This window comes from Amblyomma americanum, chromosome 9 (genome assembly GCF_052857255.1).
Source record: "Amblyomma americanum isolate KBUSLIRL-KWMA chromosome 9, ASM5285725v1, whole genome shotgun sequence".
Lineage (NCBI taxonomy): Eukaryota > Metazoa > Arthropoda > Arachnida > Ixodida > Ixodidae > Amblyomma > Amblyomma americanum.
The window spans coordinates 135,144,764-135,273,355 of NC_135505.1; the positions used below are offsets into that span (position 1 = coordinate 135,144,764).

The 128,592-nt window shown below is 45.7% G+C and overlaps 4 protein-coding genes and 3 non-coding genes across 7 annotated transcripts; 1 reads left to right on the top strand and 6 right to left on the bottom strand.

Annotated features, from left to right (window-relative positions):
* Positions 1-2,168: 2,168 nt before the first annotated feature.
* Positions 2,169-2,261, bottom strand: TRNAI-UAU (transfer RNA isoleucine (anticodon UAU)). Its single transcript is given in 2 exon segments — positions 2,169-2,204; positions 2,224-2,261. It is a non-coding gene; the product is annotated as a tRNA-Ile (tRNA).
* Positions 2,262-5,260: 2,999 nt separating this feature from the next.
* On the bottom strand, positions 5,261-5,353 carry TRNAI-UAU (transfer RNA isoleucine (anticodon UAU)). Its single transcript is given in 2 exon segments — positions 5,261-5,296; positions 5,316-5,353. It is a non-coding gene; the product is annotated as a tRNA-Ile (tRNA).
* Positions 5,354-8,084: 2,731 nt separating this feature from the next.
* Positions 8,085-8,177, bottom strand: TRNAI-UAU (transfer RNA isoleucine (anticodon UAU)). The gene is given in 2 exon segments: positions 8,085-8,120; positions 8,140-8,177. It is a non-coding gene; the product is annotated as a tRNA-Ile (tRNA).
* A 53,695-nt stretch (positions 8,178-61,872) lies between these two features.
* LOC144103705 (uncharacterized) lies at positions 61,873-80,856 on the bottom strand. Its single transcript, XM_077636362.1, has 9 exons — positions 80,806-80,856; positions 77,632-78,492; positions 73,257-73,346; positions 72,470-72,521; positions 67,140-67,383; positions 65,242-66,085; positions 64,184-64,252; positions 63,620-63,709; positions 61,873-61,989 (listed from the first exon to the last, which is right to left on the bottom strand). Exons 1-9 carry the CDS (start codon positions 80,854-80,856, stop codon positions 61,873-61,875), a joined length of 2,418 nt encoding a protein of 805 aa, XP_077492488.1.
* A 1,031-nt stretch (positions 80,857-81,887) lies between these two features.
* LOC144105567 (uncharacterized) lies at positions 81,888-98,228 on the bottom strand. The gene is made up of 5 exons (XM_077638689.1): positions 98,131-98,228; positions 87,020-87,098; positions 86,112-86,182; positions 83,184-83,273; positions 81,888-82,269 (listed from the first exon to the last, which is right to left on the bottom strand). The coding sequence occupies exons 1-5, from the start codon at positions 98,179-98,181 to the stop codon at positions 82,150-82,152; spliced, it is 411 nt and encodes a 136-aa protein (XP_077494815.1). The 5' UTR covers positions 98,182-98,228; the 3' UTR covers positions 81,888-82,149.
* Positions 98,229-101,058: 2,830 nt separating this feature from the next.
* On the bottom strand, positions 101,059-121,001 carry Setd3 (SET domain containing 3). Its single transcript, XM_077637509.1, has 15 exons — positions 120,907-121,001; positions 120,472-120,586; positions 120,263-120,358; positions 119,576-119,721; positions 118,237-118,423; positions 117,867-117,947; positions 117,525-117,589; positions 117,011-117,069; positions 108,780-108,930; positions 106,801-106,875; positions 105,891-105,990; positions 104,980-105,046; positions 102,625-102,710; positions 102,368-102,495; positions 101,059-101,415 (listed from the first exon to the last, which is right to left on the bottom strand). The coding sequence occupies exons 2-15, from the start codon at positions 120,557-120,559 to the stop codon at positions 101,269-101,271; spliced, it is 1,476 nt and encodes a 491-aa protein (XP_077493635.1). The 5' UTR covers positions 120,560-120,586; positions 120,907-121,001; the 3' UTR covers positions 101,059-101,268.
* On the top strand, positions 113,242-116,462 carry LOC144104470 (uncharacterized). Its single transcript, XM_077637510.1, has 2 exons — positions 113,242-113,523; positions 114,657-116,462. The coding sequence occupies exons 1-2, from the start codon at positions 113,313-113,315 to the stop codon at positions 115,262-115,264; spliced, it is 819 nt and encodes a 272-aa protein (XP_077493636.1). The 5' UTR covers positions 113,242-113,312; the 3' UTR covers positions 115,265-116,462.
* Positions 121,002-128,592: the final 7,591 nt, after the last annotated feature.

Genomic DNA, 128,592 nt, shown 5'->3' on the forward strand with positions numbered 1-128,592 from the left:
GACGTACACCATGTCAAAATTTGTGGCATTCCGGCAACTGACCTGGTGTTACCGAAGCTACGTTAAAAGCAATGACCGATGACGACGCCAAAACACTGGCATATGCGCCGCGTGTCAAGTACACGAGAGGCCTAAAGCCATACAAAATTTGCATATAACGTGCACTGACATCGCACAGCACACGGGCGCCTTAGCGTCCGTGTGCTGTGCGATGTCAGTGCACGTTAAAGATCCCCAGGTGGTCGAAATTATTCCGGAGCCCTCCACTACGGCGCCCCTTTCTTCCTTTCTTCTTTCACTCCCTCCTTTATCCCTTCCCTTACGGCGCGGTTCAGGTGTCCAACGATATATATGAGACAGATACTGCGCCATTTCCTTTCCCCAAAAAGCCAATTATTATTATTATTATTATTATTATCAGCACACGAGGCGAGTCAAACGAATGCTGACACCCTTGGTTTGTTTCCCCAACTCCCCAAAAGCTTGAACACATGATGATGACGGTGGACGTGTCAGAGAAGCAACTTAATGACCAGAATGTTAAAGAGGAAAACGTGTTGCCGAACTTGAAAACAAAAGAAAGTGGTTAACACTTTATATAGAGAGGAAATTGCTAAAAGTTTGGCAAATCAGTGTGAAGAAGTGACAAACGAATTTTCAACCCAAGAAAAAACCAGTTGCCGAAATCAAAAAAAGTTTGCAGATTGCATACGGAAATGGAAACTACAGATGAAAAACTCAAGCAGACCAAAAAGCCAGGAGTGACGTGGACCTGTACACACGGCGGCTGCCACGATGGCTCAGTGGTGAAGGTGTTCGGCTGCTGACCAGAAAGACGCAGGTTCGATCTCGGCCGCGGCGGTCGCATTTTGATGGAGGCGAAATTCTAGAGGCCCGTGGTACTGTGCGATGTCTGTACATAATAAAGAATCTTAGGTGGTCGAAATTATCCGGTGCCCTCATCTACGGCCTCGCTCATAGCATGAGAAGCTGTGGGGCGTTATAACCGAAACAAAATAATGTACTCACGACGAAATAACATTAAAATGGACAGAGTTACCCACGAGAAAATGGAGATCTGATCAACACGTATAGGAGACATTGCATAGAAACATGTCCTTTCTCGCACACGCTTTCCTTTGTAGTTCTCCTCTCCTCGTTATCCGTTCCCTGTCCCTTTTATTTCCGCCGGCCGCAGCTCGGGTGCTTAAGATAGGTGGCAACTGCCACTACCGACTTTCTCTTTTTCGTCCTTTTTGTATTTTCTTGCATTAAACCATCACTCTGCTACTACTTACTAAACCAAATGCGTGAAACAAATGTGAAGAACCGGCTGGAAGTCTCCGCCTCTACGTACTCATGACGTAGACCGTCACCGTTGTGTCACGTGACTGCGCATTTACATCTTACAGAAACACTATGATCTACGTTATATGCATGATTGTCTCAATCAAACGGCCAGAAACAAAAATTCGCCTTTCTCATTCGTGAAGCCCTCGCCGTTATCCATAAGTAAGCAAACTTTCCTAAAATTTCTAGCCCACTAAAGCGCGCTGCAAGTGAATTTGTGAAGTGAATTGAAATAGCCCACCTTCTAGGATCTCACGAGTAATGAATAACAGAATCTGTCTAGTGTTCTCGAGCTTTCAATCAAAATGTGCACTTCTTATTAATTAACGTTGTTTGCGTGTCTTATTGAAGCAAGAGCTCTTCCTCGCCTTTAGTGGTTTATAGGTAACAAAAGCAGTTTTTTCATCTCCGGCACCACACATCAAGAGTTCTTGCAGTATGCCGTAATACCCCCACGCAATCTTTTTCCTGAAGAATATCCCAAGTATAGAACGAGGTCTACAATATTTATTGGAATGTTCTGTACATTATTGTGGATATTTTTGCGCGGTAAAACGGCCAGCAAGCTTTTCATCCCGATATGAAATATTGGAAATTTCATTTTAAACTAATTTCATTTTACTCGTATTCCCGCCACTCTTCGGCCATTCATAACCCGCAATCACCGGCCTTCATCAGGTTGGCGAATTTTTGGGCTGTAGGCCTAAGGCGTTATCGATGGCTTTGCACTCTGATAATCGCAGTATTGTTTCGATGCCTACTGCCATCGTCCCTGGTACAATTCCATATTATACCAATTCAAAAAGAAAAAAAACACATTCCCCAGGTGAGGCTCGAACTCACAACCCCGGCATAGCTCACGAAGCACTGTCGTATAAGTACCGTGCGCTAACCAATTGCGCCACTGGGGAACGACAGCTCAGCTGCACTCTTGTATAGAAGTCTTTTACGACCTCCGTCAACCACGACCTTTCCTACAGACAGATGTGCACTGCGCTCGGATCGACGTCACGGGTTCACTTCTTATTCAGCTTGGCGACGTGTTATATTGTTCACCGGCTGCTCGTGAATGCGGATGTCTTTTACAGACTCGCTTCAATGGCAGTGAAGCGGCCGCTGGATTCACTACAGTTTCAGAGAAAGCCATTTGTGATTCCTAAATATCACTCTGTGGTGTTCCCCTTACTATATTTTTAGACAGTCTATAGACTGTCCACAGACTTTTGTCTATAAAGTCTATGCACTGCCTATAGACAAACCCTAGAGAATAGTCTGTAGGCAGTACAAATCCTCTAGACAGTCTAAAGACAATCTGTAGGTTTACTGCCATACACTTTTATTAGACTTTTGTCTATAGACTGTCTATAGAATACGAACAGACAAAAGAAATATTAATAGGAAGGCAATAGAGTAAGTAAGAAGTCTATAGAGTGTCTATAGACCATTTTTATAATGGTCACTACATCCTTGTCTTGATCTTAATGTACAATGGTGGAACCAGTGAAACAGACGCAGGACAAGAAGAAGGAGGCACACACACACGCAAGATCTCCTTGTTCTTGTTCTGCGTCTGTTTCGATGGTTCCACCATTGCGCATTATGAAGCAACTAGCCTAGCAATTTACTCTGATGCTAATGTTCTTAGTTGTGTTTCTACGGCGCTGTGCTTTTTGTTTTTTGCTAGTTTTGTGCAACTTGAATGCAGTTTTTATCATGTCGGCACTGCGTCGCTCTGCCACCTGCAAACAGGGTGCAGGCATTTGTCAAGCCTTCTTAGGCTTTTTGTTTGACCCCCACCCCCCCCCCCCCCTCGAAACGTCACACCTGTCCAGCGGACGTTGATGCTGAAAATAAGTTTGACTTTGACTTTGGCTTTGTACCTTGGAAGCGGGTTGAATAGTTTTGTTTCTTGAAACCTGCCACAGCATAAACCGTTTATTCTGGCGGTAGATGATAAGCACGGCAAAGCCCGCTTGTCGAGCTCTCCATTTTGTTGACTGCAATGTAAAGCTCTTAGGCAATGAACATTCAAGGTAATTGTCGTGGTTCACTTGCTTTTCTTGCCGATGGTGTAGTGTCTTACTATACCTAAAATTAAAAAAAAAACTAATGGCAGGAGTTGGGCTAAGCGGGAGACGCTGGCAAGTTTAATGAAATCGTTGAAAAAAATAAACACAGAAACCTTTGTTTCTGCCACAACAGGGAAACGCATCTAGTGTGTGTGCAGATATACACAGAATTATACGGCCGCCTTTCATGTAAAAAGTTTTCGCAAAGTATTTTATTCCTTGTCATGCTGCACTTTTCGAACTTTTTTAACTAGTGGGCCGAATGTTGTTTTGCCGAAGAGGATTTTGAAACCGCACAAAGGTGGAGATCTGTGCGATGTCAGTGCACGTTAAAGATCCCCAGGTGGTCGAAATTATTCCGGAGCCCTCCACTACGGACCTATTTGTTCCTCTCTTCTTTCACTACCTCCTTTATCCCTTCCCTTACGGCGCGGTTCAGGTGTCCAACGATATATATGAGACAGATACTGCGCCATTTCCTTTCCACCAAAAACCAATTATTATTATTATTATTAAGAGGATTTTTAACTTAGGATTCAGGGCTTTGCCCCCCCCCCCCCCCTACCTCCGTTCATGATGTCAATGTTTTTGAAATAAGGCCACAAAAACGAACTTGATATTTTTAGCACTACGCGCACGAAAAAAAAATCGGAGTTATTGCAAACATCTCTCAGCATGTGACATACCCTGAACAAGGTGTTTTTGTATTCAGATAATTTTATTCCACCTGAACCCAGCGCCGTGATCATTATCCTACGTGTCTCACTCTTTTTTGCGCAGAGCTTTATCTTACATAAAGCCTGCAGCCTTGAAATGCATTACACCATCCATAGCACAGTCACAAACGGATTAAAAAAAAAAACTGACGGGCGATCATACGGTATGATGCGGCAGACGTTCGTTACTCCTAGTGGTTGTGCATTTCGCTTCTACATTGGTTGCTTTCCTCATTCGTTTTTAAATTTTATTTAGCCTCTACTTTTTCGTTCCACCGCAGCGTTGGCTTAATGTAGACACTATAGACTAACTATAGACACCAAATTTTTAGTTTTGTGTTTTCTTTCGAACGATGCGTTAGACATTGGTACACGTGGCGCACCCCGTCGTATTCGCGTATGAGCGCTAAATAATTTATAATTGAATTTTTTTCTTGGCGGTGTTTCGGTTTCATCAACCGAACGATGGATGGGACGTGTAGTTGATCTTTAGGTCCCGTGATACACACACACACACACACAAAACGGCGATATAACTGCTGTTACATCGTTTGTTGTAATTCTAGCTCTCTAACCAGGCTGGTTTAAGTGCTATAGTGCGTTAAAACTACATATCAGCGTTTACATCGCAGATTTTCCGTGCCTCACGTGACCTAAAGTTCAACTGCGCGTCACTGCTATCTTCCGGTTGATGAAACCGATACAGCATGAGAGGAGAAATTCTACTCGTATTATAAATTGTTCAGCAGGCGTAGGCGACTACCGTGCGGTGATCAATGTATGTTAAGCCTAACGCTACATTCTAAGGAAGAAAACATTCAATAAATTTCGCTGCCTATAGTTCGTTCGATGGATTAATGTTAATATATTAGTGGACTGATCCTGTGTCTTTCCTTCTGTGTCTAGTCAGTCACGCTGCAGCCTGTGAATAAAAACGAAAGGTGGCGCTTCTGGAGGGGATGGTGTGAGTGGAGGGTTCGGTGTGTGGCCCCCCAACTAGCTGGTGGGTTGGGGAGGTTGGTGGTGGGTGGTTCTTCCCGAGGGTGGAGCTCCACACGTCACCTTTTTGGGGAATGTCGCTTGGAATGCAAGCGCAATAAAAGAAAAAAAAAACATAAAAAACCATTCCCCAGGTGAGGCTCGAACTCACAACCCCGGCATAGCTCACGAAGCACTGTCGTATAAGTACCGTGCGCTAACCAATTGCGCCACTGGGGAACGACGGCCCAGCTGCCCTCTTGTATAGAAGTCTTTTACGACCTCCGTCAACCCCGACCTTTCCTACAGACAGATGTGCACTGCGCTCGGATCGACGTCACGGGTTCACTTCTTATTCAGCTTGGCGACGTGTTATATTGTTCACCGGTTGCTAGTGAATGAGGTTGCCTTTTACAGACTCACTTCAATGGATTTGAAGCGGCAGCTGGATTCACTACAGTTTCAGAGAATGCCATTTTTGCTCCTTAAATATCACTGTGTGGTGTTCCCCTTACTATATTTTTAGACAGTCTATAGACTGTCCACAGACTTTTGTCTATAAAGTACATGCACTGCCTATAGTCAAACCCTAGGAAATAGTCTGTAGGCAGTAGAAATCCTCTAGACAGTCTAAAGACAATCTGTAGGTTTACGGTCATACACTTTTATTAGACTTTTGTCTATACACTGTCTATAGAATATGAACAGACAAAAAATATAAATAGGTAGGCAATAGAGTCAATAAGAAGTCTATAGAGTGTCTATAGACCATTTTTATAATGGTCACTACATCCTTGTCTTGATCTTAATGTACAATGGTGGAACCAGTGAAACAGACGCAGGACAAGAACAAGAGGGTGTTGTGTGTGTGCATCCTTCTTCTTGTGCGTCTGTTTCGATGGTTCCACCATTGCGCATTATGAAGCAACTAGCCCAGCAATTTACTCTGATGCTAATGTCCTTAGTTGTGGTTTTATTGCCCTGTGCTTTTTTTTGCTAGTTTTGTGAAACTTGAATGCAGTTTTTATCATGTGGGCACTGCGTCGCTCTTCCACCTGCAAACAGGGTGCAGGCATTTGTCAAGCCTTCTTAGGCTTTTTGTTTGACCCCCCCCCCCCCCCCCCTCTCAACGTCACACCAGTCCAGCGGACGCTGATGCTGAAAATAAATTTGACTTTGACTTTGGCTTTGGACCTTGGAAGCGGGTTGAGTAGTTTTGTTTCTTGAAACCTGCCACAGCATAAACCGTTTATTCTGGCGGTAGATGATAAGCACGGCAAAGCCCGCTTGTCGAGCTCTCCATTTTGTTGACTGCAATGAAAAGCTCTTAGGTAATGAACATTCAAGGTAGTTGTCGTGGTTCACTTACTTTTTTTTTGCCGATGGTGTAGTGTCTTACTATACCTAAAATAAAAAAAAAACTAATGGCAGGAGTTGGGCTAAGCGGGAGACGCTGGCAAGTTTAATGAAATCGTTGAAAAAAATAAACACAGAAACCTTTGTTTCTGCCACAACAGGGAAACGCATCTAGTGTGTGTGTAACCATACACAGAATTATACGGCCGGCTTTCATGTAAAAAGTTTTCGCAAAGTATTTTATTCCTTGTCATGCTGCACTTTTCGAACTTTTTTAAGAAGTGGGCCGAATGTTGCTTTGCCAAAGAGGATTTTTAACTTAGGCTTGAGCGCGTTCGCCCCTCCTCCCCAGCCTCCGTTCATGATGTCAATGTTTATGAAATAAGGCCACAAAAACGAACTTGATATTTTTAGCACTACGCGCACGAAAAAAAAAATCAGAGCTATTGCAAACATCTTTCAGCATGTGACATACCCTGAACAAGGTGTTTTTGTATTCAAGTAATTTTATTGCACCTGAACCCAGCGCCGTGATCATTATCCTACGTGTCTGACTCTTTTTTTGCGCAGAGCTTTATATTACATAAAGCCTGCAGCCTTGAAATGCATTACACCATCCATAGCACAGTCACAAACGGATTAAAAAAAACTGACGGGCGATCATACGGTATGATGCGACAGATGTTCGTTACTCCTAGTGGTTGTGCATTTCGCTTCTACATTGGTTGCTTTCCTCATTCGTTTTTAAATTTTATTTAGCCTCTACTTTTTCGTTCCACCGCAGCGTTGGCTTAATGTAGACACTATAGACTAACTATAGACACCAAATTTTTAGTTTTGCGTTTTCTTTCGAACGATGCGTTAGACATCGGTACACGTGGCGCACCCCGTCGTATTCGCGTATGAGCGCTAAATAATTTATAATTGAATTTTTTCTTGACGGTGTTTCGGTTTCATCAACCGAACGATGGATGGGACGTGTAGTTGATCTTTAGGTCACGTAATACACACACACACAAAACGGCGATATAACTGCTGTTACATCGTTTGTTGTAATTCTAGCTCTCTAACCAGGCTGGTTTAAGTGCTATAGCGCGTTAAAACTACATACCAGCGTTTATATCGCAGATTTTCCGTGCCTCACGTGACCTTAAGTTCAACTGCGTGTCACGGCTATCTTCCGGTTGATGAAACCGAAACAGCATGAGAGAAGAAATTCTACTTGTATTATAAATTATTCAGCAGGCGTAGGCGACTACCGTGCGGTGCATGTTAAGCCTAACGCTACATTCTAAGGAAGGAAAGATGCAATAAATTTCGCTGCCTATAGTTCTTTCGATGGATTAATGTTAATATATTAGTGGACTGATCCTGTGTCTTTCCTTCTGTGTCTAGTCAGTCACGCTGCAGCCAGTGAATAAAAAAGAAAGGTGGCGCTTCTGGAGGGGATGGTGTGAGTAAAGGGTTCGGTGGGTGGCCCACCAACTAGCTGGTGGGTTCAGGAGGTTGGTGGTGGGTGGCCCTTCCTGAGGGTGGAGCTCCACACGTCACCTTTTTGGGGAATGTCGCTTGGAATGTCAGCGCAATAAAAGAAGAAAAAAACGTAAAAAAAGCATTCCCCAGGTGAGGCTCGAACTCACAACCCCGGCATAGCTCACGAAGCACTGTCGTATAAGTACCGTGCGCTAACCAATTGCGCCACTGGGGAACGACGGGCCAGGTCATGTCTCCCGCATCGGGATCTCATTTCGTCTCCATCTGTCCCTGCTTCGCTGTTCTAGTGATAATAGCCGCTCTCGTAATGTCGGGATCGTGTGCGGGTGGTCGACATGCGAGTCATTCTTGCTGCTGCTTTGCTGGTAACCTCGGCTGTCATGGCTACAGTTCAAAGACGAGTAAATCGACCGGTGCGTAGCACTGCCGCTGTTTTGCGGCCCCGCACACATGCGTGAAAAATGTGTCGTTTAAAGAATATAACTTTAGCATTTTATTCCTCAACGCTATATACAAAGCCAGAAAAGAGTACACAAATAAGTACATGAAAAAAAAGCTTATATCACTGTTGAACAATATTTCCTTCCGAAAAAGAATAGAAATGTTAAAAAGGAGATTGCTTAACTTGAATCAGTAGTCAACTAACGAAGCTTGCGAGCTTCTGCTTTAGGTCTCTTTTTTCACCTGTTTTTTTTCCTTATTATCAAATCAATTTTTTGCCCGCTTTATTGTGTTCTTTTTGTTCATTTCTCGTTCTAACCTCGTTTATTCTATAACCTTCCTAATAAAATGTCAGTTGTGAGACAGCTCTCGTTTGTGTCATCTTGCTTTTTCTATTCGTCTCTGGAAGAAGAAATTCAATAATAAATTATTTAGTGCTCGTAGGCGAATACCACGTGCTGATCCATGCATAGCAATATCTTACGCATCGCTAAAAAGTAGATATTTGCAGACAAAAGTTGGTGCCTCCACACCTTTAAGACAATGCTTGAATTTTTGATCCAGTTGCAAGCCAGATAGTAGCTCTAACATTTAGGACCCCATACGTTCAATTGGTATGAATTTAATCCTATTAAACCTATATTTCAACTCGGTCGTTATGTTTCGCAAAACATTTCTATGGACCTTTTCAACAGCAAGGCTATGAATCGGACATTGACTTCGAAATATAAATGTGAACGTAGCTAATCGAATGTGTCGGCTCGACAAGTTCTGATTGCTACACGGTATCATCATTAAGCTCGTGTGGTCATTGCAAAACCTGCGACCTGTGTGCGTATCATTAAAAACGGCATCGATTACAAGCTGTGTTGTCTGCCATGCCATAAATGATTGAAGAGTAACTTTTTTTGTCATGATACGGCCTTATGCCTATGAAATATGCAGGGACCTACTGAAACCTCGCTGAGGAGCGGAGAAGTTAAGGTCGCCACACAGTTGTTGAAGGAGACAAGTAATCTTTATGCTGAAGGGTTTATCGATTGGAGCAGTGTAGGTCGCTCTGTACTCTCCTCTAGTCCAGGGTCCCCACGGAGACAACCACCGCACAGGCTTATTTTTTATTCGAGATGTTTGCCATTAGGCAGGCTTTGTCCATAAAGTGGAGTTGTTGAATCATCTGTAACTTCTCAGGTCGAAGTACTCCCTTATAAAATGGTCTATACACTTTTTACAGACTCTATAGCCATCCTTTAGACTTTTCCTTTCTTCTATATATATAGACTAAAATCTATAAACAGCCTTAATTTACCTTTGTCTGTAGACTCAAGATCATCTATAGACATTCGGTCTACAACTGCCTTAATTTATTTTTGTCTATGGATGGTCTATAGACTGTCTATAGGCTAAAGTCTATAAAATCCTTATTTTTTCTGTTCATAGACGGTCTATACACTAAAGTCTATAACAACCTTAATTTACCTTTGTCTATAGGCTTCCTGTAGACTAAAGTCTACAACAGCCTTAATTTTTTATATTCTATAGATCATCTATAGAATAGCTATAGACTAAACTCTATAACCGTCTTAATTTGCATTCACCCATACAGACTCTATAGACTATCTATTGACTAAAGTCTATAACAGCTTTCATTTTGCCTTGTCTATAGATGGTCTATAGACTGTATATGCACCACAGTCTATAACAGCCTTAGTTTTCCTTTTTGTCTATAGATTATATATAGACTAAAGTCTATAACAGCTTAAATTTTTCGGTCCATAGGCGGTCTATGCACTAAAGTCTATAACCACCTTATAGACTCTCTACACGCTATCTATAGACTAAAGTCTATGACATGCTTAATATCATTTTGTCTATCGACAATCTATAGACTATCCATAGACTAAAGACTATGACAATCCCAATTTCTTTCTGTCTGTAGACAATCTGTACATCCGAGGGGAGTCCGAGGGGAACCCGCGGGTGACCGCAAATACAGCTAGAGCTCTCCACCACCTTCGCTGATCCAAGAATTAAAAACTATTGGGTGAGGACAATGCAACGCCTTCCTGGATATTGTGTTTAGAAGCGTTGAAAAGATCCTTTTCGTAATACGGTGACGTACTCTGTAAACATAAATAAAGAACATTTAATGCTTGAAGTAAACTGTACTACATCGAACGAACATGTCCTCCCTTAAAGGATATCGAATCTCTCGAGAAAATTCCATTCCATCTTTCGATCGTTACTGCCCACCGCACTTAACTCATAAACATTTCATAAGCTATTGCACGTCTCTTAATCTTCCTGAATATAAACGGGGAATGACCTGTGTGAAAATTCAAGGATGTGCCCAGCTCTTAGAGAGACCGTTAGAAGATTCTGAAAGAGCATGGTCCTCTGAGCGATTAGCATCCCCAACTTATATACCTTTGAAGTTTGTATTCACGTGAAAAAATTCTGCGAGGCAACAATCACAAAGGCAGTATTTTTTCATTCCTCCCCATATACATGCAGCCCATGAGACGCTGATGTCTCTCATACCACTTTTCGAAACACAAACACACACAAGCTGTGCGATGTCAGTGCACGTTAAAGATCCCCAGGTGGTCGAAATTATTCCGGAGCCCTCCACTACGGCACCTCTTCTTCCTTTCTTCTTTCACTCCCTCCTTTATCTCTTCCCTTACGGCGCTGTTCAGGTGTCCAACGATATATGAGACAGATACTGCGCCATTTCCTTTCCCCCAGAACCAATTATTATTATTATTATTATTATTATTATTATTATTATTATTATTAAACACACACAATAGAGACTTTATACTTTCCAACTTTTTATGTATTCGAAAAGTGATAATAATAATAATAATTGGTTTTGGGGGGAAAGGAAATGGCGCAGTATCTGTCTCAAATATCGTTGGACACCTGAACCGCGCCGTAAGGGAAGGGATAAAGGAGGGAGTGAAAGAAGAAAGGAAAAAAAGAGATGCCGTAGTGGAGGGCTCCGGAATAATTTCGACCACCTGGGGATCTTTAACGTGCACTGACATCGCACAGCACACGGGCGCCTTAGCGTTTTTCCTCCATAAAAACGCAGCCGCAGCGGTCGGGTTCGAACCCGGGAACTCCGGATCAGTAACCGAGCGCCCTAACCACTGAGCCACCGCGGCGGGGTCGAAAAGTGCGCCACATACTATTTGGTAGGAGACGCCGCGCTCACGGACAAAACATTAAGGTTTAAGTTTTGTTTTCTCGAAAACAATGCAGTTTTATAGCGCGAGTGGAGAATTTAAGTTTATAAATCAATTGCCCTCTGCGGTCTTGGATACAGATCAAGCTACGCACGGCAAGAGTGCGAGCGGTAAAGATACGACCGTGAAATGGGTTTCTGTTTCACGTTTTACCCATTTTACAGCGATATGGTGGGAAATCATTCGGGCTGGAAGCAACCGTGTGCGCAGATGGTTCAGTGTCGACGGCGCGTTCTCCAGTGGGTTACGTCGATTACGATTCAAGCGAAATCCAAATTATTCGTCCACTCACGGTAAGTCTACACGATTACGTTTTATTAATTTGGTCTCCTAAAGAACTCGTAAGACGACCTGTGTGTGCATTACAAATTATCTGTGCCGCTATGTTGTTCCCAGCGCGCGGAAAGGCAGTCGGTGCGAAACCCGTGAAGATAAGCCGCCCCTCGCGAGCGGTCTGCTGGCTTTTTCGTGTTGCAAGGTGGTTTGCACGGCCAGAAATATCAGTTAGCCCCTGAATGACGGCCGAAATGCAACTATGCGTTAGCGCCGGGTGCGCTCGATTTACTTGGCGCCTCGGGAAACGCACACTCGTGTCCTGAGGTGAATTACGTCTATTATTTTTTTACGGAGTGTCTAGCGTTCCGTCCAGACGGAACATTTGCTGCTGCTGCAGTTCCGTCCAGTGGTGGTGGTGGTGGTTATGTTGGGTTGGGTTGGGTTAGCTTAGGTTGGGTTGGGTTGGGTTTGGTTTGGTTGGGTTACGTTAGGTTAGGTTGGATTAGGTTAGGTTAGGTACCGTCTGGACGGAGCTCTAGCGCAAATTGGAGTTCTTGTTTGGGTTGGGTTACGTCAGGTTAGGTTGGGTTAGGTTACGTTGGGTTGGTTTGGCTTGGGCTAGGTTAGGTTGGGATGGGGTGCGTTAGGTTATCTTCCGTCTGGACGGAACTCTAGCGCAAATTGGAGTTCCGTCTGGACGGAACTCTAGCCACAGCCATTTTTTTTAATCTTTATGTTATCGCCTGTCCGGACAATGGAATGATGTTCATTGAGAGGTGTGCATTACTTGTTAGGCGTAGACGCTTGTTCGGTACGCGTCATGGACATCGACGTTTCGCCAAAGATGTTTTGTAATGCTATAGACTGGAGCACTGGACGTTTGTCAAAGTTGCAGTCAAGCGGCGCTGGAGGAAGGCTTATAGTGTGATGGTGGAATAAAATTCGTTGCCGGCTCGAATGGATAGCGTGTACAAACACTGCGAAAAACCTACGAGCTGCATCCCGTCTCCCCTGTTGCACACGCGTGGATTCGCCCATCCCTCTTATGCGAGCCGCTGGCCTGCGCTTTCGTTTTGAAAGCTGAGTAAAGGTCGCCTCGATAAGAGATGGCTTACATTTCGCTACAAGAGGATAGCTCATGAACCCTGGTCACGCATGCGCAGATTCCTTTAACATCATCTGCTCTAGAGGCTCAGTATGTGTTTCTGTTCTCAGATTGCTACATTGCGAAAGCGCCATTGTATACCTCGGTGCTTATTTGCGCAAACGAAAGCAATTCAGTTCGTGCGGTCTTATGGTTGCGCTTGTGGTTGAAGACTAATTTTTGCATTGAAATAGTTCCTACTTGGAGCTTGTTCGTTGCTTTAGTTTATATTGTCACGTAGTGGTGACTGCAGTCCGGCGAGCAGGAAAACAGTGAGCATGACTTCCGAACGAAACTCTTTATCTGGACTGAATTGCGCCCACAAAGAGCTGAATCACTCGGCGGCGGCGCAGCAACAAGCGTGCTCGGCGGTCGTCGAACAGAACAACCGCCGCTCTCGGCCATGCTCAGTTTAAAGCTGATAGCGAACTTTCGAGATAAGGCGTGCAAAGTTACCACAACATTCTGGAACAACGTAGAATCGGCTCCGCCTGGATGGGATCAACCTGAGATAAATCTGGTCGCGTCTTGCATCGCAAACAAAGCGATAAAGCGGCGTGTCGGCAGCTTTGAAGAATGAACAAATTCTACAAAGATTCGCGGCATTACTCCCCCTCTCAAAGGAGTAGCTCATAATGCAGCGAATGTCGAACAAAGTAACACGAAGATGTCAACTAGGAATCAGGGTTCCCTTTTCAGGAGGGCGCACCTTATATGCAGCTTCCTGAACGCTCCCGTTGAACCCAGAGCACGCGGTGGGGATGGGACCTACATCACATTTGGTTATATAGGATTTATAGAGTACAGCGTTTCAAAGCGGCTCATTGAAGCCACACAGCGACTTGGGATTTCAAAGATAGCTGATTGAAGAATACTGTCACGTACTAGAAGAACACGAAACGGGCTTTGGCGCGGGCAGGGGGGCTCGCGCTAGGCCCGCAGTCACTAAGTCATGCCGTCGCCATCCGCCATGTCGTCCTGTTTTCATCGGCTTGCCGTCACGTACACCCACCCTATACCATGTTACTTGGGAATGTGACAGAAATAAAGCATTCCATGGCTCAGAAAATCCGAGTGCGGAGTAGTGGGAGAGTGTGCTCTCCAGCGGCAACCCAATCCTCCAAAGAGGATTGGTCATCCATGCCCAGCGAGCGGCCAAACTCAGCGGTGCCTTGGAATAGGGGCGCCGACCTCTGCAAGACGGAGGGAGACATCTGCTTGACGATGAAGACTTCTGTCGGACCGAAAGACCTTGTCAGAGTAATAAAGTGTATCCTATCCTGTTCTAGTATGAGGTGCGGGGTAATCATCGCCATAATAGTCCTGGAGTTTGACGCCCTGCGTCGGTCGTGGTCGTCGGCCGTGTGTTCCTGTCCGCACCGCCCGACAGTGCCCTAGGTAGAGCAGAACCAACCTCGCCGTTCACCTCAGAACCGTCCTCCGTCCCGACCAGAAGATACAACAAACTGACGACGACGCCCCTATCCGACCGACGACCCCAGCGACGCGAGAATCCGCCTACACATTAGAGCACAGCACCCCTACCCATGCCGGAAGGTGCGTTCTCGGGCCTCGGTCATCTTCTCCAGCTGACCTGTGACTCGGAAGCTTCGTGGGCCCGCGCTGATTCCGATCCTTCTGTCATCCACCGTGGCGGCAAGCCCTCCACCTTTTGAAGCGAAAAGCTTCACTACGCTAGGGAAAGCAGCAGTCGCGTAGGCCGGAGAGTGACCTTGAACGACCTTAAGCCCAACCACTCTAGTCGTGTATGACCATATGTGGCACAGTTAGGGTGTCGAACCCTTGACCCCTGACTTTAACCCATGACCTTTAGTTGATCTTTGACATCAGGTGACCTTTTGGGTTGACCTTTGACCTTAATAACATCCGATGGGGGTGATGTGAAGCCACGTGATGAGATCCGATGGGGGCGTCCTAAGACCATGTGATACCACGTCATAGCCACGTGGTTGTGTGGGTATATATATATAGAACGGCTGTCTTGTGCGTGTAGCGGTGATGCCATGGACGAGCCTCAGACGGCTGGCAAGCGTGCTTGCTTTCCACTGAATTCCAGGGTTAGCCAAGTTGAGCCACTGCCAGTTTTTTTTCTGGTCAGCGATTCTTTCACGCCTATCGTCATGTCGTGTTTTACATACTCGACGCCCCTCCTAGTTGGTGAGGCGAAATTCTAGATGCCCATATACTATGCGACGTCAGTGCACGTTAAAGAACCCCAGACAGTAGAAATTTCCCGGAGCCCTTCACTACGGCGTCCCTCATAGCCTGAGTTACGTTGAACCCCCATAAACTAAACGAATGTAAATCTAGTTCGCGATCAGGACGATCGCTCGGTGGTGCCGGGTCATGTCACGGACTAGAAAAAGGCGATGCGGAGACTGGCGCGGACAGGAGCGCTCGCGCTAGACCCGCAGTCATTAAATCATGCCATCACCATCCCTAATGCCTTGTTTTCATCGGCTTGATGTCACGTAACAATATAATGAGATGCCGAATAAGCACTTCAGAGAAGAAAGATTATACTCGGAGTCAGGGTACTGAACAGCCAATAGGTGGAAAGTTAATACTGCGCGAATAGTACGAGGACAGGAGGAAAGGAAATAATAATAATAATTGGTTTTTTGGGGGGAAAGGAAATGGTGCAGTATCTGTCTCATATATCGTTGGACACCTGAAGCGCGCCGTAAGGGAAGGGATAAAGGAGGGAGGGAAAGAAGAAAGGAAGAAGAGGTGCCGTAGTGGAAGGCTCCGGAATAATTTCGACCACCTGGGGATCTTTAACGTGCACTGACATCGCACAGCACACGGGCGCCTTAGCGTTTTTTCCCCCATAAAAACGCAGCCGCCGCGGTCGGGTTCGAACCCGGGAACTCCGGATCAGTAGCCGAGCGCCCTAACCACTGAGCCACCGCGGCGGGTGGAGGAAAGGATAAGAAATCAACACCACGAACGCCCAAATGAGCCAACTAGGAAACATATTGACTAGCGCATACACAGACATGGACCAAAGTAAGAGTAAGAGAAAGGACATTCTCTCTTACTTTGGTCCCTGTCTGTGTATGCGCTAGTCAGTATGTTTCACAGCTACAACCAACTAGCCCAAATGAAAGCCTTGGCAGAACCAACTATCCCGAAAGAACGTTCTACTGAAGCCAATAGGCGCCACGGGATGAGTGGTTGCCTATCGCTACTGAATTGGTACTTCGTCATCGTTTTTATTATTTCATAATGCTTTCTGGTCTGCGCTAGCGAAAATGACACGAATTTCATGTCAGTGCACATTAAAGATCCCCAGGTGGTCGAACTTATTCCGGAGCCCTCCACTACGGCACCTCATTCTTCCTTTCTTCTTTCACTCCCTCCTTTATCCCTTCCCTTACGGAGTGGTTCAGGTGTCCAACGATATATGAGACAGATACTGCGCCATTTGCTTGCCCCAAAAACCAATTATTTTTATTATTAGTTGTGTAATAATTTCCTGCCCTTCTTTTGAGTTAACGGACTTTGTGCAGAGTTCCTAGCTAGAAAAGAGAACAGTATTTTTTTTAGCATTTTCACTTCAACAACACTTTAACTGCATTATTTTTGCAGGAGCGGTATCGACCGCAGCCACAATTTTCTAACATCAAATACAATCGACCCGATCGAATGGGTTGACTGTGTTGATTGCTTCACTCCACTAAGCATGCCCTGCGGGCGAAAACCTTGCTCCAAATGAATCCCACCAGCAATACGTTTCGCCGGAAGGTTTTGTGCATTTGGTATCATACATAATTAAGTGCCACCGACTCGCAACAGAGCTCAGGGTTGCGTGCATCAAACATGCAAAGCAACCTTCGCACATAACTGAGAACAGAACCCAGAACTCACCGCGGGAGAGAGCAATCGACACTGTGACTTCCGACGTCATTATGTTCTGTAGAAAGGGTTGCACTTATTCTGGTCGTACCCAGTGACGAAGTCGTTGATTGCCGAATCGGCAGAGGTAGGCTCACGCAATTGTATCACTTGAGGCATGTCGTATTGGCCAGTCAGCTGCTGAGACGCGTGGTGCTCTGAATTCTGCGACACTAAACGGACTGTTGAAGATAAGACCGGCTTTACAATCCGGAGCTTGCCATATTTGTGCAAATGACATCCACAAAGTATGTATGCCTGCTTGAATCTTGCATAAGTGCGGCTATGCTTTTGGCTAACTATTTCGGCTGTGATTAAGTCAGACTTTGACATCACGTGATTTGGTATTAGCGCTGCCAGAATTGTATGTGAACAAGGTGTTGGAGAAGCACCTAGGGCCCTGTAGCAGCCACTATTTTTAAGCAAGCCAACATTCCACACCTTCATCAGCGACGCAAATGTCATAACCTGAAGCAAGAATCTGCTTTCACAAAACGTTGAAATAGGTTCGCTAAATAGTCAGACTGCTTCTCGGCACATTTACTGACTTTGAACACTCGCTCAAAGGCGAAATCTACTTCAAGTTAAATGTAAGCAAATTTCACGTTGTAAGTCTCGTAAAACGGAGTTTAAAGACCTGAATTCAGTGGTCAAACTGTGGCGTTCTTCGGAGGAACCACGCGCCTCTAAAGTACGATGTTAACTGTGCAAAGTAATAAAAATATTTAAAACGTTTCCTCCATATCGCAAAGACATAAGCAAACTTGCAGTAAAGTAATGAACTGTTAAATGTTTAGGGGGGACTGTGGAAGTCATGCAGAAAGTCTAATTGATTTTGCTCATCTTCTTTCTTACAGGTAAGCGATGTAACACAAACCGTACTTAACAAGAAGCGGCCTTTTGGTAAAATAATCTGTAGCACATAAATTTGACGAGTGTAGTATGGCGTCTTTCATGGCATTCCACTTCAGGAGGTACGGCTCGATCTGCAGAGTTTCTGGCGTACTCTTTCTGCGAAATCTTCAGAGCACTAATGAAGATGATATCAGAATGACGTGGAAAACGTCGTACCTAATCTATTCCTTGGCTTGCCTCACCATGTTCTTGGTCATTGAAATCTTGTACTTTTATCAAGCGGCAGTCGACGTTTTCGCCAATATCAGAAGTTTTACCAAATCTCTTTACGTAATTCTGTTTACAGTCGTTTCTCTGAAGGTGCTTGTTAACTTATCTTCTATGGCCGTGAAATCACCGTTCCTGCTCGACTTTTTCAGATAATCGGCCAAGTACGAAAAACTAGTGAGGTTTCTGGCACCGAAACGATGCAACCAGCCAAGCACTTGTCTTGCCGTTCGATTGTTGCTGGTGATGACATTCTTGGCAAATGTATCTCTTAGTTCGTACCTCACGTTGGAATTTATCGACGCATTTCAATGCAACGCAGTCTTGAGCGGATTCATGAAGACCGTTTCCATAGCCGGCAACTGGTTGTTCTATGTGTACGAGATGCTCCATTTCGTCGTCCTGAGGCCTTGCATTGAAGTACTACGGTTATACATCAGACATCAGCACGAAGTTGTGGAGTCTGTCGTCGATGGCCGCTCAAGCACTGCTTTTGCAAAGCGGGCCAGAAAGATTGAACAAGTCAGAGTAAGCCTACGTGCAATCGCTGACCTGAAGGATAAACTTAACCACGTATGGCGGTGGTCCATAGTCGCGTGTGGTGCTACTACCCTCTTAATGCCGTGCATATGTTTCTACTCTACATTCGTGGAAGAAGAGTTCTCAACAGCGCAACACCTGATGTCAGTATTCTACACCGTCTCATCGTGCCTCCACTTTATTGACATCGCTGGTTTGAGCCAAGCAATGGTAAAGGAAGTAAGTGAAGTTTTTTTATCTTAGTTTTAAAACAATGCTGCTTGTGTAGATGAAGGAGCGCTGGGCTCGTACGAAGTAACTAAGGCAGTTAAGTTTTTCAAACTGCATTGAAGTGTGAGTTTATAGCTTTTCACTTTCAAATATGTAGTGATCGACTCATGATAGAATGCTTGTGTTCTTTCTCCATCATAGCATTTGGCTTGTGCAAACAGCAGACACGGAATGAAATGAGGGGGTATTTTCGTGAAGGCAACTTATGCAACTTGCATAATTGTGGCTTGATTCTTGATGCCAGGCATGTAGCTTAAGCAGCAAAGTGACCAAGGCGAATTGGCTTTTGCTTTAATCGCCGAGTGTGGTATTGCGGTACTTTGTGCACAACATATCTGGGAAGTTATATTGAAGAAATTGGTTTATTTATGGTCTTGAATTTATTTTCCCGGCTTTAGCCTATGAGATGCCTCGCGACTGGTAATATGTCATAGAAGTGCAACCGTACAGTTGCACCTGCGATACTCCGAGCAGCGCCCAAAAGGCTGTAATATGTGCGAATTGAACAATACATTGGTGTGTGGTGAAAATTATTACAGGGAACTCAATGCACAATGAAGCAGGAATTTAATCTTGGACAGGCTAAGCGTAATGAACGCAACATTTTAAAACCTGATTGCATTCTGCAATAACAGTGTAAAGACAAGTAGCCAGTCGGGCAACTGTTTTGACGTTTAATTCATGCAATTCGCCGGCTATGGCAGCGTTAGGATATGAGATGAAATTTTTAGCTATCATAAAACCAGTCGTACATTACTTACATAGCTTGTTTTTCTACGTAAACTGATCTCATTATTGCTTTTTTTTTCTTTTCAGCTAAAAAGATTGAGGCAGACTTTGCATAGAGCCCCTGTTTACATTGAAGACGGAGCATACTTTAACCAAGTAGGAATAGTTTTTCTTGTTGCTTTCAGATAGTAAAGGCCCAGTTATTACCAGATCATGACTCTACCTCTATGATTCACGTTTTGTAGATCAGCTACCTTCGGGATTGCCTAAAACCTAAGGAAATGGCACTGTCCGGAGCTGACTTTTTCTCACTCAATCTGCCACTGGCCGTGTCGGTAAGCAGGTTCGAAGTCTATTTCTGAGAGATGAAATTTTCAGTAGGTGTTATAGCATTAGGCTCCGCTATGCATAAAATGGATGTTCTTTCATATTCCGGAACACCGCTATTCGATGCTGCAAAGAGAGAAGTGTGTAATTATTCCTATAATTTCCAAGTGTGCAGGGGCAGTTACTGCTTCTAAGAAGGTGAGCGTGAAAGAAAATTTCTGTCATAAGAGCAAGGGACACACAACGTCAACAATAGTTTCTCTTAATTTGGCCATTCGTTAAAGACAAGCACTGAAACTTTCGCTGATTGGTTGCCTGGAGACCTGTGTTCGGAAATTTATAATGCTAGATAAAACCACAAAAAGACGACCTTATTGGCACCCTCCAACACGTGCGCGCATGAAAGAGGAAGGTGATACCACGCTTCAATCCTATTATGGAAAAGTCAATAATTTCTAGGTCAACGTGGAATTGCTTTGGGCATTACAGGCCCCGAGCGTAAATGTTATTTAAACTCAGCAATCCCCACACAGGTCACGTGTCCACCGTAGAGTGTGCCAACTCGGCAATAACAGGCGCGTGATGAAAGTGCCGCATCTTCTTGGTATATGTAAGGCGGAGGAGTCTTCGGTGCTTCGGTTATACATCGTCATTTTGCCGCCCAAAGAATCAAACGTGGCTTTAACACTGAGCTGCTCCTAACTACGTAGTAGTGTTCGATGTTCCGCCAGGCTTCGATGTTTCCCTCGCACTTGATGCTGAAGTACTCGGCGGACTGCTGGGCATCCTTACACAAATCAATTGAAATGACAATAGGCTGTGTATGAGGCTTCGTCTTTAGTGCTGTATATTGTCTGTTTATTATATTGCGACCAGTTTTCTGATGTTTAAATCACTTTTCATAACTGCAGCGCCTCACGTGTTACGTAACCACCTTCCTGGCTGATCCGGATTTTCGACTCACAACAACAGCGGACGCAGGCATGTTTACTGCAGAAGAGAACGCTTAGAATTTGTGGCTTATTAACAAAAACAGTTCAATTAATTGAACTTCCCATATACATAGCGAAACTCTGCAGTGATTGTTGGTGCTTTTTTTTTTCTTGCAAAGGGATGGCGAATGCTCCGTAAGGCGGCCAGGTCGCTAATGTTAGGAACACAGCTCGAAAACGGTGTCTTTTGGGGGAACGAAGTGCACCTCACCAGAAAATATAACGCCAAGAGACACACGCAGAGGACGCCCTACTGATCTCCTGCGTTTTGGTTACTGCATTTGGAATGCATTACGAGTTTGTTCGGAGGTTGTCTTCTATATTGGGAATTTTACCCGACCGCGGCGGCTGCGTTTTTATGTAGGAAAGACGCTAAGGCGCCCGTGTGCTGTGCGATGTCAGTGCGCGTTAAAGATCCCCAAGTGGTCGAAATTATTCCGGAGCCCTCCACTACGGCACCTTTTTCTTCCTTTCTTCTTTCACTCCCTCCTTTATCCCTTCCCTTACGGCGCGGTTCAGGTGTCCAACGATATATGAGACAGATGCTGCGCCATTTCCTTTCCCCAAAAACCAATTATTATTATTATTACTTTCATCGTCTAAATTTAATAATTGGTTTTTTGGGGGAAAGGAAATGGCGCAGTATCTGTCTCATATATCGTTGGACACCTGAACCGCGCCGTATGGGAAAGGATAAGGGAGGGAGTGAAAGAAGAAAAGAAGAAATAGGTGCCGTAGTGGAGGGCTCCGGATTAATTTCGACCACCTGGGGATCTTTAACGTGCACTGACATCGCACAGCACACGGGCGCCTTAGCGTTTTTCCTCCATAAAAACGCAGCCGCCGCGGTCGGGTTCGAACCCGGGAACTCCGGATCAGTAGTCGAGCGCCCTAACCACTGAGCCACCGCGGCGGGGTCGTCTAAATTTGCAGTATTAATTTTGCGTTGATATTTGGAAAGATCAATAAATTTTTCGTTCATCTTTAGCATGTGTGCTTCCATTTGCTCCTGCAGCATGTTACTCGTGTTGTGGTGGCGTTTACTAGGTCATATATACTCCACTTGGAGAATGTATCTAATGGAGAATAATAAGTGAAGAATGTGGCCGATCATAATAATTATGAGTGGTCATTCATCGATAATGTGACGTTCTCGCTGTCTATTCCTCCAGCTTGCAGGATCAATCATCACGTACACGGTCATCCTCGTACAAACAAGTGAAAGTGTGAAGTAGCTTCGTCCACAAGTTTGGGAAACTGCTGCTGTACGCTGCTTTTTTTGTTTTTAAAAACAAGAAGTTCAGTCCATTTGAAATCCAAGTCACTGAAATAAAGTTGCCAACTCCACATTGCTTACACTGCTTCTTAGAGATTTTTTTGCACATTATCGAAACTTTCAGAACACCACTGTATAAATCGTGCAAATTGCGACGATTACGCGATTTACAAAACAAGGAAAATGCGCAAAAAAAGAAAAAAACGGACTAGAAGAGCACGCGAAGAGCATATTGTGGCATGTGCAGTACTGAGTTCCTCCCTGACCATAACCAGAAAGGCTCTAATTATCTCCTTCTTCTTGAGTGCACTATTGAAGCCCGATTATATTTTTGCATACCAACCATATTTAGCAAAACATTAGCGAAACGCTAAGGCGGCCGTGTGCTGTGCGATGTCAGTGCACGTTGAAGATCCCGACGTGGTCGAAATTATTCCGGAGCCCTCCACTACGACACCTCTTCCTTTCTTCTTTCATTCCCTCCTTTATCCCTTCCCTTACGGTGCGGTTCAGGTGTCCAACGATATATGAGACAGATGCTGCGGCATTTCCTTTCCCCAAAAACCAATGATTAATTATTAACCATATTTACTGCTTTTTTTGAAATAAAACCCCTTTGAAAATACGCTTTATGTAGACACATTTTTTCCTAGGAGCCCAGAAGAAACGGTAAACCCGTTAGTGTGAAAATATATATAGTTTCAAAATCTTCACTTAGGGTGCTTCAATAGCACCAACAATTGCGAAATATACGTGGTTGTAATGTCGTCTGTGCAACAATATTTCGTGCAATAATCTTACACTCATCATTGTTTATGGACTGAAAAAAAACTGGTTCTACACCCGTCATCTCCCTGCAGCGGAGTTTTGACGAGCTGGAGGCAGCATTTGATCATTACCTTATCGAACGCTACAAAAAAGGCAGCGGAGGTTGTCTGACATGATTCACATAAAACATGGGAGGTTGCACAGGCATTTCGCACCAGCATAGTGCCTGTATGTCTGCGTTCCCTGAAGCATGAACGGAGGTACACTATGTTAGAAAATGTGTACCCCAAGTCCACCTCTAGAGAAAACAAATGAACATGGCGGTTTCTTTCAGTGTTGGCCGTGCAGCAGATGCCATAGCATCGCCGCGGTCTCCTCAGCTACCTGGGGCATGAGGCGACAAAAGGGGAAATCTTGAGTTCGCTCTCCCAGATTAGTGTCCGGCCTTTTTTGGTTCCGTTTTTGTTTTGCATAGTTGCTAAATCGCTCGGTGTTTTATCCTTCTTTTCTTCGACGGTATTTATTGCACGAGCAAATAAAACCGTTTTCAGTTGGTAGTGTGAGAGCTCGTGTGTTTGTCTTCCTCCTGTCGTCCATGCGTTTTTTTTGCGCTGCATATTTCCTCTTCTGGGATGAACAGGCCCAAATTACCACCCTTCAACTGTTTCTCTGAATGCGCGAGCACATTTCTTTGGAAATTATCGGGATACTGCGTCGCGAGATTCGAGGGTCAGATGCAGCCTTCCTGAAAAGAAAGGTAGGGGATGACGCTTTACTAAAAAATGCGCGAAAGTCTCAACGCCATGGTACACGCGAAAGGCACACTCACTCGTGCTCGCGGTAAGGACGTTTACCTCAGCACACCCAGTTCAGATGCCAATATAATTCGTCGAGAAATCGCTGGTTCTCAGCTCCGTTAACAATCTCGCCAGCAGACTACAACTTCTTTTTCCTAAACACTTTTTGTCATCACGTTTGTGGTGGTTCAGCAGCCTTCGCATCCATTTCTTGCAACGCTGTCACGAAATGAAGGTCGTTTGTCCCAACGTTAATGTCAACAGACTCACAGCCGATGCCTCGGCAATAAACGATCACTCACCTTTGATGCATATTAAAGAGGTAAGGAAGGTGCAGCTGTTTTCATGCGAGGGACCCGTCATACGGACCTGTAGCACGCGATAATATAGCTTGCTAATGACAAGCGGCATGCATAAGATATGGAAACTGCTGTGGGTCAAGGCCGCTGCGAACGCTGTATTATTCTAGGAAAAACACGTGTGCCATCGCAATCCATTGCTTGAAATATGGTGTGCATGACGGAAGCCAAGTAACTCAAAACAAGAGAGCATAGGGGATGTTTTTTTTTTCAGTTTGTAGCTTTTCATCAATGAGAGATTAATAAAATCGGAAGACAGAGCAAACGCATGCTGCCAGTGGGACCCGAACCCACGACCTCCGAATTTCGCTTCCGGTACTCTACCAACCGAGTTATGGCGACGGCTGTCCAATCTTCTGCTTTCGGGGGTATTTATGTGTAGTGTAACCGAAGCTTGACAGTGTTCACCAGCGCCACCCTCGTTCATAGCGGCGGACGTAGCGCGTCCTATATTACGTGGGTTCGGATCCCACCAGCGGCATGTGGTTGTTTTTAAGAGCGGTAGCCCTCATCACGTTTCTCGATTTCTTGGGGTCTGCTACCGCCTCCTTTCGGCGTGAAGTTTTCTAAGTCCGAGGTATTCAAGATGGCGGCCCCTATAGTAAATCGATATAGCAACCCAATTGTTGATTGATTATTGACGTCATCAGCATATTGAATTGGTGATTGATTGGTGACGTCACTGATATATCCAATTTGTGATTGATTGGTGACGTCACTTATAAATGCAAGATGTCGGCCAATCATTATAATTAATTGATGCGGTCATTAAATAATCCAAGATGGCGGCCGACTTAGGCCCCCACGTGACTATGACATCATAATCCAAAATGGCGGCCGAATTCGGGTGCCAATGATGACGTCCAAATCCAATGTGGCAGACAGAAGTGAAACCGCGTGATTATGACGTAATATCAATTCTTGTAAACCAATCAGCTAACGCTTGTTGCTTCAACTTCTTTCAAGCAGTGACGGCAACATTTTTTCTTCTGCTTGACTAAAAATTGACTAAAAACTACAAATAAAAAAGGGACATTCTCCATGCTTCTTGATTTCAGTGCCTATTGGCTTCATCATGTATGTCATAACGAGCACCTCTTTCTGTTCCTTAGTCTCTTGAAATATGGTAGGTATTTATTGGAGAGATCGTTAAAGCTACCCAATACATCAGTCGTTAACTTAGACTCTCAGTAGGAAAAAAAAAGATATGTGAATAAGCGCCGAGTGAACCGGTGGAAGTTATTCCCCGTTAAATTATCTGTAAAGTACTTATGATGTTCCCTTGTGTTTAGCCTCAACAGCCTGGCTCAAATCTGGCTGGCCTACTGGTATTCCCGAAAATAAATTTACACAAATGGAATTTACGAGGCCTCTGACCCGTGCCATACGCGCATGAAAAATTGTACACTTATCGTGAATAGGCAAAGCCTATTTACGTATTTCACTCCTCCCACACCTTGACGCTTAACGTTTCTTGCTCACGAGAGGTTTAAAAGGCTCCAAATTAAAAACCAGGAAGTGGTACTGTTATGCAGTGAGAAAAAAATGTTGCTATCCGATGATTTGTACAAGCTCTGCGCGCAAACGTGGTGTTTTAAATTTAGACCTAATTATGACATAACAGTCAGTCTTTTTGCACAATATTATCTGATTTTCTTCTACGTGTACATGACGCTCCTGGTGCACTTTTTCGCTGGTTTTGGTATTTATATTCGTTCACCTGCAGGCTTAGTTTTCCTTTACAATAAGTCGGCATCATTGGCCACTCGGGTTGGACAGAGGGACGCGTTCCTATCGCCCGTGTCTTTCATTTCAAATGTACCTTGGTGTTCAGGGCATGCATGCCTTTACCATTGGCATTTAGGTGTAGGACGTGATGCATAAAATAAAAAAATTCGGAGTCTGACCACTTGTGACGAAGTCGACAGAAAACTTGCACTGGATGCCACCTGTGGTTCTCTGTCCAACGTTGGTTGAAGGAAAGAAAAAAAGAAACAGGACTGCGAAGTTTACATCTTTGTTAGTAAAGGAAATTGATAGATATTTCTAACACAAGAGCTGAACATGCAGCACAATTTTCTTAATATGAACTTGTTGTTATGGAGTACTTCCTTAACAATACATAAATGACGAGGCCGTGCTTGCTGTGAATGGAATGCAGATGTCGTGCTTTTACCACGAGCCTCGACCTATGCGCGCTCTGTTCTTCAACGAGGCCTACGTCCTTCGCGATACTCCTTTGTGCTCCTACTTAATCACAACGAGCAGCTCGTTAGGAAAGAATTGAAAGGAAGCCCAGAAGTTATTTTCTACAGAAGTTACTGCATAGTCAAATGACTGCGGAGACTTCTAAGCCGGAGAAAGACGTGCTGTGAATCAGACGAGCGTTTCAGCTGAAGTCGCATAATGCAGTCGGAAGGTATACAGGCGGGACGCTTAGCAACAAATCTACCGCTTTATGTGAGTTGAATTCTTGGGGCGAGAAAGGCGGCGTTATTGTCACTAGAGTTTTCAAGTCTAAGTTTTCTCGTGACTGCAACCAACCCGAATCCCACCCTTAGCGCAAAACATTGCCAAGTCGATACTTCTTTCTGGACGACCTATAGTAGGACACCTTTCGGTTTATGAAAGTAATCGCTAAATAAGGACAAGCCTGAACGCAAAAAAAAATTACGTAGGTAAATTGAAGAAATGTAGCGGAGTTAATTTTCAGAATGTTCCTATGAAACATTCAAAGAGTCCAACAGTCAAGCTTTTGCAGTTTTTATTTCTATTTCTAGTGCATTTATTGAACGAATGCAACAGAGTGGTTTTTTGTGTGCGCAGAAAAAAGATTTAATGTGCAATCAAGTCACTATGGTTGCTTTTCGAAGTTTCCATTGGCTCTCCGTTGCCGCTCGTTTGCACAAGAATGACGGAATAGGTGATGATGGACCCGGCGAGCTGCGAAAAGATTTCAGGGAATAATTCAAAACTATTTTGTCACTCGCTATAGAAGAATGATAATCTAATATTCGTGACAAACGTTGCTCAGACTCTTATAGACTTACCGACACAAGGAGAGGTAAGTCGAGCGTGAAGAAGTTTCCACCGCCGAGCAACACTTCCTCAGGGCGGATGGAGTTGTGGAAATACGCAACCTGCGTGGGTTTGAAGTCATAGACAACAGTTAATCTAGCAGAGATGCATCGCTTAAGAAAAAAGGGAGCTTTTTTTAGCGGGTACATGAAAAGCAATTTTATAAAAAACATACGACCCTATTTTCTCCAATATTTTCTGACGACGTTTTAGAGAAACCAATAAGGCGTAAGGCGAAGTTCGCATTTGAATATACCTGACGGAGCATCTCGGGTGAGCTTTGGTGCATAGGCGTTCTCGCTAGGCTGTCCTTCAGTTCTTGCACCTAAAGGAGGAAGGAGCAGGAAACATTATTAGATTAGGCACTGGATGGCCCGTCCAGAACTGATGTTACACGTGTCATCCGCAGCGGCCTTTGATAGCCACCGCAGTTCAAGCAAGCAGTCAATCGAGGCCTTTCGCGCCAGTCAGAAGATTCTACTGCTGCATGTCACTAGTCAGCAGTGCTGTAAATTACTAACTGCTCCAAATTGTCAAAAAAACTTGGAGGGCAAATTTAAGCTCCGCCTTAAGGGCATGACGCGATAGCGTAATGGGTTAATTCTTCTATATGCAAAAGATCGTTCTCTACTTTACATTCATAGACCCCTGGCAATCCTGATACCCCTCCTGACGCAGTGTTGCAGCGGTTAAGCGATGCGCCACTGCCATGCTATGGCAGGTGCTCCAAGAGGTGGGCCTTGTGCGGTGCAGGTTGCTCTGCCCGAGCGGCCAATCATTAATAAAACTCCCACTTGCCATGGTGGGCAGTTTGCTCACTATCAGGTGGGCAGGTTGTGATGATGCAAGATCATGTGACCCAGGTGGCCCACCTGCCTCCTATAGGTCGCTCTCTGGGGACCACCTTGCAGAGCCATACCCGTGAATTTTCACTCACCACACCGACACCAACTCCGACACCGGATTTCCTGGTGAACGGAGTCTTTAACGCTATCGCGTTAGTAATTGCGGCAGAGAAGATGATGCATTTATGCTGCGCTAGCCATTGGCGCTGAACAATACTCGAGGGAGAGTTTGGTATTGCGAGCGTGGGGTTCACCAGAGCGAAGCTACGCGGAGGATATGTGGATATGAGGAAGGACTCCTGATTTCTTCGACCACCTGGAGCCCTTTCCCATGCGCTGAATTCGCTAAGAATACTGGCGTGCTTCGACTGTATTGAAAGCGGCCGTATCGGCTACGATTCGGCCCCGTGAGCTTGGGATTCGCGGCCGAACGCCAAAACCGAACGCTGAAACTGAACTGCCACGGTGCCTTTGAGGCCAGCACTCACCTCGTATGTCATGGTGTGACTCAGACGAGCCATGTCGATCAAGTCTATGGTCGAGTGGAAACAGTAGGACAGGGTCAGTAGGAGCTGGTTGGTGGGAACACCTTCCTCGAAAATGCAATAGACGGCGATGCAGCCCACTACGAGGAGCACGACCGATGTAGCCATGAGGGAGTAATGCCAGGTGGTGTTCAGCAGCCTTCGCAGCTTCCCGATAGCTCGCAGATTGAGCCTCACTCTTTGCAGTTCCGCGATACCGCCAGGATTCATCAGAGCACTGTTCGCTGCGGGGAGTATTGACTTGAGGGCGTCGTGTTGCTGGCGGACGTAGCTGACGAGTACTTCGCAGCACGGTCTCAAGACGAGGGAATGAAGCATGTCGTAGAAGAAGAAGAGGAAGGTGACACTACCCGTTGCGGTCTTGAACAACAGACCCAAGTAGTAGTTGCTCTCGGAGTCTGCCGTGCTTGTGATGAGGTGAGCGGTGGCAGCAAGGTTAGCTGAGAATGCCACTGCCATGAAGATCCTGGGATCAGAGGGTATCACGAGGGTACAACGTTAGCAAAATGGCTGTCACTGAAGCTGGCTTCTTTATTTTAGAGTGCAAAGGAAAGAGTGGTGAGCTTGACAAGCGCATAAAAAGAGGCACACCAAAACTCAACCAGCTCAGGTCAAACCATCCCGCATAACATTTTTTCTACACCAAGAGTTTTTTCCGTTGAACCTCTACTTTTGTTTTTTCAGTATTCTTTGTGTCTTCGTTTCGTCAGAAGACTCTGATGCTCTCCTACCACAAAGGGATAACAACATTAAGGTTATGGGTAATGATCGACACAGTTAGTTCACGGTCCTCATAGAGCCATGAGAATGGCGGTTGTAACTGTCGACTGATTTAAATTTAAATAAACTGTTTAGGACGAAAATTTTTTTTACCGTGGGCCGTACAGCAGCGAGCCTATTCCCAGTGAATGGCTCCTGTATGTTCTCTTGGATTTCTTGTTTTCACAACCACACCTCCAGGCGTGATCAGAATGACTTATATGTTGTTGGCACAATATGCACGTCGTAGCTATTGGTCATCTTACTAAGTAATGAACTAGCTTAACGGAGGGTTCAAACACGTGATGCAAAATGCAAGCCTACAGAGAAATAACCGAATTACACTGTTCATGTTGATTGTTTCGGACAAAGAGAACCCTTAAACAGGTGGGCCAATGAGCCTTAGTTAGGCGAACTTTAAAAGGGATACCTCAGGGAGTAAGACAGCCAGGAGCCTTAGGTAGGAAAACTTTAAAAGGGATACCTCAGCGAGTAAGACAGCCAGGATCTGTAACTGTAGCGCTGGCTCAAAAACGAGGTCCTTCTCTCGTATTCCGCAGACTTCCTGAAGAACTCCATCATTGTCCAGGTCCCGAAGATGGCGCTGAATATGTTCACTGTGACCTTTAGTGCCACGGCAGCCGGAAGGACTAAGAACAGTGACCTCGTGAAGTAGCCTGCCGAGACCGACAGTCGCAGGATCATCGTGGCGACGAGAGCGCCGTTCACGGAGGCGAAGGTGAGCAAACAAAGGAGCGAGTACAGAGTGTACCAGGACTTCCACGCCACCGCCAGGTCGTCGACGTCGGCGGCTTGCAGGTTCTTGATGAAGAACACGCCCGCTGCTCGGCAGAACCAGCCGTAAACTTTGAAGTGCTCCGCCATAGCGCTGCCCATGGCTGCCTTCGTTTGGCCCGGACGTGTCACTGGACCCTGAGATGGGAGCAGCAGCGCAAGTGTGAAGGGGATAGTTCGATGCAGGTGAAAAATGATAAGGGAGGGAGTGAAAGAGGAAAGGAAGAAAGAGGTGCCGTAGCGAAGGGCCCCGGAATAATTTCGACCCAGGTGGTCGAAATTATTCCGGAGCCCTCCACTACGGCACCTCCTCCTTCCTTTCCTCTTTCACTCCCTCCCTTATCCCTTCCCTTACGGCGCGGTTCAGGTGTCCAACGATATATGAGACAGATACTGCGTTATTTCGTTTCCCCAAAAAACCAATTACAATTATAGCCGCTTCGCACTTCTCGGCGCAAAGACGGGAACTATACCAAGGAGATTAATTGTACGGCGTATTGCCTTATTCTACTCTTGCAGACTTTTCTATTGTTTTATGTTTTATCTTGCGGTCTATGAGTTTCTTTCCAGTGAAAGAAAATAGCAAGGTAGCCTTGAGCTACGAAGTAAGGAAATGCGCGCTGCCGTGTTCTGAGTGGACACCTGAACAGCGCCATTCAGGAACGTCTGAGGGGGATGAAAGAGGGGAGCGAGAAGAAATTACACGTTCGTGCCCCGTAATCGCCCCCCCCCCCCCCCGTAAGGATAAATGAAATCACTGTAGAGAAGCAAAGCTTCGTTCATCTAAGGCAGCTCTTTCGCACATAGATGTGCTAGTATCACAGCAAGCATGAGTTCAAGCGGGGAGCCTAGCTGCAGTGGGCGCATATGTTAGTGAAATTATACGGTACATGCGCGTCCGTGCTGTGATTTGGGTTTATTTTATTGGCCCTCAGGTGGCTGAAGTTATCCCGGAGTTATTGACTGCGCCGAACCTTACCGGCCAAGCAGCGGGCCGCGCAAATAAGTCTCTTGGCTTAATAACATAGAGATAACGCCATCAAACACTGATCATTCATTTAAAGTTTATTCACGCAAACGTGCGAATAATTTCATGATAATAACTCTGTTAATGAGCTTACGTGAAGTCAGCATGTTTCAGGAATCGCATAGCCAGGGACTCACCTGATGGTTTCCGAAATCGGCCAATGGCGTAGCGTAAACACGCTGACAGCGCCACCTGCTGTCCGAAACACGAGTGCAGCTGTTTGACTTTTGGTCTGCAGTGCTGGCGGGAGACTCGTTACAGACTACGGAAGACAGCGGACGGAACGGCGGCACCTACTTATCGCCGGTCGGAATCGATGCATCAGCTGAGTAGACTCATTAGTGATCGCAAATTATTGATGCCCACCGTACTAGGACGAGAGCAGAATAAACAAGACCTAGTGCCTAGCGTGTATTACGCGTTCATTTTTTTCTTTTGTTGTTCTTGCTTTTGTACGACCATGTGTTCATAATCTCCCGCTATAATCGATGGCTGGTTAGAAACTAGCCTTGCGGTCACACATTTGTTCTGGACCGGAACGGTGACTGAGGTAGTTCTAACGGGCGAGAAAATACGGCCGTTGTGATCCATTATTTCCGTGAAAAAAGAAAAAAAAACTAGCTCTGCCCCATGTCATCTGCAGGCAGTATCTTCACCTCTAATAGACACACACACAACCACACGCGCGCACAGAATTTCCATGCTTCATTACGAAGTCGCAGACACTTAATCACCGCTTAATTTTCACGTGACATCATATTTCATCACCTCGGCCCAGCCTGGAATGGCCTTTCAGTCAAGCGTCCTCTTTGAGCCTGAGGGGAGCTGCGTATGCATTGGGGGCCACTTTTATCTGCCTGACACCTTCGGTGAAGAGAAGGAAGCGGTACACAGTCAGATCGGCGGGTAAGATTAGGAAGTGTGCAGGGACAAGGTCACCGGCCGCAAAACGTTTATAAAAGTGGTCTATAGCCCGTCTATACACTTCTCATAGACTCTATAGCCTTTCTATAAATATTTACTTTCGTCTATTGAGAGTCTATCGACAAAAGTCTAGTAAAAGTGTATGGCCATAAATCCATAGACTGTCTATAGACTATTCTCTAGGATTTGTCTGTAGTCAGTCTTTAGACTTCACAGACAAACGTCTATGGACAGTCTAAAGTAATTGTAAGGGAAAATAGGGTTAACTGGAGGTGAGTGCGAGGGGTCTTTGTCCTAACATAGACGCAACAGATGATGATGACGTCCGTCTGAAGATCTCTAATGGTTAGAGATGCACGCCGCAAGGGCGGCAACGTTTCTCACGATTTTGGTGCTTTGTGACATCTTCGAAACTACAAAGCGTGGTTCGTACGCACCAACGCTGGAGGCTGTTCGGCACTTAGCCCACACCTCAGAGTAAAAAATCACGGTTCGAACGGGCTCATGGTTTCAGCCTCCGCGATGTCTCAGTGGTTATGGTGGCGAAATTCTAGAGGCCCGTGTACTGTGCGATGTCAGTGCATGTTAAAGAACCCCAGGTGTTCGACTTCTCCGGAGCCCTTCACTACGGCGTCCTTCATAGCCTGAGCCGCTATGGGACGTTAAACCACATAAAACCAGGCTGATAGTTTCGCACCTCAACAAAGCCGCAGGCCCACAAAGAGACGTAGCGCACGACCCACGCTGTCTCATTTATTAACTTGGTTTCATTGCAGTGATTAATATGGACACAGAAAACGTAACAAAAAGGACTAGGAAACTAACCAGCAAGTATGCAGCATTTAAGAACAGAGAAAAATTGGAGAGGACACTTACGCTCCGTCTTAAGGGTATGACACGATAGCTTAGTGGGTTAATGCCCATGTATGCGAAATTGGTTTTTCTCAAATTTACATTCATAAGTCCCTGGGACTCCTCATACCACTCCTGGCGCAATGGTGCAGTGGTTAAGGGATGCGCCACCTGTGGGTGTTGTGTTACCCAAGCGGCGCTTCCCAAGAAAGCTCTCGCGATCAACCATTAATTTAGCTGCCACCTGCCAAGGTGGTTAGTTCGCCTCACAATCCGGTGGATATGTTATGATAACCCCACAAGGTCACGTGACATATGTTAGCTACCCAGGTTGCTTCTTCGAAGGTGGCTGCCGGTCTCGTATGTTTTATTTTTTTCGAAATTTTTCATCCCCAAAAGGTAATATCATAGGAGTGGACATACTTGGAACGTTGAAGAACCCCAGGTGGTCGAAATTTCCTGAGCCCTCCAATACGGCGCCCCTCATGGCCAGAGTCGCTTAGGGACGTTAAACCCCCATCCGCCGCGGTGGCTCAGTGCTTAGAGCGCTCGGCTACTGACCCGGAGTTCCCGGGTTCGAACCCGACCGCGGCGGCTGCGTTTTTATGGAGGAAAAACGCTAAGGCGCCCGTGTGCTGTGCGATGTCAGTTCACGTTAAAGAACCGTAGGTGGTCCAAATTATTCCGGAGCCCTCCACTACGGCACCACTTTCTTCTTTCACTCCCTCCTTTATCCCTTCCCTTACGGCGCGGTTCAGGTGTCCAACGATACATGAGACAGATACTGCGCCATTTCCTTTCCCGCAAAACCAATTATTATTATTATTATTATTATTATTATTATTATTATTATTATTATTATTATTATTAACGTTAAACCCCCATAAACCGTAAACCATCTTTCCCGTTCAAAAATGCTTCTGTCCAGAATTGTTGCGTACGATGTGGCCCATCTTCATCCCTACTCTTCATAATGCACATCACAGGACTACTTTTTTAAACGGTGTACTGGGGGCAAATTGAGATTGATCAGTATTTGCAGATTACCACGTTCCAACGATAAATAAAATAGAATAGAAAATATAGAATAAATGTTTATTTCCACTCTGTTACAAAGTCATAAGCCCGCCCGCTTAAGTGTTGTCGCTTGTGTGTGGGGCATGGCAGTCGGTTAAGCATGAAAACATACAATAACAACAAAAAAAGGACTTGAAAAACTTTTTTTTTACACAGCCTTGTCATTAAGGAAGTCATTATACATTACTTAAGTCACAGAGAAGTCAAACTCCATTGGCATGAGAGAAATCAATCGTTAGAAACGTCTATCCAATGCTCTATACACGCAGTCGTAAAACAATAATGTCAACCTCTAGGTTTGCTTAAAACGGAGCTTTTTAGGTCTAGAAAAGACCGGAAAATGAAATAAGTGCCGCCCCACCAGAATTTCTCGCAAGAATACTGCGACAATGCGAAGACAGACATTTCTTTTTTTTTGCGCGAATCCATTAAGTTTAGCTACAACGCAGTTCATATCCAAATGCTGATCATGGAATCCGTTAGTTTGAATTTAGCGGCGAAAAAAAAGTTTTTAATTTTCAAACCTAATTTTCGTGTTCAATGGCATTCTTTAGCGACAGATGCCCTAGCGTCACAAAAAAATCGTCAAAATTAAATTAAAAATTCTCAAAAATAAATGCGTTTTTTTATGTTGAACAAACACGAACAGTGTATGTAGAATATAATAATAATAATAATAATAATAATAATAATAATAATAATAATAATAATAATAATAATAATAATAATAATAATAATAATAATTGGTTTTTGAGGAAAGGAAAAGCCGCAGTATCTGTCTCATATATCGTTGGACACCTGAACCGCGCCGTAAGAGAAGGGATAAAGGAGGGAGTGAAAGAAGAAAGGAAGAGGTGCCGTAGTGGAGGGCTCCGGAATAATTTCGACCACCTGGGGATCTTTAACGTGCACTGACATCGCACAGCACACGGGCGCCTTAGCGTTTTTCCTCCATAAAAACGTATGTAGAAGGCGAGTGAACAGTTTTAACTCGGCGAAAAAATTGGACGGATTTGCCTTTAGTTGCCATCTCTCTAAGATGTGCTAAGTTTTAAGTGAACGTCGAAATTATTTACTGTATGCTGAAACATGCGGACCTCCGGAAAGAGAATAAATTTGGTGACGCTGCAGATTATTGACGAAAGTTATGACCAGAAAAAGACGTGGAGCCTGAATCAAGTCAGGGGTGTCGCCAGTGAAAGCCAGCACCGATGGTCTTTTATTCCAAATATTATTAACGGCCTCACACATGACCTGGCAAGAATGTAGTGAGGGGAAGATTCTAAAATTAAATACTCAGTCTACCTGCCGCGGTGGCTCAGTGGTTAGGGCGCTCGGCTACTGATCCGGAGTTCCCGGGTTCGAACCCGACCGCGGCGGCTGCGTCTTTATGGAGGGAAAACGCTAAGGCACCCGTGTGCTGCACGATGTCAGTGCACGTTAAAGATCCCCAGGTGGTCGAAATTATTCCGGAGCCCTCCACTACGGCACCTCTTTCTTCCTTTCTTCTTTCACTCCCTCCTTTATCCCTTCCCTTACGGCGCGGTTCAGGTGTCCAACGATATATGAGACAGATACTGCGCCATTTCCTTTCCCCAAAAACCAATTATTATTATTATTATTAAATACTTAGTCTATAAAAGAAAACAACATAATAAGCTTGCCCAAAGAACGTGGGTTTTGGCGTTTTCGTTTAAATCGTGAAAGGGTTCTATATCGTCTGCGATTTGTATTATGGGCTACCCAATTTGACCGCACCTTCCCTCCACAAGCTACATCTTAGGTACTGCTCCTGTGGCGCTACTACACAACCGGCTCACCACAGTTCTGCCGGAAGCTTTAAGGCCCTCTTTCGCGGATACTTCGAGAAATGATTTTAGATGCAGGAGATTCGAATCTGAGTTGAAGCACTTTAGCACTAATGCAGGCGTTCATGAAACCTTAGTGGCCACGCGATATTGCGTGACTTACAGATGGGTGCCATGAAACACAGATGAAGGCATAGAAACCGTAAACAACAGCTCGGTTATTTACCTGCTCTCGTGGGAGGAAACACAACTTTTAACGCCTTTTTATTTTTCAATTTGGAGTCGTGCGTTCCTCGCCCCGCCGCGGTGGCTCAGTGGTTAGGGCGCTCGGCTACTGATCCGGAGTTCCCGGGTTCGAACCCGACCGCAGCGGCTGCGTTTTTATGGAGGTGAAACGCTAAGGCGCCCGTGTGCTGTGCGATGTCAGTGCACGTTAAAGATCCCCAGGTGGTCGAAATTATTCCGGAGCCCACCACTCCGGGCAGCTCTTCTTCCTTTCTTCTTTCACTCCCTCCTTTATCCCTTCCCATACGGCGCGGTTCAGGTGTCCAACGATATATGAGACAGATACTGAGCCATTTACTTTCCCCAATAAAACCAATTATTATTAATTATTATTATTATTCGTGCGTTCCTCCACACAGTCAACAATAACGCGAAGCGCTGTTTGTGTTTTCGTGTTTTTAGGTGCTTGCTAGCGGAATTAGGCCTTTTTTCTTTGCACTTTGAGACGCCAGGTGTTTTCTACTGGACGACGCAAACCGTGTGCAACATTTTCTTTAATGTTTTAAGACGGTTTCCAGATGTATTAGGCGCCGTAATGTTGGAAGTTCCTCGCCGCATTTATATTCAGGGATTCTGACAATAACGGGCCTTCTCAGCCAGATGATCTCCGAAAGCACGTCTTATTACTGCAGAAGCCGGGGTGCATTGTTTTTTTTCGCAGGCAAAGGTTTGCCCCCTTTAAAATTCAATTACGCAGTCTATAGACTGTCCATAGACTTTTGTCTATAAAGTCTGCAGGCTGTCTAAATACCAATCCTGAAGAGCAGTCTATAGGCAATACAAATCCTTAAGGGCCACAGCGGTGGCCAAGTTTCTCCTGGTCTGGTGCACGGCTTATTTAGGGTGAAATGCTTGGGAAATCCTTGGGTCTTTGACCGCACCTTGAGAAGTCAAAAATACCTGGTGCCATGGCGCTCCTTGGCCCTAGATGCCCTTGCACCATGAAAATCCATAATTATCATCATAATCACAAATCCTATACACAGCCTATTGAAATCTATATATGTATTGCGGTACACTTTTAGTAGACTTTTGTCTATAGAGAGTATACAGACTGTGGATAGAAAATGAAATATCTATAGGAAGGCAACTTTTGCAAGACCACTTTTATAAGCGCCCTCATTATCAGCTTATTGCCAGGTTTTTTTATATATATAACGCGATAGCGTTCAAGGTCCCGTCACCCAGAAAATCCGGCGTGGGCGTTGCGAGCGAAAAATAGGGCGGCGTAGGGTGGCCCAGGTGGCCACCCGCCGGAGAAGCAACCTAGGTGGGTCCCCAGATCGCGAGTTAACTGACCACCGTGTTAGGTGGCTGTTAAATTAATGACTGATAGCGAGAGGTTGCTCGGGAAGAGGAACTTGGGTCGCACAAGCCCAAGGGACGCAACTCGAAAATGTCCAGTGTTTCTCTTTATTTACAAAGCAGACGTTCATTTACTTTTTTTTTTGCGTGAAAGCTCCTCAAGCTGCCTTGCGCAAGCACAATCATCTTCCAACTCGTAGTTCTATAATAAAAATGTATTTCATTATTTGAAGTCTATTAAGCTGTATTTACGGAGCTTACTAAGCGCTTAGCAAAACTTGATGAGTGAGTCAAGTCTTTGCTTGTGGGCAGGGAAAAGTTCATGCTATTTGTTCAGGCTTTGACCGGTCTGCAGGAGTATGACAGAGTAGGTAATCACAGTGGCTCCCATCTGGAAGAAAAAGAAAAACGCTGGCTTGTTGGTACCCGACTACGCCGAGAGCGTGCTTTCGTAAGCAAAGTAAAAAATGCTCGACACTTTTCTAACCCGGCTTTGAGACGGGATTCCAACCAAAGTTTCCTTATGCAGGCTAATAAGATGTAACGGTACACGCTGCATTTCTTTTTGTAGTAGTGGCTCTACCATTACAAAAATTTTTAGACAGTCTGTAGACTTTTCATAGACTTCTGTCTATAAAGTCTATAGACTTCTAACAGACAGATACTAGAGAACAGTCTACAGAAAATACAAATCCTATAGACAGACAGTCTATAGACAATCAATAGATTTATGGCCATACACTTTTAATATACTTTAGTCCATAGACAGTCTGTATACGAATACAAAGAAATAGTTATAGAAATGCAATAGAGTCTATAAGAAGTCTATAGACTGTCTATAGGCCATTTTTATAAGGGATAGGCAACACTTTCTCCTGAGTCTAGGGTGTTCACTCCAGCTGGCATCGCTGTTTCTTGCCGTCATCGCTATTAATAGTTTCTCTTGAATCGCCACTGTACGGTTTATACATGGTGTTTAAGAAAATACCACCAGTCATATAAAATAGGCTGTTTGAGTCATAATATTGCCCTATGAGCCATGGGTGTGCCATTGGTGGTGGCGCTGCTGCTGGATATCGACCTGATAGGGGCATGGAAATTATGTAAGAAAAACGAGCCAAAAAGTGAACCACAGTTGAAGAAACGCACAAAACTACGGCTGAACTTTCTTTACTGAAGACTATATCTTTCTCGGAAGGCTAACAAAACATGCGCAGCACATGCAACGTAAGTCGCCGGACAAATATTAAGGCTCTATCACCGGTGATCTAAAAAACCAAATTCTTTTTCGAGCAATCGTCATTTCTTGTCATTTCTTTCCAGAAACATGCTAAAGCTGTCACACGACTGAGCACACATTCGTTGTGCCAAATGCATTTTGTGCCTAAATGAAGTCCGGTCCCTTAACTCAGAAGAAATGTTTTATAAAAACATTTCATTCTAACGGCTCTGTGATGGACGCTGTCGAAGGTTAATGGCATCTTCGCCGGATGATGTCATCTTCGAAAACTGTTTTTTTTTTCTAAAACAGGCAGCGAGAATTAGATCCAGTCGACTGTTTGAATTATGGACCAGTTCAGACAGGGAGAGGACGCTGTCAGGACTCTCCTGTGTGGGGCCTTGCGTTGCAGTTAAACCAGGGGTTAGGGTCATCTCCAGGTTGTTAGTTGTCTGTTATCGCAGGGGGTTGGGAAAGGCTACGCAGCCATCACAACTATTCTTTCGTTTTGGGGGAACGGAGAAAAGGGTGATCATTGGAGCCCATAACTATTCACCTTCACAAAATTTTCTAGGCATTCTATAGACTTTCCATAGACTTATGTATATAGACAGTATATAGGCTGTCCGTAGACTTGTGTCAATAAAGTCTATAGGCTGTCCATGGAGCAATTCTAGAGAACACACTATACGCAATACAAATGCTATAGAGTGTCTATAGACAATCTAGAGTTATGGCCATACAGGTTTAGTACACGTCTATAGATAGCCTATAGACTATGAATAGACAAAAAGTAATATCAATAAGATGCATTAGAGTCTATAAGAAGTCTATATGCTGTCATAAACCATTTTTATAAGCGCATAGTTCCTTATTGCAGTTCACTGTGAGCAATTATTTCTACCCTTGCATTGCAGGCGGTACCTAGTAGTCAAGGTGGGGCACAGAATTGATAATATGTTTGGTTTAGATGCATTATAAATCAGTTATGTCACATTCAGATATTTTAATTACTTCAAAAGAGCTCATAAACTTCGTCATGCTCCTGCTCACGTAATTGGTAGTTTTTCGGGGTAACAAATTTTCTAATATTCCAAATTCAATTTCTAACAATTTGGAATAAACGCAACGTCGATGACCTCCCTGGCAAGAATGTTTGAAGAACTGCTCGACGAGCCCAAGGCACCTTGTGAAATAATGTCAGAGTGAAAGAAAAGAACAAAAATGTTAACAAACGGTCGTTACAGGTGGACGGTTAAGCATGCGAATATAGATATTTCTTACCGAAATAAAGCGTGGACATGTTGAGTTGAAAAAAGTTTGCGCCTTTTAAGCCCATGTCGTCCGAGTCGATGCAGTCGAGAAGGTACATAATCTGTGAAGAGTTCTAGGAAGGTTACCTCAAGGCATGCTTGCTAACCATCTCGACTGAATTCAATACACGACTCTTTAACGCATTTCTTACATTTACATGAGCGTATTACAATAAGAACACAACACGTAGATTTCTATAAATGCATTTTAGGGCAATATTTTTTGACTATATGTCCCATTTATGCTCGCCGCGGTGGCTCAGTGGTTAAGGCGCTCGTCTACTGATCCGGAGTACCCGGGTTCGAACCCGACCGCGGCGGCTGCGTTTTTATGGAGGTGAAACAACAGAACGCGACCGTGTGCTGTACGATGCCAGTGCACGTCAATGATCCCCAGGTGGTCGCAATTATTCCGGAGCCCTCCACTACGGCACCTCTTCCTTTCTTCTCTCAGTCCCTCCTTTATCCTTTCCCTTACGGCGCGGTTCGGGTGTCTACCGAGGTGTGCGATACAGTTACTGCGTCATTTCCTTTCTTAAGAACCGTTTCATTTTTTTCCCATTTATACCTGCCGCCAATGACTCCAGGGATAATAGCTCATAATCATATATGACCATTCTTTTTTGGAAGAAAAGTTTTTACGACTTTTAGTAGCTGGCTACGTTAGGAGAGGCAGCCTGTTGCTGCATTTTCGGAAGGAAAACAAACATGAGTAGGATTCGGAAAAAAGAATGGTTGAAAATGCGGCCCCAAATTCTGAAATATTCAAGAACTTGCCAAGGCAGTGAATCTGCAATTAAGCGCACCCGCCGCGGTGGCTCAGTGGTTAGAGCGCTCGACTACTGATCCGGAGTTCCCGGGTTCGAACCCGACCGCGGCGGCTGCGTTTTTATGGAGGAAAAACGCTGAGGCGCCCGTGTGCTGTGCGATGTCAGTGCACGTTAAAGATCCCCAGGTGGTCGAAATTATTCCGGAGCCCTCCACTACGGCACCTCTCTCTTCCTTTCGTCTTTCACTCCCTCCCTTATCCCTTCCCTTACGGCGCGGTTCAGGTGTCCAACGATATATGAGACAGATACTGCGCCATTTCCTTTCCCCAAAAAACCAATTATTATTATTATTAATTAAGCGCCGTTAACTGAAAACGCGAGAATAAAGCAGGGCTCATAGCTGCCTGCCTTGAGTGTGGAAAAAACCCACGAATGAAGCGCGTCCGAAAATCCTCCGCAATGCGCCAAATTTTGTAATGAATTTACTTGAAGGTTTGGGGCGGGGGGGGGGGGGGGGGAAGTGAGTACACGAACTAGTGATTGATTAGATGTGCTCATTGCGTTAAATGGACATTGTGTTGGAACAGAAGTTTGCTAGTATAGATACTTATATTAACTTATACCTATACTTATATAACTTATACTTATATATAGATACTTATAGTGTAAAGGCTTATATTAACAAAGTAGCTCGCTTCACAAAAAAGCGCATTTTTTGAAGGATGCAAAAGACAAAAATAAAAATATAAGTATCGCCGCGAGGGGCTGCTTTTACAAGTAGGCTGTGTAGACATCAAGTGCTTTTTTTTTTTTCAAGTATCTCTGAGGCTACGGCGCTCTTCCATTCACCGTGAAGCGGTTATCACAGCGCTATTTTCGTCGTTGACATCCCAAATTTTTGTTCAATTGGCAGTAAAGAAAAAATTCCACATTTAAACTCAATTTTATTTAACTTTTAAAGATGCGTTACAGGCCCCAAGATACCATTTGGTAATGGGCACACAGAACAGCGTAAATACAGGAGAAACGAATGGCAAAATACAATGCGAAATGCGAGGCGACATCGTGCCAGAATAAATGCGCTTTCGAAAAGCATGCAGGCAAAGCAACCCTCCCAGTGCACGTATCTTGTCGAAATAGCCAGATTTTGTCGAGCCACAGCACCTAGGGTGATCGTGTTTCGGGAATTCTAAAAATTGATATGGCTATTACTAACGAGGGAGTATGCTTGGGCGTGTTAGCTCTGTAGTTACCACGCTATGCTCTCTCTGTGTTATTAACGGCCGGCTACTAATCTCCAATTGAAATCAGGTGCTTATAGATTAATAGTTAAAAAGTGAACTTTTAGAATTTAGTAATCACTTTTCTAGTTATCGTGATTCGGCTGTTTCTAGACGTCCGCCAATACTGGTATTACTATCCCTCAATAAAGTTCTCTTTACCTCAAAAGCCCTATTTTTAAAAATTAGTGATCAGCTTCTCTGTCACACCTGATATTCTTAGAAGGTGAATTGTGTCTCGTTGTCTTCAGCGGGTTTTTACATGCCCAACAATTCTGGACAAGTGAATGTTTGAACAGGAAACCGTCTATGAACGCAATTTTTTTATATATGTAATTTAAGATTTCACTTTAACAACCAACGCATTCGCAGATCACCCGACGGCAGTCTTGTATCTTTTACTGTTAACGTTTTTGCCATCGCCAAAAGCGTTCCCCGTTGGTTTTCTATGGCAGTCTTAACTGTTCGATGTGATCAATGGAAGCATTTTAAAGAGAAAAATTTCCATCACAGTGTCTTAAAACTTTTCAATTTTCAAAATTTTTGTCCAGAGACGTTGAACATGAGCATCACCAAGATATTAGTTCATTACTTGACCGCGGCATTTATTTGATTCTAAACATCCAATCTTATCATTCTAAGCCTCGTTTCGTGCACCACAGAAAAATTGCCCCCCCCCCCCCCTCCCCACTGATTTCTAATCAGCCCCCCTCTGCATAAGGTGATTGTATTGCACCAAGGTATTCTCCCAGTCCTATTCACTCGCCTCCAGTCTCTGACTGTAACCTCTGATAATGTAACACGCGACCGGTTTTCCCTCGTGGACATATGCAGTTATCTGTCCACTAGGATGTTAATTGCCTTGCCATATCAACCATGTCAGTGCTTTCTTATCATTAAAGCAACAACAACAACAACAATAACCCGAGGCTAAAAACAAGTCTGGAGCTTAGAGAGTTTCTCTATCATTTTCCTTTTAACGGCTTCGTTCTTTGCGCTCAGTTTTATTTAGAATGTTAGGCATTGGCGCCCATATTTCGGTGCATTGAATAACATACATAGGCTGTTACCAATGCGGTAATACTTACTTGGCAATCGTGTAATGGGTTTCCGGTACTATGAAGTCTCTTGCAGACATCCCCCACTTCTTTCGTCTGCAAATAATACAAGTACAGACTTTGATTTCAGGGTATAAAGAAATACATGAATGAGCAACAAAAGAAAGCTATCCATTGGTAGCTTGAGCGGCCCGCTAACCCAATAAAGGTGGCAGCAGAAAAATAATAGAGGCAGTAATATATAGTGTAGCATCTAAAAAAACTTAAGAAATCGCAAATCTTAATATAGCAGGTTTTTCAGGGAAGCCTGCCACTAATTTTAAAAAAATTGGATTTTTGAAGTACCGGTATGGCTTGGGAGACATTGTAATGTCAGTGTTGACAGACACCGAGAAAAAAGGTAGTCGCTTTAGCTAATAAGCTGGCTAACAAAATTCAGATAGTTAACTTTCTAACTATGGGAGTTCGCGCCTGGATGTAATTAGAGCTTTGTAACATGCGGTTAACAATAGCCATATCAGTGCTTAGAAATTCAAGAACGCGATTCCTGACGGTGCTGTGGTTCAACAAACTTAGGTCATTTCTGGCGCCTTTCGAAAATCCCGCGGTGAGCGCTGAGCCAGCTCACCGACGTCCATCAAATGACGTCACTCCGTGCCGCAGTTTCCGCATGATCACTGCCACGTTCGAATTGCGGCGTTCACCGCTGCTTTTTGATCTTGGTCACGAGGGACCTGCGGCTATAATAGTATTTTTTTACCTTCTTTTAATTCGCAGTTCTCGCACACGCATTTCCTCACTGATGTCGTCAAGCCTCGCGAAAGGCCTCAGGTTCTCTCAGGTCGGCCTATTCTAATTGCCGAGAGATTCATCTTTCCGGCTTCACAATGAAACATGCTTATCTCTCAGTTATTAAAAAAATTGGGCAGCGGGAACGCGATAATAGAGCTGAACAAAAAGGTAAGAATTCTCATTACAGGTCTGAATACTTTGTGCATTACATGACGGAAGCCAACAGTCAGCGAAACCATGTCATAACGAGACACTCTTTTCCCTTCCCTTACCTACTTAGCGCATTGACATATAGAGAGAATCTCCTTTCCTTCCTACACCCTTTGGCACAGTGTCACAGAAAGTTGTCCGCGAGTATAGTGATACCAAGAGTCTTTTCTTCATCTCGGAATTCGAAGACAAGTGCTTCCATCGGAACATTGGCAACCGACGTGATGGTTACTTCACAGTCTTGTTCACTTTCTGCTGTCGAGAATTTCAAGTCCTCTGCCCTGCCTCGACCATTGCAGTTGAGTAGTGCTATACATCTAGTACCTATCATGAGAATTCTCGATATTTCGTGCGGTTTTCTTTATTAATTTATCAAATTTACAGTGGCGCCTCTGGGAAAGTTTAAATCTTTTATAGCCTTATTTTATCCCACTCTAGGCACACCGTCGATACGACTATACGCTTAGATTCGCATCTCGGAATTCTACGGCGCACAGGGAACAAAAACTGCCACCATCCTGCCATACACTGAGTGAGTCCGAACTTACGGCGTGACGCCAACTCCAAATGCATACGCATTCAAATTCAACCCCGAAAATTTACTCTTATCTACCCGATACCCATACATATAAGCTTACACACCTTTAGCATACCGTGCTTCATGTTACCGTTTCCGGAGTACCGAAAGCCCGCCCACCACCAGTGTGCACGCTCTGATTGGTCGCGATGCGGTAGGCGTGCAACCTTACAAAAATTTCTTTAGGCAGTCTATAGACTGCCCATAGACTTCTGTCTATAAAGTCTGCAGTCTTTCTTCAGAAAAACGCTAGAGAACAGCCTACAGGCAATACCAATCCTAAAGACAGTCTACAGAAAATCCATAGATTTTTGGCCACACACTTTACTATTAGTAGAGTTTTCTCTATAGACAGTCTATAGACTACGAATAGACAAAAAGAAATATATATATATAGGAAGGCAATAGAGTCTGTAAGAAGTCTGTAGACTGTCTGTAGACCATTTTTGTAAGGGGTGCACGCTCCTGTGCCTTACTAAAGTATAATCGTGAACTGTTGCGTGCAAGGTGAATGCCAGCATATACGTATGTGTAATTCTGTGCACCACTAGCGTTACGTGCTTTATCAGTGCTGCGAACAACGGGAGAAACTTACCTTGTTCATCAGCGACTGGCTCACGTAAGCTAAGGCTGTGAACTCACACACAAAGTACGCTGTGTACAGGACCATGTCGTAGCGGGGATTGACGGCGAAGCCGGACTGGGAGGCTTCGCACACGAAAAGGCAAGGGACGAAAATAACGCACACACTTGAGACAATCAGCGGCCAACGCCAGATGTCGTTGATCTCTTCTTTCAGTTGGCGCACAGTGGACAAACGGAGCCTAACTCTTTCTACGCGACCCACGACGTCCACTCGATGCACGGAACTAACACGATGGGAATCCAGGCACTCCACTAAGGTGTCCTGTAACTTTCGTAGGTACTCCGAGAGCACCTGACCAGACGACCTCAAGAAGACGGCGTAAACGCTGTCGTACGTGAAGTACAGGAACATGGTAAAAAGTTCTTTTGCCCACAAGAATATTTGCATCCACCCACTCTTCGCAACGGCGCTGGATTGTCCATACTCTTCATAGGACAGTTCGGCTGCAGCAAATGCTCCGCAGTAAAGCCCACAAAGTAAGCACCTTCGCATGTCTGACCACAAGAAGCGGCAACGAGTGCAGCAGTCACAAGGGAGCACACCGATCTCCTTTTCGAAGGCTAACGCCCGCTGGTAGAAGGAGACGAGTCTTGAGGAGTTCAGTAGAATGCAAATGATGTTCACGGCAACCCTGAGCGCAGAAATCGAGAAAAATAAATGGCAGTGGCTTAACTTGTCCAACCCTGGAATTCAGAGAAAAGCAAGCACGCTTGCTAAGCGTCTGAGGATCGTCCATGGCAGCTTCGCTGCACGCTCGCGAATATACCCATACAACCACGTGGCTATGACGTGGTATCACATTGACACCCCGATCTGATGTCATCACGTGGCTTCACATCACCCTATCGGATGTTGTTAAGGTCAAAGGTCAACCCAAAGGTCGCCCAATGTCAAAGATCAATGAAAGGTCATGGGTCAAGGGTTTGACACCCTAACTGTACCACATATGGCCATACACGGCTAACGTGGGTGGGCTGAAGGTCGTTCAAGGTCATTCTTCGGCTTATGCGACGACTGATTTACCTAGCGTAGTGAAGCTTTTCGCTTCAAAATATGTTTGCGTTTACCACTCAGAAGTTTCATTGAAACTGGATCTGCAAAAAAAGTGGCTTATGGAATGTTATCAAATTTAATAACTACGTATACTTAATTTCATTTCAAGCATCCTTGTCAAACTCTTGTGCCCGGAAAAAATCCTCCTGATTGCATCCAGGGCAGTTTGCTCTGGGTTCCAGCATTTTCTCTACACGGTAACATAATTGGTCGTACATCTAGTGATGTCACAGGTGTCCTGTGCTTTTCGAAAAAAAAGTGCACCTTATTTCTCTCGCTTCAATGAATTTTACTGAAATTTGGCACGTGTTAAAGAAAATAATATCGAGCGACTGTAAGGTTATTACGCTTTGTCTCCAGTCGGTGAAAGTGGTGATGGTTTTTAGTAAAATAATTACAAACTGGACAATACAAAGAAGCTTGCTCGCCATCGGACTGCCACCGTTTTTAGGCACATGATCTTGGCTTGTCGCAAAGGAAAGGGATTGTGGGGATGATAGGCACGACGAAAGACAGCTGGCATGCTGAGAGAGCATAATAATAATAATAATAACAACAACAACAACAATAATAATAGTTGGTTTTTTGGGGAAGGAAATGGCGCAGTATCTGTCCCATATATCGTTGGACACCTGTACCGCGCCGTAAGGGAAGGGATAAAGGAGGGAGCATAAGGGGCAGAAGTATTATTATATAAAGCTTTCCACAATTATAACATTAATTGGAACACATGGACTATTGCCGCATATCTAGGCACAGTTGTCTTATAACAGTTCGAGACTGCAAGCAAGGGCTCGGAGAAGTTATTTGCATAATACGTACACCGTCTCGCATATAGTGCCGCCATCTGTTGAGAGCACGCGGAATGCTCACTCACTCACACACTCAGTACTTAAACGCCAAGTTTCGCCATGTACCGGAAGATGGTATGGGGCTTGGAGCTAGAGGCCCTCGCGTGGGATGAGGCATTTCTGGCGGCGTCATTTCTACATATATGAGAACGCTGAATAATACGGGAGGCAATCGTTAAAAGGATGCGTCTGACTTGTTTTCCATGACAGCAAGCATAGACACTGTTCTGCGGTAAGCCTGCATGTAATATTTATGCTGCGATCATGCACACATTCATTGCGCATCACCTGCTTCTTCAAACGATAAGCACAGAAATTTTGTGGTAATTCCCTACCTCCACACAATCAGCGATCGTCTAAAGAAAGTCGCACATCGCGCTGGCGTGGATGTCATCTTCACGGCTCCCAACAAGTTTTCCGCCCTCTGTTCCAAAGTGAATAACCCGCCGGAAACCTAGGGGGTGTAGGGTGACACACTCTGAACAAAATGTCCCCTATGATTCAGGAATAATTTACTCCGTCCCAGTGTCATGCGGGAAGAGGTATATCGGTCAAACGAGAAGGTGCATCAATATCCGTCTCCAAAAACATCAAAACAACGTTAAAAGTATGGCTATTTCTGGAAACCTGGCTAAGCACTGTAAGAAGTGCAAAATCGCAGAAAACAGCCCTGAACGTATACCTGCACTTCTGACTTTAATCGCTGCACCACTATCGGCCGATGACGATACAGGTTGGCGAGGGAAATCGTCGAAGCCCTGCAAATTGATTATGCTGGTGAACAATGCGTGATCACTGCATCCCTCTCCTTGTCGGAAAAAGAGCTGAATTTTCTGGGTGGCTTGATGAACACCTAAGGTTCTTTTGTGCCACATATGATCCCTTGTTGGTAGTGCCTTTATCTTGTTTTATCCTCCGCAGCGTCTTACAAGATTTTAACGCTTTTAATCCTCCCTTTTCGGGCACGTCTTTAAAGCTTTTACCTTCATTTTTTATGTGTTCACTTGTATATTCCCCTCTGTGTCCCTCATGGTTTTAACGCATTCTGCACCCTTTTGGGCAATTTTTCATTGCTTTTGTTTTTGTTATTGTCACCTGATCACCTTTTCGCGGCTCTTTACACCGTCTTTTTATCGCTTATTTCGTTTGTTCCTGTTTTGGAAATCTTGTGACGCGACCACACTGATTGCCGGTTATCGCTGCAGCAGCCCTGTTATCCACCTTCTCATGTCTTCTATTTAAGCATCTTTCCTTCAAAATAAAAATTCAGTTGTCAGTCAGTGCTCGTGTGTGTCGTTTCATCGCGCTGTTTCTAAGTGCATTGCTCTTCAGAATCAATGAAGATTGATGTTTTCACATGCGACGTGCTTACCTGAAAGATAACAGGATCTGCACTGAGAATCGAAGATCACTGTTCAAGCGGTCTTGACGTCCTGTCCCCTCGAGGATCACAAGTTCTTGTTCCGCCCATAGCAAGAACGCTAGACACCCGATGCTGTACATGGTGTACCAGCTCCTCCACACCACCCTGGGCGTTGCTCTGTCGCTGGTGCTGAACAGGTCACATATAAAGAAGCAGCCGCAAAGGCGGGAAAGTAGCGCGTGAATCCGGATGCTGCGGGCCATCAGCGAAGGGCAGCTTGGAGGGTTGTGTTCACGTGACCCTTTATGTCCGATGAGCTTCGTGACCTTGTCCTTGAATACTTTGTGAAGCATGTCTCTCATTTCATCTAAGGGTGCCTTCGTAGAAATGATGTCAGGTACTCCGGCCTTAACGAGACTGCGAGAGAGACAGAAACCAAGCGGGTATGGGTGTTGTTTATGCGGACAATAGCTTGTGGGCGTTGCGGATAACAGTACCTCTTGCTGGGCTAGTTGGTCTAACATCGTGTAACAAAAGTAAAAACAGCGCTAATTTTTACACAAACACACAGAAGGACCAGACAGGACGGGCGCTGGAGTCAGCACCCGTCCTGTCTGGTCTTTCTGTGTGTTTGTGTAAAAATTAGCGCTGTTTTTACTTTTGTTACCGGAGGGCGTTGTGGAATTGACCAATCACAGGGCCACCCCAACGAGGATTGATCCTGCGGAAATTAAACAGCCCATTTCTTCAACGTTGGCACATTTTAATCGATTTAGGGCTATACCTTCGCAAAGGTGAGAGAGAGGCAAACGTCCAGTCGTGACATGGCACTCATCCTTGTCTCTAAAGAAAAATATAGGGCATAGGAACTGGACTAGCCGCTTAGTTTTCCACTTTGGTTTAGCCGACCATTGCGTGCGAAAACTACCTACGGCGGTGACAAGTCTGCGGCACCGAACATCGAAGTGTGTGCTGAAAAAAAAAATCCGGCACTCGGGTCAGCGTTTATTGAAAATATGCCAGTTTATCCACCATGGAAGAGTCACGAATCAGGTGATTCTTAAAACAATTGTCCCCAAAACATGCTTATGTCACCTCGAACTAACATTTTAAGCCAAGCTTATACCACGTAAGGCACGCACTTTTGGAATAATTCATTTATTTACTTTGTTCATGAAAACATTTTCTTGATCAGGTTGGCAGTTCTAGTGCTCGAAGACATAGACAGACGAAATGAACACGGGTGTTATTTTTCCGCTCAGAAGGATGAAAAGAGGGCACACATATCAAAAATAAAATATTTGCACTAATAATTGCAAATATTTAAGGTTTACTATAAACGTGACCACACACGTGCACTATTAGATTAGTAGCATTTAAGGTTGAAGTGCTTTTGTGGCAAGGATTGAGTTACCGTTGTTTAAAACACTCTATGCTGGCAAAATTGTCCTTGGGCAGAGTTCGACATAAGCAATTACGGAGACGCACGCCGAAAGCCTAAACGTGCACTTCCGCCGGCCCATTGGCGTCTGAACGGTTCCAGCACCAGACTGGGACCTTGCATTTATTCTTCGAACTCTATTCATACCCAACATTTCTTGACAAAAGCATTTTTGAGCGGGAGACCTTTTATGAACGAATTTTTTTTTTCATATAATGTAAGATTTCACTGTAACAATCAATATACCCGCAGATCACTCGACGCCAATCTTGATTTTTTTTTCTAATGATGTTTTTGCTGCCATCAAAAGTCTCCCTCATTTGTTTTCTAAGGTTGTCTTAACTGCTCGATGCGATTATTGGAAACACTTTAAGAGTGCTACATATCAGAACTGACCATTACCTTCAGTATTCCCATCAAGTTATCTCACAAATGTGCAATTCAAAATTTTTGTCCGAGAATGTTGAAAATTGGCGTTATATTCGAATCATGTTAAATACAGTCAAACTCCTTGTCACAAACGCGCTAGAAGTGCAGTGCTGCGGCTTTGTTTCATGCTATTAAAGCGATAACGTTAAGAGTCCCGTGTAGTCCGTGTCGTCGTTGCCGGTGTCATCGACATAGCTGGCCGTGATTGAGAAATCCCGACTTAAGCAAATAAATTACAATTCAGCTAAATATAAAGTTTGTTTAACTTCGGTTAGGGTGGGAATCGACCCAAGGTACTTCGGACTGCGAGACGGCACGTTGCCCGCAGACCACGAAAGCTCGTTTCTTCAAACTGAATGACCCCCGCCGCGGTGGCTCAGTGGTTAGGGCGCTCGACTACTGATCCGGAGTTCCCGGGTTCGAACCCGACCGCGGCGGCTGCGTTTTTATGGAGGAAAAACGCCAAGGCGCCCATGTGCTGTGCGATGTCAGTGCACGTTAAAGATCCCCAGGTGGTCGAAATTATTCCGGAGCCCTCCACTACGGCACCTATTCTTCCTTCCTTCTTTCACTCCCTCCTTTATCCCTTCCTTTACGGCGCGGTTCAGGTGTCCAAAGATATATGAGACAGATACTGCGCCTTTTCCTTTCCCCAAAAACCAATTATTATTATTATCAAACTGAATGAAAGTGGACCTAGTGAATGCGCTTGGGTTTTTGACTTAGTGAGACATGTACCGATGAGTACATGAGTAGCTATAAGTAGTCTAACCATAGCAATTAGGTAACTTTGTAGGCGATGCGAACGGGGCCGGATGACGCTTTCGCGTTCTACATTTAACCCTCTTAGGTACACAACGAAATGACGTATGGGAAAATCAGCACAATAATGTTCTTCGTTTATTATTGCCTCCAAAACAACAAGAAAGCAGCGAATAAGCCAATCGGTATTGAAAGAAAAAAGATACGGATTGCGGCACATGTGTCCCTATGTACCTCAAGGGAGTAAACTTTCTCCGGTCGTAGCCACTGCTTTTACGCGCTTTGAAACTCTGGAAAACAGTTTCTTGCCGCAGCCAAGCCCATGTGCAGTCTAGAAACTGTGCAATAATTGAACTGAAGGTTATAAACGATCCACTTTGCGCAATTCGCGCAGTGCTTGCGAGAGTAACCCTCGTGCATTCGTGGTGCTGTGGCTACGGTCTGCGTGAACGTCACGACGAGTCATTGCGTCTGCACAAGACTTGTGCCTCGTTACCGGCTATGAGAACAAGAGATAAGGGAACGCGCCACAGCCTGTCTAAATTCGATCACGGTGAAAGCAGGCGCATTAGCATTTTTAGCTTGCAGCTTGTGGTAGCAAATCTGGGTGTCGTTCATTTCCATGTCGAGAAGGAAACTATGAAGTTTACTCGCAAAACGCTTTCACTTTTCTATTCGTTGTAGCGAAAAGAATTCCGGTGTATGGGGGTTTAACGTCCCAAAGCGACTCAGGCTATGAGAGAAGCCGTAGCGAAGGGCTCCGGAAATTTCGGTCACCTGGGGTTCTTTAACGTGCACTGACATCGCACAGTACACGGGCCTCTAGAACTTCGCCTCCATCGAAATTCGACCGCCGCGGCCGGAAATCGAACCCGCGTCTTTCGGGCCAGCAGCCGAGCGCCGTAACCACTCAGCCACCGCGGCGGCGAAAAGAATTCCGTTCACGTTTGTGTAATCAATACTTTCTTTTATGAGTGCGTCAGAAACTAGCGCATCGAAATTCATGGCTTCCGAAAAAATCGCAAGTGTTGTGACGCTACCTTTTTCTCGGCCTAGTACGCACTTTACTAACCCGTACTCCACTCCAGCGTTATTTGTAAATTTCCTTGCTCTGTGAGACTTTTTCCACGTGATTTTTTGTAGCGATAGCTACATTACGGCAGTAATAATAATTGGTTTTGGGGGAAAGGAAATGGCGCAGTATCTGTCTCATATATCGTTGGACACCTGAACCGCGCCGTAAGGGAAGGGATAAAGGAGGGAGTGAAAGAAGAAAGGAAGAATGAGGTGCCGTAGTGGAGGGCTCCGGAATAATTTCGACCACCTGGGGATCTTTAACGTGCACTGACATCGCACAGCACATGGGCGCCTTAGCGTTTTTCCTCCATAAAAACGCAGCCGCCCGCGGTCGGCGGCTGCGTTTCATTTCGAGCCTTCATCGTGACGGCGCCGCCACCCTGTGGCTGCGCCGTAATGCTGTCACGTGGTTTGTCACGTGGTGCGGAGCAGCTGCCGGTGACGCGGCGCCGTGGCTGATCACGTGGTTCGTGACGTGTTTGATCACGTGACCAGCCACGTGGTGCGGAGCAGCTGCTACTGCTGGCGGCGCGCCGGCGAAACCGAGCTGCAACAGCTGTGCGCATGCGCCGTGTCAAGTGGGACGAAGAAGAGGAAGGAACGCCCAGCGAAACGGAGCGGCGAAAGACTGACTTTGCAAGTCAACTGAGCAAGTTCCACTCGGCCAGCTGTAGCTACCGCGTCACTCCTGGTTTGACCAGAGCTAAACCACCGCCATTTTTTTTCGGCTTCCGTCCCGCGGGAATATCTGTAGAGCTGAGCGCTACCGATCCAGTACACCTGATGCGTTTACTCTAGTGATTGGGAGGCTCCTGCTTGTCTAGGTGCTATTTGACAATCTGTGGTTCAACTTTGTCCACGTCTTCCTCCAAGCAATACAAATCTTAACCATGTATTTGTAACGCGGCCTTATGACCGCTGTTGTCGGCGAAAAAGAATATAGTTCCTCTCTTTCATAAAATAACACTTGTGCTTTCCATCTTCCTGCAAGGCAAATAGCAGGAGTTAGAAAAAGGAGAACTGGACAGTCGACGCACACTAAGCAAAAAAATACTAATCATTTGTATTAACTCAGATTTGTGAACGCAAAAGGGCACCAGCTTCGCTGATGTACAAGAATTCAAACCGAAACCGAACTTCCCTTACGTACAGTCTTGGTCAAAAGTCTTAAGGCCACATCGTTCAGCTGCAGTGAAACGAATGTTCCTAGAATGCTCCGTGTAGCGAATCATTCAAAACACAAGTGAAGCAGGAAGCTTCTCTACCGCATGAAGAAACCTTCTGCTAGTATTTCAAGGTCATTCGGTAGTTAATAGTGCCGTAATGGCTCTCTTCAGGAAGCTTCTCTACCGCATGAAGAAACATTCTGCTAGTATTTCAAGGTCATTCGGTAGTTAATAGTGCCGTAATGGCTCTCTTCAGGAAGCTTCTCTACCGCATGAAGAAACCTTCTGCTAGTATTTCAAGGTCATTCGGTAGTTAATAGTGCCGTAATGGCTCTCTCCAGGAAGCTTCTCTACCGCATAAAGAAAACTTCTGCTAGTATTTCAAGGTCATTCGGTAGTTAATAGTGCCGTAATGGCTCGCTTCAGGAAGCTTCTCTACCGCATGAAGAAACCTTCTGCTAGTATTTCAAGGTCATTCGGTAGTTAATAGTGCCGTAATGGCTCTCTTCAGCAAGCTTCTCTACCGCATGAAGAAACCTTCTGCTAGTATTTCAAGGTCATTCGGTAGTTAATAGTGCCGTAATGGCTCTCTTCAGCAAGCTTCTCTACCGCATGAAGAAACCTTCTGCTAGTATTGCAAGGTCATTCGGTAGTTAAAAGTGCCGTAATGGCTCTCTTCAGGAAGCTTCTCTACCGCATGAAGAAACCTTCTGCTAGTATTTCAAGGTCATTCGGTAGTTGAAAGTGCCGTAATGGCTCTCTTCAGGAAGCTTCTCTACCGCATGAAGAAACCTTCTGCTAGTATTTCAAGGTCATTCGGTAGTTAATAGTGCCGTAATGGCTCTCTTCAGCAAGCTTCTCTACCGCGTGAAGGAACCTCCTGCTAGTATTTCAAGGTCATTCGGTAGTTAATAGTGCCGTAATGGCTCTCTTCAGCAAGCTTCTCTACCGCATGAAGAAACCTTCTGCTAGTATTTCAAGGTCATTCGGTAGTTAATAGTGCCGTAATGGCTCTGTTATGAGGGTGAAGCGAAAAGCCTTTGGCCTTAAGACTTTTGACCGAGACTGTACATAGGGATGCTCACGTCCTAAGCCACTTTTTCTGCTATAAAATTCCGATATATGCCGGGGCAACAATTGCTTTTCTTTTTTCGGTAATTAGAAATCTTAACGAAGCTATTTCTGCCACACTTTAATAACACACAACAAATATAACAAAAACACACTTGCATTATCGGGCGAAAGCCACTGCTCTCTGGGGGCAAAACTTTTTTGTTTTGAGGAGAGCCGGTGCCAGTTTTGCCGACCGAGACCTAATTTTTCGTTAAAGTCAGCACAGAAGAGTCAGAAGAGCAAGCTTTATGCTTATATAGGCGGTAGTCTTTTAGTTACGTCATTTTAAAATCTGGGGACATATGTGTCCCATGTACCTTAAAGGGTTAAAGGCGAGCCTTAAAGGGAAGCTGAAGCACTTTTCGAAAAAATTGAGTTCCATGCGGCATTTTATAGTTTTTAGTCCGCTGAAAAAGAATATCGCATTCGAAAAGGGCGGAAATAAACGCAAAAAGCTGTATTTTGGAATAAAACGGGCACCAGCGTCTCAGGGCGCCGAGCGTACGCCGCGAATGGCCGGGATCGTCGTGACGTCATCTACGGGATCTCCGGCCCACACCGACTGTGTTGCTGCGTAGCGCGTTGCTTCAGCTGGCTTGAGAACTGCATTTTGCAAATTATGGATCCGTCGCTCACCAAAGCGCGGGCCGAAAAACAGCAAGCAAAGCAGGACGGCCGGCAGACTACCCGTGAATGGCGTCACTTCCGCCAGTTCCGTCCCCCCATTCGGCGCTTCCGGAAACGAAGAGGGCGTGTCGGCGGCGGGTTTTTAGCAAGCGATTGCGGCTCATTTTGCGAACAAAATCGAGAAAAAATTTACACACATGATTTCCAAAGTTCCTTCTTCCCAACCACAGCGTTTCATGCAATTTGAAAACCGTTTCAGTTTCCCTTTAAGTTCCCTCCATTCCCTCCAATTTTGTTATTCCATGAATCAATCTTTATTTGTGTGTGGCGCTGTGTTAAAAAAGGGATGGTCTCATAGGTAAGCGATATAGCTAAGCCTTTTGCACTCCACCTATTATACAGAAGTGTTTCCGAGTTGCAGATTCTATGCAAAGAAATGTGCTGAGAAGCATTATACTTGAGGATCGAGAACGGTGCATAATATCTCGCAGGCGTGGGCGTTTTCAAGGGGACAAGAATGGGCAAGACATCTTGTTGAGAGAGTTGGTTCCTGCATTCTATAGCTAAAGAGCAACTGACGAGTCTGAGTCTGAACTTTCTACTGCGTCTCAACAATTGCGCTTTAGCTATGAAATGAACGAGGAGAATAGGAAAACTTTGCAGAGATTGGAGGAAGTCTTACCTGAGGTACCTTGAGGAATGGTTCAACACTTCTTCCGCTACCGACTTGAGGTGCTTATTACGTGCGGGCTGCTCGGAAACCTGCTTTTAAAAGTGCTCCTCTCCCGTAGGACGCGGTCGATGTGGTAGAAATGTCAGCTTATCGTCCACAGAAATTGATTCGGCCTCACACAAATGACTTGCGTCTCCGAAAAGGCTGTCGCGGCTACACGTGCACTCATTTTTTTTTTTGCTCTGACGTGCAACGTTTGCATAACAGAGACGTGTTTAATGTCTGAGCGTTTCTGATTCCCCCCCCCCCCCTCTAAAAAACAAGGCGGGCGAGAAAAGTAAAAACATTAGTTCCCTAAAAATGCGCAAATAAGGTGGGATACAAGTCAGACATATTCAGCTAAGTAGTTATCGCGTGCGGTTTGATTCGTTTTTTCCATTTTTGAATGGTTTTCCGAGAAGCTATAACAGGAAATTTAATCAACACTTGCGCGCGACAGCTGTGTCAGCCAGCACGCCGGAAGATATTTCTTCGGATTGATCCTGACTGTTAGGGTTTTTCAGCGCATAAGTGAGTACGTGGCTGATTTCGTGATTCCGCGCGATCGAAATGCGGTCGCCGCAAGCGGACATTGGAGGCGGCGGTAATAACGGCGGTGGGCACTGAAGAAAAGGAGAAACAGGCTAGGCATATAGCGGACTAGTAGCTTGGAGCTGGTTGGTCAGAGCTGGTAGGCAGTCTGGCCAATGGGCAAGTTTGTGGACTTACATATTTACAGCCGGCTTTGGAAGAGGCAACGCGGGGAATAAATATGGCTGTTAGTCGTAGATGTTCTCGGCACTGTCTCCCGTCTTATCCTGTTCTCATTTGGTCTCTATCTAAATGTGCCGTTGGTACTCGTCAAGCGTTAACTAAGGAGCATGCCAAGTTGTGTAACTGAAATGCGGCTACAGAAGCATGTGAGATAATTTCTAGAAAAACCATACCAGGTAAACATATAGCACATATCGGAAATTAACGGGGCACATTTCGCTAAATTTTCGCGAGTTCTACAAGTTCAACTTTACGTTCACATAATGCACTCAGGTGCGCTGCTCAATTGCCTTTCTGTTGTTATAAACACGGCCTTATTTTTGGATGTACTGATATCTGGGTTTCTTTATCAAGTGATTGGCTTTGGAGCGATTGATAAATCTGGATTTTTTTATTGATTGATTGATTAATAAATCTTGGCCGCCGCGGTGGATTAGTGGTTATGGTGCTCGGCTGCTGACCCGAAAGACGCTGGTTCGATCCCGGCCGCGGCGGTGGAATTTCGATGGAGATGAAATTCTAGAGGCCCGTGCGCTTTGCGATGTCAGTGCACGTTAAAGAACCCCAGGTGGGCGAAATTTCCGGAGCCCTTCACTACGGCGTCCCTCAGCCTGAGTCGCTCTGGGACGTTAAACCCCCCAAAACCCTGATAAATCTTGGGAGAGAAAATGAAAAAAAAATTGGTGGGGACACTTAAGCAGAGCTTAAGGGTATGACGGGATAACGTAATGGGTCAATGCCCATATATAAAGAGTTGGTCATTCTTGGCTTCATAGATCTCTGGGAGGTTTCATACCCCTCCTGGCGCAATGGTGCAGGGGTTAAGGGATGCACCACCGCCCTTCGAAGGCTTTCACCGGTGGCGGCTTGTGTAGCAAAAGTTGCTCTTCACGACCAACATCTCGCGATCAATGATTAATTCAACTGTGGTCAGTGTGCTCACTACCCGGCGGGCCGGTCGCGATGACGCCACAAGGTCACGCTACCTACGTCGCCCACCTAGGTTGCTTCTCCGGGAGGGGAGGGGGGGGTGGCACGTAGGCCACCCTACATTTCGCTCAAAACGCCGCCGTCGATGACGCCGTGTTTTCTGCGCAAAGGGAGCCTTAACGCTACCTCGCTAAAACGGGGCGCAGCGGGTAGGTAAAAGTTAAAATATGTACCAGAGACTTGCGACTGTGAACGTTTAAAATGGACATGAAACATTTTACAGCGCGCTTGGCGCTACGAGAGAACGCTTTAAGTCAAATGGGCTTAAATCATCGAGGGGAACCACCACCACCACCATCATCATCATCAGCCTGACTACGCCCACTGCAGGGCAAAGGCCTCTCCCATGTCTCTCCAATTAACCCTGTCCTTTGCCAGCTGCATCCACCCTTTGCCTGCAAACTTCTTAATCTCATCCGCCCACCTAACCTTCTGCCGCCCCCTGCTACGCTTACTTTCTCTTGGAATCCACTCCGTTACCCTTAAGGACCAGCGGTTATCTTGTCTTCGCATAACATGCCCTGCCCAACTCCATTTCTCCCTCTTGATTTCGACTACAGGATGTCATCAACCCGCGTTTGTTCCCTCACACACTCTGCGCGCTTCCGGTCTCTTAACGTTACGCCTAGCATTTTCCTTTCCATGGCTCGCTGCGTTGTCCTTAACTTAAGCTAAACAGTTTTCGTTAGCCTCCGCGTTTCTGCCCCGTAGGTGAGTACCGGCAAGATACAGCTGTTGTACACTTTTCTCTTGAAGGATATTGGTAAACTGTCATTCATGATCTGAGAGAACCTGCCATATGCACTCCACCCCATTCTTATCTTTCTAGTTATTTCCCTCTCATGATCCGGATCAACTGTCACTACCTGACCTAAGTAGACGTATTCCCTCCTTTACCACGGTTAATTGGAGAGACGTGGAAGAGGCCTTTGCTCTGCAGTGGGCGCGGTCAGGCTGATGATCTTGCAAGCTAAAGGCTGACAGACCGGTACGTTTCTGTGCTATATATTTCACTGCGTTTTCATCATTTAAAGCACTTCTAACGCTACATTTCGCGTAACTCATCCTTTCCTCATCCTTTCCTCATCCTTTCGTGCACCCAAGATGTCCAACTTGGCCGGAGTATCTTAGCTCTTATGCAGTTGCATAAGAAACAGCAATGCCCGTGTGATATAGCGCGACGTATACATTGGTAGCATGAAACCTGCTTGCCGCGTCATTGATTTATGGGGGTTTAACGTCCCAAAGCGACTCAGGCTATGAAGGACGCCGTATTGAAGGGCTCCGGGAATTTCGACCACCTGGGGTTCCTTAACGTGCATTGACATCGCACAGTACACGGGCCTCTGGAATTTCGCCCCCATCGAAATTCGACCGCCGCGGCCGGAAATCGAACCCGCGTCTTTCGGGTCAGCAGCCGAATGCCATGTGATCACTGAGCCGCCGCGGCGGCCCACTTGCCGTGTCACTTTCAGAAAACTGATCTTGCTGGCATTTCTTTGCTTCTTAGGTATGAAGAAAACTGTGATCATAATAATTTCCTATATGTGATCCTTCGTCTGCATCCATGCAGATTCTGCACAGAGGCATCAACTTCAGGCCCTTCGCTCTCAGGCACATTTGTTTTTATCCATTCGAGAATAAGCCTCAACTTGTTTATCGCTTCAGGATTGTCCATGCTGCCTTACAAAGCGGTGGAATTTTGATGCCAAATGTCAGATTTTGAATAAAAGTTTGCACCGGACGTGTTTTTTTTAAGACAAAAGCACAAGTGAGTCACCATTTAGGAAATTTGGCGGGTCACAGAAAAGCTGGAGTTGCTTCGCTTCTCGTTTGCTTGGCCAGAATACGGTTCTTACGAAGGAGTCTTTGAAATAAGGGTTTGAAAAGTTAAATGACATATCCAGTGTTTTATTTGAAGATGTCGTGCCTTCGGCGCGTTCGAAGAGACAGCGGGGAGACTGTGGGGAGGACTTGTCCCTCGGTCCAACACGCAGCAAATTAACTTTGCCCTTGTCTTTCTGTTGTGGAAACGCGACCAGGTGGCACCAATGCCTTGAGTACTCCAGGTGCTTATTCGTTTCTCAAGAGACCGGCCACTTCATAAGGCGATGATGGACACCGTTCGGTCGGAGGTTTCTAGTAGGGCGGAAATTGATACGCAGCACGCCATCGCATCTGCATTTGGCAACGCGGCCAAGGTCAAATGAAGGCCTGCACGATTCCTCGCTCAATAAAACGAACACGTGGAACCTGGGAATAATTTATTAATGGCTTGCTGTGTGCTATTCGCGTATCGACTATGTCATTTCACTGAAATCTTGCCGTTAGTCAGCCGGTGGCTTAGTGGTTTGGCCATCCACCTGGCATGCAGGAGGTGCGGGGTTCGATCCCCAGTGGCACCGGGTACCCACCGGTGATACAATGGGCGCAAGCTTTTCCCTTCGCCTGGCGTTCTGCCTAAACTGGGTTGAATGCTTAGAAAATTGTTATTTAACTCTACCTCGCCTAGACGAAAAAATCCTTGTGTCATGGCGCTCTTACCTAACCTAACCTTACCTAACCTAAGCTAATCTAACCTAGTCTAACCTAATATATGACCGGGCTGCCCTTGCTCCATGAAAAATCATTATGATCACCAAATATTGCTATCAGGTTCAATTGAATAATAGCCTGTAGTTAGCGGAGCACACGTGGCTGCATCAGCATGCTTCTCTCATTACGCGTGAGTTCAAGGAAGTGCATATGCTGAGCTATTGAGGTGAACAAACCTGGGAGGAGGATTAACCCTTGCATCACTGGTAGAGATAGTTTTTTTCTCCTGATAAATGTTAACACAGAGAGGCTTCAGCCTCTTATTAGGGAGCTAGAAAAGTTACTAGTTTTTTTTGGCTTTCAGCAAAGTGCGAACGAATGCGAAAGAAGGAATTTTTTCAAGCTTATGCTCCATTGAGTCAGACATCTTACCTAATAATTCTGCAGCCATGCTTTGTCTACTCCAAATTCGATAAATTCATTATCCTTTTAAGGGCAAGGCAAAAATTCGTGCATGTAGTGTCCGTCATAATTGTGTCTGTTTGTTCAGATTAGCCGGTGTCGTACCTTTTGCTTTTTTCGGGCATGCTCTGTAATCGTCGCTTCGAGCAGTGGTTGTAATGGCATGCGTATGAAGGTCTTTCGGTGTGGTTATCAGAGGGGAGCCCTTCAAGCAAGTAAAATCCTTTCACGCATCAGCCTCCTTCACATCCACCTGTCCAAATCTCCGGAATTTGTGTCTTAGCTTTTTCATCTCATGTGGCATTGTCTTTGCTGAACTTCGCCCTAAGTGCTTTAGAGCCCCTGGACGTACAGGGGCGCATATCAAAGATCAGAAAAAGTGGCCGATCACTGGAGAGACAAAAGGTGTGACGGTTAGAGGCGCCATTCTCGAGCACGTCGATAAGAACAGTTCCAGGTCTTTCCGCTCCGGAGTAGTCGGGGAGGTTCGAGAGACAGTCACCACCTCCAAATACTTCTCTTTTTCACCGCCATGCTAACTGATCACTTGTGGTAATATTTTTAGTCGCCAATGTACGTGCGGCGCCTTATAAATATGCACTTCTGAAGTTTCATTTTACAGCACCCTTACCGTGCTTAAGCCTACATCACAACTTAAACTAGTGGGGAGGTGTTTAGGCGCCTCGGAAGACATGGCGTTCACTTTACGAACCTGTCTAAAGTGCTCGAGGGCCGCACTTCACTGCAGACAAACCGGCACCTGATCACAGGTGCTACAGGTTCTAAGGGCGACACTTTCGAGTAGGTGAGCACATTACCTGATAACCATCAGCTGCTGACCAATTCCTCTTCTGCTGAGCCTGCTGAGCATATAGACTCTCTATAACAAATCCTAGACAACAGGCTATAGGCAATACAAATCCAAGACAGTCTAAGACAATCTATATAGATTTATGGCCTTCCACTTTTAGCAGCCATTTGTCTATAGACAGTCTATAGACTATGAGTAGACAAAAGAGAAATATCTATAGGAAGACAATAGAGTCTTTGAGAAGTCTATAGACTGTTTATAGACCATTTTTATAAGGGTACGCCCTGCTCGGGCGATATAGACAGGTTTTTTCGCCTATGGCGCTGTCATAGAAGAGAAAACAGAGCCTGCTTTATTTCTCCTTGTTTTCAAATGGGCAGCGCCGGGCTTGTTGTCATTGTATCAGACGGGCATTCCGCTGGAGCCTCCAAGTCTGGACTTGTTTGCACCAGTATGACTGTGTACGTTATGATGGAACCCGCCATCTGTGGAGAAAAGCGTGGTAATGAGAGTGAATACGAAGCATGGATCGTAAAAGAATGCCTTTCTTGGCACTCGTACACAGCGCGTGATATGCAGGGTCTTTCAGACCACCTGTCATAGTTTTATAGTTTATAGCCGTTTAACGTCTTAAAGCGACCCAGGCTATGAGGGACGCCGTAGTGAAGGGCTCCTGAAATATCGACCACCTCCAAAACGCTAAGGCGCCCGTGTGCTGTGCGATGTCAGTGCACGTTAAAGATCCCCAGGTGGTCGAAATTATTCCGGAGCCCTCCACTACGGCACCTCTTTATTCCTTTCTTCTTTCACTCCCTCCTTTATCCCTTCCCTTACGGCGCGGTTCAGGTGTCGAAAGATATATGAGACAGATACTGTGTCATTTCCTTTCCCCCTAAAAACCAATTATTATTATTATTAACCACATACACGGGTCTCTAGCATTTCTCCTCAGTCGAAATGCGACAGCCGCGGCCGGGATTTACCTGGCATAGATTTCTCTTTTCACGACAAGATTGATATTAATTACTTCACTAAGTGCCATTTAAAGCGACAATTTATGAAGCAGATAAATAAAGTGCGCTGAGGTTCAGCGTGGCTTGGAATTAATTATACGAGAGAAAGCTCTGTTATGCATGGTCTTCCCTGTCTCAAACTAAATGTCAAGGTATAGGTCAAGGTCAAAGGTCCATGTCAGGTACGCAATAGTCGTTATCATATTATCACGTAGTCGTACTACCATAGCTGGGGCCGTACCACCATGCAGTTAATTTTGGTTTGACCTTGAGAGTCACTGAAGGTCATTGTCGATGTGGTGCCCACTGTCTCGAATCAAATGTCAAGGTTAAAGGTCGAGGTCAGGTACCCAATGGTCATAGTCATATGATCACGTGGCCATACTACCATAGGTTGTGCCATAACACCACGCAGTTAAGATCGATTTGACCTTGTGAGGCATTGAAGGTCATTAATGGTCTCATCCACATCGGAACCGGAAGTTGAACCCCGAGAGCTCTAACTTTGCAACCAGGCGTGACGTTGGTTTTGCAGCCGCGATGGCTCTGTGGTTGTGACGTTCGGCTGCTGACCCGAAATACGTAGGTTCAACCCTGGCCGGGGCGGTTGGATTTCAAATTCTAGACGCCCGTGTACAGTGCGACGTCACTGCACGCTAAAGAACCCCAGGGGGTCGAAACTATCCGGAGCCCTCCACTAAGGCGTCCCCCATAGCCTGAGTCGCTTTGGCACTTTAAATTTCATGAAAACTAAAAACTGGTCCTCCGGTTTCTCGCGGAACGTGCTTATCGGCGGTTCGTCCTGTAGAACAAGGTTTTAGTAGGCTTGTCTTTCCAGAAATGTGGTTATATTAATGCGTTATTTTTGGGGCGTTCAAAAAATGGTGCTTCCTAGCATTCGCTATCTTTATCAGCAGACTGTTCGCCGAAAGGAAGGGGTGCATTTATTACGCGAAGGAAAAAAATTGCCCTTTTTGACAGCCAAAGTAGGAGATGAGTCCATTACGCGAGTAAATACGGTACATGCACAAGTCTATGAAAGAAAGCATTGAACTGCAATAAGCAACGCTATGTCGATCCACACAAGTTTAGAGCAACTTACGGAAACGAGCAGTCCCAAGTTGATTTTGAAGAAATCGCTCCCATTAAGGCTCATGTCGTCCGGGTTGATGGTGTTGTGCAGGTATTGGATCTACAGGTGAAATAATAGTTTGCGAACTGCAATGAAGCCATGACACTAGACACTACGAAGGTTGTGATCGTATTAACACAATACTATAGAAGTGAGAACGAAAGGCAAGTTATTAGAGTTAACGGCGGATCAAAATATATAAACATTTTTCTAGGGGCAATTATTCCATGCTAAAAAAACGAAAATATACAAGAGGTTACAAATGGGTGCTTAGGCTGGCCTCCAATCTTCGCAACTGAGCTCTGGTACATTATTCAGCAGCTGAATAAGCGACTTGGTTCTAATCAGTGAGGATCCTAGAATTTAGCGAGGAGATTACAGTTGACGTTTTGTATAACTATGTTTCATAACGTTTACGTGTTTACACTGCGAAAGCAGGGACGCGACGCGCCTAACACGCGCCTCCCAGCACCACTTGCATCTTATAAGTAATTAAACGCTAGCTGCCAGCCATGAAACGACTAATCACCTTACCTGGTGGCTATAAGCAATTGTGCGGTCCATAGTTAGCGTCTTTCGGCACGAATTCTTGATATCTTGAAACTGAAAGCAGAGAACTAATTGAGGTGTTCGTACGTTATAATATACATATGTAGCATGCACATCGTTAACATTTGAGGTATTATAGACCATGCTGACCCACTGAATGCAGAATTCTGCGGCGCAATCATGTGTATCACCGGCCCTACCTGTGGGTCATGAAAAAAAAATGAAATGTTCCTTATTCCTATAGAAAGAGCGGTCTTGTGTCTGATAATAAAAGTAATACTTCATTTTGGATCCCTAACAGTTTTGAAACGCGTCGTTTTGACTAACTGAATGGAGCTGCACGCATTTGCAATCACCGAATGTCACCTGGACCGATGGGGCCTCCCAGAGCTACTTGTGCATTAACCATTCGGAAACCACTATGGCAGTAGGTTCAAGGTAACTATTAGTAAATATGATACCACAATTCTGACTTCAACATCTAAATGGTGCTTTCGAAGTGCCCTCACGCTGTAATCGCAATACGTGATAAGTAATCAATATTTCCCGTTTGATCAGGGCTGCGTTGAAGTGGAATGAAGTGGTGTTTCTCGAAGCCACGGCATAGTTATGCAACAATGCTGTGTTGTTGTGGCTGCAAGAGCGCATTTCTGGTAGGCTTCCTAATCGTATTTTGAAGAGAGGCCTAATTAAGATTCAACATGTCGTTATTGCAAACCACGGGAGGCAAGCATGCAGTGACTTTAGCATATCCCTGCCTAACGTTCCCTAACAGGAATATTAATATAATACCCAAGACGGATATTGTGCCTATATGAAAGTTAAATTTAAGATAGCTCACGAAACAAAGAAACAAAATTTCGTTTCTCGGTAAAACTCCTTACATTGTTTACATGGCCGTAGTGTGTGATAAAGAAACTCAGCGTATGCCACTCGTAGACATTGAGTCACAATGATGTCAAGCCAACTTGCCCTAGCAGTATGTGCTATAACCTGAGGCACTACAAAAGGTTAAGCACATGACCCAACAATGAATCACTTACAGCGTTGGACAGTGATTGGCTGACTGTGGCCAGCTTGAGAAACTCATAGGACGTGAATGCCGAGTAGCCGATGGCAATCCATAGCTCGGTCCTCTTCAGCCCTTCCGTGATTATGGTGTAGAGAGAGATGCAAGTCACCAGGAGAAGTCCCACGCTGGACACCACAACCGACCTCTGCCAGATGCCGTTGATGTCGTTCTTCAGCTCCAGGACGGTGCACAGGTGAAGCCTCGCCGCTTGCACTTTCTTAGCAGCCTCCACTTCACAGCCCAGAACCTTGCAGCCTACGTGGTCCTCCAACTTTTCCTTCAAGAAGCTCACGTAACGTTCCAGCACTTCGACCGAGTGCCGCAGATTGATAAAGTTGACACTGTCGTAAGCAAAAAACAGCACTGCAGCGAAGAAGCCGCACACCCTGTCGAAGATCTCCCGGAAGTTCAGCTGGTCATCGATGTCAACCTTCTGCTCCTGGTGGAAGAGAGCCATCGTGTAGCTCACAAAGTAAAGGACGAACATCAGTGCTGCTTTTGCGTCGGACCACAAAAAGGGCTTTTGGCTGCAGCACTTGCACGCCGGAATATCGATTTCTTTCTCGAAACGGCCGGCTTTGATAAGGAAGTCGAGCATCCTTCGACAACCGAAGATCATCGTCAGGAAGTTACCGCTGGCCTTGACGATGACCACGACGTGAAGAAGGACCAGAAGAGACTTCGTGAAGAACCGGTGAGTGTCGCTCAGTTCGATCGCGTCGCGGGTAACGACGTCGATTTCAAACCACAGAAAAAAGGCGAAGCATGCTGCTGCGTAAAGGCTGTACCAGTGAAGCCAGACGATCTTGGGAGATCTGCAAACAGAGAAGTAGTATTGGTAAGTGGTTTTATTAAAACAGTAATAAGAAAGGAAGGAAAAGATTTCTGCTAGCCCCGGCATCTGCCATCGATACTGAAGCACCCGAGCTGGAACAGCGTAAGTTGTAAACTGGTTTTGGGGGAAAGGAAATGGCGCAGTATCTGTCCCACATATCGGCGGGCACCTGAACCACGCCGTAATAGAAGGGATAAAAGAGGGAATGAAAGAAGGATGTAAGAAAGAGGTGCCGTAGTGGAGGGCTCCGGAATAATTTCGACCACCTGGGGATCTTTAACGTGCACTCACATCGCACAGCACACGGGCGCCTTTGCGTTTCGCCTCCATCGATGCGCTGCCGCCGCGGTCGGGTTCGAACCCGGGTACTCCGGATCAGTAGCCGAGCGCCCTAATCCGTTGTACCCCGGTTCGAACCCGACCTCGGCGGCCGCGTTTCGATGGAGGCGGACTGCAAAGGCGCCCGTGTGCTACGTAACCTCGAAAAGGACTGTTTGCGTAGGGTTCAGAAGTTTCCAACCAACATCACTAATCATACGAACCATTTTCTTGAAAAAAGGCACTGAGTTTATTGAACGAAGTTTCGAACTACCGCTTAACAGCTAATGTTAATTCGGTGGCAATTTTAATAATAATAATAATAATTGGTTTTTTGGGAAAGGAAATGGCCCAGTATCTGTCTCGTATATCGTTGGACACCTGAACCGCGCCGTAAGGAAAGGGATAAAGGAGGGAGTGAAAGAAGAAAGGAAGAAAGAGGCGCCGTAGTGGAGGGCTCCGGAATAATTTCGACCTCCTGGGGATCGTGCACTGACATCGCACAGCACACGGGCGCCTTAGCGTTTTTCCTTCATAAAAACGCATCCGCCGCGGTCGGGTTCGAACCCGGGAACTCCGGATCAGTAGCCGCGCGCCCTAACCACTGAGCCACCGCGGCGGGTGGTGGCAATTTTTGGCGTCTAAATTTTTTTCAATAATCCTGTGCAGTCTTGTTGCCTCATGGTGGGCAAATACTGATAACTTTTCGTTTTTACCTGGGTGGCTTGGCGAAGATGTCCTGCACAAAGAGGAACCCGCAGAGACGACAAAGCCGGGCTTGGAGAGCGAAGCTTCTCAGCATGTGGCTGTGCTCCGATGGTTTGTGTTTGTCCCCTTTGAGGCCCCCCTGGATGTCATCGTGAGCCGGTGCAACGTCTACGGTGAAGGGACCAATGGCTGAGCGCTTCGCTCTTTGGAGATCACGAACTGAGCCGCTCATACTGGCGCTCATGGTAAAGCCTGTAGAGGTGAGATACAAGAAGGGAATGACCTGCTTAAACTTCCTGGTTAATCTTGCACCATAAAGCTCGGAATTGTAGAGGTAACATCACATTTCAGAAGAATGGTGAGTTGGGCGAGTTGGACGGAGTTCATTTTGGCGGTAAACCCATACAAAAAAGACCTATGGACGTCTATGGAAAAAGCTATGTCCGTCTATGGCCTTTTATGAACGTCTATAAACACCCACAGAGGTGCTTATTGCCAGCTATTGAAAAATCAGTGCCACTAAAGCTAGAGCTTTGGAAGCATACAATTGTCTTAAGCTCTCTATAGAAAAATATATCAGCCTGTATAGACAGCTATAGACAGAAATAGAAAAGGTCTATAGCTATTTGGGCCAAAATTCTATAGCCGGCCATAGGACATTTTTGTATGGGAAAATTGAGCGCGAACGGACGAAGGACACAGAAAGGGGATGAAAGAAGCGCTGTTCTCGCAACTAAGTTTTATTAGGAAGGAACGCATAAATATATACATATACAGAAAAACGACATAGGTGCGATAGGTACGGAGTACACAGATAGCGACGAGGGCACTATCACCTCTGTGCGATGTCAGTGCACGTTAAAGAACCCCAGGTGGTCGAAATTTCCGGAGCTCTTCACTGCGGCATCTTTCATAGCCTGAGTCGCTTTGTGACGTTAAACCCCCATAAACCAAACCAAACTATCACCTCCAAAGTTCAAAAACCCGATTGCACTGCATCACAGATCAAAAAAGGTGGTACATCAAGAGGCACCTAAAGAGTGAGATAGGTAGTTAGATCAAGAGGCATCTATCTAAAGTGAGATAGGTTTTTTAGATCCCTCTTGATGTACCACCTTTTTTATCTGTGACGCAGTGCAATCGGGTTTTTGAACGTTGGAGGTGATAGTGCCCTCGTCGCTACCTGTGTACTTCGTACCTATCGCTACTATGTCGTTTTTCTCTATATGCATATATTTTTGCGTTCCTTCCTAATAAAACTTAGTTGCGAGAACAGCGCTTGTTTTGTCCCCTTTCTGTGTCCTTCTTCCGTTCGCGCTGAATTTTTACCGCCAAAATGAATATCACATTTACATAGTTACCATAGAGCGAAAATGTTGGAGATTTTTCACATCAATTTACGCTACTAGCTGCGTCAGATAACGTTTTAAGCGTGAACAGCAATAATTCCCCAACTTTGCTGAAAACGAGAAGCAGCCGTAGTCATTGGTTGGGGTGATAGCCAGAGCACTTAAATTTAATACCATAAACTGGGAAATGTCAGGGTGCTTATACTTTTGTTTGACCTTGTGTCAGTGGAGTTTATAACTGCTATTACGTGCAAGCGTATAGTCTAAATAAAGTGTGGCTTCCATGTTTAATGAAAAAATGAGACTGCAGACCACATGCGCGGACTTGTCGCTATTTAAGGACACAAATCGGCAAATTTTGTTACTCGATCGGAACAAATTTTCACGGCAAACATCGCTAGAGCCTAATGCGTACTACACATATGTCCGCCAGGAGGCTTACAACCTTCTGTATTTTACTGAGGCTCTCGTGAAATACATATCAGAGGCATAAAAAGAAAAGAAAGGAGAAAGTTGTTTCTAGCGCTACAGATGTACAAAGAGAGTTCTTGAAGCTTCCAGAACGTTTAGACCAACTGATGAAGGCGTTTTATATATGTTGCGCTAAATATGATTCCTGATCTTAACTAAAGTGACTGCACATCAAAAGTCTAATTTTTTACATACTGCCTCTTCCATCATCCTTAACTCATGTTGAAAAGGACTGTTTACAAAAGGACTGTTTATAGCGCTACAAATTTACAAAGACTGTTCTTGAAGCTTCCAAAACCCTGTGACCATCTGATGGTGTTTTATACATGTTGAATTAAATACGATTCCAGATGTTAACTAAACTGACTGCAGTGCATTAAAAGTAAAAATTTTCACACACTGCCCCTTCCATAATCCTTAGCTCTCTTTATAAACATTTGAGGATAAGATATTGAAAAAGACTGTTTACAAGTGCTAAAAGCTACTTTTCCTCTTCATTTAAAAATAATGCGTTTTCTACTACCCGTTAGTTTCAAAAATGAGATGAAAACTGAGGAGGAGAAAATGAACGCATGCCGAAAAATGCGATGCTAAAAGAGACGAATCCTTTTGTTTTCCCCAAATATTCTTCGGAAGAATATATGTCCTTCGGAACGCATGCGCATTACGGTTCTTCAAAATCTCGAAGAAAATATCTTGCAAGCCAAGAGATAAAATATCAGAGTTGGCTTGCAACACATAATTTCAATGATAGAATGACAGTACAGCCATCGTCAAAAGCATAGAGCTTAAGGGGTTTGCTTCTAAGCTGTTTAGCGCGTCTCTCTAGCACATATAGCAGTCCAAAGCTTGTGACGACTGAGAACGCGACGCCACTCCTCTTTAGAAAGATTACAGTCGCTGAGACTGCCTAGCGAGGCACGCTGCAGGCCTCGCAAGCAAACATCTTGTGCTGCATGCTTTTGACGGGGGCTGTACGTATGTTTCCAGTGATCGTCAGCATTATTTGAGCGTAACCAATTTTGGCGATTAAATTTCATTATTTGTCGAACGCCATGAGGTTCACTAATCCAGGGAACAGATTCGTCAACAGTACCTTGGCTCTGTCGGCTTCGAGCTGTTGTTCGTTTATGTGCGTTTCTGGTTCTTCAAGTGCAGAGACACCGTTAGCAGAAGGCTGGTCCGAATAAGCAGATATTTCCAGGGTACCGCCCTGGAAGACGGCAGGGCGCGAACCAAAAAGGAAGGTGCTCCTTGTAGAATGACGTCGTTGCGGCATTCCCATCGCCAGCGACGTTCACCTGATGACGGCGTTATCACCGCCTACTCAAACAAACCGGAATAGCGTGACAATCACTCCTTTTGCCCCTTATTCGTTCCTGTTGCAGGGCACGGCGCTAAGGCAAAACCCTGTACTACACTGGCGATCATTACTGCGGACAGCGTAGGTATTTCACTCATTTTGCCTTTCACCCCTGGCAGGTAAGTACAGGAGATACCACGTGACGCGCGATCACGCCTGGGCTATTAACGGAAGCCTAAATGGAGTTACACGTATGCCACTCTTGATCAACCCAGTGGTGTGGATAGAGGCAGCCGTTGCCATGGCGCCGCTAAGCGTCCGTCCCGCAATACGTCGCGTGTTTTATTTATGCAGAGGGGAAATTTAGGGCGCTATTTATGCCCAACTGATTTCCGACTGTTCCTCGTTCATCGAACGCTTTGGCGACGCGCAAGATTTTGCTGAGGTTTTTGTGCTTAAGAACCTTCAGTTGGATTCTGCGGTTGCCGGGGCTCAACAGGTAATAAAGTGCACTTTCCCAAAGTCAGGTAATAAGGCTGAGGTAGTCGAGATAGCAATCCATGACACTGAATGGTGGACACGCCACGGTTGATGTTTGATCTGCATTTGATCAGTGAATGAGATGCATGGGTTCTTTTGCTAAACAAAAAAAAAATAGGGTCCCCTTCTAGTGTCTACTTTTCTGGTTCTAGTAGCTTTGCAGTTGCACCACTCTAAAAAATAATAAGAGAAGTAGCGATATTAATTTGGCCATAGAAATGACAAAGGCAATCATGGCTTGGGTACAGAGATGGCTAGTTTCAGATTGAACATTAAGAAAAGTCAAATCGAGGCATTGGCTCTTCAGGGAACGATAGATACGTCTGTTGTTGGCGGCAAAAAACGCCCGTGCTATGTGCCGATCAATCGGATTTTCTTGCAGCTGAGCCCCATCACTCGAACGTCTTGACGCCGTCGGAAAATTCCAATGAAAGTCACTGTAACCTTTTGTGTCTCCGCGCAATTACTCATTTCCACTACGCGCTAGTTATTGATCAGTCTATTAAACTATATTTGGGTGCAGCACACTAATGGCCCCGAAGAGCAGCCAGTTCACGAAGCTTAAACGCTAGCACGTTGATGCGCATACGTATGCACATAAATTAACATACTCATTTGTGAGCGGCAGAAATTTTATCGAACCTGTGTGCCCACACTGTGCCAACTGAAAGAGAATGAGGTTACAGGCACGGATCCCACCTTATAACATTTATCAGATTCGGAATACTTCATACATATCGTAGAGAATAACCGGGAAAAAGCCGCAGACGTCAGGTGCTGTGCGATGTCAGTGCACGTAAAAGAACCCCAGGTGGTCGAAATTTCCGGAGCCCTTCACTACGGCGTCCCTCATAGCCTTAGTCGCTTTGGGACGTTAAACCCCCATACACCAAACCAAACCACAGACGTCAGCCCTCTTGTCCTTCTGGGCATGAAAATAATTTAGATAATTTAGATGAAATTAATATAAATTAAAGGCAGAATTCTTGGCAATACAAAACGAAAAATGGTTGGGAGGCATGCCGTAGCATGTTAGCCAACGTTTCTACAAGAGGGTTTTTCTTCGTTTTGACTTATACTTTACAAAAATGGTCTATAGACAGTCTATAGACTCTACTGCCTTCCTATAGATACTTTTTTCTGTCTATTCATAGTCTATAGGCAAAGTTCTACTAAAAGTGAATGTCCAAAAGTTTATAGATTGTTTATAGACTGTCTAGAGAACTTGTGTTGCTGTTCTCAGGGATTGTCAAAAAGTCTATAGACTTTATAGACAGTCTATAGACTGTCTAAATAATATTTGTAAGAGGTGGACCTATACGTGCACGTTCCGACTTTATTCTGCACAAAATATTTTTCGAACAATTATTTGTCTCAAAATTATTGAGCCAAGGAGTCAGCACTGAAGGCTGGCGTAATTTGCCTTTTTTTTCGCTACGCAAAAGTACTCTTTGCCATCAGATTGGCAAAATGAACAATGGATAGTTTTGTAAGCTCTTTATTTCAAGAGTATTTACATTGAATTCTGGCTCGAAATTTTCTGATAGCTTGTGAGTTGTCGATCTTGTTCCTGTAGTTCCCATCGTGAAGTTTTGAGTAAATTTTCCAGTGCACTAAGCCGTGGAATTGACGTCTGGAAGGCGAGTTGAGTTGTGCAGGAAACCGTCTACGGAACTTTGGCTTGTTTGCACGAGTATGACGGTGTAGGTGATTATCGCCGCTGCCATCTGAAAAAAAGAAAAAGTATAACGAGAAAAAAGTGTGTGGGAGCTCAGCGGGGAAGATGAACTCCTAATCACAGAGCCGTATTGTGTACCGTCGAGGTTTATCGTAGACTGCTGCGGCTTCACAAGGATGCACTGTTAACTTTACCGATACCCGATATTGACTATCGAAGTCCCCGCCGCGGTGGCTCAGTGGTTAGGGCGCTCGACTACTGATCCGGAGTTCCCGGGTTCGAACCCGACCGCGGCGACTGCGTTTTTATGGAGGAAAAACGCTAAGGCGCCCGTGTGCTGTGCGATGTCAGTGCACGTTAAAGATCCCCAGGTAGTCGAAATTATTCCGGAGCCCTCCACTACGGCACCTCTTCCTTCCTTCCTGCTTTCACTCCCTCCTTTATCCCTTCCCTTACGGCGCGGTTCAGGTTTCCAACGATTTTTGAGACAGATGCTGCGCCATTTCCTTTCCCCCAAAACAAATTATTATTATTATTATTACTATCGAAGTCACAAGATATAGCACAACGCCGCAACAATGGTAGCCAAGACAACATTACAGCCCTCGCTCAACTGCCTTTATAATTGGGAAAAAGAAGCACTTGAAAGCTTCGCGAAAGAGCTTTTTCAAACACCATTTTGTGCTGAAGACCTGTCTTTCACACTGTGAAAAAATCCGTTGCTTTCTCAGTTATCTGGCGCTGATATTATTAATGCTTCTGATCCCCTTCCACGACCGCTCACCGAGACAAGCAGTGGCATGTTCAGTTTGAAGAAGGCTCCTCCTGTCAGGCAAAGTTCCTCCGGATCGATGCAGCCATGAAGGTACTGGATCTACAGAAATAAACAGTTTGCATCATGAAATCTTGAAGTAATTGATTTTTCGGAACGTTACGTGACGGTCGTATTTACAATGCTACAGACTCTATAAAAATCAGAGGTCTATAGCCTACACAGTTGTTGGAATCAGTTGGTTATATCCTTCAAATCCTGTTGTTCTGCCTTTTATTCCTAGTAAAACAAATTTGGCAACTACACTTGATTTAACATGGGCGCATGATAACCGTCCGGTCAGCTGTAAGTAGACAAACTCAGAATAATACAAACGACACAGCCAAATTAGTGAGAAACATAGACCTCGGATTCAAGATGTCTGTCTCATGAAGGAACTGAACCGAGAGTGGAATATATGCTTTCGGATGAAGCAGCATGTTCACCGAAATTTTCATCTCCTATGCAGTGTACAAATGAATCTTTGTTTTATGTTATGCCTGGAATGTTCTGCTCTTGTTTCGTGTGATTTGAAACTTTATATTTTTGTTTAATAAGCATTTTACTTATACATGCATGAACTTTTTCATTTGGGGTAACAGTGCTTCTTGTATTGATTTCCGTGCACTTGATTTTACGCAATTTTGGCGCGGTTCATTCAAATTTGTGCTAATGTGTCATTCTCCCGCGATACGGCTCAACGGGTTGCTTATACGTCTCCAATAAATAACACATGGTGTTTAATATACCGAAGTGACGCATAGACAATGAAAGAAGGCGTAGTGGAGGATTCCGTATGAATTAGGATCACCTATAAGATTCTTTAACACGCCCTCAAATCGCACAGTACATGTTGGCGTCTTCACTTTTCAAGTCCATCTAAATGCGGCCGCCCCGGCTGGGATCGAACCTACTACCTCGGAATTTACACCCGAACGCCCAGGCCGGTTTCCAATTAATAGATACAGTCAATATGAGGTTCAAGTTTCTAACCGTCTACGTTACGTCCTGGTCTGAGTGAATGCACAAATGTACTCTTCGATGCGGCAGCGAACGATGAACTTGCAGCGCGAATAATATAGTTTTGATATGAAAGGAAATTATATATCAAATGCATGAGCATATGTATTGCAGGTGCCTGCATAAAAGTGCGAATGGAACACCACTGCGTAATATGCAGCTGCGATTGCGAACAACGTTCGCAAATTACGCTTGTTCAGTTCACCGACACCTAGCGTGAATTCCGCAAGTTTTTATCTCTTCGACTTCGATTTTATCGTCATCAACCTGTCTACGCCGACTGCAGGACAAAAGTTTCTCCCATATCTATCTAATTAACCTAGTCCTGTGCCAGCGGCGGCCACCTTGTCCCCACAAACTTTTTCGTCTCGTCCGCCCACCTAACATTCTGCCGCCCCCGGATACGCTTGCCTTCTACAGGAATCAAGTCCGTTGCCCTTAAGGACCAGCGGTTATCTTGCCTTCGCATTACATGCCCTGCCCAAGCCCATTTCTTCCTCTTGATTTCGACTAGGATGTCATTAACCCGCGTTCGTTCCCTCACCCACTCTGCTCTCAGTCCGCCTTTAATTATTTTTAAGACGATAGTTCTACTCCTCGGTGCACAACTTCAGATTTCTATGTGGATAAGACAATGACCTTCAATGCCTCACAAGGTCAAAATGAACATAACTGCATGGTGGTATGGCTCAAAGTATGGTAGTATTGTGACAAAGAAGACGACGAACTGTTCAGTGGCGCGGGCAGGAGCGCTCGCACTATGCCAGCAGCAATTAAATCATCTCATTGCCATCGACCGTCTTGACTCCTTCTTCGGCTGGCCGCCACGTAACAGTATGACCCCGGGATCATAAGCACTGGGTACCTGACCTTGACCCCGACATTTGAGTTCAGACAGTGGGCACCACCACATCTTCAATGACCCTCAATGCCTTACAAGGTCAAACCGAACTTAAGTGCGTGGTCGTATGCCCCAGCTATGGTAGTATGACCACGTGATTATTTGACTACGACCACTGAGTACCTGACCTTGGTTTTTGACCTTTGACCTTGAAATTTGATTTAAGACAGTGGAGACCATGCTTAACAGAGATTTTCGCTCGTATAATTAGGTTCAAGCCCCGTTGAACTCCAGCCATTTTTTTTTTCACAGCACGGACCAGATTTCCATCTCGTGTAAGACTGCTGTCGCGAGTTTTCTCATAACTGTTTATAACTTATAACTGTTTATAAACCCTGCGCAGACGTGGTCTCTTCGTGGCTTCGTCAGAGCCAGGAGGCTCGTGCATCAAGCTATGCTATGATATTAAGTGTAACGCGTTACCGGCACGGTCAGGGGTTATATTGCGATCTCCGAGTTTCCAGAATTTTCATATATGCAGCATGCAAGGCGTAAACCTGCATGGCGATGTACGGCTTTGCCTTTGGTGTCAGAGATAAGGCGTTTGACCACAAATGAGAGAATTCCCCCAAGCAGCACAGGTAATTGGCCCAACGTTGGAAGAAGATGGTTTCGCACTGGTCCATTGTATGGCCAGCATTTGCCAATATATGACCAATATTGGGTCGATTACCTGTGCTACTTGGGTTCACTTTTAATAGCTCTTCAAAATCGGGAAAAATACCGAGAGGGAACCCACACATGACGCTGACACCGAACCTGCACGTATACCCACAGTCAAACATGTGCACATTAAAACCGACTCAAAAAATGTACGTGATGCTATTGCCTATCTCCTATCCACTCTGGAGCAGGCTCATTTCCCTTGAAGATAACGTCAGAGATCTTACTCACGCACCTATTCATCTTCCTGATAACATGAAAGGACTCAGCTAACTCGACACTTCAGTATCGTTGTCCCCGCGTTCTCTACCCTGGTTCTGAAACGCTGTTCAAAAGTATGAGGCAATGCAAAATCCCCTAATCACCGCTTCTGTTTTTGTGTTTTTTTACAGCTCTTTGCAGAGGCTGGTGGTCTCGTATGGTGCCGATATCCGAGGTGACATCCGGTTAAGTAAAGTCCTCTCTAGAACTCTCCCTGGGAAAAAAACTTCAGTCATCCGCGTGTTTTTAGCCACACACGCCCAATCTTAAAACTCACCTGATATTGAACGACGCCGTCGGCGGAACTACGTGCAGTCTTGCATGCTTGTTTCATTTTCATTCCCTGTTTTAGAATAGGTGAGGAGGATACAGTGCACAGAATTATCACTTTTCTGAGTCCTTGATGCTGCTCAAAACCGTAGCTAATTTCTCAGGCATAGGTGAAAATAACGAGTACACATTGAGTTGAACTGAATGGATAATTTATAGTTGATATACGCGAATGCAGTCAATTAAGTAAGAACAAGTTGGAGCGCTAATGCTTCAGTCGAGCTTTAGGCTATGTCTGAACGCTCCTTCAGCTTCCGAATAACTGCTCTGCTTTTTGACCGCGCTTTCGAGTATGCCATAGGCGGGGAAGTTTCAGGAACTAATGTATTGGATCTCCAAATCAAAGCCCATGCTCAAAAACGTTGGAGGACTCCTACGCTGCGCTTATGAGTTGACGCGATAGCATACGCCGTTTGGTGCGTCATCTGATGTTGAGGCGACTGTTTAGAATTTTTTTACAGGATTATTTTATTAGGACGACTATATACACCGATACTTAGCACCAGGAAACATTGGCTGTCCATTCTGAGCAGTTTGACACCTTTTAACGCATTTTTCATTTTTTCAAGTGTTTTAATTGAACAATTATACACTATTTTTTAATTTACATCATCAAGTATTTTCTTTCCATTTTCAGCATTTTGACACTTGAACCCCCTTTTTCAATTGTTTTCATTTCTTTAATTAGTCAGTTAATTATACCGCCACGGTGGCCAAGCGGTTGAGCATCCGCCTCGCATGCGGAAGGTGCGGGGTTCGATACCCAGTGCCGCCGGGTACCCACCGGTGGTACAATGGGTACAAGCTTTCCCCAGGTCTGGTGCTCGACTTATTTAGGGTGAAATGCTTGGGAAATGGGTCTTTGACCCCACCTTGAGAAGTCGAAAATACCTTGTGCCATGGCGCTCTTTGGCCATAGATGTCCTTGCGCCATAAAAATTCATATTCATCATCAATCAATTAATTACAATGATTTCATTAAGTCGTCATCACCTATCACACACGAATCGATCATCAATTACTAGAACCACAATTTACCATGACATGATTTTTTTTTACGCAGCCCCCGATTATTTAAGGCACGCGGTGCCGACTACTACAACGCCGATGGCTTTTCGACCGAACAAGCTATATACGCTATCGCGTAAAAACCAATTCATAGTCAGGACTCACCGCATCGATGAGAGACTGGCTAACGACTGCAAGCGCCACAAATCTGTAGGCAATGTACACCGAGTAAACAAATGCGGCATAATTGTCCCATTTGGCTGGGCCATTCTTGCAAACCTCGTAGGCGGAGGTGCAGAGGACCAGGAGGGTGCAAGCAGTGGAAATCACCAGAGACCAGCTCCAAACCTCGTTGATCGCAGCCTTCAGCTCTAGTATTTCGCAGAAATTCAGCCTGATAGCCTCCAGATGCCTCTGAACATCGCGCGAGTGATGCGGCAGCTGGACCGCAGATGCTTGAGATAAGCAGCCTTCCAGGACCTTGAGCTGGCTTTTCATGTACTCAACGACAACCTGGCCAGCCGACTGTAGGGCCACGATGTGGATGCTGTCGTAGACAAAGTAGAAGACAATTGTAATGATGAACTGCAGCCAAGTGTAGACTTGCGTCCAGATTGGTCGATGTCTGTAATCCACGACCACATTGGACTGGGGCGTCAGTGGCACAGCGGCTGCGAAGGCTGCGCAGTAGACAACGAGAAGACAAGCTTGTCTCAGGTCAGACCAGAAGTAACGCCTGGGGCGGCAGCAGGTGCACGCAGGAATGCGGGTGCGTCTTTCAAACTCTGCCGCCCGCACGTGGAAGGCAAGCGACTTGCGAGACCCCGCGACTACGGACACCGTGTTTGCGAGGACTTTGACGAAGAGGACCGTTGTCGCGATGATGTGCAGGGACCCGTCGAACCGGTAGTGGTTTCGGGCGGCTCGGCGACCTGCTTGTATGATGGTTCCCACAAGCATCCACAGGAGAAAGCCGAGGCAGCCAATGGAGTAGATAGTGTACCAGCTCCTCCACACCACTCTGGGCTGACGATGGTTTTTACCACCGAAAAGACCGCGGATGAAGAAACAGCCGCACAAGCGGCACAACCAAGCGTGAAATCGGAAACTTCTTGCCATCAGAGATGGGCAGCTCGCGGGTTTGTGTTGCGTGTAATGCTTTCTGTGGTTTTCATGGTAGACCTTAGTAGAAGCGAATATAGTTCGCCAGAGTTGATGATGCTTGTCCGCCGGCATCCTTGCTATCCAGAGGGCTGCCCTTCGCAAACCTGTATAAAAAGGGCACAGGGAGCGTGGAAGCAATACAATACAAATACAATACAAATACAATACAAATACAATACAAATACAATACAAATACAATACAAATACAATACAAATACATTACAAATACAATACAAATACAATACAAATACAATACAAATACCTTTATTTCAACATCAGGGATGTTAGGGGTGCACCCAAAAAGCCCATGACTGGCTTGACAGAGGGGTGCACCCCAGTACACAAAAACCGGGAGCAACAGAACACGGACAGAACAATAAAAAAAGACTAGAATGCATAGGTAGACATCATATTCAATAAAAAATTAGTGAGCATCCTCTTGCAATAATAAATAAGTGAAGTCGGCAGAATTAACACGAAACGCTCAGGAACACTGAAGAATGCAAAACGAAGAATAACAAAAAGAAAATAGAATGAGAAAGGAGGAGAAAACTAGCAGCAAGAAAGAAAAAACCGTATCATCAGGCCCTCAGGGCTCATTGCGCCGATTAAGAAATGTTGGAATTATATGTCGGAGCATTTGACGACCGTAATTAGAACGAAAGGATGGCACATATCAGACGTCGTTGTTACGTGTTGGGTAGTAGTTAGCTTTGGGTCGTAAGTTAGCTGTGCCATCAAAGAATGCGTCATGATTTTTCCATTTTCTTTCATATCGTTTACTTAGCAATAAACTATATTGGTCATTAATTGGAGTTACTTTTAATGATGCGAAAAGAGGTTGAGTGTGAGCAGTAAACGGGGCATTTGCAATGATACGAATGACCTTTTTCGGTATTTTCTGTAACCTATATGTATTTGACCATGTTGTTGTACCCCACACCGGATGACAATATGAAAGGTTAGATAAAATAGTACATTATTAACTAGAAGTCTAACACTCGGAGGTAGTAAAGAGCGTGCTTTGCATAACATGCCTACACATTTTGCAAGTTTTTTAGCCAGATTGTCGGTGTGTATGTCCCAGGAAAGATTGCACTGCAGTGTCACACCTAGACACTTTACTGACGCCGCTATTTCAATGCTTTGAGAACCAAGCGTTAGTGTAGGTAAATGTTCTAGTGGTTTGTCCTTGGGTCTAAAAAGTACAGCTTTAGCTTTGGTAGCGTTAATTTTCAATAAAGATTCAGCGCTCCATAAGCGCTCCATAGCATTTCAACGTAAATTAACGGTCTTGTTATATGTTGATCCCTACACCCTACGCTGTATTCACTTTACTTCACTGGTGCACTGCTCCAGACTACGCTATTATACTGCTCCAACTCTGAACTGTTAATGGCTAGTTTTTCACTCAAGGAATAAACGACGTCAAATGATCGTACTTGCGTTTCAGGCACGAAAATTGACTTTCTATCAAAGCAAAAGAAAATTAACAAAACTTGAACAGCTAAGCGCATTTTGGTGAAGCCAGAAGGCGGTCACAAAGAACGGAGTCATTAAGAACCTTACCCTTGAGACCGGGTCAGATAAACAGTGCTGCTTATTACTATTCTGTTCAAATCGTAGTACCTAGCACAGATATGTTGAAGGAGCCTCGAACCTAGCTCCGGATCAAGAAACAGGTCATGCTTTCAATTTGCGAAGCTGCACATTGAATCGCCACAAAACACAAATCGCACTATATACATCGCCGACGTGCTGGAGCACATAGTGAGACCAACTGCAACATAGTAATACTGCCTACGATCTAGCATTCGAGTGCGTCCATTTAAAAAAAGGAGGGGATTTCTCGAGGGGATGTTTGCTACACTTTCATTTAGTGTTCTGATATTTCCTGGTGGTCATTAGAAATGTAGGCTGATGAATGAAATGGTTCTGACGGAACTGTCTACCCGGCAATTTCACCCCTGGCTTGGTTACTGCGACGCGGTAAGCCAGGATTGTATGATCCATGCCCGTCGCAACGAAATATTTAGCTAGATATGTCGTATAGAAAACAATCTACTCTGTTAAGTATTCCCTATCTTCTAAAGCATTACCATCGTTAACTTCATGCATTATCAAAATTAACAATACGATTGGCCAGCGCAGAATCCTTCTCTGCACGACACTTACCTGCCGCAACTTCGGAGTGCCCGATAATGCCAGGTTGCCTGGTTTCTTCATTCTCAGTCTAGCGCAAAGATACGCCGAAGTGGCTGACTGACTTCGCCGCTGGCGGAAAGCACTAGCGTATTATTGCGCCTTCCAATAGCTCAGATTGAAATCATCGATTCTAATGCTTTCAGGAGGACTGCCCACTGCTTTCAAAGGAACACTTCGCTGATTAGATGTCTCGGTCAAATACTAGCGCAGCTGGAGCACGAAAATTAGAAAGAGAAATTACCGGGCTTTATGTTGAGAACAGCAATGCGTGGTTACGTGGTGTAGTGTTCGCAGTATCGTCCGCGGGTGGATTCGTGGTGGATTCGTGGTGGATTAATAGCGCGTTAGTATTTCCGGCCTCTACCTTCACCCGAGTGTAATTCTTTTGATGGCATGCTTGGAGCCATTGTGCACCTATCGTCACATAAAGGTGGTGTTCTGGCATGTAGCCCAAATGTCCTTATAAGCTGTGGGCAGCCATGAAAAGAGTCTGGCGTATAGGGTGAGAAAAGCGGGTGCCAACACAGGTGCCAGGCTGTGTTATAGCACAACAAAACAAGGGCAAAAAATCAACAATGCAAAAAAAACAGGATTGTGTAGCGAACGCCTAACCACAACAGATGTCTCGATCGCACGAACGACGCGCTACATTCCCTAAAAATGGTTGTAAAAAAAAAAAAATACGCGCGCTAATTCTCTATGCTAAAACTTTGTAGTTGTATTTAATAGCGGTAGTTAATATGGCTACAGTTTCTGATGTTGCATAGAAACCTTCTGCACAATAACAGTACAAGCTTAGTATATCTCGCATGAGAAGTTTCAGAAAGGACAGTGTGAGATAGCGTGGATGCAACTTTGTCTTCTGTCCTTTGATGAATATTTTTCTTTTAACCGAAGCCACAGAGATTCAGCCAAAAGTAAGTGGAAGATTCGAAATAGCTCACACTTTGTAGTTCTTTATTAAAAAACAATAAGACATTTAAACACGCATGGACATGAGTATTCTTGAAGAGAGCATTGGCCCCAAAAGTAAAAAGAAAAGAGATGTAACAAGTCGAAAAAGTTTTCAGACTATTCAGCAAGTTTAGTTTCTATGGCCTCGCGCCACAAATAATTGCTGTTTGGTTTACTAAACAGACTTCACATCGGAGGCACGTAGGATTATCTCTAAGGTGTAGCAATCAGTTTCTTTTGTCAAAAGTTTGCAACCACTGAGAGCAGTGCTCAAATAGGAAAAAAGCAGTGTGGAAAACTGGAAAACTAGTTGGCGCCTGTGAACCAGCGATTCCACAGCCTTTCTCTCATGTTACAGTATCATATCAGATTTGGTGTTGTGTCCGAAGCACTGCCGTCGAAGGTTCCGTTTCCAGAAGAGCCGAAGCTTTTCCATGTCTGAAGAAGGATGACTGCGTATGGTATTAGTATTGCAGCAACCTAGAAAGGAAAGCATTTGGAGCACATTTAGTTTCTTCCTTAGGCTCAAAGCGTTGTACGCTAAATATGAGTTAATTATCTGCAAAATATAGATGTTGTGCTTGGAACTGAAGTCTGCGAATTAATCCTGTTTATTTCCAAAGTTCGTTCACGACATCGCAGCAACAGACAGCAGTAGGGAAGCCATCTAACTATAGGGTGTATTGAAAAAAGAAAAAAAATCAAGATTTGTTGGCTTTGTGTGTGTGTGTGTGTGTGTGTGTGTGTGTGTGTGTGTGTGTGTGTGTGTGTGTGTGTGTGTGTGTGTGTGTGTGTGTGTGTGCGTGTGCGTGTGCGTGTGCGTGTGTGTGTGTGTGTGTGTGTGTGTGTGTGTGTGTGTGTGTGTGTGTGTGTGTGTGTGTGTGTGTTCTTTTTTTGCCAATCGTTATCAGCCAGTTCAAATGTGCAGGTTCCGCCGGCGCACCAGACCAAAACTTACGACTACTAAAGGAGCTCGCACCAATTAACATTTGGCAGCTCTATAGCTACCCTCCTCCTGACTTCACTATTGGCGAGAGCCTAGTGTGCGGTAGGCAAGATTGATGACGATAACACTCCGTTTTCGCATTCGAAATGTCCTAAATGTTCCACGCCTTGTGTCCTGGCGCCGGCTGTAACTCCGGTTTCGCCGCTAAGAAACTGTGGTAGAAACGACAGATGGCGCTGTCTGTTAATGCCCTGGTGAATGCGACAAACCTCTGACTATATATTTCTATAAAAGTCCTGTGGATATACCAACCACAGTTGTTGCCATTCTTTCTAGCATGCTTTTATCTTCCGTGGCAAATTTCTAGTGTGGAGCAGCAATCTACTTCAGCGGCGTGTCCAAAAGAAGTGCATAGTCACTGGCCGTTCACAACATTTGAAATCCGTACCGAAAAAAGGAAGGTGAGTTTGGTCTTCCAGGAGTCGACTCCTTCCAGGATGTCATCTTTAGGCTTGGTGAAAGAGTGACGGTATTCTCTCTGTAAACAGTAAAATGGCAAGGGAGGGCGTCATCGTCGACATAATCATCATCAGCCTGACTACACCCACTGCAGGGCAAAGGCCTCTCTCATGTCTCTCCAAATAACAATGTCAGCTGCGTCCACCCTATGCCTGCTTCAGTGTTTGAATTTACACACGGATGTTACGTTAGTACGAACTGTGTGCTTCTTCACAGACACGCTTTATTCGAGCTAAATTTTTAGCCTACTCCCAAAGCAATTGCTCGCCGAAGACAGCGCTCTGGTGTCGTCCTAGATTGCACTGTGCTCGGCGCAGGACTGGGTGTAGGGGTATTGTAGTGGTAGCATAGTAGCATGGTAATGTGTTCTCCTTTTCGCTGTCTTTCGAAATGTACTTTAAAATTCGACAAGCTTATATCAAGTTTTTGCTACATTTAGCAATTCTCGTACACCTTTTTCTACCTATGTATTACTTGTATGCATATATATTATAAACACACCTAATAATAGGAGGTCTCCCTGGTAGTTTCTGCTCTGGGACCATCTTCTGTAGTATCTAATTTATGTAGACGATACCTGTGCAGTTTTTTTTTTTCAACCAGTAAACCTCTTCAATAACTACACCAAGCACCCCTCTCCCTTTGTCAAGGGAGCGCTTAACAAAAGAGCCGCCTAGCGAACATTTTCGGCGAGTATGAAGTGAACGGCAGTTTTCGCTCCCATCACATCACACCATTGTCGATGACGATGGTCGCGACAATCTCGCTTGTTCTATTTGTTACACAACTTGGGCCATGTATTGCTTTCCCCTAAGATTTCTTGCGCTAACCCACGTGTACAAAATCGGCAATAAACAATGTGTTCTATGGTCTTCTTTCTTGTTTTTCGTTTCTTAACCCTGCCCCCAACCGTCACCGTTTCTAGACATGTAGTTCATATGTCAGCAGTCTCTGCGCGAAACCAGTGCGGAAGACGGGGTTGTATTTTCTCGCTCGTGTGCAAAGATGTAGTAGAAAAAAATGGCACTGGCTTAACTTGGCTAACCCTGGAATTTTGCGAAAAGCAAGGACGCTTGCTAAGCGTCTGAGGCTCGTCCATGGCAGCTCCGCTACACGCTCGCGACAGCCGTTCTATATATATATATATATATATATATATATATATATATATATATATATATATATATATATATATATATATATATATATATATATATATATATAAGACAAGGCAAATGAAGTGAGGGGCTCGTTTGACAAACATATTAAGGAAGCCAACAGTCACCGGAACCAAGGTGCATAGGGGAATATTTCTATTTTTTAATATCTAGTGCCAATCAGTTTTTAGAGTTTTTTTAAATAAAATTACTTATAAAGCAGCAGAAAAAACAAACCATGCCGCCGATGGGATCCGAACCCACGACCTCCGAATATCGCGTCCGGCGCTCTTACCAATTGGGCTACGGCGACGGCTGTCCAATCTGCTGCTCTCGTGGGTATTTATGTTTTGCGTGTAAGCGAACCTTGAGAGTGTTCACCAGCGCCACCCTCGTCCACCCTGCTGCTTTATAAGTAATTTTCTTAAAAAACTAATTGATTGGCACTAGATATTAAAAAAAATTAGAAACATTCCCCTATGCACCTTGGTTTCGGTGACTGTTTGCTTCCTTAATATATATATATATATATATATGTTGTAAGCACTGTGAGTGACCTTCATCTTCATCTCAGCGTAATCATCATCGGTCATCGGGTGGTGCGAAGAAGACGAAGTGTTGCTAAGCTGTGACTAGTCGGTAGCTGCTGCTTCGGCCTACCTGAAGTAAAAAGGTGAATTTGCTGGTGCGTTCTTCTGCCTCACAAGTGGTGGAGGTGACTCCTGATCCCAGCGTCCTCAACGCGGCACCCCCTGGAGCTCCGTTCCGGTCGTGTTCTTGGCGGCACATCAACCGCCATGGCGCAGTCACATCCCCCTGCTCTCACCGTTCCGGCGCCTGTAGCTACCGATGGGCATCCCACGGCTGCCCATGCCACCTCTGCACCACTGACGTCCCAAGGTGCCCTTGCTCAGCACCATTTGACCCACCCAACTTGGTCAGTTACCTCACGTCAGCGCGAAGAAGACGAAGTGTTGCTAAGCTGTGACTAGTCGGTAGCTGCTGCTTCGGCCTACCTGAAGTAAAAAGGTGAATTTGCTGGTGCGTTCTTCTGCCTCACAATATATATATATATATATATATATATATATGTACACCCACACGACCACGTGGCTATGACGTGGTCTTACGCCCCTCCCTCCCCCCCCCCCCCTTGGATATCATTACCTGGCTTCACATCACCCCACCGGATGTCATCACGTGGCTTCACATAACCCTCACCGGATGTTATTAAGGTCAAAGGTCAACCCAAAGGCCACCCAGTGTCAAAAGTCAGAAATCAAAGGTCAACTAAAGACCATAAATGAAGGTCAGGGGTCAAGGGCTCGACACCATAACTGTAGCACATATGGTCATAAACAGGTATCCTTGGTTGGACTGAAGGTCGTTCAAGGTCATTGTCCGACCTACGCGACGACTGGTTTACCTTGCGTAGTGAAGCTTTTCGCTTCGAAATAGTGACGTATGCTATGAGAGAGGCCCATTCTCCTTCGGCCGATCATCAGTTCCCTGAAACTACAGCCGGGTACATAGTTCTCCAACCCGCATTAATGAATCGTGCAAAATAAAATGTATACATTCAGGCGCAATCTAAGAGAACAATTGTAGCCCTGAATATCTGCATTTTGAAATAAGAAATCTTCTTGCCGTAAATGGTTCAAAAATATATACTGCCACGTCCATGGTGTGCGTGTACTCACTTTAGGAAGCGCCGTCGATGAACTATCATAGGTGCCTTGAACTATGAAGAACTTGTCGTTAACTCCTTTGCCTGAAATTATTTAGCGACCATTAGCAGCAAGCAGCAATCTGCAGAAAGCGCCACGCATGCACTGGGCATTGAGGTCGCAGCAGGAACCATGCAAATGTATCTGAAGGCAATGGTCCATTCTTCCGATGTGCAGCAGTCTGTCTTTTATAGTGTTTCAATCACTCGCATCCAGCCGTTAAGATTGTACTTCAATAAAACATTAAGCTGTGCTAGTTTGTGACTCACACTTCGAACGAAGACAGCGCAAAAAAGGCAACCACAGAAGAGAAGACAAGACAGCGTTCTTTGTGTCGTGTTGTTTTCTCTTCTGTGGTTGCCTTTTTCGCGCTGTCTTCGTTCCATGTTAAAAGTGCCATAGAAAACGAATGAGGAACGGTTTTGACATCAGCAAAACATAAATAGCAAAAAAATTCAAGCCTTCCGACGGGAGACCTACGGATATGTTGATCTTTATAGTGAAATCTTACGATATATGAAAAAAGCTGCGCTTATAAACACTTTCCGTTCAAAAATGTTTTTGACCAGAATTGTTCGGCATGGGAAAAAATCCCTTATGTATATGTGAAAAAAATTACTTATGTATGTAAAAAAAAACTCAGTGAGGCAGATATCGAAATCGCCAGCTGCGTCACAACGAACTGAATGAATTAGTGCGCAGAAGAAAGTCTCAGCAGACACACCCGGAGATGAAATTAGTTCCGCAACAATCGAGAAGAAACACGTGCAGAGAGCTGAGGTCTATTTCTTATCTACACAGATTTAATCGGAGCAGGAAGAGTCAAACTAAGTATTTTCTTTGTGGTTAAGGTTGGAAACTTGTGTTGATCAACGACTTACTCGAGGAGGTGATCCACCGCATAGAAGTATACTTCAGATGGCTCTCCATTCTGGTGCGGCGATGAAGGCTTTCAAAACCCTGGAAGGATTCAAGAGCATAATGATGGTAGGTATGTCCAAGTACCATCCTCACATATTATTGATGACATATTCATATACCAAACAATTCTAGACAAAAATTTTTTCAACGGCAAAGAGCTTATGAACGAAATTTTCCGTATATTGTAAGAGCTCACTATAACAGTTAATATTTCTGTCGTCAGGCTTGCATTTTTTTGCTGTTAACATTTTCGTTATCATCAGGAACGTTCCCCATTGGTTTTCTGCGGCAGTCTTTACTACTCGATGCGAGATTTGAAAAATTTTGAAAGATCTTACTACAATTTAGAAGAACGGAACATTACCTTCAATATTTTCATAACAGTACCTTAAAATATCCCTATATTCAAAATTTGTGTCAAAGAATGTTGGACATGTTTCCAGGCGAAAGCAAGCTTCGTAGTTGCCCGACAAGGATAGAAGGGGGATCCGTGTAGTCGTACAGGGCTTCTCTCACAAGCAAGGCGTCGCTGTATACAAGCACTGAGCTTTTTAGGGTATATTGGGGTATTAGGGCTTTAGCGCTTAGGGTATATTACGGAATTGGGGTTTGGCTTTTTAAGGGCTAAGGGTAATCAGCGCCGTCAGCATTAGAAGCGCAGGCGAGTAGACGACGCGTGTTTAAGGTTGGCTTGTGCTCAGGTCCTGCAACGCAATTCCTTTCCCGCACATCTGGCGATGGGTTTAATGTGAGGCCACCGTTCCAGCCATGAGAGTGCGGTTTGAAAATCGGCCCTATAGTTGGAAACGGACGGTTGCACTCTGGTCATTTGTGGGACCAGCATTTGCCAATGCATTTCCAATAATCGGCCGATTACCTGTGCTGCTATGGTGCGGTTTGCAGAGCGACTTCCGAGTAGCCAGCTGACTGCTCTGATGCCATCCACGCACGGTAGTTCTAGGCATCTAATGACTCAAACCGACCGTGGAAGATCGGCGTAGACTCGGAAGGCCAAGGATGGCTAATCAGCGACTCGTGGTTTTGATACGAAGATAAAGAAAAAAAGAATTAGACGGTTAACAAGCGTGGTTGGTTATTATCAAGTGGACATACTAACAAGATCAGAGGAATGGACGGACGTGAATAAATGCCGTGAGGGTAGCACGAAGTTTTACCATGGCAGCCAACGATTCCGCCTTTTTTCATTTTCATGTGCTGCCACCTCGCGTACAACGCTGGAAGCTCACTGGTAGGGTACTGTGCGCCCAACTCGGACTTAGCGCCGCTGCGGAGCACGTTTTTTGGAATCTGTCAACGATGGCGTGTCCTGGGCAGCACCTGGTGCCTGGAGGATTTCTAGGATTTACTGATGGCTGGGTGCGAAGTCCGAGGCAGGCTGCTGTGCCCACCGAAGAGCAAATTCTTCAGTATATCCGATCATCCGGCATGCAATGCGATCGCCAGCTGAGCAAGAGCCGCCGCTTCAGAGATGAAGGCTACATTCGGAACATAATGTTTAATGAAATATCCCCGACAGTCAGGTTGCCTTTTTCCGCTGTATATGCCTGCCATCCTCGAAAGGTGGATACTACATCGTGCACACCGTAGCACAGAAAACAACTGGGGACAACAGTTTTTACAAGCAATCATTGTGCTCAAGCGCTGCCGAATAGCTACACGAACTACAAAAGCACAAGCGTACTCGCAACATGGCAGCTCTGCTAGCATTTCACTTTATTTTCCCACAACACACCGCTGCATAGGTTAAACAAGCATGCGCGTCCATAAAGGCGAGCGCGAGAGGCGCACATTGAGCTATTCCGGCGATACCACGCAGAGCTCTTCATCATGGATATGATTCGAACACACGCATAACGCACCTTCTTCTTCTTCTGCCTCTTAATACGTGGCGCATACCCACACGGGGGAATTGGCCAGGGTGTAGTGGCATAAACAAGGAAATTTCCATAGGAGATTACAACAAAATTTTAGCACCATGCGTGAATGCTCTCGTAGCTTCTTTTTCGTTGTCCGCTCCATCGCGCGTTGAAAGCGGCTCACAGCACTTGCCCATTTGGTCTTCTTGCTTAAGAAAGCAAAAAGCGTCGGAACGAAGTCTGGGTACCGCGGTGATATTCGAGACCTTCCTTCCCATAAATAAAACACTTCGTGATAGACTGCACACGCATTTAACCACAGTACCTCGTCCGTACCTGTCACAAAGTGATTCCCGCACAGTCTAATTGACGTGCTTGGCGGTGCCCAAGGGCGGCCACGATCGTCGAGCCGGCGAACTGCTTTTATCCACACTTCGCGTCGAAGGCGGTCCCGGGAAGCGTTCAGAAAGCGAAAAAATCCGAGTTTGCTTCCCTTTACATATTGGGCACTGCAGCCGTATGCAACACATGTCGTAGGCATCGCCAAATGCGTCGCGCTGAACGCCTGACGGCTGCAGCAACGCACCCCGCGTAGGAAGCCGGTTTGTTTACACTTCCACGGCCGGTCTCGAATGGAGCGCGCGACACTTCAATTATGTTGCGCGACACCGCCGCCAGGGGATGGGCGCATGCGCAATCGCGTCGTAAAAAAAAAAAAAAGGGCGGTTTTGAATTGCGGTACAAACAGCCGTCTGGATGGGCACGAACATGGGGTGATGCCAAATTGATAACAGGACAGGACTACTCAAACTGAGTTTAGGATGGTGCAAAGACCTTTCTAATGTGTTTATCTTTAAAAAAAATTGGAGCGGTGGCTAAACTAACAGAAATGGTATATTGAGTTTCGTTCACTGAAAAATGAAGATAAAGGAGAGCGCTCCAATCCACATCTGTGAGGCTAAAAACTTCGACGCTGAACACGTCAGCGCAGCCTCGTAGGCGAGACTTCAACCTCTCCTGTTCCACGAAATTTCCTGCTCCAGGAATGCAGGAGGTGTTGATAATCTGACGGAGATGTTCAAACATCAGGGTTTGGCTGTTCGGCTGAGTTAGTTCATCAGGAAGAAACTTCAGGCGCTAGAAGTAAACAACACGGGCACTGCTCTTCTCTGGGTAATGTAATACCTGTGCTACACGGGTAAGTTCGAATGACATCCGAGTGGAATGGCATTCGAGGCTTGGAATGAGATTCGGACTCCTCGGACTCCCGCGGTGCTACACGACACTTTCCAAACGCATTTGAAATTTCCTCAGCTCGTTTTCAGTGTACGATGACGATGGCGGCGGTGGTCACACTAGTGCGACAAAGACACTGTCACGGTCAACAGCAGCGTATGTGATTGTAGTGGGACAAGTTTTTGAGGCCAACGACACCTACGAATCCGAACGGTGGACTGTCAGCCTTCATGTCCTCGGCAGGCCGGCCGCTGAGCGAAAACACGCTGATGAGCAGACGGTGTGAATATATTCGCCCTTCTGCCTTATACATATTGTTAACAAGTGAAACTAACGGGTATATTTCACATGTGCACACTCGAACACTCACCAGCTATAGGCGCTTGCCAAATTAATTTTAATCGATGGCGACTCCCTTCCCTTCCGCGGCGACTAGTCCTAGTGAGTCCGCACGGTTACGTCTGTGAATTCGGCGGTTGTGAAGAGCGAATTAACAAGTTTTAGCGAATGCAAATGATAAACGAGTGTATTTTTGACAACAGCGACCAGAAATCAACTATTGCTCACATCGCAGGGCGCGCATACGATGAACGGGAAGCGCCGGTGTGACCGAGACCGCCGAGCACTACGGTCAGCGGCAGTCGTCGCCTTTGCTAGTTTGTGGATAACAAGTTATGCCGTTTCAATTACCGCGAATGGTCACCAATCATACTTCTGAATAAAGCAGTTTAAAATAAACTACTGATCGTGTCGGAGGAAGTCGGGACAATTAGCGACAAGCGCCGGTCGTAGGCGATGTCAGCAGCCCGGCTGTCAAGTGTTTCTCAGGCGAGCGATCGTATCGGCGCTTCCTCCCACAGATTGTCGCACTGCGTTAACAATCACGGGTGAAACCGGTACCAATGCGATGAGCTTATTTGATAGAACTAAAGCGCGGAATGCGTTTTATGTCATGAAAACGAGCGCTAGCTGTTCGTAGGCAGCGATGTAAACAACAGTATGAGTGCGGCCGTCCTCACCGGCGCACTGCTGGAGAAATTTCATGCTCATGTGGTAAATGTTGATTGGTGCACTGTTATCTTCAGGCACTTACGTAGACAGAACACGAGCTAGTTGCTAAGCAAAGAGCAGGAAAAAGCAATCAGCGGGTATCAAAATGAGCAGCCACAGAGCCGAAAGCACTCGCGCGGCTGTGGGCGGGGCGAAGCGATGGCGGCGGCAACGCCTATTGGCCGGTTCGGGCTGTGTTCGCGTTTCGAAGGCATTCCAAAATCTGGAATGCCTCCGCGGAGCTCCGTCGACTCAAATGGCATCTGAACCGAATGCCGTCGAAAAAATTCGTGTAGCAGCCGGCAGTCGAGCCGAATGACACTCGGTTGGAAGGCATTCGAAGCGCCCGTTATAAGAGAGCATAGACGTCGTGAATGGCGCAATACAAGCTGGCATAACATGTCAGAGCTGTGTTGCAGGTACAGCAGAAGGACTCTGCGAAGTGATCGCCACTAACCACTGGACAGCATTTGCCCTGGGTGCTACAAAAGCGTCCGCAATCGCCTGTGTAAAAGGAAAATCTAATGTAACAACATGACGAGTTGCTTGCCTGCTCTCATACTCGTACACTTTAAGAACCGGCTCTCGAAGCAGATGTCGCTGCCCATCGATAATCTCAAGTATTGTTGATTATTGACATCGTGTGGCGAAATTTGAGGCATTTTACGCATGAGCTCCTTCACAAAGACAGCCCCTATGGTTATGATCTCTGCCGCCTTACGAGGTATGACCATCCGCGAAGCTGCAGCAAAGCTAGTTTGATTTTCAGCCCCCCGAACTAAGTTCACAACGCGAACAGTCATTGCATTGAAGTCGTCGGCAAGTCTGTGGATCATAGAGTTACTTACTATTAACTAGAGGGAAAGCTGGCACCGGCCTACGGGAGCTTGCATGGAGCTTCCTCAAGTCCACTGAGCCACCATGGGCGCTCTAAGGATCATGGGGCGGAGAGCTACCGACGGCAGAACCACAAATTTTGGCCAAAAAATTATGAAAAGCAAACGTTGTTCGCTAATCAAGAATGCACTAACACGCAATATTCTGTCTATAAATTGCAACAAACAAGCAGAAAAGCAGGTAAATGTAAAGTTTTCCCAAAATAAGCGATCGCTTGCTCTTCTACTGGCCAAATATTGCAGACGATAGCCAATAATTCGTGCTTTAACAGGCGCATTTTTAAAAAGAAATATGTTTTCAAAAAATTTGTCGCTTCAGCACTTGGAGCGGTTTTTTAATCGCACTTCGAAAACCAAAAACCTTTTATTGGCAGCGTGTGCTGTTGCGTTTTCGCTACTACGGCTTTTGCGCACTACGTTTGCGCCAAAGTCGTCTGCGCCGTGGATACGGAATGACACAAGGGCGCCTGGATACCCGCTCGCCTCCGCTTTCAAGGTGGGGACACCCTTTGTATAACCCCGCGCCGCCGTTTCCTCCTCGCAGCGGCATGTTCGGTCTCACGCGTCAGTTGTGTGCAGTGCGCTGTGTGTCTGGTATGGTTCCTCTGCAGTCGCATGGCGACTGTAATAAGGCTACTGATCTGGAAATAGACAGCAAATACTTGTTTCACTCGTGGATGTAGTGTTTTGGCAGTTTTGAGCGCATTTTATGCACGATGCACTCGGTCCGACTACACGGTAATCGAAAAGCTATCACGGGCTGCTGTGTTTTCCAGTCAACGGCTGCACTTTAAAAGGAAAGCAGTTATTTGTGTTCCTTATAATAATTGGGTTTTTTGGGGAAAGGAAATGGCGCAGTATCTGTCTAATATATCATTGGACACCTGAACCGCGCCATAAAGGAAGGGGAAAGGAGGGAGTGAAAGAAGAAAGGAAGAAAGAGGTGCCGTAGTGGAGGGCTCCGGGATAATTTCGACCACCTGGGGATCTTTAACGTGCACTGACATCGCACAGCACACGGGCGCCTTAGCGTTTTTCCTCCATAAAACGCGGTCGGGTTCGAACCCGGGAACTCCGGATCAGTAGTCGAGCGCCCTAACCACTGAGCCACCGCGGCGGGTTATTTGTTTTTTTTTTCTTTATTGCATGGAAGAACTTCTGTAGAAAGGAGGAAACTTCAATCAGACTAGTTCGCGTCTCAAGTTACCGGGCTGCTTAATATGAGCCCCCCATAGCCCTAACTCACCACTGCATCCCCATCAAAACATCAAAATTCAGGGAGGCACACACAAGCATCTAGGCACGGCAGCCAGCTTGGAGGTTCGTCGCGAGCAGCATATACACTCCTCACCAACGCACACTGTTCCCGAAACACAGATTTGGACGATCTCGGTGGCTCGGCATGTCTGTCCATCATACGGCTTTTGTGTTCCTTGATAGTAATAATGTGGACTCTATTAGGGTCACCGAATTCCCTAGAACTATGCTATTTTTGTAGTTTTGAACGTAAAGACTGTTAACAAGGCCCCAATTTCTCTTCTATAGAAGCAGCGCGGAGCATGTGTGACCTGCCAAATATAATAATTTTGCGTAGTCACCATACATTTTTCCAACATTCTCTGAAGTGGCTTTGTCTTGTTGCTGCACCGTATGTGAAAAATTCCGCGTAATAATGTCAGATTTCTCTTCCAACTAATCAGTCGCCTCACTGCTCTGGAGTGGAAAGCTGAGGACACATCGGAAACCATATGGTCATATTTTCTGAACTGCTTCCCTTAGTAGATTGTGCCACAATAAATTAATTCAGCTGTTTGCAGCTTGCTTTTGAATGATGTTGACTACACGTAGACTGATGATGAGATGCGACGACGTCTTCCTAATTCGTAGTGACTAAGTCGCTTTATTCGAGGATAAATTTAACTTATTTTGCCTTTCAAAACATGAAGAAAATCAAAAGCGACTGATCCACAAAGACACCTCACAAAATCAGCCCCTGACAACTACTTATTTTTATGGAGGAAAAACGCTAAGGCGCCCGTGTGCTGTGCGATGTCAGTGCACGTTAAAGATCCCCAGGTGGTTGAAATTATTCCGGAGCCCTCCACTATGGCACTCCTTTCTTCCTTTCTTATTTCACTCCCTCCTTTATCCCTTCCCTTACGGCGCGGTTCAGGTGTCCAACGATATATGAGACAGATACGGCGCCATTTCCTCCCCCCCCCAAAAAAAAAACAATTAAAACAACAACTACTTATTTTCAATCCTATTGTCTCCGCCAGGGTAAACTAAGAGGAGCCGGAGCAACACAGGGAAAAAATTGAGAATTGGTTTTTGAGGAAAGTAAATGGCGCAGTAATTGGCTCGCATGTTTCGATGGACACCTCAACCACGCAGTAAGTGAAGCAAGGGAGGAAGGTGGGAGTAAAAGAGGAAAGATAGAAAGAGGTGTCGTGGTGGAGGGCTCCGGAATAATTTCGACCACCTGGGGATCTTTAACGTGAACTGACAACGCACAGCGCACGGGCGCCTTTGCGTTTCGCCTCCATCAAAACTTGGCCACCACGGTCGGGATCGAACCCCTTACTCGCTTCTGCGGAACCGTCTGCTCCAGTTGCTAAGAGACGCTTTCTTGCTGTCTCACTCGATAGTCGTCGGGCAAGGCAATAGATCACTCATTAAGGAATGAGTCTGGGCTAGTTGTGAAACCACGTTTGAGGTAAAGCACGCAGGAAGACGTGGGATAGTGAACACAGCCGAAAAGCTTTTATGTCAGTGCACATTAAAGGTCCCCAGGTGGTCGAAATTATTCCGGAGCCCTCCACTACGGCACCTCTTCTTCCTTTCTTTCACTCCCTCCTTTATCCCTTCCCTTGCGGCGCGGTTCAGGTGTCCAACGATATATGGGACAGATACTGCGCCATTTCCTTTCCCCCAAAACCAATTATTATTATTATTATTATTAAAAGCTTTCATTCCTGCTGCTGCTGTCATCGAAAGAGGAAAAAAAAGTAATCTATATGAAATGGTTGCCCAGAAACACGCGTGACGAAGTTTACAGACGTGGCTGCGTGACGGCAATGAAAATAGCCTTTTTTTTCCCCAGTTGTGATTTCTTTAAAACCAATACGAATAGTGAATAAATAATCCATTACTGCGGAAAAAAAAGCAGCCTTTCGTTCCCGTCACTCCACTACAGCACCTCTCTCTTCCTTTCTTCTTTCACTCCCTCCTTTACCTTTCCCTTACGGCGCGGTTCAGGTGTCCAACGATATATGAGACAGATACTGCGCCATTTCCTTTCCCCCAAAAAAACCAATTATTATTATTATTATTATTATTATTATTATTATTATTATTATTATTATTATTCCCGTCACGCAGCCGCGGCTTCTTTGCTTACTGACGCACAGAAGAGAGGTTTGGCGCCAGGATATTCGTAGTGAGCTGGTGCAAATAAGTAGAGAGAGGAGAGGGGTAATAATGCCTTCGTGGCAAGATAAAACAAATAATAAACTGAACAATATGCTGCGACGAGAGCTTCACATACTCGCTTACCCGCAAGAGCGCCTAGACAATACGGCTGCCTTGTGGTAAACGCCTTTGTGATCGGGTTGTGAAGAAGCCGCTCGGCATATTTTGATGTAGCCTGACAAGCTTTAACACTCGCCTTTCAGCTTTCTTGGCTTTGGCCTAGTGCAAGCGCTTGTGGTCTGGTGGACAAAACATGCGACTTCTGACAGCGTGGTGCAGAACGTGCGATGGTAACCGAGGCGGCTGTAATTTTGAGAAGGCCGCGACGCGTAACGATAACGAGGCGCCTCTAATCGGAAGAATAAAGGCGGCGGAGAACACACAAAACTTGCAAAACCGAGGCGAAAACGGGCCACACCCCTTTGCTTGAAGTGAGCTCGTAGTGGTCGTGATGCAGCAGTCAGAGACGAAGTTATGAGCGACAGTTGTGTTCCCGGGTGTTCTGCCAACACTATTAAAGTGCACCGACTATTTTGCTTTGCTCGTGACAGCGCGCGCCGAAGAAATTGCCTATTGTAGGTCAAAGCAGACTGCTTGACCAACAGTTAACCCCAAATTATGAGAGTTAAGGCATGCGAAACGCTTGTTTTCCCAGAACAATTTCGGCTGGGGACGGAGGTATAATGCACAACTTCACTTTGCATCCTCATAATTATTTAAATTAGCAGCCATAAAACGCACGTTTTCGCATTGATTTCATATGAGGCTCGAAATAAGTCATCCTGATTGTTGGAAAAGTAATTGAAAGACAGAGTATACGGGTCAAGAGATTGCAGTGGAATATGCTACGCGAGTTGTAAGAATGCTATTATGAAGGAACATAGCGCAAAATGAACGCTACAGATGAGAACGATCACGCATGAGTACACCGACTATTCATTAAGCGCTGACTTTCTCGGCAGATTAGCTGCGATAGATAGTCTACTGAATCAGACAGTAACTACCTCTGATTCAGTGTTAAAACAATCTCTCGTACCACTCTGTTTCAGTAGAACAATACATTTCCTGAATTCCACGCGAATGCTGCAGTTTTCGCTTCGAGACGGCGAACCGCCACATTGCGCTCAATGCAGCTGAACGGGAGAGTGAGACCCAACATGCCCCCGCCGAGAGCGGTGTCTTCACCCTGAAAACAGCGCTGGTCCATCGAGGCACAATAGAATGGCACATCTCAGTGATGCCACTCTCTGTTCCTGAAAAAAAAAACCTACTGTCCCGCACAAAATAGCTCATCTCCCCATGATGCTTTGAGCGCCCATGATGCCTCAGGTGCAGCGCCGCAAGCTTTCCCTCTAGTTAATAGTAAGAAACTCTATGCAGTGGATCGACGCGAAAATTCAGAGACTATTTTCGATGTCCGAACGGGCAAGCCGTGCACGTAAATATGGCTGTCACAGAGCAGCTCGGAAGCGCGCATGTTGTCAGTCGCCTGGCTACAACGATGCATACTGCCACACCTGCTGCAAACGGCAGTGGTGGAGTTCAGAGAGAATCTACGCCTAGACCATGCAGGACCCTTCGCGCAAGCGAGATGGGATGGAACGAGTGAACTCACTGGAAGTGACGCAAGGAGGATGGCACTCGATCATCAGGCTTCTGGTGCAGCGTCTGTGACAAAACTGAGGCACCACAGTGGAGGCACCCAGCGGAAAGGCCGATCGGTCCAGTACCGAATTCTGCCGCCGGAAAAAAATCCGCCGAATCTAGTCAGCCAATAGGAAGGCGAGTACCCGCGGCGACAAACATGGCGTCGCCCTTCGATGCAGGACGCCTCGCTTCGGACTGGATTCGTCGCTGTTACTGCATTTTTCAGCACGTTCACAGGCCGTAAAAGAGCCAGCGGTCTTTCGCTTTGTCTTATCTCGCCCATAAGAAAACGTTTGAGCGATAAATTTGCTTTAATTTTTATTTCGGGTGACGATTCTTCCCCTTTTAGGCTTAAGAGGGGCGTCGAGTTGTTGACAACAATGGTTTCTGTCCTAACCACCAGATGGCACCACTGGGCGTTTAAAAAGTGAGAATGTTAGAAATGTCGTAACGTCCGACAAAATAGCTGCATTTAGCGTACGCAAGCGTGCATAAGGTTTTGGTATGTAGACAGCATCGATTAACCTCTTGCCACATCTGTGTACGCCGTGAGCAGACGACACACAGACGATGAGCGGCGATGCGGTGGCCGAGAAGTGTGAACGAGACAGCATTTCGGCGGCCGCGGATTCCGCTTCCTCTCGCCGCCGAATGTCCAAGTGTGAACGCGCGATAATGTGAAATGCGGCTAGTTAGAGCTCCCAGCCCGTACAGCCCCATAGCTATATATTTTGACGAGGCTACATTCTTGTTCATCAGCGACACTGCAATGCGACTGACGCTGGTGCGTAGAAAAGGCTATAAAGGCCGTTCGTCGGGCATTTCGTGTTTGAACCACACAAGACAAAGTGAAAGCAAGGGCAAGGAAAAGAACCAAAGCAACCGTATGCTTACCGAACCTGAAGATGCTTGCTTCTTTTTCTTCTTCTTCTCCTTCGTAAGCATGGCACATACCCACGCAGCACAGATGCTTGCTGGCTGTTGTTGTTGTTCCCCTCACAAAATGGCGTTCGTCTTCGACCGTATTCTTCATCGATCGCCAATCGTGGCCCGGTTAGGGTGGCCACCTTATAGCACGGTACAACGAAACCGTGAGGACAATGAATTAATTAACACTTACTGACAGAATTTGTGAGCTTTGTCCACTGATTTGTTACCTAAATATCTCTGCCCTTGACATCCATTGCCCTTAACTTAATTGTTATCTGTAAATATATATTTTTAATCATTCTTTCTAGTTTGGTTTCAGCTTCAGAATTTTAATCGCTCCACTTTGAACTGCAGTGTTGTTAAATTCCCTGCAGACTTTTCTTTAACAATTTTCTGATATTTCGTGGTAGAGTCTCACCTTGCTTCAGGATCGTTTTCTAGTAGAGTTTAGCGTGTGTTATTGCAATATTCAAATACGATAGAAATATTCCATTGTTCTTTGTTTTGTGTAAAAAAGCCGTCCATAACCTTGCTCTTTAATCTCCCATTCACCACGTGCATTATCTAACAGCTTTAGCTTCACGTTGGACCAGCGGCCAATGCTCCGTAGCCCTGTCGAAAGAGCGACTCACATAATTACAATTTTGGCTATAGAAACAGCGCGAATTGAGAGTAGGACGAAGGAAGACACACAAAGACGTGCGCTGACTTTCAAATAAAGTTTATTGCTTGCAAGGCCCACAGAAATATATTTACGACAGGCTCAACCAACGAAAGAAAACATTACATGACGATTACGCGAGAACGTATACGTACTAGCAACTGATGATTGCGACACCAGCGGCATCATGCATTTCCCCTGTGGCTAATACATTAGTTCCCTCGCCGTTAATTATTGCTACACAGAGGGACTGCTTACACATGCTTCCTTTACACTTGCGACTTCAAGAATTTCGCGAGTGAGCTTATTGTCCGTTTAATAATAATAATTGGTTTTTTGGGGAAAGGAAATGGCGCAGTATCTGTCTCATATATCGTTGGACACCTGAACCGCGCCGTATGGGAAGGGATAAAGGAGGGAGTGAAAGAAGAAAGAAAGAGGTGCCCGTAGTGGAGGGCTCCAGAATAATTTCTACCACCTGGGGATATTTAACGTGCACTGACATCGCACAGCACACGGGCGCCTTAGCGTTTTTCCTCCATAAAAACGCAGCCGCCGCGGTCGGGTTCGAACCCGGGAACTCCGGACCAGTAGTCGAGCGCCCTAACCACTGAGCCACCGCGGCGGGTCTATTGTCCGTTTACCGATTTCGTTTTCGTAAAGTATGGCTTGCACATTTTACTGTCACACGCCGTACAATGTATTCTAAGATGTCCTTTGAACGTTTCATGTAAACTGTTATGATGCTCGTTCAGGCGTTCATCGAGGCATATCTGTCTGACCTACATATTGTTTACCGCAAAATAGCGGGATGAAGTAAACGACTCCTTGACATCGCACGAATTGATACTTTATGGGACACTCTTGTCCAAGGACTTTAGCGCCGTTCCATTTTCTGGAAATCTTCTATAGGTTATCAAGGGCCGAGAAGACTAACGTCTACTCGGTTGCTTACCTTTTTCAATCAGAGACGGTGAATCAACTGTTTTTTTTTTCTTTTTCGTAAACGATTGCAGGCGATTGGTTTGTGTGGTTTAACGTTCCAAAGCAACTCAGGCTATAAGGGACGACACAGTGTAGGGTTCCGGCCAATTGCGACCACCTGGGTTTATTAGCGGACGCTGACATCGGGACTCTAGAATTTCGCCTCCATCAAAATACGACCATCGCGGCCGGGATCGAACACGCGTCTTTCGGGTCAGCAGCCGAGCACCATAACCGCAGAGCCGTTCATCGTTTCTGTTCGTTCTGGATTACTTTAAATGTAAAATCATTAATTCGGCTATTCTGACAAGCAGCATGCTTGCGGTAACCAGCATTCACAAGTCGCTGGGTACAAGCGATACTCTGGATGGCCAGCAGGACCTCAACAGGTTCGCCACACACACAAGGCGTGTGGAGTCCTGGAAATCCAACACCCACATAGCTCAAGATAGCCCAATCATATGGATGGATACACAATTTTCAAGTGCATTAATATAGCACAATTTAGCCGTGGCAGGCTTTATTAGCTTAGAATGAATAGAGTTTAGAATGGAAGCAATGGTTCACTGTAACGCAGTTCATAAGACCACCATGTATGATTAGGCATAATTCAGAGCTTGAGGTTCAAGAACCTGTGCCCGTTGTCCTGAGCACACTCAATGCTTAATTTGAGCTTACAAAGGCAATCTTCAAACATGGTTTGGATCTGTGGCATAACTGCTTCGAAGTTATTAACATTGGTGTCTATCAAGACAAGAGAATCATCTACGAAACAAAAGCACCGCACAATCTTTGATCCTTCTAAATGTATTTCTAGCTAGCTCTCCTTTTGTGCCAATATCAGATCACTTAGCATAGATGCATGATCTCTGCATGCCCCCAATTGTTTCCGCACGTAAATTTCATCTTTCTAGGTAGCAAAGACACACATTAAATACATTAGCAAGAGTTCTGAAAATCCCCCCATGGAAAGGCCTGTCTCATTTCATAGTGCCACACAACCTTGCCGGACAATACAATCTTCTGTACACAAGGGAAGTTGCCATATGGCAGTGAATAGTACAAATCATTTCCATTAAACCAGCAGGCCATCATTCCTTTGTAAGTAACATTTTACTATTTAATTCTCTAGTCTAGATCGACGGTGTAATGGTACACGATGTGGTTGGGCAGATTGTGTTGTGCAGATGAAGAGTGCTTGGAAGAAGGCTTCTGCGGCAGCAGGTGCTAGCAACAGTACTTGTGCATGTCAGTCCAAACAACTTTTTATTCAAGTAAATAAATAACAGTTCCCACGGTCACTAACGCAGAGTGGTTTGAATATGGCGCAGAAGCCGGCTTGAAGCCAACGTCCACAGGCTATGATGAAATTGCACCAGACACGCAAGAACACACCCACACAACTCCATGCAGCTTGTGCACACTGTGGAGAGATAATGCTATTAAAAGTGAGGACATTAAGACTGGGCCTGCGGCTGCAGTTTGGCACGGCTCTCGAAGGTTTCGAGAATCGAGGCCAGGATCTTGCGCTCCAGCAACCTCAGTCTGGCCGCCATTTTGAGCCGAGCGTTCGAGGCGCCGTCCTTGATTATGCTTTCGTACTCCTGCAATGCGAAACCAAGAAAAAAAATCCATAGAAACATTCCTAAAATAAGTTGCCTAAAAATGCCATACGTTTAGCTATTTTGTTCAGCCTGTCGTGCCAGACTGTATACTACCATGGTTAAAATGAAGTAACATAATGAAACACATTATGCACGCTGCTTTATTTTTATAACTTTGGGAGATTGGGAGCCACCTCGGCAGCCCAAAATCTTATGTCACAGGCCGTACTGTACGCAGGTCAAGTATGACAGCATGGATTCAACAGAACTCCACTCAGGACTGGGCTAATATATTGGTTCTCCTTCATTCATTTTAAGCGCTGAAATCATACCCCAAAAAATACGTGAAGGTACAATACGCTGAAATTTCGCTCCATTTTCTATTGTGCATGTAACAAATTTCAAAATGAAGCGTGCCCGTAATGCACAAATTGGTTGTTTTATGGGGTTTAGCGTCCCAAAGTAACTCAAGCTATGATGTACGCATAGTGTGGAGGGCTCTGGAAAATTCCGACCATCTAGCGTTATTTACTATGCACTGATGTGGCGCAGTATGTGGGTCTCAAGGAGTCCGACTCCATCGAAATAAGACCACCACAGGAGGAATGGGACTCACGAGTGTTGTGCATACTGTGCAATATTAGTGCGTGTGAAAGAACCTCAGGTGGTCGAAATTATCTGCAGGCCTCCAGTATGGCGTGCGTCTCCATAGCCCGAGTTAGTCTCGGAAGTAATATAAAACCAAATAAAATGTGCCATAATCCTATTTGTTTACGCATTCAAACCTATAAACATTGTTCAATAGGGTTCGAATAATTGCCATGGACAGTCAAGCTAGGTTACACAACGCCAAGTGAGACTGATATCTTAGAACCAGCACGAAATTCCGCAGAAAGTAAGGGCCAATTAGCCGCATTCGCGGTCCAGCGTGTCATCAAACCGCCTTCTTCACCTGGTCGCTCTTGGGGAACGCCCTGAGCAGAATCTGGATGCGCACGACGAGGAAGTTGAGCGCCTCTCGAGCGTTGTCGTCGCTTGACCTCAGGATGTGCTCAGTGTTGAAAGTTGTCGCTTGGGAGGCTGCATGAGAGCACCGGTAAATAAATGTTGCTCGCGGTCAAAACATAAATATAGCAGGCAGATTCCTCAGTTACAAAATAAAAGACCTCTTTTATGACATAGAGTGGTCAATAGCAAATTATTTCTTACCATCTTTGAGGACAAGGATTCTAAGAAAGGTTGAGAGATCCTCGGTCACAGGACGATCTCGAGCCTTGAGCGCGAATGTCCCGCTTCTGTAACGAAGCGAAGGACAAGCGTATCAATCACACGTGAGGTGGTGTCAGGACGCACACCAGATACATAATAAGCTTATTCGTTGTTATTATGGCGCTAAAATAAGCAGGTTATTCATGGGCACTGATACAGCACTTGGCTCATTTATTAAATGAAAATAATGGAAGGTACCCTGTTATGAGACATACAGACTTCCCCAAGGGCTGAGCTAGGTCATTCAATGCCAACCAATGCGCTCCCAAGCCTTTGCTGACGAGCCATAAATAACAATTTTCTGTGTTCCCATAACTAGTGCAGCAACGGCAACCACTAGCATACGCTTATAATGCATTTTGGCACATATACTTCGCGTCGTTGTTTACCTCAAAGGCAATGTAGGAATTCAAAAGAAAGTGCTGTTCATACGAAAAAGGTGGCAAGTAAGCAAAGCCTCCAAGAATAGACGATACTTCTCAGTGGATTCCCATTATTTTTCCAATGTTTCCAAGGTCGCTGTGCAGCCCCACGATAATTTAACATATACTGGAAACCTTCAAGGCTTTATAACGATTGCATAATCAAGAAGCTACAAAGTTTATCATTAACTATAACAGATGAGAAACAAAAAGCTGCCAAAATGTTATACCTGCCAAATAATATAATGAAAAAAAGATGTCCCATTGAACAGATAATGTCAAGCAGGCATGCTACAGTAACCTCTAAGCACGTTCGTGTAATGGAGAATATAGTGATTATAAACACATAGTCAGTTTTCCTTAACTGCCACTCACGCACTTTAGAGCGTTAGCTTTACTGGTCTTATTTCGAGCCTCCGAGTTATGCTGATTCGATGAATAGAATCCAAGATGGTGGCCTCCATAGCAACGGCATTGTATCCCAGTGGTTACCATGGGAACCGAGGTGGTTACATAATGGAATAAAATAATAACAGGCGGCAGCATGATGCCCGAGCGCCACAACTCGAAACTAAACTATGTCGATCTCCCGGTATATATATTCCTGCCTATCAGGCATCAAAGTCAAGCCACTTAGTCCCGATATTTGTGTAAAATTTGTGGGTCAACCGTTTGCCACAGAATATTCTGCATGGTGTCATACGATCCCACGTTTCATTGAGCATGAACTTACTCGTTAAGTTAGAGCCTAGCTCGCAGCAGGAATTCGAACCGGCGACCTGTGTAGCCTCAATTCCACGTCTTTACGAATCTTCATAAGAACATTGCGGCTTAACCATTGGTCACAGTGTTCGGGGTGGTGGCATATGATTCAGCATTTCGTGTAGCATAAACTTACTTGTTAAGTTGCAGTCTAGCTCAAAGCAGAGATTCGAGCCAGCTACCCACGTTAGGTGCGTTAACGCTCGATATTCGATCGCTGCCTCAGCGTCGGCTCATTTTTTGCTGCACAGCCAGAGTAGATTTCGATGACACATATTTTCATTGGCTTTCCAACATGCTCAGGCAGTTACTCTGGGTGCTTTGCTGGCATTAAGCGTTGCTGAAATAACGACATTATAGTTGATTTCTATGAGACTGATGGCCCTACAAACTTCATTTCAGCATGAAATACAAAAAAAAATCTCTGGCTCTTTATTGACCCATTTGAATGCTATGAAAATGTGCACTCCACGCTCACCCATTTTATGGCATAATGGCAGAATACTCAAATATGGCTACGGTGTGCCTACCGGTAAGTTCGTGTGACATCTGGCCCATGACTAACTCACAGACGACAACGCATTCACTAGGTCCACTTTTATTCAGCTTGAGAAAACGAGCCTTCGTGGCCTATGGATAGCGTGCACGTCTCCCAATCTGAAGGTCCTGGTTTCGATCGCCACCCAAATCCAAGTTCAACCAATTTTCTGTTCTGCTCAATTTTGTTAACTCATTGCTTCCATGGGCGATTTTTTTGTCCACAGACAACAACACCGGCTTTTCTGCGACAATGGACCCTTAACACAGTAAAAAGACGAGTTAACTCAGAAGAGAGAGAGCACTGATTCAGAGCTCGTCGCCATTAAGGACTTTAGTCGCTATGTAGGCAATGCCCTTTTTTTTGTCGCATGTGGTCCTGCACTGCCGTGGAATGCGAGTCTGCCGCCGAGCAAAGTTCGTTGTGCGGATTCATTCTGCAAGTTCGTCCCATATGTAGGTCCACGCCATAAAACAGAAAATGCTATAGGCACATAAACAGAAGAGATTTTCATCGCATTTAGCACCGTCCCCGTGGAGGGCTGTTCAGTTGTCTCGGACAGCATATACATACAGCGAGAGGTCGTGGTCATCACAGAGCTTGGACTTGACGGCGAAAAGCGGGTCCTTCTTGCTCACGCCTGTGGCAGCAAAATCACAGGAAAATGAAGTGAATGTGCAAATATCAGACCTCCAGTGTACGCGGGAAGATGGCTAACAACATCACAGGTGCCAACCGTTAAACTGTGCCCCATCCCTGTCGGGAAATACACTGCACTAAGGGGTCTCAAAGCTTTATAGTGCGCTGTGAAGCACACCAACTAAGGCCACCTGAGCACAAAGCCCTACCCTGTCCTTTCTCGCTATCACTCCCCTCTGTACTCCTCCTTGCTATCCTCTCCTTATCCCTATATTTCTGCCAGTCACAGCTAGCCACTGCTGGCAACATGTTTTCCTTCTTTTTTTTGTATTCTTGTAATAATGAACTACTACTACTGATGCATTTTATGCATTATGAAATAAGGACAGTTATCAGCCTCCGGAAGGAAAGTTAGGTTTCTTGGGGCGCCACAAGTTGCCAACTCTAAATGTGGCAGGTGCAAGTGGATAAGACGCCAACAGATGGAAATTCGCTTCCTGTACTGGGCCCACCGTGGCATTATCTCAGACACTTATAATTAGAGAAGAAGAAGAAGCTCGGTAAAGGCGGACTAATGTAAAACACACAACGCCTGTCAATGATGTCACCCACAAGTACGAGAAAAGACGAGAGCTTCTTGGATTCTTTCTCCACATTTTTTTGGATCTCGAAAGAATGGGGGAGTTAGCATCACAAACACTACACGACAGCAGGTCACGTGAGCCGCATGGAAGGATATCCTAGACGGTTACAAGCAAGTGCTTTAAAAGAGGGAATGCCTAACTGGAAAGACTACAAACAGGCAACGAGGCCTCGCGAAAATTGGGCGAAAGAGGAGGCCTCACCAAGCTTGATCTCGACGGCATCATGTCGGTTGTTCTCAAAGACAAAACCGTTGTGGATGAAGAACTCCGCGTTGGTCCGTTTACCATAAAAGATGGTCACCTGAAATGAGCAGGGAAAACTGAAGTTAAAGTCAGAGGGCTCCTGTGGACATTCCAGGTGCTTGGCTTCCGGGAAACCACAGGAATACTGGGTTAGATTGGAACCAGATGAATACACAGCTTCCTGCAGCCCAAAGAATGATCCTTTTGCAGTGCATCTGTAATACCCACAACTGAGGTCTCTCCCAGATAACTTTGTGCATGCCAATAAGTAGCATTGGTAACTTTGGCATCTACAGACAATGTGGGTGCGAAGATTTGTGACAAGACAATGACACCACAATGTTTCATTGTGGCAGGTGTGTGAAACAGAATAGAAACCAGGGCGAGTCGGAGGCTGTACATGATGTCTTTGTGGGTGCTAACTTTAAAAAGATGCGGAAACAAGACACAGAACACGTGCCGGTTCCACGACTGGTTTATTTGAAAGGAAACGAATACTTATTAAGGTATGAAATACTTTATCTCATTTGTTTTTGTGTTGCTTATACATCGCTTCGACACAAATAACGATCTGGCCCACACCTATATTTTTCCGGTCAGCAGCGGGGCAATGCTACGCCAGCTGTGAAGTTTGAATGCTATGCCAGCTTTGATTCTCAATAAGCAATCATCATCATCAGCCGAAATATGCTCACTGCAAGACAAAAGCCTCTCTAACAATTCTGACCAATGCGAGCTGTGGCCACATTATACCCTCAAACTGCCTAACCTAATTCGCCCATCTGCCTGCCCCTGCCAGACTTGCCTACTCTTGGGATTCACGTAGAAATGGGGACAGGAAAAACGAAAAGATGTCAGACAGTCCTACCTCTTCCCCTTTCTGGAAGTCCTGCATGGCGTAGCAGCGAACCATGCTTGCAGATGAGTCATAGTCCGTCAGCACCTGAGAAGAAAATTCAGGGGGCACTGAAGACTGCTTATGTGCTGTGAATGCGAAAGCATTAGTGTATCATCGTAAGGATTCAATGTCAACTCAGGCTGCACACTAATAAATGAAACAAATACGTGCTTCCAAATGCAGATTTCACAACGCTGAATCTACCGGACTAGCAAACTGACAAACTTAACCGGCAGATGTATGCTATGTGGAACAAGAACTCCTATGACACCACTTGGAACACTGCAGGACGCATGGTTGCGCCACAATTTTTATATGAAAATTGGCTTTTGAGGAAAGGAAATGTCACAGTAACTGTCTAAAATCTCAATGGACATTCAAGGGCACCTCAAGGGAAGAGGTAAAAAGTCTGGAAAGGCATAGAACTGAAGGTACATATGTCGTCGGCTGAAATCCCTGCCGCAAGCTAGCCTCTAACTTATTATTATTATTTGTACATACTGCAGCCCCTACAGGGACTATCGCAGGAGTGGACATATACATTCAAAAACTAAAGACATGGTAGCAAAAAATTAAAACATCAAAGTTGAACACATAGGGAAAATTGCACAAATTGGGAGCATGGGTACATAAATAAAGAGATTGCGAATCAGTTATGGCCTGCATAAATTTGTCTATAGGAAGGGAATGCACTGGACCAGGCAATGTATTCCAGTATTCGATGGTGCGCGGAAAGAAACTATATTTAAACACATTAGTGCAAGCAAAGTAAGGTGAAAAATTAAGATAATGATAATTTCTGGCTGACGATGGTATGGCACTCGTGATGTACCTGTAGCTTGAGAGTCGATAGTGCGAATTAGTGACATAGTGCAGAAACTTTAATGATTCTAGTTGCTGGCGAGTAGCAAGGGTAGTGATAGTGATTTGTAATGATTTCAGGGCAGAAGAAGGTGAAAAATCACTGCGATATTTATTACATATGAAGCAAACTGATTTCCTTTGGATGGCCTCAATTTTCTTAATCTCTAGCACATTTAAACTATATGCATCGGAAATCGTATGACACCACCCGGAAAGCAGTGTGCCGCCAGTTATGCCGAGTGAGAAAGTGGTGCGTCAGAGGCGACTGCAAGGGGGGGATTGTTAGTGAATTAGTGCTTTAAAACTAAAAAAGCCTAACACGATCAATGCGATATGAGCCAAAGCCAGCGTTAGGCATTAGTGCTCACCCCTGACGGTAGCTGGCGGAGTGATCCTGCCATCAATTGCCACGTGACATGCCATAGCCCCCCTCCACTCACCTGATCCAATCCAGCAACATAATGAGCCACCTCCTACTCCTTCAGTTTAAAAAAGAATAAGCCACTCTTGACTGGGGACAGGAGTTTCCCCCTCACCACTCCTTCCCACCCACCTACTCATCCTCTCTCCTCTTTCCCCGGCTCTCCCTACCCCCTGAAAATAGAGAGAGATAGGCATGGAAAGAGGAGAGAATGTTCCCACTTTCCACTTTGCCCAGTCTCCACCGAGGCTTCACAGGCCATATCCAAAGCCGCCCCCCCTCCCTTGCGATAATGGGCATATGATAATGGACGTTCTAATGATAACGCGTTAAAAATGCTTATACCAAAGGAATCAGAAATCGGAGGCAAAACAAAACGTTGCATTATCCAGATAGTTGCCAGCCCGTGACTGGAATGACCTTCCATCCGAAGTGGCAACCATCATTGACTACAGCAGATTCAAAACCGCCCTCGAGCATCACTGTATTCATGCTAATTGTCTTCTCAGCCCACCCCTCATGTAATGTCCCTCGTGGACCTTTCAGGAACAAATAACTAAATAAAAGAAAATTGAATTTCTCCTAGCGTTTTTGCATCAGAGCACCTCAGATTCAGTGATTGTGTCAGCACGAGTATGAGTGCTTGAGTGGGCTCATCCCCTACCTTCCCATCGCTGTGGTTGCACATGTCCCACAGAGGAACGAGAGCCGTCACGGCGGCAGTCCCGTCGACTCGGACGTCGTCTCCGCCGGGCCCGTCTGACTCCGTCCAAGGCACGGCGTTCTGCCGAGTCATCACTGCCGACACGGCCCACCTGCGCATCGATATAGGTCGGAAGATAAGTGCGAAACCGCGACATAGTAGTGAACGCAGCTCCGGCGCGGCAGCGACCGAGGCACGTGATCTGACGTCACAGCCACACCTCCGCCACTCCTTTTGGTCGAAGGTCATTGTCAAGAGGTTTTAACCTTGAGCTTTTCATGCGGAGAGTACAGCTTTTCGCTCTAATCATTCGGAGGAGCGCGCGGTGCCCGAAGAACTTGGAGTCCACATTGTTTGTCGCGGTAACTTCCCGACCAGCGTGACACGTGCAGCCATTGCAGAAGGCAGCGAAGCAACACGCACGGGGGTCAAGAATTCAGCGCCGCGGAGTGGTGTTTACCGTTAATAGCCCAAAGGAATTCATTAAAAAAACACTACGCCCTCACTACCCCCCCCCCCCCCCCCCCAAAAAAAAGCCGCCGGAAAACCAGAACAGAGCATCGATAAGCGTGCCCGGGAGGAGACGGCGGCGAGCAGCGAGGCCTATGCCACGACAGCCACGCTATAGGACCGTGCACGGGACTTCTCGCGTGAATCCCGGCTGCACACTCTGAGCCAAAACCGAGCAGGGTGGGACTAACAACATCAGACATAACTTCACCAGCGAAAGCACGAGACACCAGGAGAGCACAGGACAACGCTGTCCTGTTGTCCTGGACACATGACAGCGTTGTCCTGTTTGCTGGTTAAGTTATGTCTGAAATACACCAACTAGCCCACATGGTTACCTTGTTACACTAACAACATCACGTGGCCACTGCGACAAACAGTTTTCCAATGGGCTGATGCTAACCGAGGCGGCTGTCCCTTTGCAGCCGGTCTCCAAGGCAGTAACGGCTGCCCTTTTCTGGTGGACTAACGGTTCTAGCAACCAATTCCCCCCAAAACTGATAGACGATTACGCCAGCTGGTAATGCGAAATTTGAGAGCAGCTCTTCGCGGCTGGCAGGTGGCGTACGCTGCTATAGCCACCCTTTGGAATTTTCCCGTGGCAGCCACCCGGTTCCAGGTGGCGTTGCACTATAATACTTGGACAACCGGTTACGCCGACTACTCCGGCTACGCCGAATACTCCGACGACCCAGAAGCGAGGAACGGGTGCTGGCTAATAATTAATAATAATAATAATTGGTTTTGGGGGAAAAGAAATGGCGCAGTATCTGTCTCATATATCGGCGGACACCTGAACCGCGCCGTAAGGGAAGGGATAAAGGAGGGAGTGAAAGAAGAAAGAGGTGCCGTAGTAGAGGGCTCCGGAATAATTTCGACCACCTGGGGATCTTTAACATGCACTGACATATATCGCACGTTAAAGATCCCCAGATGGTCGAAATTATTCCGGAGCCCTCCACTGCCTAAGAATGGCGCTCTAAAAAGCAATAGTTCACTAGCATCCGCTCATGGCGTTATACTGGATCTGTACGCACGTACGCCTCACTGCGTCGCCACTTCAGCTTCACGTTAGAAAAGCCACAGCGCAATGGGTAACTCGGTCACAGATTACTCATTAATCACCCTTGCGATGTCTGACCAAGCGTCAGTAAAACAGTAAGCCCCGATGCCCTGTCTGCTCGGACGTCTCAACGCAACACCACTGGCTCACAGTGGAGGCGTACACAGTCGTCCACGGCGGCCGAAACACCTTATGACACTTCCATCCGCGTTTTGTACAGCGCTGGAAACAGCTTTCGCACATCCACGAAGGTAGACGTCTAAACATGGCACTCGAAAGTGCAGAGCGAGCGTACCTGTTGCACGCCACAGTGTGTGCTGCCAACGTATCTATATCTATGGTGTACGAACGATGTAAAAACGGCATTAAGTGGCGAACACACGCAAAATGTGTACGCGCCATAAAGATACGTCTGCACATTCCTCTAAGGGAGACGAGGTCGGCGGTGCAATGGGGCGCCATCAAAATGTGCTCAGGCACTATGGGATACGCGTAGCATTGGCGGCAGCGAAGGTCGTCGGGCGCGGACGTCACGCCAACTCTGTTCTGCGCACACCGCCGCTTTACGCAAGGCCACGCACGCCAGCACACTGAAATACTGGCCTCATGGCTTATTCGTCAAGGGAAAACATCCAATTGTAGCAATGTACACAGAACTGGAGGTAATACCGATAGCTATAGAGAACAAGTTCAGTTTCCAAAAGACGCCGTGTTATAATAATAATTGGTTTTTTTGGGGAAAGGAAATGGCGCAGTATCTGTCTCATATATCGTTGGACACCTGAACCGCGCCGTAAGGGAAGGGTAAAGGAGGGAGTGAAAGAAGAAAGGAAGAAAGAGGTGCCGTAGTGGGGAGGGCCCCGAAATAATTTCGACCACCTGGGGACCTTTAACGTGCACTGACATCGCACAGCACACGGGCGCCTTAGCGTTTTTCCTCCATAAAAACGCAGCCGCCGCGGTCGGGTTCGAACCCGGGAACTCCGGATCAGTAGTCGAGCGACAGAAAACGAAACCACGATCACAGCACAATCATGCGAAATTAAAGCAGCGATTACAAGGCAAGTTTGTTTAGCGGGAAGGAAGTGGTGCTGAGTGAAATACAGTCGAACCTCAATATAACGAAACGGTTTATAACGAAATAATTGATATAACGAAGGAAGGACGACGCCCCTTACAACGAACTTACGACTCTAACGAAGTAATCGCAAGGCCCCTTCGACTTCGTTATAACGAGGTTCAATTGTACACAAAGCCAAGGTAGTCAATTTCACCAATTTTCAGGTTTTCGATAATAATAATAAGAAAAATTGGCTTTTGGGGAAGGAAATGGCGCAGTATCTGTCTTATATCATTGCACACCTGAACCGCGGTGTAAGGGAAGGGATAAAAGAGGGAGTGAAAGAAAGGAAGAAAGAAGTACCGTAGTGGAGGGCTCCGGAATTATTTTGGCCACCTGGGGATCTTTAACGTGCACCGACATCGCACAGCACACGGGCGCCTTAGGGTTCTGCATCCATAAAAACGAAGCCGGCGCGTTCGGGTTCGAACTCGGGGACTCCGGATCAGTAGCCGAGCGCCCTAACCCCTGAGCCACCGCGGCGGGTCAGGTTTTCTATCGATAACGCTCTCTGGGGCGCGTCGTCCGATTCCCTCGGGAAGCGATAAAGTGACAACAATGAGCGGAGTTTCCAGCGGGAAAAAGTGGTTTTTGGGGAAAGGAAAAGGCGCAGTATCTGTTTCACATACCGGTGGACAACTGAACCGCGCCGTAAGGGAACGGATAAAGGAGGGACTCAGAGAAGGAAGAGGTTCCGTAGTGGAGGGTTTCGGAATAATTTCGATCACCTGGGGATCTTTAAAGTGCACTGACATGCAACAGCACACGGGCGCCTTTGCGTTTCGCCTCCATCGAAACGCGGCCGCCGCGGTCGGGTTCGAACCCGGGTACTCCGGCTCAGCAAACAAGCGCCTTAACCACAGAGCCACTGTGGCGGGTAAAGAGCAAAAGTGCAAATTTACATTTTACAATCTGTATCACAGGTGATATATGCCGGGCATTACGGGATTAACGCTGTAGTAGAACTTTCTGACGGACTAGTTGGTACATCTCTATTAAACAGCGTGCGCTAACAGGACGTACACGGGAAACTTGGAGACATAGGAAAGAAGCGCTTCTTTCCTCTGTCTCCAAGTTTCCTGTGCACGTCCTGTTAGCGCACGCTGTTTAATACAGGATTAAGGGACATGCTTTCGCAATTAATGCTCACAACTTCAGAAAGCGCGCACATTAACTTGCTTAAGTAATGACCCATAAAACAGTTGTATAATTTCGACCACCTGGGGATCTTTAACGTGCACTGACAGGGCACAGCACACGGGCGCCTTGGAGGAAAAACGCTAAGGCGCCCGTGTGCTGTGCGATGTCAGTGCACGTTAAAGATCCCCAGGTGGTCGAAATTATTCCGGAGCCCTCCACTACGGCACCTACCTCTTCCTTTCTTCTTTCACTCCCTCCTTTACCCTTCCCTTACGGCGCGGTTCAGGTGTCCAACGATATATGAGACAGATACTGCGCCATTTCCTTTCCCCCCAAAAAAACCAATTATTATTATTTTCATTGGACATTGAACGTCCCATTAGATAGATTCACGAGAGACGTACGGACGCGTAAAGTCGCTTGCCACTACGACCACTTTAGTACGGCGCACACTGTCGCAGTCGCGGGTATAAAACGAGCCCGCGAATGCACATAAAATCGCCTCCTTATCGCTTGCGCTAATACGCTCTCCCGGGAGGCTTGCCTTCTTCAGCCCCACTATCTCAGCTGCGAATAACCGGGGCAGAACGCCGCCGCCAAGCGATCCACGAGCCATCCACCCTCTCGCTGTCAGCAATCACCCGGGGACCCTATAGGAAGTATGAAGCCCACGACAGCACTGCAGACGCTGGTGGTCACGGCGTGCTACTTGACGGCTCTGACTAGTGGAATGGCTAACCAATCTACTGAGCCAACCAAGCCATCGCCGATTGGAGATTCCACGCATTCTTACACAGGACGTAACCTCGTCGTGCAACCTTACTTCAAGACGAGTCCCCAAACCAGCAGCGCCACACGTCAACCTACGCACGGTTCGTATTCCGAAACTCGGTAACGATTCTCTAAATTGTGTTGAAAACTTCTCTTCACACAGCATACAAAACGAGCAAAGATTTCAATGCTAGATATTATTCCAGCTGGCCCAAGAAAAGATATTTCTCGCTCTACTGAAAATCTACTTCGATGATGTAAAATTTAAAATTCCCTTCGCACATCTGGCTGCTGCAAGATTCCAGGACATACAAATTTATCGCCGTACTAAGGTTACCTACGCGCTAAAAAAAAATCGAGTTTAGTCGATCACCAAGCTGCATGAACGAGTAGCTTTCCAGCGCAAGCCGAGTGATAATTAAATCTGCCAAAGTCCCGTTGCCTTTTAGCTCTTGGTCTCTAAGTTAACCCGTGTATGGCTGGACTTTACGAAATGACAAAATTAAACTAGTTTTTTTTCGGCAGAGAATGTTCCTTCACTTAATGCTTCAAAATCCGGTCTGGAGGGACAACTGCTTCCTGCATGCAGGACTACGCAAATGAACACGCTATATTACGTATGGTAAAACAAATCATTTGACATCAACTCCAATGCTGCATTTCTCACACTGCACGTTTTCTCGTAACAATGCGCACTTCTCTTTTTGTCGCGGAATTACTATGTGGTCGACGCGGCAATGTGTTCGTTGTTTCCACTGCTTCAGGGACCTAAACTCTCTCCACCGCTTCGATGTCACAGCGATCACCACGTGGCAAAACAAAACAAGAACGCAAGTCCCGCAGGAGCAACCTTAGAGGCTATCGCACCTACGGTACGCGGCGCAAGCTTTTATGCACAAAACTTTCGGAGTTACTAAGAAAACGCCGTGTCCCACATGAAGGGGACATATGTGGGTTAATGTGAACAGAGTACTTCGCTTGATCACTTCTTTCAAATCGACTCAGCTGTTTTTTTTTCTTTTCATCCATGTGCCTTTTTCTTGTTCTATAGCTCCAAATAATTTGCGCCTGTGCAGAAAATTTCATCGGTCCTCAGAAGCTTTTTACCCGCGTGCTCTTGTTTTGACTCGTATTCTGGCCTCGATCTAATTATTCCGGTAGGACAACCGCACTAATCCCGGCCAATCGTTAGGTGTTTCACATTTCCTAATCTTGGTGAAACCGTTCAATGCAGGACATAACCCCGGCGTTTCGGACCCCAGTGCGTTTCCACCTCCTCCTCAACTACCGCGCCAGTTCCACCCAGAACATCGCCTGCGTCGCCCCGCCTTCACCAAGCAGCTGCGCCCACCATTCCACGTCTACTCCGCGGACACCGGTGGTCTGGTACCACGTCGTCAAGACACACCCTCGGCGCCGGACCAAGAAAGGAGTCAGGGCACGGATCGCGGCAAGACCGGCATAGACGCGAGCGGTTCGGCGGTACACAGTCGCCAAAAAACCCTACCACTCCAACCCACAGGGGCTGAGCCAAACTCGAACAGGACGTTGGCGACCAATGGCACCGCCACGGGAAACGAGGAGACCAGTCCTGCAGCCACTGGCCTGTCCGCGTCCACCATCTGGACACTGGTCATGTGCGCCGCTATGATCATCGCAGCCGTTGCCTTCTTCGCGGTGGTCCTCGCAGTGTGTCGCTGTCGTCAGCGTCGAGAGCGCCGAAAGAAATACCTGACTACGCACAAGGACATCCGGGTCATGAAGAACATAGTCAAGATGGCGGCTCGCAGGGAGAAGGAGACCGTGAGGCAGGGACCGTTCGGCAGAAGTTCGATTGCGTGATCACTGCTGGCGCCCAAACCGAACAGGATTGTACAGTCAAGATACAAAAAGTGTACCGCAGAAGCCGCGCAGTGTCCGTACGTGTTTTGGACGGCGCTGACTGGAGAGTGTGATGGCTTCGGTTCGTGCTCCTAGTCTACTGTCTTCCTACGCACGAAGACTTGTAAGCGGTGAGACCGCGCCGAGGCCATAAGCGATATCATCGCATCTCTACAATGTCAGTCACTGTGCGTACACTGATGCCACAAACGCTGCTTTTATTCTGGTGTATTAGGGAAGGCTTCCACGCTCAAAAGCAGCATTGGACGTCTAAGTACAAAGTATGATTTCCAGGGCAGAAAATCTGTGTTCAATAGTGTGCTTTTTCTTTCAAATTTTGCTAATTGTTTCCGCAGCAGTGAAAAGTAGGCCTGCGCAAATGTTCGCCAATTTCGAATATTCGGTCGAAGCATTCGGCATTTGATTTGATCCGAATGTTTAAGATTCGAAATCTCGAGGTATTTGGTTTTGGTTAAACGTACCTCTTCGGGGATGGCATCGCGGCGCGCGCGCGCGCAGCCAAAGCCCCAACTCCATGGACACCCGCCTTCGCGCCCGCGCGAATGCCGGAGCCGGTCTGCGCATGCGCGCGACAGCACTCGCGCAGACGCCAGCGCGGCGCCCGGATTTGTACCTTTCAAGGCACGGCGGCTCGCATCAGTCGGAGGACGCGCGGCACTTGACTTGCTGGGGATGTCTGAGCTGCCTCTGCCGCTCCTCTCCGCGTGAAATTCGCTAACCAAGCGACGGCGCGAGCACGAGAAGATAGCACGACACATCGAGATGTGTACCCCTTTCCGACACTTGACGCAAGGTGGCGCTGGGTGCGCAGGCGTCCGTGATGTCATCGCTTAAAAGCAACAGCTGCGAAACAACGCAACTGCGATCAAGACCACTAATTTATGGTCCCCAAAATATGTCGGCTCCACATGTAGACTAACTCCCCAGATTTCAGATGGCAATTTTTGCAAAAAGTCGGCACAGCTTCAATGAATGTGACAAGCTTCAATCCATTGTCTCGTTTTTCATGTAATGGCCTTGTGTTAAAAATACGATTCCAAAAAAGTTTATTGCGGCGTTCAAACTTTTTTATGTGCCAGAAGTATTCGAAGCATTCAAGTGAAAACTATTAAAAGAAAATTAGTATTCCCTTTGAACCAAGAAATTACTTCACAGAACTAATGAAATGGAATGGGTGCTTCCAATGTTCATGTGCATGTGCAAGCAACGACAACTGATTTAATTTTGTAGTAGTTTTCAGAAGAAAAAATTGTGACAAGCTATACAGCACATCGAGCACCACAGCCTAAGAAGGTACCAAGAACCAGGAAGTAGACTACCCAAGAGCAGTTATTGCCCCAGTGCTTAAGCAGTCTGTGAATGAGAGTGCATCGCTTTTATTAACTTTTTTTTCTCCTGCTGTAGACACAGGCTGCCTTGCAGCTTCAAGCCACAGTAAACGTGGAACCTGTAGTGTAGCTCTGTGTCTACTTTCTGCAAATACACCTTGAACAAGCAGACTGTTTTACAGAAATGGTAGCCCAGTTTCCTTACAGGCATTATCCTTCATCTACAACTTGACAGCTAAGGAGTTTCTACTTACTTGCCCATTTATATTTTACTCACATTATCTGGTGCTTCTTTGCAGTGTGTTACTACAGAGCAGCATGCAATCATTTGAAAATCTGTAACTTCTTTCTGACTTACCTGTACAGATCATATGTGAAGCAGTCCTTGAAAGGAAGACTCTTTGCAAGTGGATGCGTCTGTCAAAAGATGAAAATCTGTATGAAGTCGAACTCTCTCACTGTCTTCTAACATCTAAGATCCACACAAAAGGCTCTCAGACACCAACCTGAGCTGCATTTTCATTTAATCTGAAGAAACAACTGCATAGACAAAGTACAGCATAGAATAACCAAAGCATGTTGCGTCTCAAGATTTCATGTTACTGATATAAAATACTGTCCCCACACATATCCTTTCCCAGTTTGAAGTTCTGTAATGGCGACTACGTTGAACAGAGTCACAAGCAGAAAGTGGATTGATGTGCTTGTCTTTTGAAGAGCGTATAACAGCATTCAATTGGTTAGACTTAAGAAAAAGTGAGCCAGGCAAGCAACGCACCCAGAAAATCTTGTGAAAGCATACATACTGCTTGGTGTATAACAGCATTCAAAAGGTTATACATAATATAAAGTGAGTGAGGCAAGCAACTCACCCGGAAAATCTTGTGAAAGTATGCATACTGCCTGGCAATGCTTCTATGCAACTTCAAGGCTTCATCTGCAATGAAAGAATAGACTTCTGTGAAGTAAATCGCAAAATTTTTTTGCAGAAAATATCAATGCACCAACGAAAATAAAAATTCAGTTCTTGTGGCTCAGTTGGACACCTATGTTATGGGCAATATAGAAATCCGTTACCAGAACCACTAGCACGGTGAGCCAATGTGCCCACTTTTCAAAACGACATTTTAGCTTACATGTGTAGTTCCCATTCTCTTCAATCAAAACATGCAATAATCTAACATCCAAATTTCAGTGCACTGTTCAAAACCTACCAAGAACAGTTGATCCAGAAAGAAGCTCAAGTTCTTCAATGCTAAAATAGAGCACAGTGTTGAATGACTCTGGAAGAACCGCTGCATGCTAATGTTAAGGAATGTCATGCATGCATTTATTGCCACTTTCTCTTCAGCAACCTTCGAGGCAAAGGGCAGGCACGCTTCATTGCAGTATTTCAGATGGAAATAAAAAGAGAATAAACAAAAATTAAGTGCACATTTTCACACCTAGCCCAGTCCTATTATTAAGACAGTGTGTGCATCCAGCCATATACTCAGAACAAAAACAAAGTGTATATTCAGCCATATACTGAGGTTTAGACAGATTTTGAAACTCAAGAATAAACCGAAACAGAAAAAAGGATACATATATAAGGATGCCAGAAAGATGATTCGCCAACAGAAAGCTCTAAAATGAGGAAGATGGCCAGGGCCACATTAGACATAGTTTTCATGATCGGGTCATCCCTTAAAAGGGGGCCAAGTTTTGACTTTCTAGCAGCAACAGTAGTCATCACAAGTTTCATGGGTATACCGAGGAACTGGCTGCTCTCCTGCAAGAAGAATAACACACATCTGGTCACAGAGAGCAAATATAGTACCACCAACTATATTAAACTGATTAAAATTGCATGGCAATAACTGCCAAACACGCAACATGTAATTGCTTTCTACACTGCTATCTAAAGAGGAGAGAAAGCACAATGGTAAGTACTATGCTTTAACACTTTATGTCTGGATGCTACAATGACCAAATAATGTCCTGAAGTTAAAATTGAAACCTGGGTGAGTTGGTAAAAATTTGTACTTTTTGAAAGTGCGAAATACATGGACAAGAAAAATACACATGTACACAGAACAAAGCAGCCTTATTATAGTTTAGTGCGGCACTAAAATTCAAGGAAGAAAACTGGAACCTGAAATGTGCAGCCACAGAAGAAAGGAAGTGCACAAAGCGAAACAAAACTAAAACACAAAAAAGGTTTTTCATCTAATGTACAAGCTGCCAAGAAAATTCACATTAGATACTGCAAGACAGATGGAAGCGCAGTTCACATTCCTGCCAGATGCTTCAGTGATATGATGTGCTTCAACTAGTATTCACGTCCTCCTTAATCTTTATGCTTAAAAATGACAGGAGTTTTCTCATAAACACTAAAGCAAGAATGACTGTAAGAATGGCATTGTGCTGAGAGGTAGGAACACCAATCCTTTGCGAATGCACTCTCATGCTTTTCCAGCCTACTGTTAAAACATTGGCTAGTTCGGCCAATATGTGACTCGCACCCCGCAATGTCAGAATGCACACAGAACTGCAACAGGGTAAAAAGTATTTCTCATAATTTACTCTGCAGCCAGCTTCTTCATGTTACTGTTTTCTGCACTTCCTCAATTTGCAGCTCTGTGTTTCAGATTTTAGTTCCTTTTGGTCAGTTTTGTTGCAACAAACATCTGTGCGTGTAAAAGTGCATCTTTCATGTTTGATATATTTTACACCTCCAGAGAGTACACATCATCGGAAACACAGCTACCACCTCTTTGAGCACAAAATGCATGTAAATTAACACTGACTAGCATACCTTGAACTAGAATTAGCCTAATTCAAAATATGGGTTGAAGTTAACATCTTTTGTCCACGATAGAAAAGAGTCTCTTGCTATTGCAACATTTCATTCCTAGAAATAGAACTGAGCAGTTCACATCACCTCAATATTTTCTTCAGCAACCAAGCCATACTCCCCATCAGGTAGGTCTTTTATAGCCACATTGCCAAGATAGGCACCATTCTCAGAACACCACTTGAGGAAAGCAGGCCACTTGTTTGATCGCTTCGGCAAGTCTGGCATTAGGGCTGAAAATATGGACAAGTACACAATGCTTTATGACAAAAATGGTGCGATCTAACACTCAATGGTGCCATGTTGCACCCTAATTCCCCTCAAAAACGGTAAATAATGGGTCAGGCAGCAAAATAATAAAATCAACAGTTAGGATCCTTGAACTGAAACATCGGCAATATGTAAATATAAGTAAAGGATAGAGCAAGAACAAAAAAGCTATAGTATGAAGTGGACATGATCAAGTTTTTTTTCTACATAAATGCCACAGATTCAAAACAGAAACTTGTTTCCATGAAACCACAACTGAACTTTCGATTCCTTTTATGAAACGCACAGCTTGAATACAGTAGCTTCTTAAATTACCCTCCATGAATGTGAGATTGAGTCACTACGCAGTATCAAAATTCGAGAAGAAACACATTGTAAAAAAAAAAAGCCCTTGGCAATTAACTTCCTAATGCTTGCGCCATACTAAGAGAACGCGCCAGCACGTATACATACGCAACGATGCATTCAGGGACGCTTGATCGCGCTGACACACCACACACTCACGTTTTTCCAGTTCTCGGACCTCTTGGAGAAACTTCTGAATTTCCAAAAAATCCTTCCACTCCTTTTTCGGATCCCCAGACGGCAGCGTTGTGCATCCTAGAGCGAGAACGCTCGATCATTTGCATATTCGCACAAAACACTAAACGTACTTTCATGCAGCCCGAATGAATTGCCGAACTCGCACTACGCGGAAACAGTGCCACACTCACTGTCCAAGACTTCATCGAGCAGCTCCCGAATCCTCTGCTGATCTTGAGACGCCAACTTTTTCCCACTTCTCTTATTGTTTCCCGGCATAGTGAAACGTGACACCGGCCCGGCGATCTGCGACCAAAAGCGTTTGTCGAGAACGTCGCGCGTCGATGATGCAATGAACTTGTACACAACGCAGAAACTTGAACACTAATGTGATCTACATCCGATGTATAATTCTGAAACCTGTAGGTTTCTATAATTGCCCAATTTTTTTCCGAAACGAGAAGGCTTTTTAGAGGCGTCGCCTCAGAAAGGAGAACCACACAGTTGCACCAGCTCTTAAGCTCTGCTTCTCGCCGATCTATGAGAGACGCAAGTACTCAGTAGGCCCTTCCGGCGCCGTAAACGTTGTGCTATTCCACTCTATAATGAACGATGCCAATATTTACCAGCAGACCACAGCAATAGATATTCCGGCCAGCGACGCACTCATAAACACAAGCACGCACGTGTGAAACTGAACACGAACGAGTAACGGTACTCGTGGCGCCATCTAGAAGGCAGTAAAGACAGCGCCTAATGTAGTTGCACGTAATGCCGATAGTCACCGCCACAATTCCAGGCGTACATTGCGGCGCTGGGATCGAGGCACCCAAAGGCGTACACACATGCGTGCGCTGCATCTAAAAAAAAAAAAGTGATTGGTGATTAGTCAATTAAAAGAGCCGGGACGAGTTTCACTTCTCGATGGGAACCTCAACTGCGCCGTGAGCAACGAAAGAGCGGTAAAACAAAAAAGAAAAGAGAAGGGCTGCTGCAAATCTGTTAGTACGGTCTGTACTACTCGCTGAAGGCGTAGTGTCCGTGGTATAGCTCCAGCGCGCATGGTTCCCGCCCGTGTGTCCCCGGTTCGAATCCTAGAACCATCGCGATGATGAAAACTCTTTCCCCAACATAATTTCATTGATGAAAGAGGTACCGAGCGATGACTTTTTTTTTTTTCCAGGGGAAGAGGGGAATACTGAAATAAAGCCGTAAGTCACAGATACATCAATGACAGAGGCACCGAGCGATGACTTTTTTTTCTAGGGGAGGGGGGGAATACTGAAATAAAGTCGTAAGTCACAGATACATCACTGACGTGCAAAAAGTTACCGCGGGTGACTGAAAGGCTCCTAGACAGGTCTTTATGACTGCATTTTTGTGTCTTTTACGTACTTCGTTCACACCGCGTCATGAATAAGCATCACAGGAGCCATTTTAAACGGGCAGGATCCCTAGAGGGAGGCCTCGTTTGCCTGGAAAGCGCTCGATACATGATGCTGAATATTTATTCCCAGTCAGTACCTATGTTCTTGCCAATGTTCATCATTCCTGGACAATCATTTTGAATATTGGAATATTGTACTGCTATATAAATACTGAAGGTAATGATCCTAATTATAACTGCTTCCGATGCACAGCAAAATCTTCCTTTTAAAGTTTTGCATCGCTTGCACCCAGCATGCAGTTAAGACTGCCGTAGAAAACCAACGGGGAACGTTTCTGACGATAGCAAAAAACCTCGATATATAAAAAGAAATGAAAACCTGCCGACGGGAGATCTGCGGATATATTTTTATAGTGAAACCTTACAATGGTAGAACCTTGTTATAACGAAACGGGTTATAACGAAGCTACGAAGTAATCGCGCCGTTCTCCTTCAACTTCGTTTTAACGAGGTTTAACTCTATATGAAAAAAAAAATTGCGCTCATAAACTTCTTTCCCGTTGCAAAACGTTTTTGCCGAGAATTGCTGGGCATGTTTCGCGTCTTTTAAACGCTAAATATATCCTCAAATTAAGCCACCAACTAGCATTGAATGAGGTTTAATTAGATGAGCAGTTTAACGAATACTGTTCTTGTAAATAAGCACATAATATCCGCAAATTCATACAGTGCCTTCAACTTTGTTGATGAAATTTTACGCTGTGCCGTTTCCTATATGCAGTATTCTGCATATTTATCTTGAAGGCAGGCAGGCAGGCAGGCAGGCAGGCGAAGATGTTTAAAAATTTTCCCGCCTCAAACGCTGGCTCATTTACAACGAACTGCTACAGAGAAGAGGCATTCATTGTGACACCTTTCGTTACTGATCCGGAGTCACCGGGTTCGAACCCGACCGCCGCGGCAGCGTTTCGATGGAGGCGAAACGGATAGGCGCCCGTGTGCTGTGCGATGTCAGTGCATGTTAAAGATCTCCAAGTGGTCGAAATTATAATTCTAGAGCCGCCCACTATGGCATCGCTTTCTTCCTTAATTTGTCTTTTACTCCCTCCTTTATCCCTTCCCTTAGGGCGCGGTTCAGGTGTCGGCCTATATGTGAGACAGATGCTGTGCCACTTCCTTCCCCCTCCCCCCAAAATAAACAATTTTCATTTTAACTTTTGTTTCATAGTAGGTTTGACAGCGGGCCTTACCTGGTTAAACCGCGCATAATGCAAACTCAGTCGTCTGCGCCGATCGAGATTGACTAACCGAAAGAAAAAAAAATGAAAATTGGTTTTTGAAGAAAGGAAACGGCGCACTAATTGTCTCGGATCTCGGTGGGCACCCGAACCACCCCTTTAGGGAAGGGATAAAGGAAGGAGTGAAAGGAAGAAAGACGTGCCGTAAGTGGAGCGCGGCGTAGTGTTTTCGACCACGAAATACAGTGTTAGCTATTTGTGAGAACATATGTCTGCGACGTGAATTGTTATCAACTCCGCTTCTCACATGCCGGTGCTGTGTGAGTGCGATAAAATGCCGCTCATACAGACTGTTGCGGAAGTAAACGTACGCAGTAGAATGCGTCTCTCAGGTAAACGGGTGAATTGTCCGAGCTCACATTTCTCATATAAACGACGTTCGGCCGGCAGAATTATTTTATGCTACACTTGTTTGGGGTACTTGCCTGATTCGATCAGCAGTCGGATATTCACTTCGTCTACGTTGATGACGAAGCAAAACCAACCGTTATCTCAGCGATTGCCCCTGTGGCGCCATCTCTCATTACGGCCGAGGAGATTCGGCAAAGGAGCGGGATAAAAGGTGTTTTGCGGGAAGTTTGAAGACGCTTTTTCAAATGCTTTATCAGTGATGGTAATTGGATCCGTTAACACGCGTAACGCTTTAATAGCTGAAGAGGCTGCGATAGCGCTATAGTATGTACAGGTACTAGAGCCAAACTATTCTCTCATACCATAAGGGGGCTGTTAGGAACTTCGCCAAAGGCCTAATTTCTAGGCAGGCGGCCAGTCTACTGAGGACGCACCCGCTAAACCGGGAGGTTTCAGTCTGGGTTCCAGCTGATGAGGGTCTACCAGGAAATGAGGCTACTCATCGCCTCGTTCGAGACGTATACACCCGAGCGGCCGTAGAGACACCTCTACCCGGAGACAAAGACCCCCTCATCCCCTACGAATAGCTCTCTGAGGCTCCCAAACTGGGCCGAAGGATCTATCCACCACCAGATAGGTCCCTAACGCCCTCAGAATGTAGGGCATGGCGAAAAATTAAGGCCAATCGCTTCTTCCCTTATGTTACTCTGCATAATGAGCTTACAGGCGACCCAGAGGCTTGCAATCTCTGCAGCGTACCTCTTTGTCAAAATCATCTTATCTGGCAATGCACCGAATCTCCGGGAGCTAAACAGACTGATCCCCTTGATCAAGTTTCCTGGGAGTACTACATCCGCGGCCCAAATGCGGATGCACAAAACATCGCCCTACGCCTGGCGGAGGAGGCTTACTCCAAGACCTCTGCGGGAGGGCCGGCAAGCGGGATACCTTCCCTCTGGGTGAGCCCCTGCCCCCAGGTCCATGTCGGTGCAAATAAAGTCTTATCTCTCTCTCCCTCTCTCTTTCTCTGTCAGTGATCACAAAAAAGCTTAGTTGTTCGTTAAGTTGTCCGTTAATTTGCGTGCTTTTGCCCGCGGCATTCCTTCATGCACTCTTGATCTCTTGCGTATATGTGTGCGTGTAAAACTAGTGGATTCCCTGATTACATAAATGCTTTGCTCTTCATTGTATACAGGCTATGGCGTGCGTAAGGATGCACCCACTGTGCCATCTGTGTCACCAACGCTTTGTACCCATTGCTTACGGTGAAAAGAGCATGTGCATGACGCAGTCGATTCCAAGGAACTTCAATTGATTATGTCATAGGCGCATGTATTTTCGACCATGTAGCTCACACGTTTGCAGTGGCCGACTTGTGCGGCTTGCGTGAGCGTGTTCTGCTGCGACGACAAAATTTGGCGTCCCCTTGTGCATGGAGCGATCCGTGGCGCGGTTCAGGTGTCCGTCCAGATGTGAGACAGATACTGCGCCATTTCCTTTCCCTAAAAACCAATTTTCAGTTTTTGCATTTCAATTAGCACTATCATTTCTCATTTAAGCTTTGGACAGTCCCTCAAGGTTGCCTCTATGTTCCATCGCAGTTCGCGCACTTCTGCGCTTCCACTGTACACGTAGGTCCATCTTGGGCATGCCGGCGTAGCGAATACATGTTGTCCTGCTCCTGCACGCAGCGTTGACGCCCAAGCCTCTGTCATTTTCGGCATTGCAAAAGCTGCAGTCACATATGGGAAGACACAGTGCCTCACGAGTTCTGCCTTTACATGCGACGGCAATCTCTCCCCTTCAAACACGCCCTTCACACAGCTCGACCGTCAAAAGTGGTGAATGCTAGTTATGCGCACACTAGTCACGTCGGTGAGTCGCCATTTATTATCTTCGTCTACGCCGGAAATCACTGATACCGTTGTAATTCCGTCGGCGAAAAATGGGCCCCTCATATACTTCCGAAGCTAGACAGGAACTTCAGGGTGTCTAAGGTTGTCCGGTTCAACACGCCAACAGAAAGGACGTTCTCCATGGCGTTGATGCGGACCTTCTTAAATAATCCAGGAAAGGCTGTAGGTTTGTCGAAAGGTTTCAAGTCTGATGCTTCCGCGACACCCTTTAAGGTTTTTGAAAATGCTTGCCCACTGCAACTGGCATATGCTGGAAAGCTATCTTGCGGAGAATCCTTTTTGGGAGTCGGTTAACGACCTTGGTGTATCACTATCGTACTCCATGTCTTCCGAGTAAGAGAAGGTATTTGATGTCCTCGCGAGGTCAGAGGTGGGACGTTCTTTATGTCCTCGCCAGCTTGAAGCTTCGTCGTTTAGGACGGTGATTCCGTCACACAGAAGTTAGCAGAAGCAATCAAATAAGGACTGACAGGAACGCACGAAGAGCTAACACTGCCAGTCTATGAGCCGCTGAAGAAATCAGAAAAATTGCGCGTGTAGACCTTTTCACTGTTTACAGATTGATTGAGCGCGCGTGCAATTTGGACTGTGATGTTCATGCGCAGGAGATGCGTGTATGAAATCAGCAAATCAGAACGCTACTGGCACAGCCCAGAGCAAATATGTGCTTAAAAAGGCAAATGTGAAAATATCTATAGTTTCTCGCCGTTTGTAAGAATTGTGCACCACTAGCCGCCGTGGTGTCTGAGTGGTTATGGTGCTCGGCTGCTGACACGAAAGACTCGGGTTCGATCCCGACCGCGGCGGTCGAATTTCAATGGAGGCGAAGTTCTAGAGGCCCGTGTACTGTGCGATGTCAGTGCACGTTAAAGAACCCCAGGCGTTCGAAATTTTCGGAGCCCTTCACTACGGCGTCCCTCATAGCCAGAGTCGCTTTGGGACGTTAAACCCTCATAGCTGTTCGTGAGTGAAATGATCTAGCCAAGACTTGGTGGTCGCACAACCTACTGTTGACAAATTTGTCGAAATTGCCGGTCAAACTGTGCTGTCCACATCGAGAAAGTGATGCTATTGTTACTGTGCCTATGGTTCCTTTGTTTGGCATGTATGATGTAATCTTCGATGTGAAATTGTGTATGATGTTATTGCTTTTATATTTCACGTGCCAGTCTCTATTGCTGTGTCATCAAATGTATCCGAAACCAGTTGATTGTGCGTTACCTTTTTCCCCCATTCAATTCTGTTTACATTGGCCAATTATCTTTGTTTAACATATCTGGTTGTCCTTTTTGTACGCTTATGCGAATGTCTCTACCAAAGATCTGCAGTCTTCTACCCACTCCTGTAAAAATCTCTGAAAAAGGGATTGACAGTATTATGAAATAAATAGAAATAAATAAAACCAAATAAAAAAACCATTATGTACAACTGTCTCCTACGGTCATTTAAGGCGCTTCGTTCACCCTGCGGAAGTTATGACCAATTAGGTTTTCGAATCAACACGAAGGAATGCGAAAATTATTCCTCTCTGTTTAGTCCGCTTGTTGAAAGTGCAGGAGACAAGAGCAACACGGAAAACGTAGCCCAAGCTCTAGCATGCGCATGCATAGCGAAACTTGCGCCACTAAAGCAGCCTTGTAATCACTTCATCTCTATAGACGGGCCAGAGGCAGACAACGAAATCAAAAAGCAAAAAATTATGGCCGCAGCAAACGCGACTACGCGCCGTCTGCCCATGGAAGCAGCGGTGCCGCGAAGTGCACATGTCACTGTTCCCGATCTCTGCACTCTGGGGAAATTTTCTATAGCTGATAAGTGCGACAGCGCAGATCGCCCGATCGCCTTGCAGATGGCGACAGTAGCGCGCATGCGCAAGCAGCTGACTCGAGGGTGAAAAATGCGGTCCATCAGACCGCCGTTTTCGATCGTTGGTGCTAGCCGTGTGCTATAGCCACGGGACTTATTTTCGCCGTATAGTACAAGCGGTAGTGTTCCTTGATATGACTTTGTGCCCGTTGCCGTTGGGTTGCTGTCGTCTTCACCTTTCAGCGGAGACTCGTAGAAGCCGTTGCACTCACGACCGACCGACGACTGCCGAGGAATACACCTCTGAGCCAGGCCGTCGGCATCGAAGGTGAGTGCGAGGCTGAGCCTCACGGCGAGGGTGACGTGTCCGTGAAACCTTCTCTGGGCTGTTAGAGTAAATTTAACGTCCACTCGCGCTGTTTCCGCGAGCATTGAATGATAATCAGCAATCAACTCGCAGCGCATAGAAGGCAGGTTTCGTGGACCATCGCCATCGGGTTCCCGGTCCGTGACGGAAGCGTGGTGAGTTAGGATTCGCGACAGCGTAAGGCTTCAGTCGCGCTTACTTTGCTCCCACGGTGAGTATATGTGCGACTGTGATATGTTTGTGTGTCTGGCACCCTTTTTTTTTTTGCAGATGTGCTAACTCCAGCACTCCATACTTGATCAAACGGCACTGGTGCATACGGCCTGCGATGACATCTGGCCAGATATGGAAGTTGCAGATTGTGCAAGGTTCCTTTCGTGCACCCTCTGCCTCCCGTCACAAACGCTGTACTGTAGGGTGCTTCGACTGCACTGCATCGCAGCGTCGTTTTCTGCGTTTTCGGTGAGCAGGACTGCGACTTATCGAAACGAGGAAACTGGCAAGGCTGCAGACGAGAGTGGTATCCCCTAAGGGTCTTCAACACCAGGCTCCGCTGAAGGGGACCGAAGATGTAGTTCAGTCGATGTACCCTACGTTTCGGACAGTGCAGACAGTGTACAGTGTGACCCTCGGACGACTTTGAAGTACTCACGGCATCCATGGTTACAAGAAGAGGACTTGATCGGTCCGGTTGGTGCATGCTGATGGAAACGACTGCTCAGCGCTAACAGACGGAATGGAAGAGAACACAGAGCGTGTGTCTATATGTTCTCTTCCCTCTCGTCTGTTCGCGCTGTTCAGTCGTTTCCATCTATGGTTGCCTTTGGCGAAGGTTCCATTTTTATCTTTGCAGATATGCCAGCTTAGGGTCTCCCTTGGATAAGGAGAGCACGGAGCCGACTCAGGAAATCCGAGCTGGGATCTTTGGTTCCGGTCCGGCATTCCTGCACGACGGAAGACGTTCCCTTCCTCCATCGCCCTTTCCTTTAGCTCTCTTGACACTAGGGGTAGAGTGGTAAGTGCAACTAAATCGAAGCTCGCATGGAAAACGCCACTTTTGCTCCCGACAGTACCGAAACTGTGCAGCGTGTCCGTCGGAAGCCTCTACAGCATGCGCACCGCATCCATGCTTTCCACCTCTTATTACAGATATGCCGACTTGAGTTCACGGAGCCACCTCAGCAAGT

Coding starts and splice junctions, on each gene's coding strand:
- LOC144103705 (XM_077636362.1), bottom strand. CDS start 80,856: ATGAAGAAACCAGGCAACCTGGCATTATCGGGCACTCCGAAGTTGCGG. Junction 67,384..72,469: donor ACTCGTGCAAACAAGCCAAA/GTTCCGTAGACG, acceptor TCACCTCTACAG/GCTTTACCATGAGCGCCAGT. Junction 63,710..64,183: donor CAATTGCTTATAGCCACCAG/GTAAGGTGATTA, acceptor TTTCACCTGTAG/ATCCAATACCTGCACAACAC.
- LOC144105567 (XM_077638689.1), bottom strand. CDS start 98,181: ATGCTTACGAAGGAGAAGAAGAAGAAAAAGAAGCAAGCATCTTCAGGT. Junction 83,274..86,111: donor CATCGACGGCGCTTCCTAAA/GTGAGTACACGC, acceptor TACTGTTTACAG/AGAGAATACCGTCACTCTTT. Junction 82,270..83,183: donor AACTCACCTTCCTTTTTTCG/GTACGGATTTCA, acceptor TTTCCTTTCTAG/GTTGCTGCAATACTAATACC.
- LOC144104470 (XM_077637510.1), top strand. CDS start 113,313: ATGAAGCCCACGACAGCACTGCAGACGCTGGTGGTCACGGCGTGCTAC. Junction 113,524..114,656: donor CACACGTCAACCTACGCACG/GTTCGTATTCCG, acceptor CGTTCAATGCAG/GACATAACCCCGGCGTTTCG.
- Setd3 (XM_077637509.1), bottom strand. CDS start 120,559: ATGCCGGGAAACAATAAGAGAAGTGGGAAAAAGTTGGCGTCTCAAGAT. Junction 118,424..119,575: donor TTGCTGAAGAAAATATTGAG/GTGATGTGAACT, acceptor TTCTTCTTGCAG/GAGAGCAGCCAGTTCCTCGG. Junction 105,991..106,800: donor ACTTCCAGAAAGGGGAAGAG/GTAGGACTGTCT, acceptor TGCTCATTTCAG/GTGACCATCTTTTATGGTAA.